General features: G+C 48.3%; 3 protein-coding genes across 4 annotated transcripts; all 3 read left to right on the top strand.

Annotated features, from left to right (window-relative positions):
* Window positions 1–3,472: 3,472 nt before the first annotated feature.
* LOC118790405 (neurotensin receptor type 1-like) lies at window positions 3,473–4,954 on the top strand. The gene is made up of 2 exons (XM_036547308.1): window positions 3,473–4,325; window positions 4,614–4,954. Exons 1-2 carry the CDS (start codon window positions 3,473–3,475, stop codon window positions 4,952–4,954), a joined length of 1,194 nt encoding a protein of 397 aa, XP_036403201.1.
* Window positions 4,955–8,511: 3,557 nt separating this feature from the next.
* Window positions 8,512–16,426, top strand: LOC118790404 (rho GTPase-activating protein 19-like). Its single transcript, XM_036547307.1, has 10 exons — window positions 8,512–8,552; window positions 9,297–9,550; window positions 10,622–10,702; window positions 11,061–11,270; window positions 13,084–13,310; window positions 13,642–13,728; window positions 14,844–14,909; window positions 15,374–15,550; window positions 15,745–15,846; window positions 16,292–16,426. Exons 1-10 carry the CDS (start codon window positions 8,512–8,514, stop codon window positions 16,424–16,426), a joined length of 1,380 nt encoding a protein of 459 aa, XP_036403200.1.
* Window positions 16,427–27,002: 10,576 nt separating this feature from the next.
* slit1a (slit homolog 1a (Drosophila)) lies at window positions 27,003–142,027 on the top strand. 2 transcript variants are annotated; one of them, XM_036546316.1, is made up of 37 exons: window positions 27,003–27,669; window positions 40,148–40,219; window positions 42,348–42,419; window positions 43,588–43,659; window positions 89,760–89,831; window positions 91,053–91,124; window positions 92,331–92,402; window positions 94,078–94,241; window positions 99,851–99,998; window positions 108,668–108,739; window positions 110,292–110,363; window positions 110,909–110,980; window positions 111,196–111,339; window positions 113,436–113,599; window positions 114,345–114,368; window positions 117,571–117,715; window positions 118,499–118,573; window positions 118,663–118,806; window positions 119,246–119,389; window positions 121,813–121,979; window positions 122,925–123,057; window positions 124,857–124,925; window positions 125,021–125,092; window positions 125,414–125,485; window positions 128,680–128,751; window positions 131,623–131,786; window positions 132,089–132,213; window positions 132,382–132,479; window positions 133,160–133,299; window positions 133,808–133,901; window positions 134,301–134,438; window positions 135,055–135,283; window positions 135,840–135,970; window positions 136,171–136,325; window positions 137,499–137,787; window positions 139,368–139,579; window positions 141,125–142,027. In XM_036546316.1, the coding sequence occupies exons 1-37, from the start codon at window positions 27,467–27,469 to the stop codon at window positions 141,361–141,363; spliced, it is 4,602 nt and encodes a 1,533-aa protein (XP_036402209.1). In that variant the 5' UTR covers window positions 27,003–27,466; the 3' UTR covers window positions 141,364–142,027. The 2 variants fall into 2 exon arrangements, with proteins under 2 accessions (XP_036402209.1, XP_036402208.1); XM_036546315.1 differs by having other exon boundaries at window positions 136,171–136,361.
* Window positions 142,028–142,530: the final 503 nt, after the last annotated feature.

Below are 142,530 nucleotides of genomic sequence, written 5' to 3'. Positions count from 1 at the left end.
AAATTCTTTTACAAAAAAAATGAATAAAGCGCTTGTAAACCTTAGCGCCACCTAGTGTGTATTCTGCAAATCTTGTTGTTTATATCCATTTACATACAGATTACATACAGATTTCTCACATATACTGTACCTGAGAATATGCTCCTTCTGTCCACTCAACTGTTTGACTGCAGAGTGCCTTAGGGCAGACTTGTAGAACTGCGTGACAATGTAAAGTGTTGGCATTGTGCATTTAAGTATTAGTAACAGAAATATTATTTTAATTCAATATGATAATGTGACATATGATATGGTAGGGTAGCTAATAGGAATCAAATTAGCCTCATTTCTGATCTATTTGTCAATATTTAGATTTTTATTGTGCTGTTTGTGGCGATATTTCTTATTGTATTTCCCATCTGCAGTGTTACTGCAATTCTGCAAACTATACTAATAAAACAACCATATCCAATTATTCGAATTTTTGCAGAGGTGTGTAAATCTCATGTTGTCTTCATTACATAAACTGTTATTGCCTTCACCACCACAAGAGACACAGACTGAGAAACAGCTGTGTGCTCTTTAGCCATTTAATAAAATGTGACTTATGGCATGTCTTAAAGAGCATTCAATTTAATTCTTTCCCTCAGCCAATGTATTGCTTTTGTAGTGATGCAATTCTTTTGTTGGTGAGGACAATCTTAAAGGAATTCTTCATACACAGACAAGCTCTCGAGTGAGGCAATCAACAAGGCACCTGGCTGATCCCTACAGCCCAGGCTGAATACTGACTGCTTCATTTGCATGCGCTGACCAGCAGACCACAGCAAAAGGCAGTTTTAGCAGGTGTCTACAAGTTGCTAGGATAAAGTCAGCACCTGTGCTCTGATCAGCACCCACCTCACTGCAGTACACTGTGGGATTTCATTTGTCTTGCTTCATCACTCCTGCACAGATGCAGTGGTTGTTGTAGTAATGTGCAATTGTTGACTGCAAAATGGGGTTGCATAAATGGAAAGAGCATTTTAAAAAGAGGAGGTATGTCAGTAAGATTTTTGGTGCTGTGCACTCCATGCTTGACCCATTCCCCTTGTCTATACTGCAAGGGTAAATGTACTTGTAAAGGCAGCGTCGCCATTTTCTGATGAACCAAGACACGGCCATACTTTCTGCACACTTACAGCTCCTTAAATGCTGTCCCCCAGCCCCACTTGCCACTTTGCGTGCCACGTTTTTTGGCATAACATTACCACAATCACACTGGCACCACCTCCATACATTTCGTTTGACCATGTTGCTGTACTAGGGACTTGAATTTGTGCCACAAAGTCCATCCTTTTCTTTCCTTTGCCCTCAAGGTGATTTCCCAGTGCATTGAAGGATGTGGTTGAAATGCACATGTATTTGTTATGTCATACTTTGAAGAAGGTACTCGGCAGGAATGAGGGATCAGCACAGTTCATACACCAGGGCTCTTCATTCACTTTTACACAGCAGCTAGATTTAAAAACAAATTGCCCAGACACAGTTGGCCTGGAAGGAGCAAACGTACAAAAAAAAAAAAAGGCAGATGAAAAACAGACAGCAGTGTGTTCACAGAGCCACAGCCAAACCATCCAAAAAAACTCCTCAGCAGCCACACACCTATTTTAATGGCTGCTGATTAAAGCAGGTGTGACTCATTAACCAACTGACTTTTTTTGGGGGTGTAGTTTGGTTACAATAGAGTTTGATACTAGTGAAGACTCCTCCTTCACAGGGTACATGCATGTTATATATGTAATATGTATGTCATGTTATACACGTATATTTGTGTGTGTGTGTGTTATACTGCAGTTGTGCCTCAGACTCTGTTGCCTTCATATCCATCCCATAAATGGCAGTCCTCAAAACCCAGAACGTTTGAAGAAGCATCAAAAATGTCAATCCGCATACTGTGTGAGTGCTCGAGTCGGAAGCATGCGGAGAATGCAGTCTTAAAAAGCCTTCCATCTTGAGTTGTCCATCTTGAGTTGTGTATTTATGGGCTACACTAATTTAAGGAGGGAGGGAGGGAGGGTGATAACGAGAGAGAGATGGAGAGAGAGAGAGAGAGCGAGAGAGAGAGAGAGAGAGAGAGAGACTGCTCCACGGCTCCTCTGTGCAGAATAGAGTGTGATTGTCGAGAGCCACACATCCTCGGGAAAACCTCCAGCCTACCTGGATGAGATCGAGCTGAGAGCCCGCAGTGTTCTCCACAATTCAGAGTAAGTCACAAACTTCATCTCTATCATAAATGTGAAACCTTTGCATTCTCTGCAAACAAACAGGGATAACTTACAAAAATCCTCCTGTGAAGAGGGTTGTTACTTGGCAGTGTGTATATTTGCACAATGAAGGATACTAACCTGTTGCTCCTTTATTATTATTTGATATGAGCTTTAAGCTCACCGGGTGTTTCCCAAAAACAATCTTGTCCAGTTGTCAGTGGTGAGAGATGTCATTTCTCTATGGATGCATAATTTTAGTGTTTTTTCAGTGTACAGAGGTTTCAGTTGCTAAGCACTCAGTGCAGTTCTTTGAAATGCCTGAATGTGGTTCACTTTGACAGGTCAGAAAGACACGCTCGCTAATGTATTATTTATCTTTTATTGTCGGTGAGACTGACAAGCGTGGAGCAGATTTGACCTCAAATTATATTCATTGTATTACAGCTGCAGTCTGCCAGTCTAGTGGTAAAATACATTAATGCAAATGTAATATGCATTTTCATAAAATGAAATGAAAATGGTCCACATTTTAATGGATGAAATGAAAATTCTTTGACCGATAATTTTTTTCATGTTTATGTATTCACACTGCTGAAAACATGCAAGTTATCAAATCAGTCAGCACTCAGCTGGAAAGCAGTACACTATATACACTGTCACATTTCAGTGTTGAATATTCAATGGAAAGAAATGATTTTTGTGCCGATCTGTCCATTTTTGAAATTCCATTAACTGCAGCCAGTTTGAAAGAGAACTTCATCAACCTGAACTGGATGCTGTCCCCACATATTGTGCTTAAACTTGACTTTAAACCCAAAACATAATAGTAATATTTATAATTTGACCTCCGGCATTCACTCACACTCACTGATCATCACCAGTCAGATCAGTGCGAGTCTCTGTCTGTCAAGGGCACAAGCTGGGAAATTTTAAAATCTTTCAGTTCAGCTGAGACAGTTGCAGCTGTCTCTTGCTTCTTACAAAAAAATAAATCAATTCACGACACCTGCACTTCCTCCTCAGATCAAGCTGGGACATTCATTAAATAGATGATTTTCATTTGGTCTTCCTCTTTGATGCCCACTGCCACAGGGAGTACCCAGGAGGCTGTAATAGGAAAAAGGAATGCCTGACTGGCAGGTCTCGGTCGCTGAGACCCTCTAATTTCCCTCTGCACACGACACAAGCGGCGCACAGAGGGAGAGACGGTGGGGGGTGATTTTCTTGCGCGTGGCCGCCAAACGATGAATCAATCAGAGCCTGCCTCGCCCTTCTCCTGCAACATCAGCCCGAGCTCTGAGCCCCACCTCTTCATCGGCGTCACTAAGAGCGAGCCGTACCACATCACCATCCCCATGACGGCCTTCTATGGCCTGCTCTTCCTGTTTGGCGTCTCCTTCAACGGCGTGAGCGTGCTGACGCTGCTGACCAACGCTCGCATGCGGGCCAGTGCGATCCGGCTCTACCTGCTCAGCCTGGTGCTCTCCGACATCCTGCAGCTGCTCACCGTGCCCGTCACCCTCTACCGCTACTACTGGGAGAGCTACCCCTGGCGGCTGGGAGAGCCGCTCTGCAAGGTCTACTTCATGATCCGCCAGATGTACTGCGCCACCACCAGCTGGACCATCCTGGCCTTCACCACCGAGCGCTACATGGCCATCTGCCACACCATGTGGTCCGTCTCCAGCCTGCAGAGGACCCACCTGCCCTGCCTGCTGGCCTGCGTCTGGCTGCTCTCCCTGGCCTCCTCTGTGCCCTTCGCCCTGGTATATGGACAGGCGCAGGCCTGCGTCCTGGACTACACCGCCACCTCCCCCGAGGAGGCCTTTGCAGTGTCCACCATGTGCGAGATGACAGAAGCGGAGCCCTCACCCGTCTACAGGGCGGCACTGCTAATGAGAGGCATCCTCTGCTTCCTGGTGCCGCTGCTGGCCATCTTCGCGCTCTATGTCGCCATCATCTCACACCTGCTGCGCAACGGGCGCCAGCGGAGTGCCATGGGGCTCACCAGGGTCATGGCGGGGGTTGGCAACCCCTCGCCCCGCCAGCCAAAGGGGAAGCTGCTCTTCAACGAGAAGCGGGCACTCCAGCTCATGGGTAAGAATTGCTTCAGTGCTCCAAGGCCCACAGGGATTATAGCACCATTCACGTGTAGAAGAAGTATATTAAAAAGCTCCTTGGGTTACCTTATTCTCTCCTTAATATGAATCCTGCGTGTTTTAATTCACACCACAGTGTAGCTCTAGCAGCATATGTTACAACTGAGCAATCACGGTTGTCCAGGCAACAGATGTAACCGTACAGTAGCTTCTTCTAACTGTAATCATCACCATTTTCCCATGACCCGACCTGACCTTGGTACCGTTGCTTTTCGTCCTTTCTCAGGCGCAGTGGTGGTGGCCTTCTTCGTGTGCAACTTCCCAGACGTGGCATCCTCGCTCATGCAGGTATACATTGAGGTGTGGTCCGACACGGTGCTCACGGTCTACACAGCGCTCAAGTCCTACCTCTCGTTGCCGCTCTGGTACGTCAACAGCGCCCTGGACCCCATTCTCTTCTGCATCTCCTCCGACACCTTCCGCGGGGCCTGCTGGAAGACCCTGGGCCCGCTCTGGCCCCGCTGCCCCTGGGCCGGCCGGGCGGCGAGAAGGGCGGCTGTGGCTGGAAAGCTGAGCCAGAACTCCTCCGGGACCGTGAGCATGTCGGGGCGGGAAGCATGCGATTAAACGTGGGCTGGCATGGGGGGGTTTAAGGGTATTGCTGTGGCTGTAAGGTGGTGACCCAATAAAAACCTCCCTTACCCATGACTCCTGACCATGGAGGGAGTGCACATGAAGGGGTCTCCTTCCCCAGGCCCACTGGTGATGTCCCCGGCTATCTCTTCTGCCCGGGAGAGTGTTACTCACTTAGATCCAAGAGCCACCTTAACCCTTACCCTGAACTTGCCAATCCACTGTCTTATAAATTATCATTGGGAACCAAACGTCATATCTAAAAGTGCTAAAATGAAAGGAAGTCAATTGAAATTCTGATCTGAATTAAAATGAAAATAGCTCAGAGGCAAAATAAAAATGGACATTTGTAGACCGTTACGAAGGCTGAACGTGATGTCTAAGAGTTGATATTTTGTGGTATTATTACATTTTGTGTTTTCCTGTAGATCTGAGGGGGGGGGGGGGACTCATTGCTTTGGTTGTCAATCAAATTTTTTGTCCTTTTTGCCTTTATACAATATTGCATTTCTCTTAGTGGTTTATGCAATGGCCAAAAAAGGAACAAATATGTAAACATCTGGTCTCTGCCATGCTGAGTTAACATGATTTTCAGAGCTGTGACCTGCATGGAAAAGCTGGTTGGAATATTGTCTGTTGTCTATTAATAGACATGTCATATATCTGCCTAGTTATAGTCATGTAGATGGAGTACACTTGCTTATCATGTGTGTAATTCTTCTCATTTGCATTGGTAAAGGCATCTGTACAGAAAAAAAAGGAGTTAAGGGTTATTTTTAGTGTGCCGAGATAATTGCCTCCTCCAATCTGAACCCATATTGCGACATCTAAATAATGAGAACAAACCCCATAAATGAGCTTAGTTTTTATTTATTTATTTTTTGCACAAGGAAATTGGACAAAGCTGTGGTCCAGATAATGAAAGGAAGGTAAATGGAGATGAATAGACTCACAGACATATATTTTTTATAAACAATACAAAATGTGCAAACTGAAAACAAGGTTGTTGTGTTTTTTCCCACTGAACAGAATGAATAAACTGGATAAGAACATAAAAGGGGGTGATTTGTGCAAATGGGGAACATCTTTAATCATGTGATGTCATTGATTCAATGTTCAAAGCATGTTGCTTCTTTTCAAAGGGAGACAAATGCAATGCATCTTCTTTCGAACATGGCTCCTGTAAATGGGTCATTTTACTATTGAGCGTTTAAATTAGGTGGCTTGAATCAGCTTTTGATATGTTGACTGAAAAAGCAGTTACTGTGCGGTGAAACTCAACTGACGTCGTCTCTGTAACGTAAAAGCTGCTATGCGCCATTAGTACCAGTGGTCTTTCTTTCCTTTCTTTTCCAGCTGTAGATTTTCTATAGTTCCCTTCCCAGCAGTATTGTATAACGTGGAAAATGTAGAGTAGTGCAAGTCTCTTTGAAAAAGATGTGCATTCATTGGTGATAATTAAAATTTTATGAAAGTTCTGTGACATACTGATTTTATTTCCATCTGTCTGTCTATCTATCCATACATCTACAGCTGTGATAATTTAACATGTTTTCAGAGTTTCTCTGGGTGAAATGCTGAGCAGTGAGCACCTTCTGCCTGAACTGGGGCCTGGGTAATTTCAGCTCAGTAATTGACATAATTAACAGCTCAACAACTGGAACAAAAAGACACCTGAATCTGGCATGCTGAGACCACAGTTACCTAGGCCTTCTTGTAAGAACGCTGCATGCGTTGGTTTTTTTTTTTTCTTTTTTTTTTTAAAAAAAATCTGTTTCTTGAGCAGGTCAGGGCTGCTCAAGTATGACCGCTTGCTCCACATGCTGGTTTTTGTTCCAGTCACTATCTCAGTTAGGGGAGTGTAAAACATCCAATTTAATTACTGACATTGGGGTATTTCTCTTTACACTGATTTTAAAAGAATTTAGGACTGTCTTGTCTTTACCATTTGCTTTAATTCTGAACTCCTCATTTTCCACTGGCAAGGGTGTCATTTACATGCATTTATACTTTCAGTGGCAATTGGAGACTGAGGCCTTACAAACCCAAAAAAAGGTTGGAACTGTTACCTTCCTTCAACAGCTCTGATATTTTAACCAATCATGTCACTCTGCTACGGAGAATAAATATTGGATCACAGATAAGTGATTGACTGTACATGGAAGCTCAACCCATAATGTGGTTCATAAAGCCTTAGTCTCCCTTTCTGCATTCAGGGCTTGATTCAACCCACTAATCAGTGAATCCATCAATGAGATGTTACTTACGATCCTGTTTTCAAAGGAATTGCTACAGATTGCATTACAGAAGGCGAAAGTGTTCATTTTCTGAGCACTGATCCAATTGGTTAGCAAAACCTTGAACAAATACCAGATTTTCGTTTTTCATGCTTCACAGGCCTCCTTCTGACATAACCAGGCATAAGAGAGCAGGTGGCTTTGGAGGAGGAACCCAAAAAGGCAATCAATTAATGGCTCCTTACACTGAAGGAGTTGTGATTTTCAAGGAGCGGAAAAACATCTTATATATAAGGGCTCTTCCTGGAAAATTGGTATCAGAAATAAACCTGGGCTATAAATGGTAAAAAGGAATTAACAGTCAGAAATCATGTCTTTCATTAGAAAAAAAAATGCTTAGGCATGCTTCATATTTACATAACATTTAGACACACCGTTTATTGCTCCAGAGTATCTATTAGTGATATACGAATATCTTGAGCAACTTTATCAGAAATGTTTTTTTGAACCATTTCAGTTCCATTTGGAAAAAAAAAAACCGGCTGAGTTATTATTAGAATAATCTAAGGGTCATCGTCAGCACTTCCTGTAAGAAACGAATAGATATCTACATTTTAGGCCATGGCCGAACAAAGATTCTAATGTCTATGTATATTTATGAATCATTTATATTTGGGAATCATTTAAAACTATCCAGGTGCGCTGTAGCTACCTGCGGGTCTTGAAGAATGCATGTAGCTGCCAAAGCGGCGACAATACAGCTACCGGAAATTTCACAAAGATCCTTATTTTTAAATAACAATCAAATTTCAATCAATGGAAAACTGTTTGAGATACTGTACGTCAAGAACTCATTCAACAGCTTTAGAACAACACACGCGAATCCAGGATCTGATGTCATCGTAATTCGCCACTTAGGTGATTCGTTTGGCATTCGTTTTAACTTAAAAAATGCCAATCGTTTACAGTTTGTCAGAATGATGAAGCCACAAATGTTCACTTTCGATTGTGCCCCAGTCAGCGGTTATATACTGCTATGTATTTTCGAGCCAGAGACGTAAATTCCTGCGTGTTCTCAACAATAACAGAATTCACCAATTCTCGACTTCAGTTGCGTTGTGTAAGGTTGTAGCTTAACCTGCCATCTAGCTAGATAGATAGATAGATAGATATCCTACAACGTCAATTCAAATACACCAATCAGAGACCAAAGCTATAGCCAACGGTAACTTCTACGCCCAACTCTACCAACAGACCAATCGTAGGTACAGGAGGCGGAGCAAAGAGGAGAACGGCGGAAGATTCAAATAGAAGATGGCGGCTGACCAAACGGATGCAAATAAACAAAATAGAAGGTAAAAGTACATATTGCAAATCAAACATATACTCTATTGACGACAAATTTACACATTCCCTAACGAATGCACGGTAATGATTTCTTAGAAAGCAAGCGTTATTGCTGATGTCACATTTTGCCTACTCTTGTAAAGTTTAACATAGAAGGTAGCTCGGTAGGTAAACGACGTTCGCATCTAACTAGTAGTGTAACCAACTAGATAGCAACATGTAGATTACTAATTGCAGTGGGAGTAAGAAAATGTGAAACGCCACTAAATTCGCTAGTTTTCTAGCTGCATTCTATTTTGTAGACGTTCCCGAAGCCTTTAAGTGTTGCAACAATTTGCAAGTAGGCTACTAGCTAAGCTTTTCAGCATGAAGCAACTATGTCCAATAATATATCTCATGCGTTGATCAATGTTATTACGTATCAAACGCTCAGTTAGTGCCAATTTACATGCCGAAATAATGAAATCACTACCGGACTCCACAAAATATTAAACGAACGGCACACGCAGCTGTTAATGTAATTTACGACCCTGTGTTCCCCCTTGCTAGTTATCTGTCGAGATCTACAGCTTGTTAAGTAACCTACGGGAAGCGTCAATTTAGCCCCCTGCACGGTACTGTAAGGTCATACAGGCTGAAACATTGAAACAGTTCTGCGTCCACCCCGTTTACTGAAATATTTTAGCGTCGGTGTCGTGGCTCTGTGCAGAGCTGTAACAGACGAGTTTGCCCCCCTCGCTCGGTGTTTACAGGGGAACGTTATGCAGAGTGATCATCAGCCATGAGACCGACCCCCGCGGCCAGCCCGTCATCTTCAACCCGGACTTCTTCGTGGAGAAGCTTCGTCACGAGAAGCCACAGGCCTTCACGGAGCTGGTGCTAAGCAACCTGACGCGGCTCATCGATCTCCCTGGGGCTGAGTTTGCACAGCTAATGGGAGATGAGGACCCCAAACTGCCCGGCACCGCTGGCTTCCTCCGCTCCTTCAACTTCCTCAAGCGCAAAGGTTTGCGTTGAGCCTTCTACTGAAACAGGATGCTCTCTTTCAGCAACTATGACATTTACCCCAGTATATTGGCTGGCACCTATTCAGAAACAGTGTGGGTCAAGAATAGTTAATTACAGAAGTAATGAGCATGACTAAGCCGTAGGTGCATTTCTGCAGCTTTTGTAGATTTTGTCTTCTCTCTTTTCATAGTTTGGATTGACCTTGGTACATCTTAACCAAATTAAGATAAATTGACAGGGTGGAAAGAGGGAGGAAAACTATCCAGTGACCATCCACGCTTTTTCAAGGAATGCTTGCTGATCATTAGTCAATCTTGGTTGTGTAACTGTATGATGACCGCCTAATAATTGCAGTCACAGTCGTTCAACCAGTGGTAATGTGGTGACCACCATGCAAAAACAGAGTTTGAATGCCACTGATGACATCTGACCCTGCTGGAAGGAATCTGGGGGGACATATCTGCAAACATAAAAAAACTCAAATGACCATTTTCAAAACAGCTAAGAGCTGACATGGTATGAGCAAAGTGCACTTTGCATGTTAGTAAACTACACTTCCCAGTGTGGTTTGTGATAGAGTGCAGTCTAGGAAGCATGTACAGTCCGCATTAGGCAGGGAGTTTTGCACCACACATTCTTTGAAACGGTGTGTATTAGAGGCATTGCAATTGCCTACATACAGAAATATTGTTGGGGGTATTTTCAGTTTCCTTTGATAGTTCTACAAAGCGGACTAGGTAATCTGGGGATCGGATAACTGCCCAGAATTGATTTGTCTTAATTGACAGTAAATTAAAATCATAACATAAAAAGGTAGAGATGGTAACTAAGTGGCATTTCCAGTTTCATGAAGGTCTCCAGTTCAAATTGAAAATATGCAAATTAGATTGGCCTTGTTGCAATTTGAAAATATGCTAATTAGATTGGCCTTGTTTAATTTGAAATATGTTGGTCTTCTAAAGTGTGTCCTTTTAAATCTCATATGTTTTATGTGTTAAGTGTGCTATGATACAATGATATGACTTCATGATCAAACAGACTCAGAATGTTTGTTTTCTGTTTTTAACAGATAAGGGAGTTGTCTTTGGAATGCCCTTGACTGAAGAAGGAATAGCTCAAATATATCAGCTCATTGAGTACCTGAGCAAAAGTGAGTTGCTTTTACTATACATACACACACTGAACATTTTTTGAACATTTGCCTTCATCTGTCTTGATGTTACTTTTTTAGAACTAATATGAACTTTGCCTTTTTTCCTCTTTCTGTCTCCTATGTTACTTCTCTCGCCCACCCCCCGAAATATTGTAAAATATTAATGTGCTCATATATTTGTTAAAAATGAGGCTGCATGTTCTCTACAGCGCTGCTCGAAAAGCACAAACACAGACCGCAAGTGCCCAGGTGCTTTTTCTGGTGAATGAAGTCATCATTTAAAAAAAATAAAAAAGCAGAGCAGATGAAGGCAGCGCGTTTAATAATTCACTGTGAGCCACTCTCTGCGTTTCAGACCTGCATGTGGAGGGGCTGTTCCGCGTGCCGGGTAACAGCATCCGACAGGAGGCCCTGAGGGAGATGCTGGACAGCGGGGTGGACATTGACCTGGAGACAGGGGACTACCACCCCAACGATGTGGCCACGCTGCTGAAGGCCTTCCTGGGGGAGCTGCCCGAGCCCCTTCTGACCCACCGCCATTACCATGCCCACCTCAAAATAGCAGGTATAGCCCCGCGAGGGCCAGTTTAGCCCCACAGACAGCTGGGTCTCCTCCTTCATTCCCAGGGTTCCTACGCAGTATGGAAAAGTATGGAATTTGATTTTAGTCATTTCCAGGTCTGGATAAGTATGGGAAAAAGAAAAGAGAGTATGGAAAAATGTTTGTGATTCCAGACTATTGTCCCTATTCTGTTTTCTAAAATATAAAATTCAGGATTTCTAAAAACAAATTGATCATACAAGCAGAGTGGTTTTCATGGCGTTTGGAGCAGGCAGCCAAAATGTTTACCACTGTGTGAGAGAGCGCGGGCGAGAGCGAGCTTGATGTCATCGAAAGCAAGGCAAGAAGTATTGTGTGCGACTGAACGCACACTCCTACGCAGAGCTGCCTCTACGCCTGTACGCCTGCAAAACAGCTCTGCCCCAAGTGCCTTATAACTACCAAATCCGGACATCCGCGACCAAGTTAGTTTGAAAGAAAATGCGGCAATATCTTTGAATTACGCTGATGAGCCAAAACATTATGACCACTCACAGGTGAACCGAATGACGTTGATCATCTCCAAACAAGGGCACATGTCAAGGTCTGGGTAGATTAGATGGTAAGCGAACAATCACTTCTTGTAGTCAATGTGTTGGATGCAGGAGAAATGGGCAGGAATAAAGACCTGAGCGACTTTGAAAAGGACCAAATTGCTATGGCCAGATGACTGGGTCAGAGCATCACTGAAATGGCAAGGCTTGTGGGGTGCTTCCGGTCAGCAGCGGTGAGTACCTACCAACAGTGCTCTGAGGAGGGACAAACCACAAACCGGCGACAAGGTGTTGAGCGACCAAGACTCATCGATGTGCGAGGGCAACGAAGGCTATCCTGTCTGGTCCGAACTGACAGCAGGTCTACTGTGGCACAAGTCACAGAAAATTTTAATGATGGTTACAGAAGGGATGTGTCACAACACACAGTGCATCACACCCTGCTGCGTATGGGGCTGCGTAGCCACAGACTGGTCAGAGTGCCTGTGATGACCCCTGTCCACCGTCGAAAGCACCTACAATGGGCACGGGGGTGTTGGAACTGGACCCTGGAGGAGTGGAAGGTCGCCTGGTCCGGGAAGGTCCCGTTTTCTTTTAGATCACGTGGATGGCCGTGTACGTGTGCACTGTTTACCTGGGGAACTAATGGCACCAGGACGCACTGTGGGAAGACAACAAGCCGGTGGAGGGAGTGTGATGCTCTGGGCAATGTTCTGCTGGGAACCGGCCATTCACGTGCCACCTACCTAAACATTGTTTATTTACATAATAAACATCTAGCTCTTTGTACTCAGATGTCAAATATGATCTGAAAAATCTACCGAGAGGTCATTTGAGTCTGGAAAACTTTTGAAATGGAAAATGTGTAGGAACCCTGCATTCCCTGGCAGAGGTTTTTAACTAGGAAAAAACAGAAAGGTTCTGTCAAGAAAGTTTAGCCTGATAATTCTAAGTGTAGTAAGTGTGGAAAACCAGGGTTTCAACAGTATTAGTTAAATCAGCTTGTAATTTTTTTCTGCAGTTGACAAGAAGGGGTTAAAAGATTGGCGAAATGTTTCAGGAATCAAGGTATCAAGGCTCTCCCCAACGTAAAGAGTATTTTTTTTTCCATCCTCGCCTTGTTGTTTGTAAATTATAGAGATCATTCAGCCCACTGCCGTCACTCCTTTCAAAGTTGGAAGTGCTTTTGGCAATTGCTGCACAATTCTGCTCTTCCTCCATCTGCACAGCCTAAAAATTGGCCTTGGCCTTATCCTTAGCCTAACTTCACATCTTGGTTTCAGACCTCACCCTGTTGGATGAGAAGGGGAACAAGACGGCGACGCCAGACAAGGAGCGGCAGATTGAGGCCCTGCAGCTGCTCCTCATGCTGCTCCCTCCCGCCAACCGCAGCCTCCTGAAGCTGCTGCTGGACCTGCTCTACCAGACTGCAAAGCAGCAGGACAAGAACAAGATGTCCGCCCACAACTTGGCCCTCATGTTCACGCCTCACATTCTGTGGCCAAAAAAAGTAGGCTGACCCCTCTCCCCAATTTAAATAAAATTGTTCTTGTTTCAGTATTGCGACCTGTGCAATATGTGCATTTTTTTAAGAGGAAGGGCTGTGTTAATATCATATCAGTGCTAAAGGGTGTGTTGCTTTTCTGTCTGCACACAAGATGCCCCTGTGACTAATTTGATTGGGCACTCTATGTGACTGGCCTGAGCCAATCAGGGGTGGGCACTCTATGTGACGGGCCTGAGCCAATCAAGGGTGGTGTATTTTGCAAGGAAAGAGGACAAATGTTTTTGTTTTTTTTTTTTTTTTTTTGTTTTTTTTTTTTTTTATTAAATTGATTCAGGTGGCTGCTAATGACCTCCAGGAAACTTTACAGAAGCTCAACGTTGGCGTGGCCTTCATGATAAAGCACTCCCAGAAGCTCTTCTGGGTGAGAAAATCTTCCTTATAAACTTCTCCAGAGTTGGGAAACAGCCACTGAACCTGATGATGAGTGTCAGTACACATTCTTACACTGTTGAGTCCAGTCAGTTTCTTTCAAAGTCTGTGGTGAACAAAATGGAAAAAAAATGAAGACCTTTTGAAAGATCTAAACCAGATCAGTCCCTTTTGATGGTCATTCTTGGTATGTGACTTTGATTAACTTTCAGCAAAAAGACCTTTGAATGATTTTTTTAAATATATAAGCCATTGTGTGTGGTTTTCATATTGGCTTTTCATTTTGGTTTGTAACTAAACATTCATTACAAGGTTACAAGAATGTGGCATTGTTGGGCCCCTCAATGGCTCAGTTGTTAAGGCCGCTCAGGTTGAGTGCAGGCTGAATCCTATAGCCCAGGTTCAAAACTACGAATCATCAGTTGACACTGACCAAGAGCCCATAATGGTGGAACAAATTTCCTGCTTCCGCTGTTGATAAGGGTTGACGCTCTCGGGAGCACTGTGATTCATTTGGGTGCCTGTGAGTTACACTGATGATGTCAATGGAGTAGCGCCTATCCTCCAATGAGCACCCACCTCACTGTTTGACTTGAAAGGCAAAAATTGTTGTTGGCTGCATACAAGTGTGTTGGTGGGTAGCATTTAGCTTGCTTTAGTCTGACATGAGTACAGTGGTTGTTGCGATGAGTCAAGCCTAATGTACAATTGCTGTATCCAAAAACAGGGCTGTGTTAAGTTAAAATTTAAAATTTTGTACCTGACTTGCTTATATGCTATAAACCTTTATTGTAATTTTGGGAACTTGTGTATTTGTGTAAATGTGCTATTCCCTGTAATGTGACAGTCTATCCCTTTGACATGAAATGATTGATTATATATTTTGATATTTTATGATACACTCTCTAAATATGCAGACATGATGCTGATGATCCATATTCATGAAAATGCTTCTGGTTTTACAAGATTCATTGTTTCTCTGCTTTCAAGTGTGTGAATGTTTTCCCTTTCACCAAAGGGAAGCCGGTAGCCAGACCACTATATTGATATACTCTTGAAAAGGGTTTTAGCAGTCTCCAACATTGGCTCTGTTTTTGTGCTTTGTAGGCGCCGGCTTATATCAGGGAGCATGCAATGGCACAGTTCTCAGGCTCAAAGATTCTCCAATCAAAGGTCAGTGTGTTTATCCAATTACATCTCTCCTTTTTTCTACTCCTTTCATCTCCATTCAGTCCACTTGCAAGAAAAGATGTTCCTGTGTTATGAAACGCTGTGAGACACACTGCTCAGGGTTGCACTTATTTTGTTGGGTCCTTTTTTCCACTCCATGGTGGAAGAAGACAACCTTGTCCTTACTTTGGAGGTGCTGCTTAGTCAGTCAGCTAGCCAGTCAGCCACAAGTCAGTCAGTCAGTGACTATAGCCAACCTTTCTTGAGCTGCAAAGTCGTAGCCAGAAAGGATAACGTTTTTGTATCTTATGGTTCCTTCAACAGTTAGTGGCAAGTAAATGGCTTTTAAAAGCCATTTTCACTGCATTGGGACAGCTCAAACAGATATAGAACAGCTCAAACAGATATGTTTCTAAGATATAGAAACAGAGCAGAGCACAATAGAACTGTATCCCTCTTTTTTCCAGGACGACCTTGACCTGTTGCCCAAAAGCGTTGCCCAGGGCCTGGCAGCACACAGGAAAAACTGTCAGGATGGGGTTATGGGCGACAGCCAGCGGCACACTGAGGAGGCCCTTCGAGAGCTCTTCCGCCATGTCAGCAACATGCCGGAGTCCGCCAAGAAGAAGAAGCTCATCCAGCAGGTATGGAGTGGGAGGGTACAAAATCAGGATGAAGATGAATGGCTCTTCTGCTTGGGGCTAAAGGCCACAACATGCTGTTTCAAAATTTCAATTGAAGTTCTGTAAGCACCATATCTTTACTAGCACAGGAAACGGCTGGCGAATGCTACCAAGCCTAGCCTGCAAATTAAAGGACACCTGTCTTGATTTTGCAGTTCACCAAGCAGTCAACACCAGGAACCCCTGTGATCTGTGACTATAAGACCGCTTTGAACAAGAAACACTCACACTCCCAATCATTTGGAGGGCTCATCAAGGTTGGTTCTCTTAATGATTTTAAGGTGGTCAACACCACTTATTAGTTTCATTAGTTTATTCTATGTAATCTTCACCTTTTGGCTCGGGAGCTTAACAGAAAGTCATGAACTGAAAAGACCATGTACAATGGCTCTGGGGACTTTGATTGCCTTTTTGCCCTCTAGTGGTAAAAGTTCAGTACTGCCACTCACAGCAGAGGGGGTTGTTCACGTATGTTAAGGGCATTGAGTGTTGTGGTCGTCCCCCCCCCCCCATTTTTGGGATTCATACTTAACTTACACACCTGTGTATCTCTTAAAAAGGGTGGTACAAAATTGCACGGTATGAATAAATGTAAATGTAAATATGTCTAGGGCTGCTTTATCAACTGTCAGTAATACAGCAGTGTTCTTCTGCAGCTGTAACATGGGCAGAACCTTAACACTGCTGCTGTGTTTGAAACAGAGAAAGGTTTTAGGGAATCAGATTGGTCTGGAGAAGAGAGGCAGGAACATTTCCCCCCAGTTCACTGCCTGTCAAGCTGAAAAGCAGGGGAGGGAGAACATCAGCCCGGAGACTGTGAGTACTTCCAGCCACTGACCCCAGCTCTTGCCATTAACCGCTGCCAAAATTATCTCAGCCGAGATAATTAAATGCCATAAAACTGTCAATTAAGTCCCAAGAAGTGAAGTGCCTCGTTCATTATTATCGAAGGAGGAGCGGAGATGGAATATTAAGGTGCATAATGATGGCATTTCATTGTAATGCCCGCATTTTTTCTAACTCTCTCTCTCTCTCTCTCTCTCTCTCTGATGTAATTTGTCTGCTTATCAGATGACCTTAACCATGATGTCTTGCATACAAACATTTTTCTTTATAGTTATCCATTCTTAGAGCTGGATATTAAATAAATGATATAAAATTAATTAATTGAGGTTAAGCAGCTTACTCAAGGCTACAATGACATTGCCCCCTGGGAGTCAACCCTGCATGCTTTGGGTTATAAACATAGCTCCTTAACAACTATACCACATTTCCACCCTGTGTCATTATTTATTAAAATGACTTCAGTCATATCATTACTATAAACGCTGGCTTTTAAAAAGGCCCCCGGGGCTTGATGTTTTAGAAAATAAGACACAGGGAAAGTGCTTGGTTGGACACCCCAAGCTTTTGTAAAGCCCATTGACTTGCTATGGTTGCATGTGTTTCATCTGAAAAAGGTTCATTTTGAAATAATGATGTCCTTTTTCCTGACAATGTAGAGGTAATTTCAAGCTATGGCCTCACAGGCAGGGTATTCAGTCATTGTGATGCTAACCTATGGGTATCTTTCAGAGAATGATCCTGGGGGCTCTTTAAATTTAAAGATGCCCAGGTTTGTCAGTTCAGAGAACAAGCAGAGTATGTCCTAAGATCTTTGGCATGATTCTGATTTGGAGAAAAGTAATGCAACCCTCATGAATAGGAAAACCTGCAAATACTTTACCCTACCAATAGCAAATACTTATGAGCAAAGGGGATCTGTTCCTGACACAAAACATCCCTATTTGCAGTATAAAATCAACATGGTATCAATCAACTTTATTGCATGATGTGTATTATGAATTTATGCAATAAATGACTGTGATATGTTAAATGATTTTAGGAGAGTGTGGGTTGAGTTGTCAGCAGCAAGGGGTTCACAACTCTTCTGTACGCATATTGGTCCTTTGTAATGAGTTGTGTTTTCGTGCCAACTAGTAATATGTGGTCGTTTAATATGGCTAGTCTTGATTATAGCTAATCACTGGCTGTGTGTACTTTTTCCCCTCTTCAAATGGGTCACAAATGTTTTCTATTATTACATTATTACATTACATTACTGTCATTTGGCAGGTGCTCTTATCAAGAGTGGCTTACAGCAGGTTACAATTACATGTCATCCATTTATACCGCTGGCTATTTACTGAGGCAGTTGTGGGTCAAGTATCTCCCCAAGGGTACAACAGCAGTGCATTGCAAGGTTAAAAAAAGGTTTGTGCAATTAATTTTATGCAATAGGATCATGCATGACCAGGGATTTACCTGCTTGTCTCGTTTTAGGATTCTTCGTCGTTCACATCTGTTTGCGCCACACCAGTCCAGGAATCGGCAGTCTAGGAATCAGGTTCATCTGAAGCTGTGACCAAGTTTTGTTGCTGGGGGAAAAATGTTACTGCAAAAAACTGTGATTATCTGACAAATGGCTTTAACCAAAACCTAACTGTGACCTAATTATAAGCAGTTGCTGCCTTCTTTCAGTATAATGGTGGCTGATTGCCTCACCTAAAATCAAAGCCAGAATCAAAGCTACATACACTGTCATTTGTAATAACTGAGGGGACAGAGGTAGTTTTCAATTTTGTTTTGCCCTGTGTCATTCATAGTTTCAAAACATCAAAATGGGCTTTTTTGCTATTTACATAACTACATAGATGACTGAGGCATTTTGGATGTTTGTGTATGTCTAAGCTTTCATGTACTTATCTTATGACTGGTCAATCCAATGAGGGCACACTTTTTTTCTTTCTGTCTGAGCCAGAGTGTTAGCATGAAAGTAGCATTTAATGAGTGCAGAAACCTACTCAACAATAATATTTCATCCGTCATATCTATAGTGGCAGGTCAATTAGTTTTTCTTGGGTATTCCTACTAAGTATTAAAGTAACCTAACAGCCTATGCAGAGGAATATTTTTTTTTTACAGCGGATGTTGTTTTAAAACGCACAGATGTGCAGAAAATGTTTATGTAACGGCTAATAATATTTTGCGTGCAAAGTCACTGTTAAGGTGGAAAGGTATAGCTAAGTGTCTTGTTTACATGATATTTTATGAACATCGTTATCAAAGGTCTGTAATGCGATGGATGTTCAAACCAGTTGCACGCAATTTTATGGTTTCGTGGAAATTTAAATACGGTGCTTTGATTACACTGGTTTTCAAAAAAAAAAAAAAAAAGAATAATACTTTTGTAACGTGATGTGCAATGCCAACAACCCTTACTCTGGATTTAAAATTTATTTGTGTAATATTTACAAACTGGTTTGAGGTAGGTGTGGTGAGTAATGAGAGTGAATTCCAAAGTCGCTCTCATCAGCATGACACTTGTAATGTGTAAGATTTCACGTCCTAGCGATCCGGTATGACTGAAGCGGAAATCTAAATTTGACGTGGCTTTGCCGCTACACGTTCTGAATGTTGATTTCAGTGGAGAGGGGTCGGGTCGTTGTTTACGCTCGAATGAGAAGGATCTGAAAGTTGATGGGTTTGTAAGTCCTTCGAGTTTAGGCATATGGGAGACACTGGAAAGAACGAAGTAAAGGTCATGTATTAATTGGAAGGAAACTTAGACGTTATTTAAAACGTGAATTTGTCCAGGTTAATTTCGAGAGTGCCCGTTTTACTCATGTTATTCAACTCTCATTGGTCTAATTATTTTGGCTGGTTGGAAATCCTGTGCTTTAGTTTTTTTAAATATTTTAGAGAGATTATTTTTCGTTTAAATACTACTTTGACCTTTAAGTACCTAAAGTCCCAGTGTGTACATAATTGCAAGGCTTTTTGTCCTTGAGTAACAAATTGGGGCAAGTTTTCGCCCAGTTTTACTGATTTTACTCAATATTTTGTAACAAGGGGGAAAGTTATGCAAAGTTAAGGACAAAGTGCATTGCTATTAGATTGAACCTGCATTTAAGCTTGATGTACTGTAAAGGCTATTCTTGTGGATGTAGTTCTCTCAAAGAAACATATTTGATCTTTTGGCATTGTAAATGTTTAAAAGCAGTGTTTTTAAAGGCATACAGGCCTACTCGGTGAGAAAATAATTTCGAGTTCCAGTTATCTTAAATGATGAATGAATAATTACTGGAAAAACAGTAATTGATTGTCAGTTTTGGTGACTTTTTCAAAATGCTGCGTGATCACTTAACATAAAACCCTTGTTCCTAGACAAACATTATCTATGCAATGAATTATTATTATTATGTAAAGAAGCTAACAGGCAGAACAGCCTGAAATTGGCTTTTGTACTCTGATGTGCTTGTGTTACTGTGATTACAATAAGACAGCAAATCTCTTGTAATTGTTATATTTATATTATTTTGAAACCAGTTGACAATCATTATTTAAACTGAGAATGCTTTAATATTTGCATACCATCCTCATTGGTCATTTTAATGTTTTTTAAAATTCTGTGATGCTGATATCCTTAACAACCCAAACTCATGAGGGAATACTCTGAATTTCAATCATATGTTAAGGAGGAAAAACAATATATACGTTATGCAACACTCCATTTGTATTGAAATGTAAGTAGCTGCTTCCCCTGGTCCCTTGGGTTCAGTGGAAAACAACTTGTATTCAGTTATCTTGCCACTTGATTTGAGTCTAAATGCAGATGCAAAAATTATCAGTTGATACTTGGAATCCACCATTATAGTCTTCCATATCAAATTCTCACACCAGTTTTTGATGGTGAAATGGGTTGGTTTCTATGTGTTTTTGATGCTGGGTGTTTTCAGTTTGAGTCTGACTGAATTTAGCATTCCTTTAGCGCCAGTGGGCAGCAGTGCTTAGTGCATGCATTCTGCAGCCCCTTTCAGTGAGTGAGTCTAAAACCCTTTAAAGCTCGAGCGTAGGTTGCCTAATCTATCGCAAACACACGGCACCCGTCTGGTGCAACGCGGCAGTCTCCCTGCCAAAAAGTTCACTGCACAGCAGAAAGGCTGTACATCGTGATCCAGGTGAAAACGTCACGTGCAGCACCAGGTCCACCGCACCTGCTTTTTTAGATCTGAAATGGCAGGATGAGTCATCCTCCATGTGTGATGTCTTTTCCAAAAGATGAATGTCTGTATTTAGGCTCGATGATACTTCACTGTCAGTTTTAAGGTAACGCAGAACAATGTGTGATTACTGGCACTTACGGTTCTGCCATCCATTTTATAACCAAAGAAGTTTGAAGTGACCAATGTGTGTAATTTAAATGATGGCAATCTTAAACCAGAAAAGGCTTACCTTTGGTTTATTGAGTTATATACTGCTGTATGTGGTTAATTGTCTTTAGTTTTATGCAGGAAGCTTTCCAAGTTTCAAACTGATGTATTACTTTGTGCTTATTTTCTGAATTATCTTTTTTTTGTTGATGTCCTTTATTTTTATTTCCAGATTCTGGAGATGGGTGAAATTGATAGATTAGTGACCTTTGCAGTGCTGTGCCTTAATGTGATGTTTGGGATCTATAGGCAAGAAATGTGAATCCTTTATTAGTCCTGATCCTAAATGCAATGTCAAGAAGAATCGGTGCCCTGAGGTTTTCATATCCATTGTTTTAATGCAGTTTTTTATTTATATATTTATCTGTAAAAAAAAAAAAAAAGTATGAAAGCATGTGTCAGATATTATTGGTATTCTATTTTGGAATATTAAATTGTTTTGACATTCAGTTCTGCATCCTGTCTGTTTATTCAACAAGCTGCATTTGATATCTGAATTAGTTGTCCTCATTCCACGCCTTCAGGTAACTGGTGCTCAACAGCCCAGTTTTTGCAATTTTACTTTTGTCCACAAGATGGAGTATTGTATAAGAAAAGGCTTGAAATCCTTTCAGTAAGAGCACAAGATATATGCTCTATATATACATACATGCATAAATACAGACCCCTAAAGTAATCTTAGATCTTAGGCCTGTGTGTATACTCATACAATTTCCTCATGATTGAAAAAAACTGGAGAATAACGGGTAACGGTAACACATTGCTTTATTACCATCAATTCACAAATGGACCTAAGATGATCTACAGTATGTGCCAGCACCCTATCTTAGGGTGTCTGCCCAAAAGTATGGTGTTGTCCTCGTCGGTGGCATTGAGAAACCTAACGGATTATTTATACATTATTTATATATTTAGCCAAGTTTGTTTCGTCTTGTGATTCCTCTGTTGAGTTGGCCTCTGCTGCCTCGTAGGCTGCCTGCCCAGAGAATGGATTTTAAGCTTCCAAACGGGGAGCTTTCTCAGTGGCAGGGTTCAGTCCTCCACAATGCATGAGGAATGTCTCAGTGTATCATTATAGCCTCCGAGCCACCTCGCGCTCCTCACCGTAAATATATGTTGGACGTGCCTGTGTGTTTGGAGACGCAAATTAAGTTTGGCGTTTCTCATGTATGGCGAATTTGGAACGGCCAGCACAAATATTTAAAATGTCTATTTTTTATGTTTTCTGGTTTAAAAAATATATTTGATTATGTGAATTATTCCTGTTCTTGTTCAAAACATTCTTTAAATGAAATACAGGGAACAAAGGATTTTTTCAGACTTGCAATTCACACCTTTAAATTCAGTTTTTCTGTCCAGTGTGCTTGGTATTAATGTTACCTTTTTGTGAGCACTCAGTAATAAATGTACTAATTTCTGCATGGTTTCCAAAAGGCTTTTCATGGCCATAATTGAGGCACTTGTGCTAATTTTTGAGCAGCTGAAATTCAGTCGTGATTCTGAAAGGAACAGTGCAATTCATATTCATGATTTCGCTTGCCTTTCACATGTGCTCCCATATCAAAAATGAAAGGGAGGGGGTGCGCGTTTAAAACCAGGCTGCCTTTTAGCTCAGAATAAACTGCTCAGTGAACTGAATGCTTTAGAGTCTGCCTTGACCACTGCCTGCCGTAATCGCTGTCGGTTTTTAGTGCATTGCAGTTAGTGCTGCTATTGCAAAACGTGTGCTTTTGAACATTTCAGACAAAATGAACGATGAATTTTGACCTGTTTTACTATTTTCAGGAGAAACTGTCCTTTTCGGTTTAAAGGTTCTTTCCGATCTCTGCTAGAATAGTGGATATTTTTAAAAGAAATTAAATTTGTTTAGTGGTGGTGGTCTTCGTCAGCTAATCAAAATCCTCCCCTCGCATTCCTTTTACAGCTTCAATTAGAGAGCAAAGGAATTGAGCCGCTGTTACTGCTAAACATTGTTGTACCTTTAATTGGGGTTTTTACATTATGAAAATATACAGCCCTGGCAGGTTTACAGGGCCAGGCTGAGCTCCTTTTCCAAAGGGAGTATGCATTTCTGTGAGGAGGAAAAGGCTCATGCTTGGGTTTCCGCACGTCATTTTCGGCGCTCCGCGCGTTTGCTACCCAGTAAACTGCCGCAACGAGACCCTCCAAACCTGACTACAGCTCTAAGGTTTGCGTTTTGACTCTAGGGGGGAAATCTGTCGAATTCTGACACGATTGCAAATGGGGGGGGGGGGGGTCCGGCAATGTTAAAGTAAGGCGTAAAAACGACGTGTTTATTTTGCAACGTGGACATTTTAAAGCGGGTCCTTCCTCAGACCAGACCCATGTAAAGGTTATTACCATGTTAAATTCACACCTCCCTTTTTCCCCCTTGAAGAAACAATCTCACGTTGCAAGGTGTCAAAGGCAATTAGAGCACCAATTTAACTCCACCTCTGTGTTAAAAAAAGTTTGCTATTCTTTTCATAGATGACACATTGCAAACTAAGCACCGTGGAGCATGATGGATTTGGTTTCATTATGTCCTTATAAAACAATAACATGCATAATGAATTGTGAGCAGGTCTAAATCTGCTAGAAGAAACTGAGGTGCTTTTTGAGCTATCAAAGTAATAGACCACGTTTCTACCTCCGCCCAAATTTGGAACTGCCAATTGGGCATGAAGCTCGCCACACTGCGATGCCTCCTGGTCGGTTACAAATAGTGATGAAGCCAGGCACATGTAATTCTCCAACATTCTGGCCCTTGACTGGCGATTTTACGCAATACGCATCCCACGATACACAGCGAGAGAGCCAGCAGAACTTTGGAGATCCGTGCGGCTCTCACTGAATAAAACTTAGCAATTCATGGGCGCCTGACAAGTCAGCAGGGGACGCTGATGTCGCAGAGAGAGGAGGAGGAGTCCTGGTCGATGGAAGGCCCCTAAACACCGGTGTGATGAAGCTGCTCATATCCTGCAGTTGTGGACGCCTGGCCATCCGGTAATTCGCCAGCCCCTAATGAAACTAGCAATGTCTATAAAGAAGCCAGTGCATTTTAAGGTCTTTTACACACGAATCATACATACTGTTATATCAGTGCATATAATGTTTAACAGACCTTATGAAGATAAAGGTACACTTTACAAATAGATACAATTTATAAATAGATCGTTGCTGCGGCTAACTGCATGTTTGTACACATGGAGTCCCAAATGATGTTCAACTGGTGTCAATATAACGACATTTTAAGATTGTAGGTATACATCTATCTCTGTATTTTTGACCGTAATCTCACGATTCCAAGCGGGTTTACTGATATAAACTGTAACGTCTATAAGAAGGGGAGAGAACACTGGTCTTGTGTTATTTTTCTAAGCGACAAAACCAGCAAAAAAGAGATTTGATACGAAAGTGGGATTTCTGATGCTGGTGCTTCGGCAGGGCTCTTGGCTCCGGCGATTTATGTACCGGTTTGTGTTTCCTTCCGACGCTTGGCTGCCACTGCCTGTATTTCTAAAGTGAGTAAACAGGACTGTCTCCCGCTGTCTCATCGTCTCTTACTCTCGCTGCCCCACCTCATGTTACATATTCCGCACGGCCCTGCCAGACAGCTCTCCCTCTCTGATTACACACAACTTTCTCACCGCGGCCAGCAATCTCCAAACCGCTGCGCTGCGCTGTACTGTAGCTATTCTCTCTCCGTGTCCGTTCCTCTCTTTCCTCTGCTTGGGCGCATTTTCACCCCCGGCTTTTACAGCTGATTATTTCCCCCCAAGCTCAGTCAACGGTAGTGGGAGAGAGTCACCGTACCTAAGGGAAGCATACTGTGGCCGTGCTTTCACACGCTCATTTAAGTCGGAGCCGCGCGGCGTGGTGCTGGTGGCAGTCTTCTCGTCTGCGGTGACCGTATGAGTCATGGCTCGCGGTGTCCATTTTTGGACATCTTCAGCCAAACATCGCTGATCCAAGCGTCCGCATAATTTAGTAAGAATTTCAGTTAGTCGGCAAAAAATGATAATGATTATTGGCACCAACTGACCGTCGAGGATCAAAAGATCAAATTCAAACCATTAGTGGTTTTCATGGATTTACATAGCAGAAACGTTTTCCAACTCTGGCACGCTCACTTCAAGACAATTTATCGCCTACAAGATTTGATAGAAAGAAGGGGGAAATGTAAGCAGAATTGTGCAATTATTAAAACTGAATTGACGGTCTGTGACCATAGGCAATATTATCTGTCACTATGGTCTTTAAACGTTATTAAACTAATACTCTACCCTCTTGAAACACTGCAAGACCGCTAAAGTCATCTAAATATGCCTAATTGGCGAATAAAAATACCTTAAACGTAACAAGATTCCAAGTAAAAACACAACTTACTGATGATCTGTCATAACCCTACTGAAATGACATTGTTAGGGGCCTATTTTTTCCCACTTTCATTAATGTGTTCATAGAGCATTCGTAGAATAATATAGCCTGGTTCACCGATGCCTCCGTGGCTGTAATACTGCAGTTTGATTATTGATTCCCACTTTATTTTATGTTTTCGTGACCATATCCGTGATGCGTTCAGCGAAAAAGCTAGGCACTATATGACAGCTGACTATGTTTTTTGTCGTCTTTCTCCATATCAACAGTGATGCTTTCAGATGTTTGCGTAAGATACTACCACGCAAGATTCTCCAGGTGAGGCTGTGGTTGAACAACTGGCGCAAATTTGACTTCACTTCCAGCGCCAGTACGCGCCTTGCCCTTGTTAAATATCTGTACTTAAAGAAAGTATGATATCTTGCGATGTGTGTGGGCACAACACCTGTGTCATTTTTTTCCACGCGTACATTAGGAAAAGAAAGAATCTGAGTGTTTTTAACCCACGGTGAAGTTCGTGGCACGGAGAAAAACCTGCTTTTTTCACAGTATACCAATGACACGGTGAGTTGTATGAGTATATCATATCTTCACTCAAATCCAACATGCAAACATGGTTTATTAGAATAATTTTAATGGGCCTATATAAATTACGTCGAACAAATTAAATGACTTGACCAATGAACCTCCAAAATGCTAGTACAGCGCGAGGCCGTATGGAAAAATAGTGTTGAAAATCGTTCGCCTGCAATCAACTAATTTACCCTATGTAGCTTTTTTCTTACCTTGCAAAATATAACTCGCTAGGTTACTTTATAGGTAGCATAATAGAATCATTTATAATAACATAATAACATATCTTTAAAAATGTACTTTCTCCACTTCTGTCAACAACGCAACAACAAGTTTCCTTAAACAATTACAGGGAATGTGAACACAGGTAAAATTCAAGCTACTACTGTAAGTGACCTAACCTGTCTGGCCAGAATGTGTAGCCAAGTATCGATGTACTGATAGCTATTTCATGAAATAAATCCACACATGATATAATTAGTTCATGTTAATGAATTTATTTTCCGGTCACCGCTTAAACAGATAGCCTACTAATCTAACTAGCTAGCCAGCTAACGTTATTATTTGCTCGGACGCCAGAGTAGAATTTAGAACAGCGACCCCTATAGGCAAATTATGTAACCTTGCTGCTGTGCGGCAGATGCAGCTGTGGAATGGATTACGGTCGTCTCGCATTCAAAGGGAAATGATTTAAATTTAAAGAAACTCTAACATTACCCATGTAACTTAATGCTTAAGTATTTTGACACAATAATCATTCCCATCAGACCTCGTGGATAAAGTGGTTTGGTGGCTACCTAGCTGTAGCTAAAATTTAATTCTCCTTATAAAAACTTACGTAAATTACTCCTGCATCTTGTGCAGCGTTACTCATCTGAGGACGCTGCCCCTGTTGAGAAATGACCCCTGGTACAAAAGCACATATGTAACCACGGGTTATTCGTTTCTAGTTTAAAATAAACTTTCTGTGACTAGGTGGCGGTCAGGTGAGCAACGTTACGGTTCGGATGAGAGATATTTGGCTGATATTGTTCTCAAATGGACACCGTATGGCAGAATGAGTTCAGGCAGGGTTCTGGAAAGGGGGGCGGTAGTGTGGAGGGGGGTTGGGGGGGGTGGTTGAGTAGGAGGAGTCGCGAAGCTGCTATTTGTAGATCCTTGTGATGGATGACTGCTGTGTGTGTGTGTGTGCGTGTGTGTAAGAGAGAGAGAGAGAGAGACAGAGAGAGAGAGCAAGAGACACGGCTTTTCTTTGCTTTCCCAATTCTCTTTCTGTAGTGAAGCTGCCGAGGGCTTGAGAGAAAGGGAGCGAGACGTAGTCAGAGAATACGGCAGAGAGGGGAGACACTCCACAAAGAGTGCGCGTGTGTGCGAGCGAGAGACAGCGCGACAGAGCTTGCTTAGGAAGTGCAAAGGGAAAGAAAGGGAAGCTTTTAAAAAACAAACAAACAACCCCGAGAACTCTTGCCAGTATTAGACCATCTCTTAATTGCTTTCCTGAAGACATTTACACCAGCGTGTACTTTATTTTAAAGCAGTTTAGATTTTCTTTTTCCTTTTTTTTTTTTTAAAATTGATTGCACATTGGTTGGAGCAGACCTGTGCATAGCACCAGGATCTTTGGGGCTGTTGAGGACGCAGAGTACCAGGAGCAGGTGAAGCAGAGAGGAGCATGCCCGGGACAAGATGCGTCAGCGGAGGGGTTGGCACGGGGCTGGCCTGGTTTGGGGTCTGGGTGCTGGTGTGGGGCGCCCTGCTGGGGAGCTACGCCAGCGCCTGCCCGGCCCTCTGCACTTGCAGTGGCACCACCGTGGACTGCCACGGACTGGGGCTCAAAACCATGCCCAGGAATATACCCCGGAACACGGAGAGACTGTGAGTAGTCACTGGCCTGCCCACTCTGTCCCCCTGTCTGTCTGTCCGTCTCTGTATGGGGATGTCCATGGCTAAACCAAGCAAGACTGGGAACAATAGCACAGCCTCCCCAAAGTGAGTGGTTGTTGCAGGCAGGTGTAAGCAAGAGAAGGTCATTCAAAAACTGGCAGACACAATATATGGTTTTCATAATTTTGCATACTCTACATATGTAAGAAATTCTCTACTCTAAAATGTGGGAATTCTGAGATGCTCATGGTGATGTTTGGGGAATTCTTACCATTTTGAGTTGTACTACCCACAAATAGGTTTGCTGCTGAAATGGCAGCATAATCACTTTGTCATAGTTAACTGTAGTGTTAAAACTAGATTACAGCGTGTTAATTGTGCATGGTATGTTAGCTGTGCACATGCAGAATAATCATTTTCTGGACCATGCTGGCAGTAAAAGTGCAGTGCATTTTTGAATTGTGTGAATCAGCTAAATTCTAATTGTGTGCTCATAAGTTTGGGCAAGATGCAAATTTAAAATTCAGGCAATTTAAAAGTGAGATATTCTATCTGTTTATTATATTCATGTTTAGAATGTATCATTTCAAACCACAGTGGATATTTGTGAGTTTTGTACATTTTTGGGGGGGGGGGAGTTATTGCATAAATGATCAATTCTGATTGAATGAATAATTTAGGTTCCTTTTTGGATGTGATCCCAGGGAAAGGAGAATGAGAAATAATTGATGAAATGATTGATGTTGAATCTCAGTGATGTGTCTGCGCCCTGCTGAAATATGCAGCCTTGTGCGAGGGCGATGGCTCTTGCTTCATGCACGGTGTGGCTTTGATTCCTCCGCATGCACAGAAAGGCCCTCTCTCTCTAAATTGTTAAATCATGTAGAAAATTAAGCAAATCTGCTTCCTAAGTGTAGCTTGTGAAAAGGGCTCGCGGGCGGCTGGTAGGAGTAGGACGAGCGCGGAGGAACGCTTGTGCTGAGCAGAGCCGCGTTTCTGTTCACTTAGGTATTCTTTTTAAACGTGCGTCCTTTTATTTATTAATTTTTGGGGGTCGAAATCGGCTTGGAGCAACGGAGGGAGTTTGATTGTTATATTCATGGTTTCGAGCGTTGCGACGAATTGTACACGTGCAGATGAATGAATGAAGAAACGCGTGTCAGAGCTACCTCCTGCGAAGGAAGAGCGGAATATTAAATGCGTTTCGTATTTAATTTCTAAGAACACCTTTTTTTCGGGGAGGAGTGCGTTATACGCGTGTATGCTGACAAAAGATATGAAAAGTAGTTTTCTTTGATCGGGTGATCACATTGTTTGTTGTCAATTATTGATTTGATTATTATGAAGAAAAACACGTTAAACACCTTCTACATGCACGCAAATACGAAGCGCGGTTATAATTTTAAAATTATGATTACGATTATTTTTGTCATAAGTTTAATATTTACATGAGTGCGGGTCAGAGGCAGGAGTGTGTTGGTCTCCATGGATAGATTACTCAGCATGGGAAATATTCCCACACCACGGGGCCATTACGATGGGTAATTCATCAAGGTGATTGCACAAGTCAGATACCCCACATGCGAGCCCCCGAAGCATTGCCGTTCCCTTAAATGAAAATGTCTGATGGGTTTATTGAAGCGTTGTTATGGGAATAGCTGGTAACAGACTTTCTCTCACCAGTGCAAACTAACAGAGTTCAGTTTGTGGAGTCACGGCCATTTACTCACCAACTCATTCACAATAAAAAGATCACCTTTTGCGGTTGGTTTGTTCAGATGATTACTATTTAATCGTATTTAATTATTTAATACCGCACAGACTCCCAGTCAAAATGTTGAATTTTGGTGGTTTAATTGACTTTTTCTGGCCTTTATTTGATTTGCTTTCTCACTTGACCAGCACTTGTGAGAGCCAACAAGAACATCCTTTTCTCTCATTAGTAAATATATAACACATTTACAGGCATGTTTGTGTCATAAATGTACATGCTATAATTGGCATTTCCAACCAGTTAGCCTTTGTGCATAACGTACAGTTGTGTGGCTCAGTTTGCTGAAAGAAGCCACCACTTAGGTCCCAGACATAAAGAGATTGAAAATCTCGTAAACGTTCTTTAAAAATCACCAACGAAAACGTGTCCTCTGTGTGTCCTAAATGCTACATGCATCTGTCTCTGAAAAAAAAACCCTGCATGGTATTGTGGGTCGTGATCACAGAATGGGACTGTTGTGAGCCCTCAGCGTGTGGTGAAATTCTCCCTGGCACAAAGCGTGCAGTTCCATTGCAGAGCAAGGGTGCTTGGTCTTCGGGACGGTTGGGCCGGCACGGCCCAGGCAGCTGGGGGTCATTCCAGATGGCCCGTTGGGGAGTGGATTTGGGGGCAGTCCCCAGGCCTGCCTGTCCCGTGCCGGCAGGGTCGAGCAGCCTGGCGGGGCGAGACAGCAGAATCCCATTTGCGCTTGTCACGAAGCATTTTGATCAGGCTTGACCTTTCCTCCTCCCTCTTGGACCCATTTTTAATAATGACTGTGTGCTCAGCACCCAGTGCAAAAAGCAATCACCCCCTGCCCAAAAAAAGCACAACTCCCACCACACACACATGCACAGACACACACATACACACACACACACACACTGTCCTCTTTCGCAGAAGTGGAAACCTCCATGAGGCCACGCGCCGCTTGCAATGCTCCAAGAAAATCACTGTAGCCTAATTTTTTCAGACGTATGCTGGCCTGAGCGCGAGGAGTTGTTTCAGTGAGCCTTTGTATGAGATCGGGCATGTTTCACAGATTTCCCCCCAAGCTCGCGCTGTTCTACCCTGTTGGTTCGCTTACAGCGCAGCATGCCCCATCCACTTTAAATCACTGCCACACCCCCCCCCACACACACACAAACACACACACACACACACACACACCCACGTAGGCTGGTATTGTTACCAGACCGCAGCTATGCCAGGCCTGCAGCCACAATCTCCTCCATTGACAAACTCTCTCCACTCCTTCCGTTACCTTATTTAAACATGTTTATTCCTCATCTATTTATACATGGGCTGGACGCTAATCCAATTTGCGTGGCACAGTCAGGCTGACAACGAGGGAGGGTCACCCCCAGCGGGGACCTCATTCTGGAAGGGGACAGGCGCTTTTGGCACATGTCTGTGGGGATGCTATGAGGGTCGTGATTGGTAGAGCTGTTTGGCTCACTGACAGACGAGCGAGAACGTGACCGAGAGAGACCCCAGGGTGGAGACACCCTTACCTGCTCTATGGAACATCTTGCCTCTTGCAGTGGGGATTGTCCTTAGGTCACAGTGTTCCTCAGAAAGGACTCTCTCTACCTGTAGTTTTAGTTCTGTGTTATGTATCATAGAAATGTGGCAGACTGCATCCAAGTGATGTGCATTATTAGAGGCAGTACAGTTTCCTTAACACATGATATGTTAACCTTTCATATCAGAAAGGGCAGTAGTAGGATACACAATAGCCTGCAGTAGTGCAGATTGTTATGTGTTATGTGTTGGCGTAAAAAGTTGCATAAACAGGACACCACTAACCACAGATGAACAAGAATGAAGTGTGTCTTCACATACCATGCAACCTTGCATGGGTTGTGTCTGTCTTTCGCTGTGAGAGGAAGTAACAGGAAAAGTGCTGCATTGTGTTGCTTTGAATGGCTGTTTTCTTAGTGTTAATGTGTTTACCGATTGGTCTGTCAGTCACACGCGTGTGTTGTTTGATCAGAGCTTAGCTCTGGCTCTGACCTGATGGCCTCATGTGGTAGTGGGAGCAGGATGTAAAAAAGCCTGGGTTTAACCCTGTCTGATAACACTGCAGTTAACCCCCCACTGGACCGTCGAACAGACACTCCTCAGATGACCTGAAGAGAATCATCGCGAGAACAGGGCCAGCGCTCTGATCTTGTGCAGTTTTGGGCCAGGTGTACAGCAGGGGGCGGAACGTCTGTGCAGCACCTGCGCTGACTCCGTGCAGCGTCTGTGTATGTCCGACACTTGTGTGGGGGAAGGAGATGATGGGAGCGGAGAGGATCCTCTCTGCAAACCTTGCATAAGGCGAATCCCGCCGCGGAGATAGGGGGCCGGCGTCTGGATCGGGTCCAGCACGGCCCAGATGGGGCCGGGAGCCAGATGCGCACGTCTTCAGAGGGGTAAATAAATAATCATGTAAATAAATATGCCAGGAATGCAGAGACAGAGGCTCATTGTGCTTTGACGACTGGGGACTGCGCCTGAGATGAGCCTCCGGGCACATTGGCACTGCCTCTCTGTCGCGGTAACTGACAGCTCTCTGTTTACCTGTTCCATAATTTAACACAGGCAAGACAGGACACCCCCCTCCCGGGTGGGGCGGGGCCTGGCAGCGGTAAAGCCTGACAGAGGGGTGGAAAGTTGACAGGAGCGCTCGGCCCTGCTGGCAGGGAGCGGAGGTGCTAATGAGCCACGAAAGGATTAGTGCACCCCGGACAGAAAGCGGAAGGGGTTCTCCCTCTCGCCAGGAAAAAGGATCAACAAAACGGCTCTCCGTGTCCCATCGGACTTCACATTCAGATATATATCTCTGTGATTCTTCGATATTTAGCATTCTAAATAATGGTAATAATATCTTGTGGTAATGTCTGTTTCTATTTTTTAATGAGTTGTAATTCTTGGAATGACACTGCCCCAGAGGGTCTCTATCATGTAAGAGATGGGAAATTACACAGCCGTTAGGCGGATTTATGGCCTCGTGTTCAGGGAAAAGGTGGGGCATGATCTTTGTCGTGGGAAATGCTGCGTGTGCTGCCACTGCCCCCGAAATGAGGATGTCAGGGTCCAGTGCAGTTCAGTAAGACCCTATCGAACCTGCTAGGAGGTGTTAGAGACGGGGGTGTGGTGATGTGGGTGGGGGGTAGGACAGGTGTCCACAAGCCCGCGGACAGGTGCGGTAGTCTCCTGTTGAATTAGCCCAGACTCTTCTAGTGGGGTATGGTCTTCATTGCCACATAGAGGGGTGGCGAACATTACAGCCCGATCGCCCTGCTCTGTGGGTACATTCCCAAACGACTCCATCACGCGCTTCTGAGCTGACAGACGGGCCACAGAGAGCATGCACGGGACACCTTCTAAGGCAGTACGGACCGTGTAGGGGTTTTGATCCACTAGCCAGGGCTCCCTGTGAAAAGAAGCACTTTACAGGGCCGTTTGATCTCTCATTCATAATAGAGGCAGAGAGAAACGGATTTTCTTCTTTCCTGCAAGATCTCTCGGGAGAGTCCGGTTGCAATTTGTACCATTTCAGGAGGAATCTCTCATCTAACTCTGCAAACTTTAAGCCGGTGCATTTGAACACTCAGCCATCAGATGTACAGAGCATGCCGCTAAGCCTGAGAGTGGTGTTTCGGAATTTGAGTATGTATCGGTTTCAAAGTGGGATCTCGCGAGCAGGTTGAAACGGGCACTGTGGGGGAGGAAAACGATTAAACCTCTGAATGCAGAACCTGTCAGACTGACACATAGAACTGCGTTCACCCCATCTGAGGGGGGTAGTGTTTGTGTTTATCGAGGAAACGAAAGCTTGTCAGAGAATGTATGGGCACACGTTTGCCTGGCAGAAACATCACCTCCTCCTGCCTCGGCTCACACTTCCACATGTTCTTCCACCCAAACCCTACCACTTAAAGGAAATACATGGTTTCAGTCTCTTAAGGGAACCACATGGTATTAGTCCTTTGGTGGAAGTACATGGTATCAGCCCTTAAAGGAAGTACAGGGTATCAATCCCTTAAAGAAAGTGAATAGTATCAGTCCCTAACAAGAAATACATCGTATCGATCCCTTAAAGGAAGCACATAGTATCATTCGCTGAAAGGAAGTACATGGTATCAATCCCCAAGTGGGAGTGCATTCTATCAATCCCTCAGTGGAAGCATGTGTCTGTGCTCTGTGTACAGGCACAGCCTGCAGTTATTCCACGTCGCTGAACTCAGCCTGCTGTAGATGAGTGACTTTGATGGGTTTATGGCCGGGCAGATCCAGTAACAAGCACAGATGTTCGATTGATTACGGATGAAATGAGCCGCTCTTTTCAATTGAACGCACATGGGCCAGCTTTCAAATTGCCATATAGCATACATTAAACGCCTGCTGAGGCTGATGGAGGGCCTCCTCTTTTCTCTGGGCTGCGCGTGCCTTTAACACGGGCTCCTCCGCTGCCTTGCTGTATTTTAGCATTGGAAATCCTGTGTCCGTACAGGCTCCTCCACTGCCTTGCTGTATTTTAGCATTGGAAATCCTGTGTCCGTACAGGGAACGCCTGCATACGTGTAATTGTTATTTAGAAGCCTGTTGTAAGATGATTCCGAACATGAAATCAATCAGAAGTACACTGAAATAAAACTCTTCATGCTGCCTCTCTCCCCACCAATGCACACAGACAAACCCCCAACCCTCCAGCACTCACCAGTATCTTCCTGTATCTAAGTGTCCTGTTACCATCTTACAGGGCCTGAAGTGCTACCCCAAGCCCCAGAGAATCCAGCTTCCAAATCCCGAGGCATAGGGGTGTGGGGGGGTTTGTCTCCCACTAACCCAAAAAATTATCAAATTTTTTTTTGGTAATATCCAAGCCTCTGCCTCACCCCCACCCCAGGGAGAGAACCCCTTCACCATGTAGCCCTTCTCACCCCAGGCTGTCTCCGTGAGCGGGACAGACCCTTCTAGAGCGTGGAGCACATTTCGCGCATGACTGGACCCGCGTGTGACCTTGGTCCGCAGTGCATGGGTGTCTGGGGGGGGGGGAGTTGAGAAGGGGGCGGGGGTGAGAGCAGAGGCGCACGGTGACAGCCGGCACGGCCTGAGCGTGGGCTCAGACCCCTTTCACTGCCTGTCCCCCGCGGGTGAAATTGAGTTTGCCTTCCCTCAGCACCAAGGGTAATTTGAGAAAGCCATTTGCAGGTCAATGCCGACAAGACTGATTGCCTTACAACACTTTCACCGGTCAAGGATGCTGTTGATGTCATGCTTGTATGGACATATAAATATACATGTTCATTCCTAGATACTATTCGAGGCATACACAAGTGATTAATGTACATAAATATGTGTGTGTGTCCATACAGTATATCTATATATATACATGCACAAACACATATGTCAAAAGATAAGTGTGCACCCAAATTAATACATGAATATACAGCTTTCTCTATATAATAGATGCGTTCAAATATTTTTCTCTGTGTTCTCTCTATATATACTGATTAGTGAGGGTTTAATTCCAGAGCCTTATTTTCATTTTGCTCTGTCCTTGCCTTTCTCTTTGTCTCTCCATCTCTCCCTCATTCCCCTTGTTTCCTGTCTCCCTCCCTCTTTCCCTCCCTCTCCCTCTCCCTCTTTCTCTCATCTCTAAGTCTTATGAACTGAATGTAGGAGCGTAGGTTTTAGGTGAACATTGAGGGGGGACATGCCCCCCCCCCCCCCCGCACCCCTCCCCTGTCCCACCCTAAACACCCATGACTGGAGATTCCATTCCAGTCATGGTCTCTGATGTGCCAGAGAGTTAGCATGTTAGTCAAACAGATGGGCTGTTGGTAAATTTTTATCAGAAGCTGGTCTCTCAGCACACAGAGCTGGTTTAGGGCTGACTGGGTCAGAACCAGTAAGGACTTGGCCTCACAGTCTCACGGAGGCGGGTGTTGAACCAGTTCAGAGGTTCCCTCTCCATGGCAGGAGGGACCTGACCACTGCTGCAGCTCCTCATCCCCCCCCCCCCACCCTTTCTAAGGGTTATTTACCCTGTGCCACATGTTGTTTGTCAACAGCGCTGGTACGAACACCTGGGCAAAAACAGTTTCCAAAATCATTTACATATGCATACATTCATTTACATTTACATACACCAGACAGACAAAGAATGGGGACAGCAGTGTTCTCCAGCCATCTCAGGATTGGAAACAAAAGCTGTTAAGCAGAAAGTTAACAAGGCTGTCGTCGGAAAAGGCCTTTTCCCTGCTTCCCTTTCTGCTTGGAGGCTGCCGTTGCCGTGGCGGCCCTCCCTGGGGGTGGGGACGCATATAGCTGGTGCAGACGTGCGCTCAGACGCACCGCGCCTCCCTATGTAGGTCAGTGCCTCTCCGCGGCTCCGCCCCCGCCTCTCTGAGCTCCCCAGGCGATACTAGCCCCCCCCCCCCCAAGCTTGTCGCTTGCCTGTCCATCAATTGGTAACGCCTGGTTGCTGTCACCTTTACCGTTTGAACACCCTCCCCTCCGCATGCGGGGCGCTGACATTGCAAATGCTGGAAAGCAACCCTTTCTTGCCACCAGGAAAGCAAACCCCAAGGAAGGGTTTGGACCAGAGGTGAAGCTGCGTGGTTTAGTCCCAGCAGCTTTAAGGTGGATTCATGACTGAGGGGCAGTGTCCTGCTCCATCACTCAACAGAGGGGATTTTTTTCGTCTGACCTGTTCCCTACGGGCTGGCGTTTGGGCCAGCATTTCCTTTGGCTTGATTTCCTTTGTAATCTGGCAAAGCTCATGGGGAGGGATGTCATACACGCTGTCCTTGGCAGGACTAGGCCACCAGACCAAGAGAGAGCTGTGAGCCTCGTCCGCATATAAAGAGGCGAAGTGGGTCTGGCCAGTTCTGTAAGGGGCCGAACGCCGTCCAGCGCTCCTGTGTTCCTTTTGTCGACTGGAGAGTAGCGGCGTTCCCAGTGTGTGACCCACAGGGTCAGCTGGTCCCCCACATGCAGTCACATTGGCCTGGACCATCCTGCCTCCCTGTCCCCTGCCAGCCTACAGCTGCTCCTAGCAAATGTCTCCGAAACAGCCAGATTATTTTGTTTGGAGGTCTCCCAAAATACAACAGGCCTTCTGGGAAAAAGCATCGAGGTGGTATGTGTGTTCTGTGTGAATGCATGTGTTCTGTATGTATGTGTGTGTGTGCACGTTTGCTATTTTGTGTTTGCTTTTCTTTTTCCGGCCGGAGGTTGCGTTTCATACGGGCCCAATATTGCAGAATTCATAACGGGGCTCTTTTTGCCGGAGGTTTCCAACAGATGGCCGCTGTAAACGCCAGGGCCGCTGCACGTCCAGGTTCTCAGGGCTGCCACCGTCACTTTGTGGTCTGTTACCAGGAAATGGCCAGAGGCTGCTGACCCTGTCCTGCCATCCCCTCCTGTGTCCATGACACTGAAACTGGCAGCACCATCATAGAGGACCCCCCCCATGTTCAGTCACTCAGCCCAGCGCAGTGAACAAGGGGTTGACACATCACTTGTTATGGCCCATATGACTCTTGGCTCAAATGTAGAGAATCTCAGGTTTTTGAAAAAGGCCCACGTGTATGCTGGAGCCCTCTGTGTTTGGATCCTCAGGCTCAATCCCAAATGCCCCCTTCACTTGTCCTGCACCACTGTGAAGGGGGAAAGGTATAGAATGAAGATTTCATTCCTGCAGGTGGTATGGTGCTTGTATATTGATGTGGAGGCCAGCCGCTCCCTATGCACCTGACCCAGAGCATGTGGGTAGGGGCATGTGAGTGAGCGGAACCTCTGCACAGATGGAACCTACCCCCCTCCTACACCCTGCCATGCCCCAAAACACCAAACCCAGCAAAGAAGGGAGAACAGTGTGCACCGCAGACTTTGTGCTGGTCACATGACGTAAACACCCCTAGTCTGCACTGTATTTATAAAGGTCCTTCTCTCTGCGTTTTAATCGCAAACCATTGTAGCCTCGCTTTCATTATTAATCATTCATTCAGTTCCCTACTACAATTCACCAGACCCCTTTAAATGAATTTGAAATATCACAGTACTAATCAAGGTTTGAGAATAGCGGAAGTTCATCTGAATTCAGCAGTCACCCTGGCTTTGCTCCCACTAATATGACTTCATATGTGTGTATGCATTGTGTGTGTGTGTGTATATATATATATATATATATATATATACACAACCAATATATACACTGTGAATGTCATTGTGAAACCTACGTATAATTGGAAGCAGGAAGTTGCGAACAATCACAAAAGCCCTGTTTACACAATGTTGCCGTTTCCCCGCGGTGCTTTGGGGGCTTGCGCTGCGTCTCCCTGCCAAACCCTCCGGGAAAGGTCGCAGTGGGCCACCCAGTAGATGTGTCCTCGGAAACCCAGCGCAGGGTCCAGAGTAACCACCTGTAATAAACAGCACATGCGAATCCGGCCCCGCTAACGAATCCCCCTCTGTTATTTATTTCTGTCCGTCGGTGCACCTGTGTACACAGGCCAGCTGTCTGTAATGACCACTGCATTCACGGTCCCAGGAGTGGTCATTAGACTGCGGGTCTGACCGCGCGGAGAGAACTGCGAGGCGGTACATGAAATCGCCCAAGAGGGGTGGGTGGGGGGGGTGTATGGGGGGGCGGGGGTGGGGGTGCTTTCTTTTGGAGAGGGAGAGAGCTGGCTGGGAGGGAATTCTAGAATGTTCAGTTCTAGTGAGAAAGGGAAGGAATCTCAGTGCTCGGTGGGTTTGTTTTCGTATTTTTTGGGAAATGGGGGGGCGGGGCGGGGTGGGGCGCTCCGGTTCCGCTGGCACATGCAGTCGCACAGTCGGTCATTTGTTTTTCCTATTCCCCTCAAGCGATTTTATTAAAAGACCTGAATCAACACAGGCAAAAGCAGACAATAGGAAGGCATCAAGGTGGTCGATTTTTAAAATGTCTTCCCGGAGTGCCGTTTTTCCTCCCTGTCTGCGCGGGCTGCAAAGATAAATGGTGAAGGGTTTTTTTTTCTGTGTTTGAGCCGAGCACCCCGTCGAGGGCAGGGAAGCGCACCTGATTTTGGCTAATTGGATACATGGTCACATGCCTGGGTCTTTTTGTTCTCCCGTCCCCTAAAGCGATTTGTCTGTGAGAGGACCTTGTCTGTCACCGCTGCAAGCTGTCCTCCCTACGAGCTCCACCCCAATCGATCCTCCTGCCAGACTCATTCACAACTCTGTCCTTGTTAACACAGACCCCCCCCCCCCCCATACACACACACACACACACACACACACACACACACCTCTCAGATTAAACACCCTGTCTTTTGTTTGACTTGGTTTGGATTGGAGAGGAAAGATGCGCTCAAAGCAGGCTTTCACACCCCTCCCCTTGGAGACCTGGGGGAGCAGGACAGAGGAGGGGGGGCATCGAATTATTAACGGAGCGCTTAGTTTTCCGCCTCTCGGCTCCGGCTTCCACCCTCTTTCTAAGTCACACCGGCCACCGCCCGCAGTGTCTGGGTGGGTTTGTGATGGAGGGGAAGTTGCGAGAAATTGCCGTCCTGTTTATGAGGGCAGGGCTCTGCCGTATCCTCACCCATTGGTGCCACCTGAGGTGCTGAGCCTGCTCACCCAGGCCCCTTCACCGCTCCAAAACAGGCATAGCTCTCACGCGTGTCTCCCACTTCCCCCCAGCACAGTCACAGGAAGTTTAAACCTGGGGAAGGGATTAAACATGGCTGTCCTTTATACGGCCTTTGGTGCACAGGCTGACAGCACTCAGTTCAGTTGGAATGCAGTGGTGTGGCTTAGTGGTAAGGAGCAGGGCTCACAAACTAAAGGTTGCTGGTTCCATTCCCAGATGGGCTGCTGCTGTTGTAGTAAATATCCAGCTGTATAAATGGATAACGTATAAAAATTGTGTTTTTAGGTAACACTGTCATCAGTTTCTGGGGATTATTAGTGCTGCAGTTCGTGACCCCCACCCATACAAAAGTATATATATTGGTGAAAATATTTCAAAGAATATGTAGATTAAGAATGATAATATTAAAATATATGTTAATATATTAATAGCAATTTGACATAAATATTAATATTAGTATATTGATATTAAAACATTATTTTATTGAATTAAATTTTGAAATATTAAAAAATTATTTCCATTGTGATATTTTGCAACATAGTCTGATTTGCATTGATATATTTTAATTGCGTTTGCAGCATATTCGTGGGCTGAACAACAAGTTTCTTGATATTTTACATTATATTTCATTTCCACGTGGGCAAAGCTAAAGGGAGGTGCAATTGTGGCATTTTCAGGCTCTTTTTGCTCTGATGTTATATGGATAGTACCACAAGATCAAGGCCCAGTCATTTCTATTAGCATATAGCACAGAGTTCTGGTAGGATTCAGCCACAGAGTGCTATTAGCATATAGCACAGAGTTCTGTTAGGATGTAGCCACAGAGTGCTATTAGCATATAGCACAGAGTTCTGTTAGGATGTAGCCACAGAGTGCTATTAGCATACAGCACAGAGTTCTATTAGCATGTAGCCTCAGGGCCTCAGGGTTCATAGAATAGTGCAGCAGAACTGCGCAGGCATCTGGAGACGGGCACCAGCAGACCGAGACGCCCTGCGGATTCCGAGAGCAGTGGGAATGACAGAGATGGTGCGCAGACCCAGAGGGAGGTCTTTTAATGTTTAATGTTTCTCTTGCAGGGAGCTGAATGGAAACAACCTTACACGCATCAACAAGAATGACTTCTTGGGACTGAAGTACCTGCGAGTCTTGTAAGTGATCTCTCAGTTGTCATGCTTGTTTGTGTAGAAACTGACGTGTGAATGCACGTGTATGGGTGCGTGTGTGTGTGTGTGTGTGTGTGTGTGTGTGTGTGTGTGTGACAGAGAGCGAGAGAGAGATAGAGAGAGGGAGTGAATGCTGTACAGTTAGAAATTGCTCTGAAGTCCCCTTAATGGTTTCCCATCAGCACGCTGCCTGCAGAGGGGGAAAGTCAAGATGTATTACAGTGGTGCTTCACTGTGAATGAACTCGAAGTCCATTACAGCATGTCTTTTACTCAGTCACTTACACACACTGGTGAGCTCTTGAAACTGTATATCATTGTGCAAGATGGCACTTATCATTATTGGTGACAGCAGTCGAGTTCACTCCTAAAGGTTTTCGTCATCCTCAAAATAACAGAGAGCACTGTGTCGAAGTGACACTGTATCAAAACAGAAGTGGTGCTTGTGATTCTTAGTATAGAGCAATGACAGTCCACAGACAGTCTGGAAGCGGTAGAGTGCTTTGTTTAAACGTGAAATGGTTTTACAATCCTATCGTCCAGCCTCTTGATAAAAAGGTTTGGGGGATTTATATTAACCCGCCTCACCCCAACACAATCACGCCTCAATCGTGAGACGTAATCCTGGGACAACTCTTGGCCCATCACCACCAATGAGGAAGCAGCCCTTCACAAAGGCCACTGCAGCAGGCTCAAGGCTGGCCCTGCTGGGAGAGCCTGGCATCTCACCCGGCCGCTATGGTTACGACATGGTCGTTGACATGAGTAATGTTTAGGTGAAATGCGACTGGGGAACAGGCAGTGTATTTGGTCCTTGCATTTCTGACCTTCGTCTGTCAGCCGGCGCTAAGCTAACGGAGGCCCTTTTCGCCAGTTCAGCTGAGAAGTTGGGGTCACGGTGCCAGGGGTCCGGGCCTCTGCAAGAGGGGTAATCTTTTTGTGCGGCTGTGTTTGTGGAAAAACCTGGAAAATAAGTAGCCTCTCCACAGGTTTATCCAATTCTGTCCAGATACTTAATGTTCTTCCTAATTTTTTTGTGTGTTTAAGAGAAGAAAATTGCACATGACAACGTTTTTTGGCAAGGAGCACGATAATTCCACTTGTTGAGTTTTTTCTTTCCTTTGAGCTTTGTGTTTTCACGTACAGGCAGAAGAGCTGTTTATATTTGAGCTCCTGAAAAAATGTTACAATGTACAATTGCTGGGAAAAATACACTGACCCAGATTCTCTCTGGACTCGTGTTTTGCCTAGTTATCTGGTTTCATAAATGCTTTTCTTTCCCATCAAAATCCATTCAGAAGTCTGAAGTGTATGGCCCTCGTGTTTGCGTGTTTCTGTTCTGTAAGCCATGATTTACATTCATATTTGGTCCTGAGGAAATAAAAACTGCCGAATCTGCCTCCGAGGCCTGGAAAGGGCCCGGGCGTGTTACACAAACACTGTCCCTCTTTTATCCCTTAATGAAGGAGCCCTCTTGTTTGTTCAAACGCTTGGACACCGGTCTTACAGTCACATTATGAAAACAAGATCCATAAACCATCTAGGTTTTTTTCTTTCTCCCACCCGGGTTTGTGTTGGCAGGTCCTGTGACAAATATGTTTGCATTTGGTGAGCGAGTATCCTTTTGAAGCCTGCGGCTCGCCCAGCCTCCAGGTCCCCCTCCAAACCGGGTTGTAGCACCTCAGCGGCCCTCATTCTCCTCTCTTTCTGACAATCTGGCCGTGCTGGCTGTGGCCTGCCCCCCCCCCCCCCCCAAAAAAAAAAAACAGCCTGACCTGCTTGTCTGTGATCTCGTCGCCACCAGACCGCATGGCCTCCCCTGGCTGAATCGCGCTGCCTCACAGTTCCTCCCTGTTAATCCCTGCTCGGAAACACTTTCCTAACTCTAATCCCCCCGTCACTCTCCCTGCCAGGTCTCTGGCCACTCTCCCCCCACCTCCCCACCTCCCACGCGACCACCTCAGAGACTCCGAGGTTTTAACCGCTCATCCGCGCCGCCAAACACTCAACCAGGGGCCGTCCAGACGCCTGTCACCCCCCAACCCAAAACACACACACACACACAACACCACCATCCACTCTCTCACCCTCACCCTCTCCTCTCTCCCCCACAGGCAGCTGATGGAGAACCAGATTGGCACCATTGAGCGAGGCGCATTCGACGACATGAAGGAGCTGGAGAGGCTGTGAGTGCTCTGGGCTGCGGGTTCGAAACCACCGTGTTTTATTAGCCAGCCTGACCAAAAATGCACGGGGGGCTGGTGGGGTGTGGTTTTTCCGGTCTGCGGTACGCTGCAGACAACACACTCACACACATACTGTTTGCCACGATCAGCAGGCCTATAAAAGCTCCCACATATGGATACCATAGCCACAGAGGTTATTAGAATCTTACATTGTAAACCTTGTTTGTTGGCTGCGCTTAGCGTTTAGCGTTTAGCGCTTAGCATTTAACACTTAGCGATTAGCGTTTAGCACACTGCCTCAGGAGAGGACAGAGTGGCAGGCCTGCAGCTGAGTCCTGCTCCCATTCCCTTTGGATGCCAAAGTCAGCCCAGCTTGCCGGATAAAGATAAAGGAGAAACTGTCGTCTGCCTGTCCTCTGCCTGTCTGAGGGCCCTTAAATCGATATCTTTTTAATCACGCATGTGGCTTCAATGACGTGTGGGAGACCCACCATAAAGCTGTGGTTTGGAACTGCAATTAGTAACAATCTGTCCCCAATTTGGCGAACGTCTTCTAAGCATCTAATCCCTGGCCCCAGTTCTGCTGTTGGTTTCGCTCGGAAAGTTGACTCCGAGCAGCTCTCCTTCACTCCCAGGATACAGCATTGTCCTCTGCGGCTTCGGCTTCCTCGGTTCACTGCACAGTCGCCTGGCTCTCACAAATAGCTTACGCTCACATTTTTCTCCCCCAGGACGCCTCTCAGAATCAATATTACCTTGATTAATTCATAAAATGAAATCGGCTGTATTTATCCAATAAATCCCGCAGAGATTTATGGACTTTAAAGCAGAAGGTGCTGTGCGCGGGGTATGCCACCCGGGTTGATACCACACTGAGTGATTTGGATTCTGTGTGGTGCTGCTGTAGCCTGTAGGTCGGGCTGTGTTTTTTGTGCTGAAATGCAGTCTTGTTTTTCTGGATCCCGAATGGCCCTCATAGGCACAGTCATCCGCAGGACAGGAGACGTAGCCCGGGCTGGAGCATCTGTCATTACCCCAGCATTGTCGCAACACCTTATCATGCCTTGTAGGAAATTCTGCAAATAACACAAATGAATACAATCACACACTGACTGTGTGTGTGTGTGTGTGTGTGTGTGTGTGTGTGTGTTTTTCTCCTTCTCTGCAGGCGTCTGAACCGTAACCAGCTGCACCAGCTCCCGGAGCTCCTGTTCCAGAAGAACGCAGCCCTCTCGCGACTGTGAGTAACCCGTCTCTCTCTCTCTCTCTCTCTCTCTCTCTCTATCTCTCTCTCTCTCTCTCCCCCACTCTCTCTCTCTCTCGCACGCCCATTGTGGCTTCGCCTGGGCAGCGAGCAGGCAGGGCCGAGCCTGAGGCTTCAACAGCCAGATCTGAAGCATGACATGACTGTGAAACTATGCCTGCTCCTGTAACAGAACTTGGGCGAAAAAGGACTTTGCTCATTCAGAAATGCGTTCCTCTGAGCATTTTGGCGCAAGCCTCCCGTCGTACACATCAGCCTCGGGGAGAAAGTTTTCAGTCTTCTGTTCCTGTTACTCTGTCAGACACGAGAGAGGCTGTCACAAGGTTTAGCTGAAGGTCTATGGGGTTGCCTGTGTTGCAAGGAAAAAGAGGGAGAAATGAATGTAAATCTAAAATACTGGCAGGTATATGCAGTGTGCAGATTATGTATGCACCGGGTTTGGTGAAGTCATCTGTGAAGTCTGCTACACATAGCAGGTGGCTTAGAGATATGTGGAGTGGGTTTGCACATTGGCCTGTGAGTGTTGAGCAGGATGTGTTTGAGGCCCTTGAGTTGCATTTGTCATTACTGTGTTGTGATTTTGAGCTGTTCACCATGAGCGAGTGCAATGGAGTGGGCTTCCTGGCGTCTCAAAAAGGAGCTTTTCCCCGGCTCCCACACGTCAGCTGCGCTGCTTTGTCTGCGTTTGGGGATGGCTGATTTTTGAACTTCCACCCCCCACCCAATGCACCCCCCCCCCCCCCAAAAAAAAAAAAGTTGCTGAGGGAATACCCTACAATTATATGAAACATTTTATGCCTTCCTCAAGTAGAAATCCATTGGCGGGGGATAATTGGAATCGACTTCATCCCCAGCGCCAATCGTTTGAGTCAAGGTTACCTGGGGCGCGTGGGAGCGGTGAGGTAACGCCAGCACGGAAAAGCCATTTCCCTCCAGCCATCCAGAGTCCGGCACTGGTCGACAGATTCACGACCGCGCCTGCTCCCTGTCTGCTGTTTGTGTCACCCCCATGGCAACTGTGCAAGTGTACGAGAGATTCTGCCAGCTCAGGGATAATACTTGAGTCAGACGGTGCTGCTGAGAAGAACAATATTGGTGCTTTGTAGAAAATAAACCCAGGGAAAGTGTTTGGTCGAAAGCCTGATCAGTCTGTGCTTGGGATATCCAGCTAAACACATGGGGTTCCTTTTCAAATGCTCAGTCTTTTCCCTGGGAAATGTGATATTATTTTCAAGCTGTGGTTATATGTGTGGGTATACATATCAACAGTTGGGGGAACGATTGCTTGTTATTATAAAAAAGAACAAACCTGAAACACCTGTGTTTTTGACTTCATTTTGTAACAGAAAGGGGTTTTTCATTATTATTTCTGAGTCGGTAGCATGGCTAAAACACACTTCCATTTTCTTTCAGTCGTCAGGTTTTTTTTAGTCTTTTTTTCCCCCTAACGCAGTTAAAAAGTTCTGCGTTCCCACCGGAAGGGTTGCCTTTGCACTTGCCCAGAGCGCACTTTGGGGCTTGTTAAGGTCTCTTTTTTTAATGGCCTTAACAAGATAGTTTAATGTACAGACCACTGCCCTTAAGGTGAGACATTAACCCAGATGTTTTCTCTTCCATGCAGGATTAATTGGGTTCCATTTTTTTTCACTGTTCTGGAATGGGAAGTGGGCCGCGGGAACCAGGCCAGGGGGGGTTCTGTGTGATGTCAGACTGTGCGGGTTGAGGAAGGTCCCGGCAGCCGCCACAGTGCTATTTATATAAATGACATAAGGCCCAAGGAGAGAGGCACAGGACGAGATGTGCCCCAGGCTGGCTGTGCTCCTGCGCTCACCTCCAGGCTCTCCATGGCCTCCCTAATGGAAGCCGCTCGTCCGGAATTAGCCAGCGACCATGGGGCTCTGCAGCTTATTGAACCGACACCGGGTGGCCATTGCGGCAGAGAGATAATTGGCCCTGTTTTCATCACAGAGGGTCGTGGGGCGTCGCACATCACTAACACGGACCCGTTGAGTTGGGGCAATGGGGTTGGAGGGGGGATGGGGGGGTTGTCTTTTTATTTTTGAGACGTAGGCTATGGGGGTGTGGGGGGGTAGGAGGGTGGTTTTGGGGTTTATCCCGATCGGCAGCAGTTTTCTACATAGGCACAGAAAGCGGAACATCATTAGCATGAAATTAACATTGGAGAACATTAGCGGTAATTTGGGGCAGGGTGACGGGCTGCAGAACCCGATCCCTCCACTACGACACTGGGGAGCTTAGAAGGCACAGAGCATCTGAATAGCAACAGCAAGGACGGGCCAGCTCTCAACATCACTAACGACCTGTAGGACAGCCCCCCCCCCCCCCCCCCCCAACCCCCAACCCCCCGCTCTGTAACGCAGCTCCTGTAATCTTCTCTGTCGTGTCTGTAATTAGGCTGCTAGCTGCATGCACGCCGTGTAAGCGCTGGGATAAGGGGGCGGGGGCACGATGGGTGCCCCCAGGGGGATGGCATCTGGTTAGGAGGGAACGGAGGAGAGATTTATCATCTCCACGGAGCACTGCGCCCGGGCCTGCCCGGGTCGAGCGGGCGGCCGCGGAGACGCGGGGAGCAGCCTGCGGCGGGGCATTCATTAGCGCAGACAGGTACATCCTCACCTCCGCGCTCGGAATAAGGTCACCCAAGCCTTTGAGGGGGCTGTGAGGCACAGGGCAGGGTGCGGAAGCATTTCGTGAAGGTGGGGTGGAGGGGGGTGGGGTGGGGAGGGCTGGATCTGTTGTTTCCGTGCTACTCCTTGGTGACGGCGTGTGTGCGATACACAAACACAAACTGAGGAGGTGGGGAGGGCATCTCTATAATGACACGTTTCCTCTTGGAAAGCGTGCAGGCATGGCATAAGGGATTCTCTCTCCTTTTATTTTTGGAAGTTATTTCAGGAGACAAAGGAGTGACTTTATTGTTTGTTCGTGCATGCTGGAGGGGCACAGATGAGTTGTTTTTAGGGAGAGCTTTATTTGTTTGGTCAGACATATCCCTCCGGATCTTGTGTACGTTCTGCACCCTGTGTAATGTTGTGGATGGTATTAACTGGTGCAGTTTGGCGTTGTCTGTTGTCATTTTTAAAAAGGCAAGTCTGTTTTTTTCACAGCACCAGCAGCTAGTCTCAGGTCCTAATATGGAGAGTGCTTGGAGCCATGCTGAGCTTCCAGTTTTGACAAGGAGTTTAATAAACAGCAGATACTCATATGCTGCCAAAAAAGCACCATGTTATCCATCATAGCACCTTTCTACAGGAATGGTTCATAATGATGACATGCATTGGTTGAACATTTACATTACATTTATTCATTTGGCAGATGCTTTTATCCAAAGTAACTTACAAGTGAGGTAGCATATCACACAAGCAAGAAATGACTGTGTGAGGAATCCCAAACTTTGGTTTGTGTCTACTGAGTATTACAAACACGTAGACATGTAAGGAGAGAAACTTAGGTAATCAACTTTCTCTTCACCCCACACACAGACACACACACACACACACACACTCCTTCTGGAGCCACCTCCTGGTGAACTGTATTCCAAGGTGAGACTGCCAGGTGATTCTGTCATTCTGTCATCCCACTGATACACTAGCAGGACAATCATCCATACCAAACCCTGCCCCCCCGTCATTACCATACAACCCTGGCACTCTACGACAGCAGCTTCCTGCCAACAGCGGCCTTCATTACCCAAAACAAGAGAGATTCTGTCACCTCTCACTGACTACATGTAATGCCTTTGTCCTTTTCAAATTCAGATTGAAATTCAAACTCAAAGTCTATTTTGGTATGATTGCTTCAATGATAACTATTTCTAGGCAGTCATTCTTCCAATCACATGTATAACATGTAGAAACGGATCCATAGTGAGAATGATGAATAATGACGATAATCAGAAATCGATAGTAGTTAATGACCTGTCTTAGAAAGCCAAACTGACATTAACACCTGACAGTGACACTTTTTACAGAAACACTTTTCAATGTAGTTATGACCATATAACATTATGGGTTCTAAAGTAATGGTTGTGCTATAATTTGACAGGACTAATTAATTCTACTAATTAATAATGAAATTAATAGTGAGGAATGTAATTCGTGGATATTGGCAGGGCCTGATTCCCACGTTAGCTTGGTTTATAAGTGAGCACAGGAAGAGGTGTAAGGGGAGGAAAAGGGTGTGAGCTCAGTCCTCAATGGAGGCGATATTATTTGGCGTGTAATGTTTGCCATGCAATTGTGCTTTTTCTGTAAACTGTTAATTCTGCGCGGATTGTGCTTTTTCGGGAAGCCCCAGTCGGCCGGTGCCCTTCCCCTCTGCCCACTCTGTTCCCCTGTCCCGTCTTGGTCTTGCCCCGTGGCCCCCTGGGAGATTGGTGGCATCCCGGGACGGGCCTTGCCTTTTCCTCCTTTCTGTTTGCTGAGTTGAATACCCCGTAAAGCTGTGCCAGGGGCGGCTTGCAAGGGAACTGGGGAGTTGCAGGGAGGGGGGGAGGTGGGGGGGGTTGTTAGTTGGCGCTGAGTTACTGTAGAAACTCAGATTAGGGGGGTTGACATCTTCTGGTCCTCTGCCAGTGGTTACTGACTTTGTGCTTTTGGTTTAAAATGGGTGTAGGGTGTATGGGGTGCAGGTGGGGGTGGGGTGGAAGGAGCTGAGGTTGGGTAGGGGCAGCGTTGTTTGTGGATTAATCCCGGGACGGAGGGAGAGAGGGGGAAAAACAGGAGTGTGTTTGTGCAGCGCACAAGGGGCCAGAGCTGGTATTGTGAGCGCGTGACCCTTTCACAGAGAGCGAGGGAGAGAGAGGGAGAGGGAGGACAGACTGTTGAGAGGCTGTGGAGATTCCAGACACATCCAGCGGTGTGTTCCCCTAAGGGGCACTCGAGCATGCACACACACGCACGCATATACACATGCGCACACACGCATACACACACACAGCAGGACACAAAGATGCTCTGTCGTGTTCTTCCTCCCTCTCTCCTCAGTGGCAGGTTAATTTAAGCCAGCTCTGAGTGACGTCCTCCTCGGTCGGCTGTTTGTCATCCGCGCTGCCTTGCTGTGGCCCCCAGCCTCAAGCCCCCTTAACTAGCCCTGGTGGAGAGGGGAGGGGCAGACTCATGGAAGGAACAACCAGGCCGGACCGTGGAGTTTGAGACTAGATCATCTCTCTCTGAAGAGCTTAGACCGGTCTCAGACTTGTTCATCTCTCTCTGAAGAGCTTGGACCATAGAGTCTGAAACTAGCTCAGCTTTCTCTGAAGAGCTTGGACCATAAGAGTCTGAAACTTGCTCAGTTCTCTCTGAAGAGCTTGACATTGCCTCACTTGCCTGAAAATACACTTGGTATGGAATCATATTTAAAGTAAAACAACTAAACAGGCATCATTCAGTGCTTCTGACTACTTGTGTTTGCCCTTGTTGCCCTTTAGGACCCTCAGTGAGTGAGTGAGTGAAACAGTCAGCAGAAGAATGAGTGAGTAAAAGAGTGAATGGCACTGTTTTTAGATGTGCCTCCTATGACTGTAGCCAAAAAAGAACAAGTTAAACATAAACTTCAGTTTTGTTTATTTTGATGTTTCAGTACATGCAATCTCAGACGGAGGGTGGTAATGAGCCAGGCAGACACAGAACCAAGCGGGACAGTGGCGCATAGCTGGCAGACAGCTCCACGTGGACAGCGGTGTGGAAAATACCATCCCCTATAATGGAATGTGCCTTTTTTTGTCTTAAACCTGGCAGAATTCGCCTGTCTTCGTGAAACTTCCAGTGAGTTTGTCAGAGCTGCACCGCCAATCCTACCTGCGGAGACAGGTGCCGCGGTCAGCGGCGGTTCACCCGGCTGACCGTTCGACCGTTAGCCCGGAAACCCTGGCCGTCTGCGCCACCCCAAAGAGCAGCCCCCAGCCCTTTCAGGTGGTAAAAGCGGACTTTATGGCTTGTCGCTGGCTTTTTACGAGTCGCACAGTGTGCGAGAGGAACAGAAACACTGTAAAACCATCTGAAGGAAGCGGAACCCAAAAGGGGGTAATTTAAAAACCACTCCGCCGTCTGAAATATTCACAACGAGCAGAGAGGGAGGAAGAGAGAAAGGGGGGTGGGGGGGTAAGGGGGGGGGGTGGGGGGGTAAGGGGGGGGGGGGGGGGGAGCGAGGACTCGCTCGTGTGTTTATATGTACTAATGACTCTGAGCTCGTCCTCATTAATGATTCACCAGCTGGATCAGGCCTCGTTAAATATTCACGATAAGGGCCTGGAACATCAAGCCTTTCAATCACTGGGTATCAGAAGGGATTTTTTCAAAGCTGGGATGTTGGAGCCCATGAAGCACTGGCGTCCCAGAGGAGCCTCATCAGCGCTCAGCGGATAAAGCCATCCTCTGTAAGTGGGCCAGGGGGTGTCCTTTATTCGGGGAAACTCTCCCCCGTGTAATGGTTGCTTAATTGTACTTGTGTGTTGGGTCATTTTTTTCCTTGTTATAATGAATTGATACAGCATGAATAAGTCATTGCAGTGTGGTCTGTTTTTTTTTAAAGTAAACAAGAATTTGTCCTCAAGCAAGTATGGCCGGGTTTTTTGGCGGGGGATTGACCGTCCCCCTCCAACTGTGGTGGCGTGGTTGAGGACCTCCTGATTGGAGGTGACGAACAGGAGACAACACAGTTGTCATGTTCTGGGATGCAGGAGCAGAAGCAATGTGGCCATTCCGTTAGAACCACACTCGTCCTTCAGATGGCAACGTTGTGACTGCCCACCCAGCCCTGCTGGATTGTGCCAGAGGACCTCTCAATATTCCAAGGGGCCATTTTTGTCATGGACCTCACCCAATTGACTGGCATAGTGTTTTCCCTGTGAGAGGAAGTCTACAGAGACCCACCCCACTTTAGGTCCACACCCTCCCCCGCTCTTCCCTCGGTGAGGTAGCTGGCCCCGCCCTGTGGGCCGAACGCCCTGCAGTGAGCGTTCTGACTGGCGGGGTCACGGAAACAGAGATAAACGGCGGTGAGATGTGGCGGTATCCCCCAACAGCAGGCCTGGTTGGCCGCCCCAAACAAAGCTTTTCCCCAGCGTAAACAAGACCGTGAGGAGCCCACGGCTTGGCTCCATTTGTGTGTGTAAATAAACAAAGTGAGGGGCCAAGTAAAGCACACACACACACTGTAACATGCAATCATGCACACACACAATCAAACTGTAATACACATGCACATGCACTTGTGCTCACCCACACACACACACTAACACACATGCGCACACACATACACACACGCATACAGATACACACACACCCATGCACACATACAGATGCACACAAACACTCACGTACTGTGACATGAACACACACGGACACATCCTTACAAACACACACAGACACAGACATGCATGTACACACACGTGCACAAACGTACACACACACACTCAAATGTGTCCGTCCACATATAACACTGACACAAACATGCACAGACACTTAGCCACATGCACACACACAAACACACCTCAACAGCAGCCCCAGGATGACCTCACTTCCCTGTGTCAGCCACAGTGACCTGAAGCTCTGACCCCAGATGCTCTCCTCCTGAGCGGAGCTCACACACAGTCAATGGTGCAAACCCATCCCCATCTGTTGAGCCTGTTGATGAGACGAGAGGAACGAGGCGGAGGCAGCAGAGAAGCTGTCCGTGTGCCGCGCAGTGCGGCACGGGCCCATGCCATTGCGCCTGTAATCTCTGGCTGTAATTAGGGGCTTGGAGGCAGATCCCGGGCTTCCTGTGGAGCCTAGGCTCTCGGAATCCCTCCCTCTCCTCCCTCCGGCTCCCTTTTGTCTGCGGGCTCCCCTGCTTGTGCTTGTGTTTGCCGTTCGCTTTGCGTTCTTTGAACACTCAAAGCCCCTCTTTTGTCCCCTGAGCACCAGAGAGGGCGCATCCCCCACCCCTGTCCACCCCCCGCGGCGTAGGGTTCAGCCCCAAAGCCCCACCTGTCCTGGAAACAGGATGAGCGAGCTCACCTTCTCTCCACCCCCACAGAGCAGCCAATCACATGACCCAGGTGTGGCCCACCACGGCAGCCTTTGGAAGCTTCCGGCAGCGCTGGTTGTCATGGTTTCTCTGCAGCGGTGGTGTTGAACTAATGTCCTGGGGTGCCATTTGAACATTGGTTTTGGCTCAAACTTCGGCTCAGAATGACTGATTTAACCCAGTTGTTTTTTTGTTTTTGGCATGATGTTTGTTTCTGCACAGGGTCAGCCCCATATTTAGAATGTGAAGCCTTCCACTCACTTAATATTTTATCTAAAAAATGGGTGCTTTCAGTGCATGTAACTAATTAATGCCTTTAATCAATCAATGGAATTTTTAGTATGTGGTGTACACATAGTAAAACTATTACTGGTGTACACGTGGCCCTATGGGAAGTGAATTTCACATCTCTCCTTTACCGGGTGTTACAGCAGTCATGTCTGGGGAGGCCTTTTAGCGTTACAAGGCCTTACCGGAAGCTGGAGGCAGCCCTCCGTCTGGCCGGTACCTGTTGTGAGCACAGCGGGTGCAGCTCTGAGCCCTCACTCCCCACCCCTCCACAGGCCTGGACAGTGTTCACGAGCTTGGGGGCCAGTCTGCGAGGAGCGGCCTTGTTTGTCAGTGGCCCTGACTCAAGATACATCCAGAGTCTCCCGGCCGAACTTCCGCCCCTCACCTTTTTGCCCCCCCCCCTCCCCCTGGCTGGGGGAGGCTGGCACAGGCGCAGGTGATGGCTGGAAAGGTCTGACGGCTTTTTCCAATGGGCTGGGAGAATAAATGGCTCCTTGTTCTGTCCGGGACTGGGATGCCTTTTAACCAGAGTGGGTGCCACACACCCTGAAGAGCCCGCGAAGAATATGTCTGTTTGTCGACAGTGGACAATCTACCTCTTGTGGGACAGCAGGGTTAGGGGGGGTGGGGGCGGGGAATCGTCACATTGTGGGGCTCTGTGCGGTGAATGGGGGAACCCCTCAGCTTCGCCAGTATGTCTCAGTTTGCCATTCACAGCTTCCTGAAATTCATCCCGGTGGGTCTTGTCTGTTTTCAATTTCCGTGAAAAAGCAAACCCCCTTCACTGGTGATGGATTTGATAACACTAAAAACCTCTCTTTAGAGTTTAACAACAGTGATATTTTTTTAGCATAAATTCTGCAAGGTCAGAGGTCAAGTTCCCTCACTGTCATCACCTGTCATCTAATTACTGCCTTTAGCTGTTTTATGAAACAATATTCAAAGAGCTTCTTTATATGCACTCAAACCTTATAGTGACCATTGAGGATCTACCAGCTGACTCAGAGTGCATTATTACTGAGCTGAGCACACTGAACTGGATGGTGTGACCATAGTGACCATGTCACTGGGAGGCCTGTCCCAGGTATATAACTGAACTGTACCTCATGTCTGACAACTAACTGAACATCACAGTATCCCATGTTTTAAGGACTGACTAGGCCAATGCTTCACATCCATAACCCGACCTACTGAATGTGCTATATCATATTCCTATAACCACTTAGCATGCCGAGTGCCGTGAACATAACCACTGTACATGCCACACACAATTTATGTAACCCCGCACTTCTGAGCACACCACTCTCACGTCTGTAGACGCTGAGCACGTCATGTTAGCGTGTGTAGAACTAGCGGGCTGCTTAAAACACTGTCGCGTCTCTGCACCCAGTCAGCTACCGAACACGCTTCATCACACTTAAAACACCGCTAAGTGACTTAACACGCTGAGCCTTGCGCTCCCTAACCAGGGTGCCGCCAAACTGCTCCTCGGATGCGCTGGCCGGCTTACCCTCCAGAACCCTCCTACCTGTCAGCTCCATCCCACTGGCCGGACTGCAACATGGGGGCCCAGTGTCATTACCCACTTTGCAGGAGACGGTCCACCCAGAGAGCAGGGCAGGAGGCGTCTCTCCCATTCCTCCTGTCAGGTAGAATAGATCCTTCTGGAAGGAGTCAGTGCTTTCCCTCTCTCTTCTAAATTACATGGTTGCGGCAAACTGCAGGGGGGATCTGCCAGTCACAAACATCTACCCCCTACTTCCCTGACACACACACACACACACACACCCCACCGTTACACCCTTCCAACTGTCCACTCTCTCAGAGTATACTAGGTTTATGAAGATAAAACGAGTTTATCCAATCAGAAAGAAGGTCGGAGTGCTCCTGGGTCACAGTGCAACATCCCAAAGCAGGTACAGGCCTGGCAATATGGCAGGAGGCCCCTTTAAACAGCATGATGGGATACACCAGAGGACAATGTTGACACTATAGTGTGTCTTGACATGTGTCCAGATGTGCTGCTATAAATATTACCGACACTTGAAAGTGTTTATTTTAAGTGCTGCCTAGATGCTATCAGCGTGCAAAATTATAATTAAAATTGCTTGGAATGAGCTTGGAAAGGTTGAGCTTGGCGCTCCACACTCCAAGCTCTAAGCTGGTCTGATGCCGATCTTGTGTGTGCTCCTGCTCTGAAGTGAGAGCGGACAGCTTGGGTCTCCAGTGACATCAGTCTGACATTCTCAGAAAAGCAGGAAAATCCATGAAAGATAGAAGAGAGACAAGATTTGCAGACTGCACTACGAGAGTGAGAGAGCCAGAGAGAGGGAGGAAGAGAGAATCAGAGAGAGAAAGAGAGTAAGAGAGCCAGAGAAAAAGACTGAGAGTGCCAGAGAGAGAGGGGGAAAAAGATGGAGAGAGAGCCAGAGAAAGAAAGATGGAGAGAGTGAGAGAACCAGAGAGAGATGGAGTGAGAGAAAGAGAGAGAGGAAAAAAGATGGAGAGAGTAAGAGACCCAGAGAGAGAAAGATGGAGTGGGACAGAGAGAGAGAAGAGTGGGACAACTAGAGAGAGAGAAAAAGAGTCAGAGTGAGAGAGAGAGAAGGAAAGAGAGTGAAAGGGGACCTATCTGTGGACTGGCAGATTTTCATGTGAACGCAGGGGCACCTGTATTTGCACTTCAAAGCGGGGGCCGGTCTGTGGGAGGCGTGCAGAACGCGGAGGCCAGCGAGGATGAAACAGACCGGGCTCGATAACACCCCCCTCCTTGTCAGCCCGCACTGGCAGGAAGCTCCAGCATGCCGACCTGAAGATGGAGGCCCTTTTAATTGGGTCTGGGGGGGCCAAGGCGCTCTTCTTTAATGTGGAAATGGGGGGGGGGGCATCGATTCGGCACCCTCCCAGCCCCTCGTGCGCAGATCGCAGCAAGTCCACCCACAACATGGAGGCCAATTAGTAGTCACTCCCTCCAACGGGCAGAAATCACCGCCTCAGCACTCTCGGGTTTCGCGTGCTTATTTCCATTTTTAGAAATGCCCATTTTGACTTAGTTTTCTGCCTCTCGTATCATGATTTTGGTCGCTGGATTCCACTCTATGGTACATTGGATGCCAGCAGACTTCATGCATACGGCATTGATAGCACTGCGCTGTGACTGTGAGCTGGAATTGGTAGCGTTGGTAGCTCTAAGTATGGCTGCTCACAGTTGACTCCCAGTGGTGCTGGCATAGAGAGTGAGGCAAACATGGCCAGGTCCTATGTGTGTGTGTGTGTGTGTGTGTGTGTATGTGTGTAAACGTGGGGATGCTGGCACCTCTCCGATCCCAGCTCCCTTTGAGGAAAAGTTAGACACTCGGCCCAGGCTGAACAATGCCGGAGGAGCCAGAGCCCCATAACCTGCACTGCTCGGAGGGTGGGTGGCTGTGTGCGTGTGTGTATGTAGGGGGTGTTGTTAGCTCTCTGCTCCATCTGTAAAGTGTGTCAACAGGCCCTAAAGCTGCCATCTAAATAAACAGCAGCGACCCCTGCCCCTGTCCGCGGGGGATTCAGCATTCAGCGGGAGAGGGGGAGCAGTGCTCCGGGGCACAGGGAAGGCTGGGGGTCGGGGCACTAACAGGGGGGTGGGGGGGGCAGCAGGCCCCGGACTGTCTCGCTGTGCCAAAACACCCCGTGGAGCTGAGAGGGAGGGCATGCTGCTGAAAGTCGGCGTGAGAGGCAGGGCCTGGTGCAACGCTCCATCTGAGGCACCGGGGTCAAAGGTCAGCCCCTTCCAGCATGGCTCCGGGCCACGGGTGCCGAGGGAGAGCACTTTAGCAGGCCCGGGGAGTTCCGCTGTCACACGCCATGCGTACAGCTGGGACAGGAGACCGGCTTCTGTGATTCATGACAGCAGCAGGCTGGAGCTGGCCCTATGCGGGCCCAGGGTCCTCTGACTAAGGAGAGGTGAAATTGTTTGTATTCACTTGTGAAGTGAAGTGTCTGAATTTCAGAGCAGGTTCTAGCCATGTCTACCTGTGCCACAGCTGACGTGTCATTTAGGTTTAAGTGTACTGAGGTGTCCTTGAGCACGGGTGGGGTCAGAAGTCTGCCCTGGCAACAGTTGTCGAGAAAGGAAGACAGGAAGCAGAGCTCAGTTGGTTTGTGATTAACAGGCGCTTGTCATCAACCCCCAGCTTGTGTGCTGTTTAATCCCTTAGCACCAGGCGATACGAGGTTATCCAGAGTGCCACCTGATGCCTTAATCTTGCTGGGAAGAGATGTTCAGCTCACTTTCTGCTGGGCTTGAACTAACTAGCCCTGCCTCACTGCTCTTAGCCACCAAAAAGATGGCAACAGTTGGAAAATGGAAAAGAAGGGCGGGAAGGCCCTAGTTATTTGTATAAGGCTGGATCTGGACCTGTCAGTGATGTCCAGACGGTTGGGAGCAGAACTGGGACGAAATTCAAGTATTTGCGCTTTAAACTCCATTTTAACATGTATTTGAAATATTTTTCAGTCTATCCAATGCTAAATAAAGTGTCTCATGTCTGATATAAGTACTTAAGTGCTTCGTGAAATAATAAAAACATAGAATTGGCAGGTGGCCCTAGGGAATCTGTGTCCCCCTTAGATGGATCGGCCAATCACATGACTAATATATGACTGTGACAGGCTCTGGGGACTCTGTACTCCATTATCGTGGGAACGCGCATTGGGGGGAATTATCACTGGCCTCGGTCACTGGGAAATGTCATTCTATAAAGGCTAATAAAAAGTGTGCAGTGGAATGGCATGCACAGAAAGAGGATAGCTTTTGTAAAGATGAAAATAAAAGCCCTGGACAACTGTTTTGGTTGCATGTATGAAGTCTTCCTTCATATGGATCTGCATTCAAGTAATCCTTTTCCCCTGGGCTGGGTTCATTTTCAATTACTTTATATTTCCAGAAAGTTTTGTGTGCATTTCTGAAGATCAGATGGATCTCTGCTAACATTAATAAATTGACAAAGCCTTGTTAAAAATGCTTGCCTAGCTCTGAATGTAATATTTTTTCCTTGTCTGGGCTGTCACGACCTTGATACCAAACCCTATGAACCCCAGTAGATGGTTTCAACTTTTCAACACCTGTTCCTATGTATGAATTTGTCTGTTGTGATATATGGGTAATAGTTGCTATGGAAATGATCAGCTGGTTTTTTCCCCTTTATTGGGTGTGTGGGGGGGGGGCCCTTAAAGAGTCCTGGTGTCCTTTTTTCAATTTAGTGCGGCAGTTTCTGTATCACTGTGACTTGGATTGCAGATTCCCATTGGCTGGCGACCCAGTATCCTTTCCCATTGGATGATTTACACATCTGCAAGCTTGCCGGCCGGTAGAGTGTGGTTTTTCCTTACTTACTTTTTTTCTGAGATCAAATAGCTAGTTACCTACAAAGCTGCAAATTTGCACAAAGCATTCACGTGTCTTGTGTGCTTTTGACCCAATCATGTGAATCATCCAGCCATCAGTGGCGTAAATCATCCAATCAGCACCCTGGGCTCCCAGCCTGTGGGAATCAACGTCCACTGTGGAGCACAGGGCCTCTATTTAGAAGCACTTGAGTGCAGTCAGGATAGACATTCCTCCCGCAGCAAAAATCATTGACGTGACTAGATGCCAGTGGTTTTGGAATGTCAAAAAGCTGGCAGTGATCCTTATCAGCACACTCCAGGTGATATAAATGGAATCTCGGAATGTGGAGCAAAAATCGAAACTTTCAGTGGAGGTTCAGTGCTGGTTAGAAAATAACGGTCAGTTTAATCTTTTCAAAAGGAAACAGACAGAATTACAGGTTGTGTTATAGCATCAAGGGTGGCCAGTTGGGTACCTTTATCAGAACTTGAGTTAACCTTCTTCAAACAGCACCTTGCATGCTGTTCTATGAATAAATTATTGTTGTTTATTGTGAAGTCATCAAAAATATGTTCAGTTTTGTGTTTCAGTTTCAGTTCAGTGTTTGAAGTACAAGCTAACTGAATGGCCCTTTTTTCTGAAATAGCAGATGTACGAAATGCTTGATAACGTCGAAACAAATGCTTGCCTGGGGTTCCATGTTCTCCACCCCTTGTGTCTTTTAAAGATGGTGTCTTGGTCATTTCAGAAGTTCAAGTCACTCTCAGGAGATGGAATGAGTCATGTAATTTACTGTTGGTATCCTATATGGTGTTTGCCATGAACCCTGAAACCAGGCTGAATGCCCTAATGTATTAATTTTGACGTAGATGTCAGTCACAGTGAGACTAAACCAGCACCAAACCTGGAGTCAAGATTACTCTTGTAGCACTATGGAATAAACCAACAAACTATAGTCTATAACCATAGCATGGTGTTGTTTTCCTCTGAAATTCATACATGTCTTCCAGTAATCATTAAATACTATTACATTTTTATATTATATATCAGAGATGCATCATTCTGCTGATGGTCTTTGTTTAACGGTGTCTGTGACTGTCTGTAATGAAGGTGACTTGTCTTTGCTTTGCTTGAAAAATGGTTTTGAATATCATGGAGGGCCACAGGAAGTCATAGGGGCTATAGAGCTGATAGGAGGTCATCCTTCAGAACTCTTTGTGTTTGGGTTTGTGTGTTCAGGTTGGGGTTGTTCAGAAGATATCCTTGTAGAGATATTACACTGTCAAGCCCGCACAGTGACACACAGACCATCATAGTCTGTTTGCTGAAGTGAACAATAGCCCATCATAAATAAGCCCTGCATTGGTCTCTCTCCTGGTGCAGAGGTGACCGTGCTGGCCTTGGATGAAGCTCTCTCCAGTCACTGCACAAGGGCGGGGGAGGTGCCGCCAACCCTTGCTGAAAGCAAATCTAGGGGACATGGTTTTCGGGGACCTTTGTGAGCACGGAAGGACGTCTCGCCTGCCTTCCCAGCAGCCCCCTCTCTCATCCCCCTCCTTCCCAGCGCCACGCCACCGCCCGTCCCCTCCTTGCCTCGGTGAAAAAGCTGCCCTTTGCACAAGGCATGTGTTTTCCCAGGGGCCATTGTTCGCCGTCGCTAGGCGACGCCGGGGCCTCGCTTCGTCACCAGGGAGACAGGGGGCCTGGGTATTTAGTTTTGGGTCAGGCGCGACAAAGGTGGCACAATGGGAATGGGCGTGCCCAGAACCTCCTCAGTCATTTATTAGGCTATTTTGGACCCACTTGTCACCTTTCAGGAGCTCTAAGGAGGGGGCTGGAGATGGGCTGTCAGCCTGAGGGAGAATGGGGGGGCTAGCCGGGGGGAAGGAGGTGGATGGGAGGGGGTGCTATATGGACCCCCCGTCTTCTGTACACACAAGCAGGATTGCTGCACTAAGACTGTGACTGCTCAGGATAGCTCAGGGTGCCAGGGCAGACCTGTTTCAGAAGCTTGCAGGATATTGATGGGAGGGGGCAATGGGGTACTTTGATGCTCTTTGGACAGGAGGGACAGGAGGGAGAGTCCCCCTTTTGTGGGCCCGGCCGGATTCCGATGTGCAATCGTAAGAGGGACAGTGTCTCACTTCAAGAGCCCTGGAGTGGCTTTCAGAACCTCACTATTGTTGCAAAAACCACTAACACATTTGGGTGGGGGGGGGGGTGGTTTGCAATGGAATGGGGGCAGGCAAGCACTGAAACGAGCAGAGGAAAATAGGAACACACACACACACACACACACACATACAAAAAAACACAAAGTTGAAATGAGCTCTTATTCAAATGGGTCCCACATTAACCACCGGGAGCCTCATTCTCATACACTCACTCCATTGGCAGCCTGGACCAGCGCTTAGCAGTGGGTGTGACCCAGCAGAACTCCTGAGGGCCAGCCTGGTGACTGGGCCTGGCGTAGCTACTGGCACTTAATCCAGGAATTGTTGGTGTAAGAGCTGAACGCTTCGGGCTTGGAGTTAATTATTGCAACAGTGCCGTTCTCCCCACGGTTAGATGTGACTGATTAAGTACATACTTAGAAGCATGCTATAATTATGGCTCGGTTGTAATTAGCGTGTTGGATTTAACTCAAAAATGTTACCACATCGATTATTCTCATAATTCATGTTGATTGAATATTAAGTTGTGTCATAATGGGTTTGTATGCGGGTGCATTAAGAGTCATCTTACCCTGCCGAGAGCCTGCTATTCATTTGTAAGCGCGGTAAATCTGGTGAAGTGATTTGACGCAAAGGGAAGAGTGTGAGCACTTCTGATATTTAGCATGGTGCGCACTTTGGATAAAAGCTCTCCAGGTCAGTGTCCCAGTCTATGAGATTTCATTGACTGTGTTGGTGGAGCAAATGTTAATCCCTTAACCGAATATTGCGACAAGTTTTTGCCTCATTGTTCTGTGTGGTTATGCCTTTCAGTTGTGGGAAAGCAGGTTACTGTCGTGACAACTTAATATCTCCATTGGTGCATGAATAGATATCAGTCCATCGTTGTCTTAGGGTGGGCAGACATTCTTTAGGTACGTAGCTCACCTCTGAGAGGGATTACTATTTGACTGTGAATCACTTTGACTTTCAGATGTGTGAAATCACTTGAGGCGGCATTGCTGACAGACAGCAGTACTCTTTGGCCTAATCTCTCTCTTCCTGGTTTGGGACGTGGAAGCAGCTGAACCAAGGCCATTGGGGTATCACTCCCAAATTACACCTCACAACTCCCTCTGTGACATCATAAAGACATCATTGGTCTGCTCCTGTGTGGAGAGTGTGTTACTCTCAGATGACATCACAGTGACACAACAGACTGGGACCCAGCTCAGAGTTCAGTTGGAAGCCACAGCAAGTGCTTTCCTTAACAGTTAATTCACTGTAGCCATTGTTAATCAAACAGCTGTGAGAGAAGAAAATAGGATACGGTATAGTGTATTAAGGCCTGAATGTGTAATTAGGTTTCCGCAGTGATGATTAAATTAGAGAGACTGTGGAATTTTCAATATTCATTAGAGCCTAATTACTTTGGGATTTAGCTTGAAAGCAAGCCACAGCAGAAAAAAAAACCTGTTCTGCTCTGAAATTAAATGCCTGTGGTCTTGAAAGAATTTTAGTGTTTTTCATTGTGTGGGTTATAGTAACAACATATAATAATAATGGATTACATAATAATAATGTGATATGGCATACGTGTCTGGCAAATCTTTGCATACATTACATATATAGCAGATCTTTGCCATTTTTTAGCTCTGATCCCTTCCCATAAATACCAACATCAATAACAAATATCCACATCAGCTATTTATCCCAAGCATGTTGTCACCATCATTGCTTTTTTGGCTTTGAGCAACAAAGCAGTATGTCTGTGCAACAGGTGTGATGGAATGATTGAAAATACAGCTCATGTGGTAAAATGTATCAATTACTAAAATGTCAAAGATGCATAGATTGTACAGTATATCTGCTATGTCATTTGTATGTAGCATGTTCTACAGTATAACCTGTACATAAAATGACGGGCCTCTGGAATATAGAGCCCTCCATTTATTAGAGTGCCCCTGCCCTGTTAATATACTGTATGTGAATATATTAAGTTCAGGCTACCTGTGAGATGACAGGTCAGAGAAGTGGGAGGGGGAACTCGCCTGCTGTAAGAGATGGAGCAGATAGCCCGATGACAAGCAGGTTGTGACAGACGCCTGGCTGTGGCCGTCACTCAGAAACCGTCCAGATCGGGGTTTTGAGATACACATCTGAGCAGATCTCCGCGGGCCCCCTCAGTTTGATGAAAATGAAAAATGGCGCTCCGGGGTGGGTATTCGCTGATTGATTCCGGATCTCCTGCTCCCCACGCAGCGAGACCGGCACATTCCATCAAGCTCCAACAGGCTCTCTTTAAGCTGTGGAAAGCATTAGTCAAAGGGCTCAGCAAAGCAAACAGTGCAATAAAGCCATTTTCTCTATCCTCTTTACTGCAAGGAAACTTAGAGAGAGAGAGAGCGAGAGAGAGAGTGAGAGAGAGAGAGAGAGAGAGAGAGAGAGAGAAAGACCGAGGGTTTACCTCTGCAGGCCTGGACAAGGCCGGCATTTGGTGAAAAAGTTGTTTATGGCAATGAGTCACAGATGCTGTGTTTATTCTGCAGGTTTTGCTAACGTATCATTACCCGTATCGGTGAATGAGGCAATGGGTGCTTTCCGCTCAGGAACGCCAGGCGTTTTACTGCAGGAACGTTGGCCCCTGACCGAATCCCTCTTCCCAGAGTCAGAGCAAGGGCAGGGACTATAGGGAGAGAGGCCCTAGCATCCAGTCAGTTTAGGAGCCGCCAAACCCATGGCCACTTCAAGTCCCAGGGGGAGAGATAGTAAAGACTCCCCTGAATGGCATGGTCCAGACTGGCCTTTTTTAATTACACGCCCCTAAATTGTCTTTTTAAACATTTGGAACATTTAAACATTTGATCTGCTGTGTGTTTGGAGTGATTGGCCAGAGGCATTCTGTTGGCGGGATCGGGGAAAGGGGATATTACGTATTGGGTTGCATTGGCAGTGACAGGGCCAGAGGTGGGCGTCACTTTAGGACGGAGCCCCGCGAGACAGTGGATCTCCTGCATATGAGAGAGAGAGGGAGAGAGAAGGAGAGAGAGTGATGGGGCGAGCAAGTGGGAGAGGGAGAGAGAGGAACAGAGGGTGTGACTATGTGAGAGAGACAAGGAATGAGATGGAGAGGTTGAGTGAGTGAGAGGAAGGGCCTGTCTGACCAAGTGGCTGAGAGGGAAGAGAAGAAGAGGGAGAGCGAGTGAGTGAGTGGTAGAGAGTGAATGATGTTAATGAATAAGTGAATGAAGTCAGTGACCGAGTGAATGGAGTGGGCGTGTGATCGGTAGTGAGTGAAAGTAACTGGTGCAGAAGAATGCATTTGTGTTTTAAATGGCTGATTTGTGTAATTTACATCAACAGTGGTGTATGTTTTAACTGGTGTCACGTTTTGCAATACTATTTCGTAAATGGTCATGCCAATATTGCAGACTGAATTGAGCTGAGAGAGAGAGGGCTAGGCAGTGCCAACACAAAAATGGATGTCTGGCTCGTAAAGGTTAGCGGTGTTGGTCCGGTCCCACCGGGCCCCGGCCGGTACCATCCGGTTCCTGTCACCCTGAGATCGTCTTACGGGTCGGCGGCCCCGCTCGACAGGAGGGGGAAAGGGCGGGACTGGACCCAGGGAAATGTAATTATTGAGCCGTGCATGTGGCCCGTAACTTCTGCGCCGATTATTCGCTTGAGTGGCGCTGTGTTTGCTGCGGAGGGAGGCCGTTTAAGTCGGGCTAATTTGGAACAGCTGGGAGGCAGCTGGAAGGAGCTCTCCCCTCTCCCTGCTCTCCGTAATGGCAGATTCAGATGGACCGACCCCGGCACCTCTGGGGGACGGACGGGTACGCGGAGCGCTCGCCCCCGGGCCCCACAGAGGAGTCCTGTGTCCCGTCTCCCCGAAAAGCCCCTCTGATGAGCATCTGCGGTGCTAGCTTGCCAGCAGAAGCCGCAGAAATGCATTTTAGGGAGTCAGTTTAATCAGCTTTTCAAGGTGCTGTGAAATAGGCATTTAGCTCCAGCTTAACTGCGTTCATGTTACGACTTCATTGCGTTTGCTCTGTATTTTAGTGCCTAAAACTAAGCTAGTGTGATGTATTTTTACAATACTGATGGTAGATTTGTATAATAACTGATTTAGATGGATAAGACCTGTCCTAAGTGCATTTACTTCAACACTGTTCGCTCTGTATTTTAGGGCCTACAATTGTATGACGCCTGTTTTAGATGGCCATGCAGTGAGATATAAAAAGGCCATGCAGTGGGATATAAAAAACTAGCACAATGCATGTCCTTCAAGCATGTCCCTTCACATGAATGAATCGGGCCCTTTTTGCTGTAGGAATACTCTTTAAGGCGATCAGGGTTCCCAGCACAGAGGAGAAGTGAGCAACCAGATTGCCGGCCAGTCATCAAGGTGGCCAGCTGCAGCTGATGGGGCTGGCGGTGGCGTTTCTCCTCACCAGACATGAAGTCACTGCACCTCCTGTCAGCAGTGACTCAGGAGCTTCACAGCTCTGGAGATGAGAGAAAGAGAGCGGTGTGTTGTAGACATCAATGTAACTGAGTGCTGGCCTGCTACCCATGCAGGTTGTGGGTTTATCATGGTGGTTTGAAATATGGAAAAAATGTACTCTTTGGAGCCCCCAACGCTTGCGTGCACGGACACACACACACACACACACACACACACACACACACACACACACATACATATACAGACATACATACAGACACACACACGCATGCACACATGCATGCACACACACACACACACACACACACACACACACACATACACATATGTATACAGACATACATACAGACACACACGCATGTACACACGCATGCACACACATACACGCACACACGCACACACACACACTCTCTCTCTCTCTCTCTCTCTGCCCCAGGTGTGCAAATCGGCCCTCTTTTTCCCTTTATTGGGACTGGGGTGGGGGGTGGGGGCGCATCCAGAGGGGAATGGAGGAGATTCTCAAAGACCCTGCAATAACAGCACCCCCCACCCCCAGCTCATCCCATGCTGCTAGGAAACAGACGGGCTATCTGTCTTTTCATTCTTCTCTGCAAACACCCAGTGTAAAAAGGGGAAAAGGCAAAATCCATGGGCAAATATTAGTCCAGGGAGACAAAGGGATTCCAGGCAGGCTTCTCTCTCTCTCTCTCTCTCTCTCTCTCTCTCTCTTTCTCCCTCATCCCTCATTCCCCACTTCTCTTCTCCTCTCCTTTCCTTCACCCTGACACCTTCACTCTGCCTCAGGGTTGTTTAGTGAAGGGCTCCCTGAGCTCCAGTTTTTTTCCCTGTGTTATCAAGCTGGCAGACAGAGTCCCCAGAGATTTCTCGTTTTATGGCTATCTGTCCTCTTACACCTCATTCAGGCCCATATTTCAGCACCCAATCACAGAAACTACGGAAAAGACTCATGGGCCTGCAATATCAGTCCCATCCTTACCTGTGTGTGATAGCAGTCATTCATTAGCTGTGTGTGATGGCAGTCCCTCTCAAGCTGTGTGGGATACCAGTCCTAGCTAGCTGTGTGTGATGGCAATCCATGTCACTAATTAGCTGTGTGTGATACTAGTCCCACTCCAGCTACGTGTGTTACCAGTCCCAGCTAGCTGTGTGTGATGGCAGTCCCACTCTAGTTGTGTGTGATACCAGTCCTAGATAGCTGTGTGTGATGGCAGTTCATGTCGCTAATTAGCTGTGTGTGGGTCAGCCACACACTGTTTAGGATGTTAGTGTTGAGATCACGTTGCTCCAGCACCCAGGGGGATTTCTGTAACCATCCCCAGGCTTCTCACAGTACCCCCCTTCCCCTGGGTTCAGATGTCATCCTCTCCTCTGTCATTGGTCCCAGATGGATTGGTCACTCGCTGACCCCCGAGGCTCTGGGCGGTTGAGGAAGGGAGAGGTCGAAAGGTCAGAGGCTGTGTGAAGGAGTGTGTGTGTGAGGAAGGCGGGATCACCAGTCACTCTCAGGCTTCAGTGTCTGTCTGTGGTGGAGAGAGGGGGGGGGGGGCTGATATTTTCTCTGTAAACACTCCCATCCGCACACCGACGCAGAGTTTTCAGAAAGGGGCGACGTTTGCTCAAGAGAACCAGGGCAGTAAAAGCCTCTGCGAAAACAAATACTCTCTCCGGGGCCCGAAAAGTTCAGCTCCGGGCGGGTATCCGATTGTTTAGCTCTTTATTGTCAGGTACCGCTGCTCCTACACGTATTTTTAGTGTCGACCCCTGGCCTTTCTGACCCCCTGCACCCCCCCCCCACCTCCCCTTCCCCAGGAGCGCCAGCAGTAAGAGTACAGGAGGTGAGCTGCTTCCGCATGCTGCTCTCTCCGTCTGGGATATCCATCTGGAACCCACGAGCCTCCTGGTTTAAGCAGAGGTCATGCCGTACGGGCACAGACAGGGGCATTCACATGTCCGCTCGCCTGCGAGATTTATTGACTCTGCTCGGCCTGCGCAGATATTAAAGTTTGAAGTGCCGTCTGGCATCGCAGGGTGATGTATTGGCTTCATAAAGGAAACAAATACCAAATGTCGGCGCTGAGGGCTGTGAAGGCCGCCTCCAGGGCACGGCCTGAAGGTCGGGGCCAGGCCGAACCTGGGGGCCAAGACAGAGCCCACTGTATGCTGATTTACCGAGCAACCGTTTCCAGGAGACCCCCGGTCTGTGGCACGGGTGAGAGCTTTGAATCCTGTGCCTGTGCTTTTCACGCCTGTTTTCATTGTGAAAATTCAGTCTATCAGTGTATGCGCTGTATCTTCTCCAGATGTCAGTGCAAACTGTAATACGGAACAAATTTGCTGTCCGAGGCTCCCTACGTAGCTGCCTCTAGGACCGTAATTAGCAGAACAGTCATTAGCATATGTACATGTCTTTTAAAGGGAGTCAGTGCTAATGACTGTCCTAGAGGTATATGTACATCTCTTTACATGGCATAGATGTAGAACGTTTCTGATTTAAAGCGCGAGGTCAGTGTTTTTACAGTGAACTCATAGCTGGGTAAGATGAGCTGTAAACCAAAAAGAAATGGTAAAGGGGCACCAAGGCAGGGGAGCTCAGTGTTCAGCTGCTGCTCTCTTTTGGCCCTACTCATTGGCTGTTGTCTGTACCTTAAGTTCTGCAGAGCACCTCCCGGCCCTTTTAATTTCACATACCCCTGATCTGGTGGTTGGCGCTCTAGAGAGCACGGGGGCCGGACAGGTGACCCATACCTTACCCCAGGGGACACCCGCGCGACAGGCACTGCTGCGGTGGCGTCCGCTGGAGCCGCCTGAGCTCCACTCCGCCCGGGGCGAAGCTTGCCGGCACGCGCTGCAGGGGCCGCTGGTTGATCTATTTACAGCGCGCCCGCACTTACAGGAGATGAGAGATAAGCAGAGGGGGGAACACTGCTCAGATGGATGGCTACGAGGAGACGGGATGGGGCGATAAACAGCAGGAGAAGTGGTGCTGGAGGGGGCAGTATGGAGGGGGGGGCTGCTGTCGGAGGAGAGGAGAGGAGGGAGAGATGGATGGACGGGGTGGGTGAGGGTGTGCAATCGCGGGGCGTTTTTTTTTTTTTTTCCTTCCCCTGCTTGTCAGCTCGCCGTGCCGTGAACCCAGCTTCTCTCCCAGAAATTTAATGAGGTGGCGGAGCGCTGATGGATCCAGCCCAAGCGGGCCTTTCTCTTTCGTAATCTGTCTCCTTCTTTCTTTTTTTTTTTCTTTTTAGGAGAGTTTTAATTTGGTGGGTGCATGCACCGTGCTTGACAGAAAGAATGCCGCTGCTCAGTACATCAAAGGATTCCAAAAATTCTACTGTGTAACAATTACCCCCCTGACGATCTGCATGGAGACATTCTCGGCCTGGGCGTGGCCGGGACGCGGCGGTCTGCTCCAGAAATGCCGCCCTCTTTGCTTTAAACCAAAAATTAATAGGCCACTGCTTGCCTTAACATCTAGAGGGTTTTAAATTAGTTATCATGCTAAACACTATGAATGATAATTAATTGCTTCTCCCTTCGCGTGTGTTGGAGGTCCCTGTTTTTTGTCTGAGATCAATAAAAGGTAATATCCAATCTGCGCTGCTCTTGCATGGTAATACAGCTGTGGCATTATTTCTTTGCGCTGCAGTCTGTGAGAGGAGTGTTTCATATCTCGGTGAGTTGCCGTCATGTAGTACAGAGCATGGTGAAGGCCTCCATGGGGTTTCTTTTTGTCTGCTCTGGATTGGGAGACGGGAAACAGGCCCGGGATGAAGGCAGCTGCTCGAACGCTCGCTCTGCTCGCCGCGCACTCCGCGCTCTGACATGTTCTTGCCGGAGGCAGCGATTCAGCATTCAGAGCGAACGAGAGAGAGAGAGAGAGAGAGATGGAAAGAAAGAAAATATATCACCGCCATGTGGGCAATCAGACTGGGAATAGGTCTGAGAAAACGCTCCCAACCTCAAAGACTCCTGTGGAGGATATTGGGGGGGATGGGGGGGTGGGGGGCAGGATGTTGTGAGACTGCATCTATCACCGTCCCAGCTCTCCAGGTTTGAAACATCGCACACCACGGCCAGACGAGCATTCGCAGATCATGGCCCCCACACTCGGAATCCCAGCATCCGGAAGCCGGGCGCAAAACACGCTCAAACGCTTAGGCCGTAATTGCAGGGTGTAATCGGGATAATGCCAAACTAATGCCGTCATTAATCCGGTGTTTTTTTCCAGTGCCGGTTTATGCGGCGGCTCAGGCTGGGCTCCCCGTTACAGTGGTAATGCCTGTAAATAATGTGCCATCATGAGAGGGGTCTGAGGTTACGCAACCCAATACCAGCGGGTGCACGCCTAATCACACTCCATCCTGACACTGGCATCATTTTGCACGGTATTTACATTATCTCAGATTGAATTTAAAATACAAGGGCCTTTACAGGGATATGTCTGGATGTCAAAAATGTAAACGTAACGTGAAATGTGCACACATCTGGTATGTCGCTCTGGGTAAGAGTGTCTGCTAAGAGACAAACTGTAATGTGATGATCCATCCATCTGGGTTCTAAAAGTACGTTTTACGAGATATGATTGGTCCAATTTCAATTAGAATGCAATACAATGTACAGTTTTTTTCTTTTCTTTTACCCAGCAATAAAGGTAGTTTACTTGTTTTTGGGACATTCTGGTTAGACTTATGAGAGCTATATATATATTTCTTTTTGTTAATGTGTATTTTAGATCACCAAGGTATATTGATATACTTGGTGGTATACATGATTTAGATTACAAGTTGCACAATGTCATTTTTGGGCTGAATTGGTTACATGGTTGTGGTTGTATATGTGCGTGTTTCCATGTGCTGGTGCATCACTGTGGGAACGGCTGGTGGCCGCTCTCAGAGAGGGGGACGGGCTCTCTTTGTGGGGGTGACCCCCTGGTGGAGGGGGGGGTTCCTCCCGGAGCCACGGCACTCGGGAGCTGTAATCCACGCCTCCGGCTGGGTCGCCCCAGGGGTTCATTAGACCTGACAGCCTTGAAGCGTTTCAACTCTCATTTACATCCCATTAAAGAAAACGTGTCTAATCGCTGGAAGCGGCACGGGGGTTGCAATTCAAAAGGAGCTGGATGCAGTTGGACAGTCAATTAAGGATCGCGTGAACACCACCCGTCCCCCCGCCCCCCAAGTGATGAGCTAGCATTCCTAGCCTGCTGAGCTCACAGCGGTCCTAGAGCCCCAGGTGGTGAGGAGTGGGGTTGGGGGTGGGGGTAGCGCGAGCTGTTAATTTTACACTCTCTTATCGCAGGGGCCCCTCGCCCTACCTGCTGTTCCGTGCCTGTAGTCTGCGGGGGCGTCGGCCACGGTCCTGGAGTGCACCCTGAAAGCGCTCATGTATCACACCTTTCAGCACATCCTCTGAGAGGCTCGGCTGTGGAATTCCAGCCAGAAGGGGGATCAGTTACTGCGTTATTATCGTTATTCTGGTTTTGTCAGGACAGCAGCGTGGGGTTCAGGGAATGGTGGAGATAGGCTCGTTGAGTAGGGTGGGGGTGAGGGGAGAGTGAGGGGAAGAGTGACGGGCGGGGTTACGGACTTGGGGCCGATGTGCAGCACCGCCGAAGCTCCGTGCTTGGGTGGGGGGGCGCGGGTGGGGGGGCGTGGGGTGTCGCATTTCCCACGGTTGTGGACTTGCCCGCTCCTGGCTGTCGCCGGCCTCGGCGGCTCTGTACAAGTGGGCTGTGGCCTGCCCCACACTTGGCCACCATGGCATCCCCCTGGCACTGCCGCAGAGGGCAGGTCTGCTGTGTTTACACAGCGACCGGCGCTGGGGTTTACCGCACTGCTGCAGGGGCTGGAGGTGAGTGGAGGAAGGATGAATCAGCCAGTGTGCAGAAAGCAGGGCATCGTGGGATACTCCACCCAGTGTTTATCCACTATGCCCACAGCATATACACATGTACATCTAACGTAATGCTAATATACCACTAAGACACCCACTGCCTAAACGGCTGTCCTTTCACAGAATTATGCCTGAAAATGTGTCCAGCATGTATACATATGCTTTGCATGGGCTATTGAATGGACTTGGTTTCCAGCTAAACAGTTTTCCCCGGAGTTCTCTTATAAATACTCAATACCTTTTTCCCAGAAATAAAGGCAGTAAATTAGAAATGCTGTATTATTCAGTGTTAATTTATTGAGGCTCCAATGAGATATGTGTTCAATGACAGCTGATAAGATTTCACAGACAAGCACTAGGTGCCCTTCACACTTTTAGTGCAATAAACCCAAGTGCTTGACAGAGATTGGAGACAGTTTTTTAAAGCGCTTTTACGACACGTAATACAATGGGGTGAAACATGCGTGAGAAGGCAATTTTGTGTTATTCCTCCTTGATGCACAATGACTCCTGCTTGGTCGTCTGGTTCAGCTTCATTGACTTGGCGGCGGGAAGGACCTTGAAAGATAAGGCTTAAGGCAGGGGCTTTGGGTTCGTCCCAGAGGGGAAGTTTGCCTTTCCCGCCCCACGAAAAAGAGAGAGAGAGTGCGTGACCATTGGGGAGGGGGGGGGGGAGCAGAGAAGCCTGGAAACCAGGCAGCGGAAAGGGCTGGTTTATGAGCTTTTTGGGAGACAGAGTAAATATGAGGGCCCTGTCCCATTGTTGCCCTCGGCCCTGAACACCGGCTTCGTCTCACCCCGACACAGCTGTGACCGACCCCTTTGTTCCGGGCTCCTCCCCGATGGCTTAGTCACAGTTCCAGCTGGGTACCTTTGGTCTCCTAGCAACCGTCACCTCGGCGAATTCTGCCGAGGCACTCCTGGCATGGAATCCTCATTGTCTCTAGGTCCCTGTAGACATTCAGTTATGTATGGTTTTTTCTGGTTTTGTTTTTTGGTTTTATTTGTTTATTTTTATCATATTATCAGACATTATAGCACATGTCCGGTGATTGGCAGTGTTCCACGGGGGGGGGGGTTCTGATCCTCGGGTGCCTGAGCTGCTTCTGGTTTTCGTTCCAGTCCGAAGACATATTTACACAGTTGGAACAATTATGAGCATTATGAAAGAGAAAGACCAGGACAATCTGCAGGACTACTGTGGTCCAGGAACAGGGCTGTCTATTCCTGCACAGAGATACTGTAAAACTTGAGTTGTTATAAATGGTCATTGCTAAAGTTGAATGGTTCTGTTCCTCACCGAACGTGATGTAAGGGGGGCTATTACATTGTCAGAAACTAATACAATAAATATTAGCCTCCGATAGGCTGTCACCACAGCTGAAGCAAATAAAGCAAACATCCACTGCATCAGAGTACTACAGAAAGGCTGCAGAGTGGAAGATGTCCACAGCCTCACAGCTGACAGGGCTTCCTCACCTTTAGCGTCATTTCCTGCTATCTGTGGAAACAAGCCACTGTACACATTACGCATGATATGCCTGCATAGTTAGAATCAATCATCACATTTACTGACTGTCTTATTATAATTTGCTGTGTTTTATATGATCTTTAATATTAGATTAGATGGGGTGAATGTAGCGCTGTGGTAACATACTGACCAAGCAGCAGAAAAGGGTGCAGTATCTCTGCATACTGTAGACACCAACATGTGACACACAGATTCACAGTTATTCTTGTGTGCTTATCTCAGCTACTTCTGAAAATGAGTGCAGTGATTTTTTTTAAGGCCGGAGAATATGATTTAGAAAAGGTGTTCAAAGTGCTTTGGTTTGACATGGGAGCTGTACGCAGAACAGGCGAGGGAGAGTAATCGATTGGTCACATCCACCTTCCTTCTGAAGAATAAAAAGAGCTCAGGGGCTTAAATCATGGCTTGAGTCCTCACGCCAATAACGCGTGCCTTGCCTGTGGGGACCTGTGAGTTATCGAGGGGGGAGAGGGGAGCCGAGGAATCCGGCTAACTTCCACTGGCAGCAAAAGCAAAGGCTGAAGTGAGTTTGGGGGATGGGGGGCGAGCAGGGTTTTGAAGAACTCAATTAGATAGCTGATTCCTGTACCCTTGCGCTTGAACGTGCTGTGAAATGAGCGTGGAGCTGCGATTGGCCAGAGGGGTGACGGTTTTTAAAAATGGGGGAGGGGGTGGAGCGGGGAATGAAATTCCGAGAGTGGCAGGGGTTGTGGTGGGAAGGTCGGGGGACTGGGGGGGGTGGAGGGCGTCCCGGCATATGGGACACGAGACCCCGGGCTGTGTGACCGGCATGCCGCACGGACAGCCATGCAAAATTCATGAAGGATTGACGTTCCCTCTGAGAGGCCGCTTTGGCCATCAATTATTCATGGCGCTCGGTAACGGAGTGACGCCAACCTCCGGTGCGCATGCAGATTTAGTAACCAGGAGGGAGGCCGTATCCTTCCGTTCCCCACGCTGCGGAGGTCCCGGGTGTGAGGGTGTCTCGCCGGCCCCCAAACATCCTGTGAGTGTGTGTCCCCATATTACCCTGTCCCAGTATACCATTATAGGCCCTCACGGTGCATCCTATTCTAAAGGTTAGGAGTGGGTATGCGTCCCTTTTTAACTACCCCAATCTCTCAATGTAGTATGTGGGTGAACGTGTGTTTTCATGTGCCCTCTTTACATTCAAGTGTACTGTTATAGACTCGATACGTGTGTGTGTGTGTGTGTGTGTGTGTGTGTGTGCGTGTGTGTGTGCACGTGTGTGTATGTGTGTGTATCTCCTCCTTCTTCACTGCCCCAGTGTCCTAACACTTGAGCCCAAGGTGCGTCCTTTGCTACAGCAGAAAGAATTTTTAGCACACCCCCAACTGTGTGAGTGTAGATGTGCTGTCACACTGTTCCAGTGTCATTTAGTAAAGACACGAGGTGTGAGTTCATGGCCTGGAACAAAGACTCAGTGTCCCAGAGTTGGAGCACGTACCCAGGCAGCCGTCTCCCTGTGGAACAATGGGCCCTACTTCCCTCACTCATGACAAGTTGCTTATGTGGTCTTAATATATGCTGTCATGTCTGTCATGTACCTTGGCTTTGTAAGTCCCTGTGGATAAGAGGGCCAAAGGAGTAAATGTATGGAAATGTAACTACTTGCAGTTTCCCATGCAGAAATGTAACTACTTGCAGCCCCAGCACAGCAGCTTTTCATGCAACTTCCTCCTTCCTGGATTCATGCATTTCTGCCAGAGCTATTCCGTCACACCACAGGTGTCAAGGGCTTTAGGTTCGCTATCAGCCCATGTCATTCTTTCAGTAATGCACTAAAACGGCATGTGGAGGCTCCCCACGTCACAGACAGGGGCTGAGTGGCATCCCAGAGGACGCCTCCTGTCCTCCGGTCTAGCTTGTGTGCATTGTTTGTGTCCAACGCAGTCATGAGTGATGGCTTGTTCATTTGTTCACCGTTCCCAAACACACAGCAACACGCCCCCGCACCATAAAACTTTCAGCAGCTCAGATGCGTGCCTTATCAGAGCCACGCGCATGTCGCTTCTTGTGTGAGCGTCCATAGGGGGTGTGGGGACTCCGTTCACTTCTCTCTCTCCCCCCCCGTAAATCACTGCAAATGAATCACCTCTGCACCCCCCAACCCTGCCACCCCACTGCCCTCCACCCTACACAAGATCGCCCAGCCATTATTTCTGTCCAAGGCCCTGCGATAAAGCGTGATTAACGCTGTCGGGGGAGGGGGTGATCAATGGCAGCCACTATATTGCGCCAGTCTCCTCATCTGTGACAGGGACGCTGTTTCACTACGCGCCTCGCGTGCGATTCGGAGATAGACGCCCTAAGGCTTGCACAGGCCCTCCCAGCACAGAACCCCTTGTGTGGGGGTGTGTGATTAACAGGCCAGGCTGGCTGGGGGCTGGGGCGGGGGGGGGGGGGGGGGGGGGGGGGTTGTGTCTCTGGGCTGATATCTTTATTGTCCGCTGTTCTAATTTATGCCTCCCTGCCTCATCCCCCTATCAGAGTAAGATCACAAGGCCTGTCTCATTTGAGTAATCCAGCTGTCCCCTGTCACAACGCGGTGACATTCAGGTTATTTATACCTGTGACAGGGCACAGGCAGGAGGCTCACAGAGCGTGGCAGAGGGGAAGGAGAAACAAAGGTTGCTTTTGATGGGGGGGTGGGGGGGCCGATGCTCCCTTGTCATTCCGGTGAGCTGTTTTTTTTTTTTTTTTACGAGGGCCCCAGCACAGATGGCAGCCTCTAGCAACCACCTCACAAGGTTTCTCAACGCGAGCATCTTAAATAAAAATAATCCAGCGTTCCCACTGTCCTTGCATGGTCGCTGCTCTTTAATTCAAGCTTTACACCACCAACGGGAAGGCGGCGCTGATGGATTAAGACACATGGCCCACAGCGCTGTGAAATAGTGTCATTAATTGGAAGCGGGTCCTTTTTTTTCCTTCTTCGGCGGATTAGGCAAAGGGGTGCGTCCGAGTGAAGCCGTGCACAACGCCAATGGTGGTTAGCTGAGCACAACCCAGCATGGGGACAGGGGGAAAGTTCTAGAAGAGCGGAGAACAGGAGCCCAGGAAGACAGAGGGGAGCAGAGGAGGGGAAGAAGGTGAAGAGTGGGAGAGATGGATGTGATAGAAGGATGAGTGCCCCCAGCACGGTCCTTGTTTGCGGCCCTGCCAGGGTCTGGCCTTTGATCAGGGCCAGGTTTCTCCTGGAACACTGAACGGCAGAGCTGAGCCTGGATCAGGCGGCCCAGAGATCCTGCGCCAAGACTCCTGATCCTTTTCCTCTCTACTTGATTCAACTTCTCTCTCCAGACTCAAGCCCTCTAGCTATCATACTCCATCCCCTGGAGCTATATGACACAACTGCTTTTTTAATGAAATTGTATTTCTGGCCATTGGAGAGTTTAGTGCTATCACCCATACCACTCGATCCAAACAAAAAGCCATTGCGCCAGGCAGAGAGAACACGTTCCTGTGAGAATTCCCTGGAGGGCACGTCTTCACCAGAGCTGACAGCAGATTGGCTAAGAGGCTGCCATGTCCCCACCTTCTCCATCACTGATGTATTTAGGATTGTTGCATACTAAATGAGCCATCATCTCATTGCTGGTAAATTTTAAATTTGACTGACTCTGTGTTCTGTTTCATGTTGATTTCAGAAGTGATAGTCTGTTTTGTATTTTCTGGTGTGCTGTGACCTGCCAGGGGTTCACCAAAGGGCAAAAAAAAGCTGGACAGGAAAAATAACCAAGGGCCTAATTCAATTGCTGCTATCCTATTTAGCACTACATTTGACAAGTAATGATTCACTTCCTACATTCCCTAAAGTCTCATCAGGCCTCATGTTCTCGTATGCCACTAGTACGATGAGGCAGGTGAAGAGCTTTAGTATGATGCCTGGACTCTGACTGCATCACATGCTGATAAGAGGCTGCAGAGTGTTAAAGATACCATTGTTGTTTCATTCCCCTCCGGTCCGTCCAGTGCCAGAGCAGAGGATCACACCTGCCTGTCTGTCATAGCTGACGTTCGCACCCCTCTCTCACCTCTGTATGTCATCCCTCCAAAGCGAATCAGGTCCCTGACAGGAAGAGCGCTGGCAGCTTCGGCACCTCGTCTCTGAGCGTCTCTCAGATCCAAGCGGATTCCTCCGCAGAGTATTAGTCACCGAGCAGCACATCTGAGCGATGGTCGCAGCTCTCAGGATGGCTCGAAGGCCCCTGACCCCCACACCCCGTTCGCCCACACTGCAGAGGTGCACTGTGGTTTAACTGCAGGGCCCCCTGTTCGACAGATATAGCCTGACGTCTCCTTTGGCCTCCTCGTTCTTGTCAGCCGCCCTGGAGGGCTGCGGTCAGAGCCTGCCATCAAGCTGCCCCTCCCACGTGGGGCTGGGGCAGTCTGGGAGGCCCCGGGTGCGTCTGCAGGATCCGTTTCACGGAAACCGGTCACTGTTAGTGAGGCACACTGAAAAGGCGAGCAGGGAGGTCCCAGAGCTGCTCTCCCTCTCATGTTCTCAAGAGCAGTTTAAACAAGTTATTTTAACTCATTTTTGGTGGGCTTTAGCAAAAACGGGCATCCGATTTCTCACTCGAGCCCCTGCAGGGGGGTGTTTATTTTTACATGAGGCGATTCACACAGTGCGTGTTAACAGGAGCCACCCAGCTGAAGGGCTAAACTGGCCTAACGGACTCAGGGATTGTCATCGCCGTGTGACTGAGAGGCTCCGTGGCTCCTCAGTTTTCTGTCCAAGGCTTTCTTTCTCCGCCGTCCCACAAGTGCTGCCGCGATGCTTGCACGCTTGCACGTAGCGGACCGCCGAGCAGCAGCTGTGGTGTTTGCCGATCATTGCAGGGTCTGGGCCGGCATCTTGCCCCCCCCCCAAATTGGAGTGGAGAGGGTTACAGGTTCCAGTGTATTTAAAGAGAATGGCCGGCTCAGTACCGCAGTCATTCACATCTAATGGATCTAAATGTAGTGAGCCTGAATTAGTGCATGTATATGTGTGTGGGGAGCCAAATCTGGCGTGAAAGCAATAAGGCCATGAATGGCTGGGGCAGGGGGGGGGGGCGTGGAGCTGGGGGGGAGGGGGGTTGAAATACAGTGACAAGGAGGCAGCAGGAGGGTCCGCCAGGTATGTAAATGAAAATGAGAATGCATCCACTTCCACAGACTTCCACAGGTGCTGGGTAATCAAAAAACTGCTGTACATGCTGTAGAAATGTGCACTCTGTTGAATGGTAAAAGTTCTGTGACTAAGGAGTCCCCTCCCCCCCCCAAAAAGTACTACTGCTACCACCCCTCCGCCCCCCTGGCAGCTCTGAGGGTAAACAAGCAGGTCAGGGCACGCGCCTTTCTGTGGTGGGTGGGGGGCACAGGAAGGAGGGATTACGGCTGTGTCTATATCCTCATATTAACTCTTTCTCTTCCACACCCTCTGGGCTCCCCACAAATACTGTCTGCACACACCCACACCCAACCACGCACACACGCACACACGCACACACACAGAAGCTGCAGGGAGCTGTGGCCCAGGTGAAAAGGATACCTCTAACCGCTGTCGTGGCACACAAAGGATTATTAAGATCACTGTGTCTGCGCGTTTTAAAGACTAAACCAGCAGCGCATTCTTGTTGAATCTCAACATCTTAATTGCACAATAAGCCACTTCCATGAAGATGGCTAAAACAGATGCAAGGCTCTCTCCTCAAGTTCGACTCTCTCGCCTGCAGTTAGGGGCCCTGAGAAAACACGCAAGCGTGTCCTAAGCAGCCATATTCAGACTCCTACATGAGTAATTTACTTCTACTGGAAGCATATGGCTAAGCCATTTTTCAGGTTTTTTTAAGCGTGCTTCACGTCTTCATTTTCCTATTTTTAATGTTTAGCATATAATTCGTTTAAAATTCAGCAGATCGGGAGTGACTTTTGACCGCTTTGACTGGAGCATTGACAGCAGCAGTTAAACTCAAAAACAGATCGAAATGTCGATGACTCCCAGGTCAGGTTTTATGAAGCGGTTTATATCTGTTCCTCTCCCCAGCTCAGCATTGACAGGTCTGAAGTATTTGTCTGGAGCTGCAAGTGAGAAAGATTGCAGCTGGTTTGCTTCCTGTCAGTCCTGTTATCACAGAGTGCAAAATGTAACATTCCCTGTGCAACATCACCACAATGTTGATAAAGTGTCTGATGAAGATCATTCAGTCTGCGTCTGTCAGGTCATGTGCAGTCACACAGAGAGAGATTGTTTTTGTTTTCGTGTGTGTGTGTGTGTGTGTCCGTCTGTCTGTCTGTCTGTCTGTCTGGTGTGGTGGAGTGTGTGTTTATATGTGTATAGTGTGCTAGGGAGCGTGTGTGTGGGTTGGTGGTGTGCTAGTGTGTGTGTGTGTGTGTGTGTGTGTGTGTGTGTGTGTGTGTATGTGTGTGTGTGTGTGTGTGTGCGTGTGTGTGACTGTGTGCAGCGTGCTGTGGGCGTGCTGGGGTTAACGTCATGGAGACATTGTGGTACGGCTCCTTGTGTGATCGATCCCTCGGGGTATGGCTGAAAACGAGATAATTCATCTTAATGAGTTCTTTCCTGCTGACTGCTTTTAAATATAAATAAATAAATATATTTGGCCAGCAAGGACAAGAGGCGGATAGATTACTGGAAATACATGTCTTAAATTAAATCAAGAATGTAGCGTGCATCTCAAGGTAATGAGCCCGGGACGCTGAGCACACTGAATAAATTCTTAAGCTCAATGAAAAATGGATTCACAGTCCTGGAGCAGTTCGCTCAGAGGGGAAGGCAAGTGTGTGCGTGGACTTTCAAAGCCACCACAGACAGTGTTGCTACGAAGGCTCGGTGTTTTACCCAGTGTGGTTGATCATTGCAAATTTGAATTAAGCAAAGGAAGGAAATTTTGATATAGCTACACACACGCCTTTGATTTCCGGGCAGAAATATGATTTTTTTTTTAACTGAGCGAGGAAGCTCAATTAGGCTTTCCCCTCATTCAGATCTAAATATAGGATTCAGAAGCACTGCTGCTTCTGGACTTGTTTTATTCAAAGCAGGAATCCTTTGAGCTTTGCAGTAGTTCACAGCTCTTATTTTAAAAATGTTGTTTTTTTTTTGTCTGTCTCAGCTTGGAAACCAGGCCTTCTTCTTGGAAGTTGAAATTCCCATTTCTGCCATAGCTCATGGATGGGATATCCGCTCCATAGCCAGGGCTGCCTGTTTCAAAGGGATGCGCTCGCCCTGGTTTTAAGTGCGGTCCACAGTGCAGGAAGCAGCTTAAGCTGTGCTTAAAGCGGTCTCACCCGCCCCTCGGAGGTCGGCATAGTTTTGCTCGCGTAGAGCCGTATAATCCATGCCCCCGCCACTGGGGAGCTCTGACCTCACTTCCTGTCGGCCTGGCTGAAGAAGACGACACATGTGAGGAGCCAATGAGAAACATCTGGGCCCTCAGGCCCCCAGGCTCTGGTGATATATTGTGGAACGTGGAGGCTGAATTTACTCAGCTCTCCCCTAATGAAAGTGGTGGGAAGGGGGCTGTCATCTGGGCGTGTGTTTAGGTGGGGGGAGGGGCCCTCAGGGTGGTGCAGGGGTTTGACACCCAGGAGTGGGCCTGGGAAGGGAGCGAGTTGAGAGTATCCTTTAGACCGCACAGGCTGCTGGGAGCCTGGGGCGTCCGCCAAGCTGCCTGAGTTACTGGCAGGAACTCAAAGGGCCCCGAGTCACAGAGCCTCGATCCATCCACATGTCTCTTCCCTGGCCTCTCCCTGCTGTCTCTCTCTCTCCTCACCCCCCCTTCCCTCTGTTCAAATCTTCACTTGTAACACCTACCAATTATTTTCCTCTCTCTGTACATCCACTCATCCCTCTGCCTGTCAGACATTTCAGCCACGCCCCCATCCCCACACCCCCCGCACATATCGTTTCCCTTTGCTTTCAGTCTCCTGCAACTTACTTCCCCCCCTTTCACAGAAGATTCAATGCAGACACCAGTGTATTGTCATTTGTTGCACTTGGTTTTGGCCACAGTGGTTGCATTAGGAGTGGTTTGGACAAGCGAGGCAGATCTGCTCGAGTTTAACAAGACAAATAGTGTGTGCTCTTCCACAAAAGATTCTTTCACTGTCTCATTTTTGGGGCTTTGCAGATGAGTTTAAGGGAGCCCTCTCTGAATGTACCGTAGCTTGGAGAGAGCTACAGTGTGTCTCAGTATTCTTCCTTGCCATCTGACTCCTATTGGAGCTCCCACTGCACATCTCTCTCTCTCTCTCTCTTTCTCGCTCTCTCTCTCTCTCTCTCTCGCTTTCTCTCATTTCTCTTACTCTGTCTTTCCCCACTCTCATCTGTCTCGGGCCCTGGAAGACTGCTACCTTGAAAAGACCTCCAGTGGAGGGCCTCACGTTTACGGATGAGGACAACTCTGTCTTCAGAAATGACCTCTTGGCCTTTGCTAAAAAGCAGCTGGGAAAGGGAGCATCATCAAACACCCCTCAGTCAGTAAAAGGTCAGCTGGATAAGTGAGCATCTTCAAACACTTCTCATTCGGTTTTTTTTTCAGTCAGGAAGAGCTCTGAGTCTCAGTGTCACAGGGGTTTTGCCGTGGGGCGATGTGCATTTGAGTGGGTTCCTTGCACTTAGAGTCAGGAGGATATATCAGGAGAAGCACAGAGAGACAGATCTTCTCTTCTTCTTTCTTCCTTCTTGTCCAAGGCATCTGTTGTTAACACTTCTACCTTTGCCCCACCTGACCTGCAGTGCTCCATCCTGTGTTCAAGCTTTAAGCCTGGGTGGTAGTGTGTGTGTGTGTTCGTGTGTGTGTGTGTTTTCGTGTGTGTTTGTGTGTGTGTGTGTTTGTATGTGTGCATGGACTCTTTGTTCTCTTCCTGGCTTTGATATGTGTTAGGAGGCCAACCCAGATGGAGAGATGTCTTGACTCTGCTTGATTGAACTTGAATGTGTGTGTCAGTCAGCAACGGTCTCCAAGAGCCCTTCAACCCCACCATTGTATGTGTGGTGTATGTGTGTGTGTGAGTCGGCTGTAGAGCGGCACAGAGAGAGCACATCGCCTCAGCCTGCTATCCCGTTAACAGCTTTCTACACCCCATTAAGCTCCTTAATGAGTTACTAATGGTCTAATTACAAGCCACTGTTTACTGAGAGACGGGCAGCGGCGTGACCATGGTGATTAATGCCTCTTACTAAAGGATGACCCTCGCCCTCCCCCGCTATTGGCTTCACACCAATCAAAGTGCTGATGGACAGGGGACTGGTCCAATGGGAGGCGGTAATGTGGTGTTCACAGAGACTGGTCAGTGAGGAAGTGGAAATGTGCCACTGTGAATCAACAAGTGTAACCTGACATGGCATTACCTATACGAAGCAATGCTATCTTACCATCTTTTATTGACATACATCACTAATATGACTTGGGTCTTAGGACAGTCCAGCCAGTTTGTTTTAGCTGGTCGTGTCTTTCCATACGCTTCTGTGTACTAGAGTGTAAACCTTATTTTAAGGTCCGGTTTCTCTTCAGCCATAAGTAATTTCATACTATCTGTGAATTACTTCTATCCCTCTGCTGTACCTAGCACCAGCTGAGATAGGGCTTGGGGTCGGTGGAATGTGGGATTGCGCCGGAGACGGAGTGCAATCAGCCTCTCCAGCTGCAGCCTGGACACTTTTTGGCTTCACGGGTGCAGAGCATGATGGGAAATATGCCACCCCCAGCTTGATGGCTTGGTGGGGTAGAGAACGCCACCGTTCTGGACATGCTCCTTGGGTCAGCAGTGTGTGTGTGCATGCATGTGTGTGTGTTTATACAGCATGTATATTGTGCTATCCAGCAGAATTTGTGCATGTGTTTTATCAAACTGTACCATTTTTTCAGTGTTTTCCATTTGCGCATGTGGCCTGTTCAATACAATGCAGTTGGTAGACTGCTTCCCGTATATCCCATGATCCATCTTATTGTTTCTTCATTCTGTGAGAGTATATGTGTGCGAATGCATGTGTATATCTATTTGTGTGTGTGTGTGTGTGTGTGTGTGTGTGTGTGAATGCATGTGTATGTGTGTGAATCTGTCCCTTGTGCATGTGTGTGTGTGTGTGTGTGTGTGTGTATGTGAATGCGTGTGTATGTGTGTGAATCTGTCTCCTGTGCGCGCGCGTGTGTGTGTGTGTGTGAATCTGACCCCTGTGCATGTGTGTGTGTGAGCCGTCAGTGGTGTGCGTGTATGCGCCTGTGTGTGGGCCATCTCATCTTCACTCACCCGGAGCGGAACGCCAGTCATTTCCTCTGCCTGCCTGGCTCAACGCAGGAGTGGGTGTGATGGAGCTGAAGGCTGGAGTGTGTTCACTGTCACCCCTGCAGTGCCAAAGTCTGTGTGTGTGTGTGTGTGTGTGTGTGTGTGTGTGTGTGTATGCACGTGTGTGTGCTTGTCATTGCGTATGTGTGTGTGCAGTACACCAGACTGGCACCTCTCTGGCTGTGTCCAGGAAGATGTGGTATACCAGCTGAGTTCACCTCCCTCCGGGCTCTCCGTGACTCAGGTACAGCCACCCAAGGGCCCCAGTGCCGTAGGCTGCAGCCAGAGCAGGGAAAGCCCGGGCTTTGTCACGTCCTCGCCGGGTGGCCCGCGCTCCCCCTCTCCACCACAGCTCCTGGTCTGCGCAGGGATTCGGCAGGGAAGGGGGGGATGGGGTAAGGGGATTACAGAGCGCGCTGCTGACACAAACCCTTTCAGACGGTGCGCGGATGACACCTAATCCTGTGGCTGGGGATGTGTTTACACGTATTACAGTCACTGCCGCGGCTCCTGCTGCCCTCCATAGAGTGTCGGAGAGCCCTGTACACACACTCAGCTGCCCCGGGGGGAAAGCTGAGTGACGGGACGCTGTTAACGGCTCTCTCCTCCAAGGAGACGGCACCGAGCTGCGGCTACCAGAAGAATCATCTCTGCAGTGCTTTTCAGTCATATACCTATATGTGAAAATCTTATTCAAAATACTGGCAGTCAAATACTGGAGAACTGCACTAGCATATTTTTTGTCATTTATGCGTTATGAATTATTTGCATCCTTATCCAGAGTGATCTACATATGTTTTATGTGATATGGTTATTGAGCTGGATATAGTTAGTGAAAGGATTCAGATTTGTCCTGTTCAGAAATACAATAGTAGTGCCCTGGATTTGAACCTGGAACCCTCTGGGTTCCTTAACTGCAATGCCACGCTGCTTCTTCTTTCAACAGAGCATCAGTACATGTAGCTGAAGGGGGAGAGATGATGGTTCATGATGGTGGTTGAGTGGGGGCCCTTGGGAGAGAGAGAGAGAGAAAGAGACAGGGAGAAAAAGAAATGGAAAGACTGACTGAGATTGAGAGAGAGGGAGACAGAGAGGGAGAAGGGGAATGAGAGAGAGAGGAGAAGAAAGAGAGAGAGTGGGTAGTCCGTCTGGGGCGGACGGCAGGGGCAGTGAAAGCAGCTGCCATTTTTTATCAGCCTAATGGCTGCAAATGGGCCTGCAGAGTGCTGCAGAGCTGGGTGATATTAATTGGGGGGGGGGGGGGGGGGGGGGGGTTCCTGGCCTAATTGTGTTATTTAGGCTGGGTGAGCGCAGGGGGAGAGAGAGGCAGGTGCGCAGTGAGTGTGAGAGAGAGGACCAGCCCAAAGGCCAGTCTGCTGACTGACAGCACTCCCAACACAAAGTGAGCTGTAGCCCTAATACCAGAACTGCACAAGTCTGTAGACTGGTTATTGATTAATAATTAATTAATTAATTGTTAATAATTATTAATACAGGTTTTGTAGACATTGCAAGAAGACTGAAATCAGACTGAGCTGAGTGGTGGAGGAGCATGGACAGGGAGAACCAGGGAGCCAATGGTTAATGGCCCTTATTGTGTGAGAGTTCCTCATGGTGGTATCTGACCACTGTCATTGTTGCCAGTCCAAGTGCATTGTGGGAGTGCTGAGAGCTACAGAAGGGAGGGCACGTTGCCGCATCGTGCACCCCCACAAAAATCCATCTCCTGACGACTCATGCCGGGCCTCTGCTCCCTTCTTATTGGGTGATGCATACTGCCCTGAACAAACTCTCTACCCGCTCCACTAGCCTGTGATGCCCCCCCACTGAAAATCAACCCCACCAAGCCCCTCAACACTTCCACAAGCACCCCAGGTCTCTGCTGGCAGCTCTTTGGCCAACCCCTTTCAGGAAGACACAGGTCTGTAGACACAGCCCTGACCCCTTATAGGCCCTCTGATCCTGTCAATGGCCACTGACCAAAGCAGGGGTTAAAAGATGAGGAACCCACAGAACTCCCCACCTTCTCACATGCAAGGGGCAGCAGGATTTGCGCAATCAAAAAATGAGCTCCTCATAAGCCACAGGCTTGCATATTACATTATTGCATTGTTATTTTTCTCAGACTAATCCCCCCCCCCCCCCAAACCACCACCACCACAATATACTGCTTTTCATCGCAAGACCTAACCAACATATCGGCACATTTAGTTTCATTTATTTAATATATGAGCGTGAACCCAACAGTTAAATAATGGAGAGCTGTTGTGAAATTCTGTGGAGATGAATAGTCTCTATTGTGTCAACTTGTTTCCCTGCCTAAAGTGCGGTTTCCCCAACGCATGGAAGGCTGCCAGAGCCCCTCAGGGCTACCCTGAGATCAGTTATCAGTCCCTGGGGAAGCTCCTCTACTGGAACCCCTGGTTTGCTGCTGGCGTCTGGAGGCCTGAGATGTATTGAAACATTTAATGATAAGGTGCAATCGAGGGTTAATGGTGTGGATCGACCAGCACCCCAACTATCACGCCTTCATTGTGTTGTGACTATATTCCACGCACCCCCCACCCCACTAAATGAGGTCCTGAGGCCCTGGCTGCCGCGGTTACTGTAATTACCATAAATGAATCATTAACAAAGTTTACTGAACAAGAAAGCTAATACCCTATTTTCAGTCAGTGAACAGGGTGAACTCTGAATGCAGACTTTAAAGAGCCACTTTCATCATTACGCGCGTTTCCTGGTAGAGAATGAACAGAATGAACCCCCGTTTCATGGCTTGTGTGGCTGTGGGAGTGGGACACACACACCTCCTGAAGGAAGCGAAAAAAGGTGGCGGTCAGCGGATTCCTTAGTACATGTTGACTCATGGCACAGTGGTTGAAACAGAGACAAAAACGACCAATACGAAAACAGACCTGATGATAGCTTTGTGTTTTTAATCCCCCCCCCCCCAACGGCCTTTGCAGGGGTGAAGTGTAACAGGTCCTGGATCCATGGCGCTCCCGGCCACACCTGTAACGCAGAGCGTGCACAGGAAGCAGGGTAAAAGGTAACCGGGGCCTGCATTGTAACTGCGCTTGTTTAGGCGCAGGCTGTGAGAGGTGTGTCTGGGCTCAGGGTGGATGTGAGGGAGGGACGTTCAGGGTCACTGACTTTGGGCTCATTAAAGGCCGGCGGTAGACAGCAGGGGAGGGTGGTGTGGAGGTAGGGGGTGTGGTGGTGATGTTGGCAGGGGGCAGAGGGTTGCAGGTGGTGTTCTGGCCCATCTGTGGAACAGGGTGGCAGAGCCAGGGCGGGGCAATGCCAGATACACAGAGTTTCACAATCCAACAGAGGGGCGAGGCCTCTCAACAAGGTGACTCACGGTGCAGGTGAGCTGTCTGTGGCTTCACCGCAAGGGTGAATGGTGAATGGTGCACCTCTGTCTGATGAAATGTGCTCAGAATGAAAATACGAGAAAAGCTCTGTGGAAAGTGTGTGGTTGGATGTGTCAACCACACAATGGGCCACACAGCTAATCTATAATGGCTTGGCATGTCCAAATAAAAAAAAAGTTCTCATGGAACATCTGTAGATGCCTTTTAACCACTAAGTCCTGAAGGTCTCTCTCATAAACAACAGAGGGGAGAAGGGGAGGAAATGTCAGTTAAACCTGATCAGTGGGCTTTGGGAATGCCAGCACAGGGCACACACACAGATATTCTATTTTAGTACCAGATATTTAGATCCTGGGGCTTCTATCAAGAATCACAGTGAAGAGCTGGCAAAAAAGCTTCAACAATAGCAAAGACAGAATTTTCAGCAGAGTGGTCAAAATATAGAATATCTGTGTTGCACAGTTAAAGGAACCAGTAAATCAGAACACTTGCAGCTTCAACAATGCCAGAGGCAGAGCTTTCAATGTGTAGCACATGGAGCTGACTGTCTGGTCAAAATACAGAATATCTGTGGTGCAGCACACACTAGACGGTGACATTACTGCGGCCATTAGGGGCCGTCCTGAGACATTCCAAGAGGCAATTAGGAGTTTCCAGACCTTTGTTTTTTAGGGAGGGTGGGGGGCGCCGCTGTGTAACTTAACGCCGTCTGCTGCTGTTCTCCAGAGCAGGGCGGGTCTGGGGGGGGATCTGATAACCTCTGGGCCTCCTGGCTGTTGGAGGCTGGAGGGCACCCCGCCGGCCCAATCCCTCAATCCAGCAGCAATTAGTTCTGCCTCCTCTCTGCCTGAGCGTGGGGAACCGCCACGGCACCTCCTCTTCAAAGGGAAAACAAACCCTCTGTCTGCTCGCTGGAATGTAGCCCCAGAACGCAGACTCCGGCTTCAGAAAACCAGATCCCCAATTTCTGTTTTGCCTTTTAAACATGATCTGCCAGGTGGAAACGTGAGAGGGCCTGGCTCTGCTGTTAAAGTAACGGGGCCGAGCTTCGTGCACATCGGCACGAGTCGGCAAAACCGCCGCCATCGATCCACCTGCTTCTCTGCCAGCCAGCAGCTCGGGCCATCAGCCAGATATCTACCTGTTGGCCGAGTTATTCATGGAAGGGCAAGGATGATAGGATAGGCCTTCAACAGCAAGTTATCCACTGCTCAGGGAATCCAAGTAGATCTTCCGAGGATCGTCGATGCTCCCAAGACATCAATGCCTCTGGAATCCGGAGCTGTTTTGAGCGGCGATGTTGCACGGATCGACACGTTTCGGAAACGAGCACAGACATTCCAGCACACGCCCACCACCAACTATTTAAAGCGCAGCCTGGTCTCCCACAGCAATGTCTTGTTTTTGCTTTTTCAAAAAAAAAGAAAGAAAAATGTGTGAATTGAAAAATTCGGAGCGTTGCTAAATTTAATACGGCTCTGGCGCTTGAATAAGCGTGGGCTGGGTCAGTGAATCCGCGCAGCTTCAGACCTCAGACCAAAACCATGAGAGCTATGCGATTTGGTGGAGGGGTTGCACTGCGGGGGGGGGGAGATGCGGTGTGATGTGTGGCTGCCACATTCCCTCGTTAGAGCCTCCCAGGACACTCAATTAGCCCCCTGCGACACCGTGGTCTAATCCACTCAAACTCACACAGTCGGAGGAGGTGTCCAAACCCCTGTAAGCCCTGTCCAATCCCCTTAGAGCGTGCTAACGGGATTAGGCCAGGCTTAGGTGGCGGATCTCACCCGGCGCTTCTGCGTATTCCTTTACAGGCAGGGATCCAGCCCTGTCCCTCTGCATCATACGCTCTCTTACACACACACACATAGACACACACACACACAAACACAAACACACACATTCACTCACACACACACACACACACGCATACACACACACACACACACACACACACACACAGACATACAATATGAACACATACGCACACACTTATACATGTACACATACACACACACAGTTTACTCACATGAACTCACACACACACATGCAGAGACACAGACATACATACACACACACACACACACACACAAAATGCAGGGCAAGAAGCTTCCCAGCCTCCCAGTGTGGCTCTGTGTGTAAGGGGCGCAGGGGCCCAGTTTGGGGGGTGAGAGTGCTGGCACACTCTTTTGGCAGGAGCTGATAATGTCGTCAGTGCCAGGCTGTTAACCTCGGGCAGCGCAAAACGGGCAGCTGCTGGCGAACTACAGAGAGCTGCACAAAAAAGACCAGAAGCTGAAAAAGACCAGGCTAATGTGTTGACTTTCTGGCCTGTACTGTTGGCCGACGCGCACTGTTCAGTACACACATAGAGTTGACAGTACACGCTGATTACTGAGTGGACTTCTAGGAGCGAAACGGGCCATGTAAGTACGTTTGGCTCTTCCTCGACCCAACAAAGCTCATCTGAGATCAGTGAATGGAAGTGAACGGAGCAAGCCACTGATCTGCTCATTTGCTGAGCTCTGATCTGAGATCAGACTTTAGGCAGGGAGCAAAGTAGGGATTTAACGCAACTATGGCTGGCGCACCCACAGTCTCCCACTCCACGTGTGTGTTCCAGCAGCGCATGAGGCTACAGTTTCAAATTTCAGGAGGCAAAGATGCTGCACAGGCAATTCAAACAGCTCATCTATAAAATGTACAAGATAGAAGTAATTCCCGGATATGGGCGCCTGATAAGACCAAGCCGAAAAAAGAATAAGCCTCTTGTAAATGCCTCTGTGTAAATACCTGTCCTAATGTTTGTTTGCTTTTGTGTGTGTGAGCCAGTTAAGCTGATGTCTGTGCCAGAGGAATGTGGCATTTCTGAGAATAATTGGTGCCTCTCCTCAGTATTTACTCAAGGTGACTCTGTTCATTTTGCCATGTTATCACAGCTCTCCCGTAAGCTGCGTCACCTTCTCATACACACTCGTCGTGTTCTGTGAGTGCCAGACAAGACTCCGCACGCTGCAACACCACACCAAAAACATACAGTCCTGTGGATGTATGTGGTCCATGTAAAGGTGCCCTTTAGCTGGTAAAGACACAGCTGGGCACTCCTCTGAAAGTCTTACCAAAGGTTGGTGAGGAATGTGGGAATCACTTTTTCGCAGTCAAACAGATGCAACTAGCACGTGAGTTACGCTTGTACTTGGGGCACACTCGTGAAAAGGGGCCTGCGTGGTTGTGTGGTAATCATGGGCCTAGCCCCGAAGGCGGAGGGACGCACCCCTCCGTTTGATCGATGGAGCGTGGCGTGTGTTTTCGTTCCCCTGGGGCAGAGTCTGGGTTTGACTGAACGCGCTGTGGCCCCGGGTTGGGGGGCCTGCGTTGGAGGCGCCGAGCGTGGCGTGGAGCGCGCTGCCATGCACCTGTGCTTTGCAGGGCTTTTTTGCTGCCCCTGCTGCCAGGGTTTGCTGTTTCCTGCAGGGGCCAGAGGTGAAGGGGGGGTGGGGGGGGGGATTGGGGAGTTGTTTTGGGACGGCAGGGGGGTTATTGGTGGAGGGGAGGCGGGTGTGGTGTAGAGAGGAGCCACCTCCTTTAGTGAGTGGTGAGCTCACTCCTCAGTGTCACAGCAAAAAGCCCTGGCTAATTAAGCCTCTCATTCTGATTACTGCCTCTTTCTCCCTCCCTCCTCTCTCACTCCCTTTCTTCCTCTTCTTTTTCACTCTCTCTCCCTCCCTCCCTCCACTCCACCTCTCTGCACAAACCTCCATTAATGTGACCCTCCAAATCTGTCTCCAAATCAGTCTTAATAGGCCCTACCCACACATACACTCCATCACACACACACAGGGGTTTGTCTGCCTGTGCGGTGCATATGTGCATGTGCATGTACATGCATGTGTGTGGCAGAGTGTGCATATGCACTTGTATGTGTATGTGTGTGTGTTTATGTGCAGGTGCGTGTGTGTGTGTGCACATGTATGTGTCTCCATGTGTGTGTGTGTGTGTGTGTATGGGTGAGTGTGTGTGTGTGTGCCCATGCTCAGCTGTAGCAGAGGCGTGGACATGGTGCTCAGCACAGATCAGGCTGGAATGCAGGCAGAATGGCACACAATGTGTAAATCACTGCAGCGCAGCGACACCCCAGTGCGTAGTAGTAGGTGCCTCTTCTCAGCTTCTCCAGTCTTTCTTATGGGAAAAGTAAAAGAACCAGACTCTGACAAACTGTCTTTCCGAGCACTTGTAATTGCCCGTTAACAGGTGTGTGGCAGCTGTGATTGCTCTTTATGAGGAAAGTGAAAAAGTTTAAGCTGCACCCAATCAGAAAAAAGATGTCGCGGCCACGGGAGGCTTCAGGGAACAGCGCCACAACTGCGTAGCGTGTTGACTCTCCATTGACAGCTCTTGGTTGTTCTGTCCTGCCAAAATGTGTTTTGTGTATCTGTGTGGGTGTGTGGATATTAGTGAGCGTTTGAATGCATCTGCAAGTTTGTGTTTGTTAAAAGAGTATGTCAACGTGTGATCACGTTTGTGTGTGTGTGTGTGTGTGTGTGTGTGCGTGTGTGTCACACGGACACTCTCAGAGTTCCCAGAAGCACATGCACTAATGCACAGCTGTGCTCTCTCCTCACAGGGACCTGAGTGAGAACCTGATCCAGGCCATCCCCAGGAAGGCCTTCCGCGGAGCAACGGACATTAAGAACCTGTGAGTATCTATCTTATCAGCCCTTGTGAGTGCAAAGGCAGGAGGTAAAGGCAGGACTGCAGTCACAGCACTGCCACGCCGCAGACGATCAGGGGCGCGTTATCGGCTACCGTGCTGATAACGCAGACGTCCCGAAATCACTCGGCGGCTTCACTCCCCCCTTTTTTTCTTCATCAAGATCATTTGCTGATTTTTTGAAAGAGAGCTACGTCTGGTTCGCACCTGGTGTCTGCAGCCTTCATGTCAAAGATGTGCCCACAGCTCATATCACACATGCTCTAAGGCTATGGAATGGAGGCCCAGTCTTGTATTTTTGCTTGAGAGACAGCACTGTGTATCGCTCCTTCCATCACGCACACATACATACACACACACACACACACACACACACGCACGCACACACGCGCGCACACACCAAGCCATTTAAAAACCCACATAAACGTACATACGCACACACTCATTCACCAAGCATACAAAGAGACACACGCAAGCGTGCACTTGCAGAAGTGCACATATCAGCAGACGTCTGTGTGGGAATGCAGACTACACATGCTGTCGACATGATAAACTCTGTCTGGTGGGTGTAATTAGTTACCCGTCAGTTAGAAAAACAGATGTGAAATAGAGGCTGCTCCCTGGCCCATACCAGCAGAAGTGACTTTATTACTATTGATTTGCCCTGTAGTAATTCAGGCTTCCTCTCATCAATAATGCCAAACTTCCAATGATAAGCATTATAGATTTCCAATGAATAGTCTGTGTCCTTTGGAAGATGCAGGGGTCTGTGTATTTGTGGTTAATGTTGTGTTTATCAGAACAGATCATATGCATTAATCATGTGTGAGGGCTTTGCACACTTGTTTTGTTGATGTGCCTCCATGTCTTTTCACATGTCTATGTCTGTGTCTATTGTATTTGATGTATGTGTGTACATCTGTGTTTGTGTGTGTGCCTGTGCATTTGTGTGGATATGCATAGCATGTACTTGGATGAATGCGGGAGGGCAAATGTCTGTGTGTGTGCGCGTGTGCATGTGTGTGTGTGCGTGTGCGTGTGTGTGTGTGTGTGTGTGTGTGTGTGTGTGTGTGTGTGTGTGTGTGTGTGTGTGTGTGTATGTGTGAGTGTGAGTGTCTGTGGGTGTGTGTGTATGTGTGTTTTTGTGTGTGTTGGCCGTTGTATACAAACACCTGACTAACACGCCTTTCTCCTGCACATCTACAGTCAGCTGGACAAGAACCACATCGCCTGCATTGAGGATGGTGCTTTCCGTGCTCTGAGGGGGTTGGAGGTGCTGTGAGTATCAGAGGATAGCACCTGTGGATAGTGCTGTTCCATCATACACTACAGCATAGCACAGCTGGTCCCACACATTGTTTTCATCATTAAGAGGTCAAAATACCAATAACCATAGCTGAAGACAACATCTAAACATTGCTTATAGAGCTCTTTACCTTTTGTTTACAACCATCTAACAGGCATGTCTGAGTGGAGTTTGAAATGCTTTGGTTTTCCATTAAATGTCAGTGAGTCAAATGATAAAACCCCCCATGCAAAAAGGTTTGGCATGTCACAGCAAGCATACACAATGATGTCACAGCAAGCATACACAATAAGAGGTCAAACCAAGCACTTTCTCTGGGTTTTACTGTCTCATAAAATCACCCTGACCACCTAATGTAGCCAGTGTGGATATAATTAGCCTTGTGGATCATGCATTACCTGTACCCACAGAGCAGAGGTAATATGAGATCCTCTGCTATGACACATGTTCACAGCTGTGTTTATGTTGCCTTCTCAGTAGGGGAGGAGGTTGGTGAAGGGTAGGGTGCATGGTGTCTGCTGGGATGTTCTGCCCTGTATAGCGTAGCTGATGCCCATGGAGCCAAGGCATCAGCAGTCCAGACACTGATCTGGGATCTGTGCATTCAGTCACAGCCTTCCTCAGTCTGCCATCTGACTTGGAATGAATAATCGACAATTTAATGATTCAGTCTCTGCTGCAGCAGGCACTCCCTCTGTCTTTCTCTCTCTCTCTCTCACTATCTCTCTGTCTCTGTAGCTCTTTGTCACTCGGTGTGCCCAGTTCCTGTGCCCCCCTCGTTCCCCATCTGTGCAGAACGAGGTGTTGTTTTCCCCAGTGGGGGTGGCACAGAGAGGGCGGGGCACACCAGGGAACGGTTTTGTAAGGCTGAGGCAGGCGGAGGCAGACCTCGTCTGAGGCAGTTTACACAGGCACTGTTGGACTCTGACTCATTACTATACATTTCCTTATCAAATGCCTGGTTGTAAGGTGAATTGCATAGTTAACAATTTGGGTATTTGGGTACATTTATTTAAAGTCAGTTCGTTTCTGAAGCAAAGGTGGTTCAGATCCTTGTTCAAGGGTACAACTTATCATTGCAAAGGTCCCTTTCCCTAAAGACTGCACTCACAACATTTTTGAGGAATGCGCCCCATGATGAAAGATCTTCCCTCTCTTTCTCTCTCTCCTTCTTGCAGGACTCTGAACAACAATAACATCACCAGCATTCCCGTCTCCAGCTTCAACCACATGCCCAAACTGCGGACTTTGTGAGTAACCCCCCGATTCCTCAGCACCACGGCTCCGTCCGCTTGGTCACAGTTCACAGCAGAGAGCTCTCACACAGCAGTATCTCCTCATCCTCCTCTCACCTCTAAAGGGCCCAATTATAGCATTCCAAAAACGTGCGCAGAGCAGAGATACATTATCTTCCGGAGTCCAGAAGCAGCTTTGGTCTGAGGGCTTCAGTGCCCCGAAACAGACTTCTGTCTGTACTGGTTCAGCTGTATGCCGTTCGGACAGCATGCTCCAGTATTTCCAGATAACAGGCACGACACGCACCAACTGTCATCAGCCTTACTTCTGAGAAATGAAAAGGGAGAATATTTAACATGTGTTTTCCTCAAGAAAGTGAGTATAGAATACTGAATGGGAGTGTTACAATTGAAGACCTTACAAAATCAGCCCCCCCCCAGAAAACAATGTCCCAGGGCAAAGTGGTATTAGTCAACCAGAAAATAATCTCTTCACTATAAAGGCTACCCCTCCAGCTCAGCATAATCAAGACAGCAGAACATGCTGAACTGAAAGAAAAAAACACACTTAAAAAACACTCCTATATCATGAGGTCACACTGTGTATATTCTGTGTACTGGGTATATTTTAATGTATTTTATTTTACTTAGTTTACTTGCTTTCAAAGGATACAGCAGAAAAACATTGTGTCAAAGATCAGACTGGTGGTGTGGTGACATTTTAATATGCTTCTGAGTGCACTTCATCCAGATGTAGTAGGAAGTGTAGGAAAGTTTCTTTTCGTGCTGTTTTTTAACACCTAGACACTATTGTCTGAGCCATACAGCCTAGCAGGCAGTAGGAAAGGGTAAATTCCCTCTGTGAGGTCCTATGTCACTGTAGGCCAAGCTGACACACACTGCACCATTCCTGGGAGTCTTGGTTGCAAGCCACTGGCCACAGTTGGGCTGTGGAGAAGCCAGCAACCATTTCCTCCCCTCAGGCCGAGAACACACAAAACAACTGTCCCAGAAATAAACACAGAAAATCTATTGTCTAAAGATACTCGCTGAATGTGGAATTATGTGCGAATTAAAACAATTACGATCACAAAAAATTCACAAAATGACCACAGTTTCTCTTTATGGTTCATAATTTTCCCCCCTGTGGGAGTTATGAGTGGGTAATAGCAGGTCCAAAGCCTCACCGCACTCTCAGGCTGATTTCAAATGGTACATTTTGGGAATGAGAGGCCCTTGTGAAAGATGTACAGATATGCAGCCTTATTGAGAGGGAATAAGGTACAGTAGTTTTCAAAATAAGATACATATCATTTGGGGGAATGTGTCAGCACCTCATGGCACCTCATGTTTGTATTAATCTGCCGTAAATCAGGGCACCTTTAATTTAATTTTGGTTTGAACTTTTACTGCTCAACACCTACGTGCATGATTAACACACGCGCACACACACACACACACACACAGTCAACACTGCTATGTGTGGAATGCTATGGTCCAGGTACCACTAACTGTGGTTGCAGCACACAAATGATTATTGAGATTGCTTTCTCTCTGTGTTTGAAAGACTAAATTGGGTAAAACCACAGGAAGGATACTAGTAATTGTAAGAAAAAAAAGAATTGTGGCGAACCTGAACTGTGAAGAGCTGACATTTTGTTGCTGTTGTCACGGTGCCATCCCCCTCCAGCCGACTTCACTCCAACAACCTGCACTGCGACTGCCACCTGTCCTGGCTGTCCCAATGGCTCCGCCAGCGGCCCACCGTCGGTCTGTTCACCCAGTGCACGGCCCCGCCCCAGCTGCGAGGGATCAACGTGGCCGAGATCCAGAAGCATGAGTTCACCTGCTCAGGTATGAGAGACAGTGACAAGCCTGCCAACTGACCGTTTGGCCGCAAGGCCTTTTAGTCTCTCCTTTTCGCATGCCCTCAGCCTTTCTGTGTTGGTTGTTGTGGTATTTTACCTTGCTCCCTGCTCTTCATGGATTGGGCTCTGTTGTTGGGTGCCACTGTGCGAATAAGCCCTGATAAGCCTGCAGGCAGTGGGAAGGCTCCCACAAGGTTGGGAGGTCAGCAGTCTCAAGCCTGGATCCAGTATTGTTCGGCCACCTGTGTACCACTGTGGGACCCCCTCTGCCAAATTCCTACCCCAGCAGTGCGCACCACAGGACCCCACCTCTCCCTCCCCAGCCCCCCTGATTCCACCGCAGGCACAGCTGGCAGGGGAGAAGCCCCTCTCCTTCCCTGCAGTGGAAGGCACATAAAAGAGATACTGGAATAGTTGACCGCGGGCCAGGTACTGAGGTAACACCCCCGCTGGGCCAGATGGCACTCTCTGCCTGTTTCCCAGGACGGCAGACCTGTTTTGCTCTGGGTTATCGGCACGGTTTTGCTGAGTCTGCATGAGAACCGCAGCAGTCATGAGGCTGTACCCCAGGGGCGGCAGGTGGAGGGGTCCCAAGAGGTGGCGGTGGTGATGCTGGGGGGAGTTGGGAGGGGGGTGCTTGGCCCTCTACTCATAGGCCTCAGCCCTGTGGTTGGCCCTCAGTCAGTCCAGCACAGCTCAGGTTACAAGAACTGTGGATTATAGACCTGTCTCAGCACAAGCAGGGTTTGGCTTGGGCGTAGATCCATTGGCGAATGGTATGGTGGTTCCCCTGTAGGGTTTGGGCTCTGAAAGAGCAGCCTATCGCAGTCAGAGAGAAAGTTCTCCCAAATGATAGGATGAAAACCTGGCTCCTCCTGCACCCCGGGGGCCTTCTAAGATAGAATATCGTGACCACTCATGGTGTGATAGGGTCCAATTAGATTGCGTTGGGGTGTATTTGGTTGTCAGTCTAAAGGCAGTCAAAAGGATGATGCCAGATCAGATCCTGTCAGCTGCCATGGAAAGTGACCAAAACTCCATAACACACCCATACTTACGTTCAATCGTCTAAGGACACAGTGTTCATTATGGCCTCTGTGTCAGCTGCAGTTATGTTTAGTTTTGTTGGTAGGGAGCTGGGGATGGGGACCGAGCCGATGGTTCGGGGTGTGGACAGTTTGTGTAATGGCTTGTGATTTTTATACCCTCAGATGATGTGACATGGAGTTAGCCATTAGCTCACGGTGAACACACATTCCTCTAACTATGGCTTCTCAACAAGGCACATGAAACGCAGGGGTTTGAGCTGAAGCAACAGCAGTGAAGAATGGTATTGATGGGGGGAGGGCTCTTGAGTGCTGCAGCTGGCCAAGGCTCTCATTCCCAGGCCGGCGGAGTACAGTAGTCCAGACCCAGGTTCATGTCTAAGCTGTGTCATTTGCCAGCAGTGACTGGGAGTCTGTTATGGCGGTATACAATTAGCCTTATTCCACAAGGGTCCCTCCTGCCGCTCCCTCATCCTCTTTGCGCTCACCATGTGCCCCTGAGTTGGACAGATGATGTCAGGGACATGTGCTTGTCTACTTTTAGGAATGGTGGATTTGAAAAGTTGTTTATGGTGGTGTGAAAGTATATTGGAGTATTGCATTCGCTGCCCTCCTGCGTGACTATGGAGGATGTCGTAGTGAGACAGACCTAATGTGAACTTGCCAATGCCAAGGTTGGGGGACGACCAGCAATTCCAAAAAGGTGAAAAAAGGGGAAGAAGCACAAATGACTCAAACAGAGAAGTGTCTTTTCCATCTATCTCTTATGTAGTCTGAGAAGGGTGAAGGAGGCATAACCAAGTGCTGTTTTAGTAGCATGGAACTGGAAACAGAGACACCCGATTAGCTTGAGGTGACCTAATCATGGGACCAGAGGGGTTCTAGAGTTCTGATCACATGGTATCTGGTGAGTGTACGCCTCACCCCACTGGGAGACCACATTTAACCTGAACAGTTGAGCTACAGTGGAGGGAAAATGTGTGCTGTCAGAATGAATTATCCACTGGAAAGAAAGAAGTGCTTGATCACTGAAAACCTTCTTTGGGTACCATTCCACACAGGTACCATATTTTCCATATTTACTCATTTACCTTTAATTTTATCCGGAAATATGTGTTTAACCACAGAGAATTCTGTGGTTTCATTGCCAGTAAACTGTAGGAGGATGATTATGTGATGATTATGTAAGACTGAGAAAGCCAATCTGCACATTTGGCCTGGACAGCAGGTTTTGCACTCCTGCTCTATCAAAAAGTGCCATGGGACCTTTAATGACTACAGTGAGTCAGGACCTCAGTTTGGCCTCAGTGTCCTGTCTGAAGGTTAAAGCAAAGTATTGGTTTGATGGCATGACCGGCGTTAGCTTTAAGGATGCCTTGACACCTCCTTGGCGTGCTTTAGAACGTGGTATTGGGACATTGCTGTGGCAGCACATTGCATGTGCAGTTTCCAGCAGTGCAGGGCTCTTGCAGCTTCCCAGGTCCCAGCACATGTAGTGCAGTTTGTGGCTGTAGTTTGTTCCCGGAGGTTCTCAATGGGATTATTAAATTTGGTGTCAGTTTTGGCAAACTCATGCCCTTGATTACCTCCTCCTCCAACCACACCCTAACACCTGCTATCCAGTGCCTCAGTAATTTTCTTATGCATGGTAAATTTTCTGCCTACACTGGTCTGTGGAAAAGCTTTAAAGTCGACAATGCAGTTCAGTTCAAGAGTCAGTCTTTAGTAATGATGCTTGTTCTCTATGTGCCTAATAATTCCCTTTGACCTCCAGAAGAGTCCTGACAGTGTGATGACAAAAGGGAAAAATTCGGGATTGGCATCATCTGAACATGAGCACTAGCGTCTGTGTTGTGTCGAGGTCTTCAGCTCATCTGTTTGGTTTTTTTTTTTGGAAAAAGGAATGAGCCCCCTCTCCCCCTCAGGGTTCGGGCTTGCACGGACATGCACGAGTGCACACACTCGCGCGCATGAACACTCGCACAAACAGGCGCGCGCACCGGAGCCCTGACCAGCGTGTGAACTCGCAGTGCAGGGATCATTAGAGTGTGGCTCGCTGGCACACACCATGCGGTTCCTGGGGTTGCCGGAGGGGAGGGGTGCGGTGCGGTATCTGTGCCGGGACACCTGCGTGGGATTTGGGGGGGGGGGGGGGGGGGGGGGGGGGTGTGCAGCGGAACTCCGCGGCGCTGTGGGCTTCACGGCTCACTGCCCGTCGGTCCCCCGACCCGCTCCGAGTTTCCGCTCCGAGAGAAAGAGAAAGCGAGAGAGAGAGAGAGAGAAGCAACTGTTGCATTATGAGGGAGACAGAGAGGCAAGGAAAGAGGTATGGAAGAGAGACAGAGAGAGAGAGGGAGCCAGAAATAGGGCGAGCCGGGCTGTCAGTGTCACTGTCGATTTCAACTGCTCGCCGTCCCTCCCTGTCCCTAAACTGTCGACACCTCCTCCTCCTGTTCTCTCCTTCACTCTATACAAGTAATTCCCCGATTGGAACAGCACCGAGCTGCTCATTACTGTACTTCTCCTGATTTTTTCAAGACACGATTTGCACCCAGGAAGTCTCACCATCAGCTCCTTTCCTCTCCCTTTTTAATCTGTGTACATCCATGTTGCTCTCAGTACAGGGACAGCAGCGTTTGAGGGTGGGCAGTGGACCGCTGCCAGGAGTTTCACAATGTGTAACGCAGGAGAGCGTTTTGAATCAATTGAGCCAGCCCAACTGAGAAGGGGGTCACAGTACATCCATGGAGCAGAGAGAGAGAGAGAGAGAGGCAGAGGGAGCCAGGCTGACCCCACCGCTGCAGTCTACATGCTGGGCACGCTGGTTACCAGGAAACAAGTTACTATGGCAATAGCCCACATCTGTTCACGCCCCTCTTCATCTGAACCATAGGTCTGTGGTTCTAGTTGATACCCCATAGAAAAAAGCTAAAATTCACTTTCATGCTTCCACGGCCTGAGCCTTAATCCCTTCCGCTAGAATTCGGCCGTGCCGTACTTTGGAGTGATCGCTCTCCCTTCTGCGCCATCGTCTTTCCACTGAGCGAGAGGAGCAGTTCCCGCCACCCCAGTAGGCCCCGGCGCTCTCTCCAGCTCCACGGCTCCCAGAATCCCTGTGCCGCGGGCAGCTCTCGGCTCCTCCGTCTCTCAGTCCTCTGGATCAGTTTCTCCGGTTATAAATAAACCAGCAGGCGGCCCTTGTTGCGAGCCGCTTAAACCAGAACTCCGAGAGAGGCAATCAAATATTCATGGCTGAAAAACTCCAAAACCCCACAGATTTATAATGCAGTGCAAATTAGCACATTTCAAAGTCTGTTTTATACTCTTTCTGGGTTAGGCTGTGAATACCGGAGAGCACATGTGCTGTTACTCTACATTATTGACGGGCGCAGTGCTTTTTAAAAAGACAGAGAGAGAGAGAGAGAGAGAGAGCGAGTCAAAGCACATGTGTAATGTATGTCGTCTTCAGTGGGAGAATAGGAGATGAGAGAAGAGTTGAGAGAAAAAAATAAGCTGAATTTGCAGAAAAATAGAGTGAAATCTAGTTTCACCTGGAATCTCTTTGTTCTGTCAAGACAAGGCACATCTATTGATGTTGGATTGAATTAAAGTTCCCTCCACAGATCAATGGTAATACCAGTTCTAGGCCTCGCATCCCAATCCCCAGCTGCGATGCTGCTTTTCCACTACTAAGAACCCTGATGCAAATGCAAAAATGAAATTGGAACACCTCATCTCGTCTCCGATATCTTTTATCTTATAAATGTATTTCTTATATTTTATTCTGTGTGTTCAGCGTTAATATCCATAAACAAAGCTTGCATGTATTAAATTTGCAAGTCAATGACATTGCCAGCAAAGCTGTGGAGTTAAATCGCATGCAAAGTTTCAGTTGGGGGAGAGATGAGATAAGGGAGAATTTCAGTTTTCCAGTTGCTCGACAAATCCTCCTGATCTCAGGAGAATCCTTCCAAAGATCGTAATCTCCCTCTGACTGGACAGTAGAGCAGCCACCAGTCACCTCCTAAATCCCATAATGCACAGCTTCCAGCCCAGCTTCTTTGTGGTGCTCTGTCTGTGATGTGTAAGGCTGCTGCCAGTGCATTACACTTGTGCTGTTTTCCATTTACACCGCTGTCCACCAATGTCCTTCATACAGCAGGTGGATCACCTTCTCTGTCGCTGTTAAGAAGATCAGCATTCAGTGTGCTGTCTGGATCCTGATTCTACTATAGAGGAGTGAGAAAGGCTCTGTTCAGGGACTCATTTTAGCTGCCTTAACTTTCCCTATGGCCCCTTAGACTGAAGGTGTCAGGCAGGGCTCAAACTCTTAGCACTATATTCTTCTATGTGCATTGCATGGTGTACATGTACAACAGGCGCATTAGTATCCCCTATAAACCTATTAAGAGTAGTGTGACATAAAAAAGCAGGCACTGTCACCATCATATTCATTTCAAAACTATAGAGCCGGGCTTTAGATTGACTCCTTGCAGGCAGTATTGGCTACTGTTGCTGACTGCCGCGTCCCGCCTCTTCCTGTGTCTAGGACATTCAGAGTCCCCCGGTCTCCAGCCCTGCAGCATGGCGGCCGGCTCCTGCCCGGCCATGTGCACCTGCAGCAACAACATCGTGGACTGCCGAGGGAAGGGACTTACCGCCATCCCTGCCAACCTGCCCGACAGCATGGCCGAGATGTGAGTACAGCATTTACAAAACAGCATCGCCGAGATATGAGAAAAATTTTTATTGAACGGCATGGCCAAGATGTGAGTACAATGTTTATAACACAGCATTACTGAGATGTGAGCGCCCTGTTTGTAACACATCATTGCTGACATGAGAGTTGTGTGTTTATAAGACAGCATGGATATCTTGTGAGTATGTTTATAATTCAGTTAGACCAGAATGTGAGTACAGCATTTGTAATACTGTACGGCCAAAATGTGAGCACAGGGTTTATCCAATAGCACGTATATCATGTGACCACTATGATTATCACCATCCCCACGGTGAAACTTCACTCTGGTCAAAACAGGCCGACCGGGCTTGCCGAGCCATTCGTCACGATAAAAGTAACGAAGCCCTCGTGGCTTGTGAAGGCGCTGTATTGCACTGTAAGGCGATACGTGGGCACACAGGGGAGTTCCGCTCTCACGGCCCAGTCTGCAGGCACGCGTTCTTCAGGAATCGTGCCTGGCTGACTGATTGATGCGGCACCATACGTACTCGCCAGTGCAGATATCTGCTTATCTGTCCCCGCACGCATGTGAGTGCTCGGTCTGGTTCCAGCTCTCAGCTTATCGCTGCCCCGACATCTGCCGGCACATTAACCCCTCCGACCTCGACCTGCTCCGCGTATCCCAGAATGCATCCCAGCGCCCCCAGTGACGGTGAGTGATTGCACTGGGCGGTGGCCAGCGATTAGTCCTCTGCTTGACCGTGAAGGATACTTTCATGGCCCGTTCAGGCAGGTGTAACAGGTTGTTGCTGGCAGAGGTTTGATGAAGTTAATGATTAGGTCGCAGCAGTGTGGACGGCAGTGTAGCATAGTGGTAAGGAGCAGGGTTTATAACCAAAGGTTGCTGGTTCGATACCCCGCTGGGACCCTGCCGTTGTACCCTTGGGCTAGGTGCTTAACCCACAATTGTCTCAGTAAAAATACCCAGCTGTATAAATGGATAACATGTAAAAACTGTCACCTATGTAACTCTGGACAAGAGCATCTGCTAAATGACAGTAATGTAATGTAATGTAAATGTCGCTCCAAAAAAAATAAATGATAACATGTTGGAATTTCTCAGTTTGGATGTGTCCATCACAGCAAGGCAGAGGTGTAATATTTGGCTTTGTGCTGAACCTGCACAGCAGGACTGCCTTTGTGTGATGAATTTTTAAAGCTCCAGGGGTAGTTCTGTGAGAATGTAAAATCCGTGTCAGCTTTGTTAGGGCAGCTGATTTGATGTGTGCCTGACTTGTCTTAAACAGTTTCCCTGAAGTTCATATTAATTTTCATTGTTTAGTTGATGTTTGAACTGTCACTATCATCTGAATCTGTTTAAAATGGTAGTTGTAAGGTGAACTTGTTCCTCCCGTCAGACAGCAGCACTAGGTACCCTTTGAAGCAAGCAGGTCTTTGACAGAGGTGACATACCCCTCACCATACTGTTCCCATGATGAAGGACGCAATAAAAACCCTGCTACCGCAATGTTGGACCTCACCAGGGTTCTGCACACCTCCAAATTCAGAGACATGGAAGAGTCTTCAGTTGTCCGTCCAAGCTTAGGTCACTGCTCGGGGAGCTATCAGATAGCATTGCGGGATCATTGTAATCTCTCAGCTATGAAGCCGCATTGATCCTGGCACAGCCATGACCATTACACATACCTGACTGTTGTCTCACTCACGTCTCCTGGGCTCAAACCCACAGCGAGCTGGACCATCCAAAGTGTCCTCATCTCTAAGCCAGTTCAATAAAAGAGCACATTTCCTGCAAGGCGGTGTGGAGAATTCAGCTGGAGCGACGTGTCCAATGCCAAGCACTAACTCCCAGTCTCAGTCTGGAAAAATGAATTTGTTATATTTGTAGATATATTTCAATTTTGTTGAAATGTTCAATTACATCCTCCTTCCAGTAAAGAGAGAACCCATGGATACAATGTAATTGCCAGCAAAGAACCAACATTTAGCTCTATGGCCCAGGTTTGATCCTGGTCATGTTGTGTCGAAAGTGAACAGTCAACAGTGATCGGGAGCCTATGGCAGTGATTTAATTGGCTTAGTTCTGCTGGGGATGAGGTGGGTATGTCTCCCCACTCTCAGACACCCTGTCACTCATCAGGGTGCCTGCATATTTCTTGGATGAAGTCAGATCCTCCACGCCAATACTCCAATAGGTGCATGCGTGGTGTACTGGGACACTGGTGGTTTGAAGAGACAATGGTAACTTTATAAACTCAGTTACACTGACGCTAAAATAGGTTTATCTTTGACAAAGCATAGTAGTTTGTTCATAGATCATGTTAGACAGACTTGCATCTTTCTGACCAAAGGCAGTGCCTCAGAGATATGAACTGCATGGGGATAACTTTACCGCAAGGAGAGAAAGTGCAACTTCCCTCGACTTTGGTGGTACTTTGCCTCAAACTCTCATTAAGGGGACATCGGAAAATGAAAGTGAACTCGTTTCTGAATTTTAGCTTTCGAGAAGAGCCCATTTAAAAATATCTGCACAGCTTGAGTGTTCCTTAATAACCTGACCTATTTTCCGTGATGTGGTGAGACGTGGGGTTGAGGGGGGGTTTGAGGATCTTAGGCGTAATGGAGGTCGCCGCAGCATTGCATTTGATTCAAACAGCTGGCTGCACCTCTGTCGGGCCCTGGCCTTCCCTCATGGGATTGGTCACATCGGGGCCGAAACACGGAGGCTTGAAAGACAGCGTTTCTGAAACCCTTTCCTCAACTGCCAAACTGTTACCCATCTAAAGTAATGTCTAATTTTAGACTCCTCTCACAGCTTTTTGGCTGAGTTGTATCAGAGTCTCTGCCCCAAAAAGGGTCCAGCGCTTGTAGGAGACACAGAGCCTATTCCCTCTCTCTCATCTCAATGTCAGGCCCTGAGGCCAGAACGTGCAGAATGCCGCCAGCTGAGGAATGAGATCGATATTTGCTCTTTCGCTCATCTGAAAGTTTCCTCAGTCAGCTGTAGCCTTCACGGTGCATTGTGGGAAGAGGAAGTAAGTTTCTGTGGGGGAAAAAAAACTGCTCATTTAGAAGCCATCTCCTCCATTTCCACCATTCTCTGACAGGGAGTTCCTCTCCCTTGGTGATGAATGTGTTTGCCGTACTTACCATCTATCTCCTCTCCGTTGGCTGTAGGGGCCGGAGGCTTGTCTGGCTTTCCCGTACTCCTGCCTTGAGCCCAGCTTCTCTGGCAAGCTCTGGCCCTGATATATGGAATCAATAAGCACTCCCTGTTGGACCCCTGGCAGCACGCTAATGTGAGGCTGCAGCAGAGAGTGAGAAATGGATGCTTATACAAAGGAAGTGTTGAGAGGCGTGCAGGCACTCATCTCCGCTCATAATGGCAGAGGGATCACTGAGGGATGCTGGGATTTATGTCTGCGCTCAAGGGCCCCAGTGCCCCGTTCAGACTGGAGTGTGAAGCGGACCACCCGTAACCACACCTGGATCAGACACAGGCATTAGGCCCTCGCATCCCAGTGTTCAGACTCATATCTGACCCAGCCTCAAAATTCGCAGTCACCATGCCCTGTGGACCTCTCCTCAGTACTGGCACAGACGGGGGGGTGGGGCTTTTCTTACATGAGAAAATCAATCAATCAATCAAAGCTTGTTCCTTATAATGCCTTACTTCTTATAAGAAAAAAATGTAAAAAAAAAAATGTAAAAACTAGGGCCAAGTGAAAAAAATTATTCCTTGGGAAAAAGTGGTCAAAAGACTCCTGGAAAAAAAAAAGAAAGGTTCACTTACACTTGTACTGGATCATGTCAGGTGTTGCTATTAATAACCTCCAGTGCTCTTTAAACTGTCCATCGCAGGAGTAGTTCTTACAAGCAGCCTCAGACTCAGTCATGCCAGGCGACTCTCTGAAGCTGAGGACTGCTGTGTGCCGCGCTAACGAGCCATGCACAGTCTTACATACTCGTCACATTTCTGACGGCACGCAGCAATGTTTTCCTTTCATCTTCTTGTTTTGCACACCCTCCCATTTTCTCACTCCTTAATAGACGCAGAGTCTTTTATCGCACAGCGAGACGTTTCTGTCAACGGGCTCGCTGTTCTCGGTGTCGCCTTTGTGTCGAGCTGTTGCGGAGCGGGATGAAGGCGGTGATGAAGGCCAAAACCATTTCCCACGCTCTTCCTGCATGGCGGGCACCGCCGCCTCTCCCTGGGCCCGGCGACACCGTCAGGGTGAATGGCTAATGGCATTATGGCTTCCAATTTATTCAGACCCGCGCTTACAGCCGACAGCCAGGGACAAGCCACATCGATTACCCCAGAGGGGGGGGGCTACTTTAGAAGATTGTTTCTTTTCACGGTTGATTGAAGCTAGCTGCTGCAGGTCTGAGGGGCTGAGGGATCAATCTCTGCATGTAGAAATGCAAGCATTTCTGTCCTCACCACAATCGATTCCAATCTGCCACCTTTAAGCGCCGGGATTTATCACCTGACCTCCTGTCAGGACAAGACGCGCAGGTCATGCGGCGATCGATCCAAGAGCTAGGGTGTCACTCTGGCTGTGACCTCCTCTTAAGCGTGGACATACACGCACACACAAATAGACACACACACACGCACACACTTACACACATACTCATATACACAAACACACGTACACATACACATAAACACACACACATACTCACCCACACACATGCGTTCATGTGCGCACACGCGCACACACGCATACACACATGCACATGCACATACAGGCATTCAAACACACATACACATCTACATACACATCTATTCTCATGCATTTACACACATGCACACACAAAAAAAAATGTAGTACATGTGCACATACAAACTCACCCTCACAGGCCTGAATACTCATTTACATTTGCTGCATTTCTACACACACACACACACACACACACACACACACACACACACTCCAGGGCCTATGTTGTAGGATGTAACAGGTGTGTGATCCAGCACATTGACCCTTTCTACAGGGTTTTATTCACAAAGAACTAAAGCGCTCTGACTCAGACTAGAGACACAAATCCACAGTGACATCGCAGTAAATCCATTCAAACTCTGGCCAGTTCACACGTATATATTAAGACTGGAACATGACTGCCACAGGAATTTTGTTTCTGTTGCCTGTGGTCTGGAATTGCTGCAATCCAAAGAATCCAAATTGCATTGCTCCAGCACTGCAGCCAGATGCATTCAGTCCTGCAGAAGGATTTGTGACGGACAACAGAGGAATCCTGCTGGGGTGCTGAAAACACTATAATGCTATAACTCAAAATGTTTAATACTGTAACACTGTAATTCAGATTCCTTGTGAGATTGATGTATTTAGAACCTCACTTGTGATCATTCTCTGTCCTGTCACATGTGGCACACTAGCGGTATGTGGTTTAGGTAAAGTAAATAAATTCAAGAAGTCAGGAATCTACAGTCGAATGCATTGGTATCATATTCTGCCCGCTTTATAGGTTTTGTTACATAAACATACTGAAACATAAATCATTGTAGTCTTTGACTCTACTCACAGCTTTAAACCAGCAGGCTCACGGCACAAAGTCTTTTAAATTTAGCCCGTGGAGAGAAGCGCTTTCACACTGATATTTTTGGTCTAAGGTTCGTTTATAGATTTCTGTCGAATAAAAACAGATTCCCTTAAATTTTGACTAAAATCAATCTTTTTTTGTTTGCCCGGTCACGATATTCCTGCTTTTTGGAATGGTGGTATTTGATGCATTCAGACATAACCCCAGGCCTGAAGTAGCTGGGGAGTTTAGAGGGAGCCCCATGATCATACTCCGACAGAAGACTCAGCTTTTCTTCTTCCTTTTTTTGTGTAGTGCTGATGCCACTCTCCTCTTTCACGGCTCCCCCGGGCGGGATGTCCGTGAGAGGGAGGTAATGAAGACACATGGACTGTGAAGTTTTAGAGACACACAATCCTGCTATGCACTTGAGCGTGGCCACAGGCCCTCCCCGGGACCCGGCAGCCTACCTCCCCTCCCCATCCCTGGGAAAGCGCGGGGTGCGATTGATGGCCCTCTGGCATTCGTCCCCTCCGCCGCATCATCCGCAACGAACGGGAGAGCCACGCGCTCACTTCTGAGGCGAGAAACATGCCCTCTCATCCTGCTCCAAAGGGTGTTATTGGCGGGGGATGGGGGATGTGACTCTAGGTATCATGGGGACAGCCCCCGCCCACAGTAGGAACCGGCGAAGAAGGGGTTAACCTATATCACTGGTGTGAATGTGATGGCTCTATTTTATTCCCACGCAGCCAGCGAAAGTAGTGCTGGCTCGCGGATGTGCACGCCGCTCGCAGCCGTACCAGCTCCGCCCGGGGGCAGAGGGGGCCCGCCCGCCATTCCCCCGGACCTGCGCCTCGCCCCCGCCGTGCCCGGCGAAATGCTGTTTATTTATAGGTCAGTTCACAGCTTTTAAAATCTCTGCCTTAATAAGGCTTAGGAGGGGGATCGAGCGGGAGCCTCGGAGGCAGCTGGCCGCTCGGCCCGCGCACTAGAGAGACAAAAAAAAAATCACGAGGCAGCCCATTAACCGGAGCCCTGAAAATACAGCCAGCCCCACGCAGCCACTAATGGGATATTCAGAGCACGAGAAAATAAACCTTTATTGCATCCCTGGATTTTTCCAGCACATCTGATGCTGATTAGGGCTGCAATTCCCAAAGTTTCCGCCGTGAACGGATCGCGCTTGACCGCCAGCGCCGCACATGTGATTAATAAGTACAATCTGTGACGTCCGGCAGCTGGGAACAGCTCCCCAATACGCCAGCCCCCCCCCCCCCCCCCCCCCCCCTCTCATCCATGCGTTCACAGACAGACAGACAGGTGGACAGAGGCGGGGGGTGAGGGGAGCTGGGTGGGAAGGCTGGCTTATGCTTGGACCTGATTAAACTGAAAAATTAATTGTGTGTGGCATATTCACTTCCACCATGGACTGACGGCCTGCAAGCAAAAAGACTCAAAAACACAACCGAAAACAATCTGATGGTTTTCTTACTGTCCTCAGCAATGTCACTGAGACATTCGGGCAACTAGCAATCGCTACATAGTCCCAGACCTGGGAGGAGGAGGTGATGAAAGTTCTGAAAGGTCTCGGCGCTGCTGGTTTGTATTCTCAGTGCCAGGCTTTCAGCGGCCCAGTGACCTGAGTCTGTATTTGTATTCTTCAGGAGCAGGGCCTCGGAAGCTCACAACAACAGCTCTGGTGACTGCTGAATTTGAAGAACACCCCCCTCCCCCAACCCCCACCTCCCAGCATGGAGGAGGGGTCTGGCGACCCATCTCTGAATATGACAGAGTGGAGCGGAGGGGGAGAGAGAGAGGGAGGGAGGGAGGGAGAGAAGAGAGTGGGGTCTTCTGTGGCAGCCAGGCGGGGAGGTGTAGGGATTAGAGGGCTGAAGTCACGGCTTAGCCTCGCTGACAGAGCCACTTAACGAACCCGCAGCCCCAAAGCGCCAAGTCCGAGTGCTGCACCGACACCTCTCTCTCCTCTCTCTCTCTCTCTCCCTCTTTATCTCTCCTTCTCTCTTTCTCACTGTCCTTCTTTCTCTCTCTCTTCCTTTCATTCCTCCCCCCCCCTCTCGATCTCCTTCTCTCCCTCCCTCCCCATCTCTCTTTCCCTCCCTCTCCCTCTTCCTCTCGCTCCCTTCTTCTCTCTTTCCTCCCCTGCTCTGTCTGTTTCCTCTGGTCTTGTTTATTGTTTCAGCAGTCCTGTTATGACTGAACTCACTCGGTGGAAATAAAAAAAGGGTTAGAGCAACAGCCTCCCAGGCGAATCCGATGACTAGAGAGGGAGAGGGGGAGAGTGAGAGCCGCAAGGGTCAGAGGGCTTATGATCAAACGCCGGGAGGCGCATCAAGAGCAGGTCTTGAACAGTCATGAAATCCTCACCTCGACCGCAACAGAGAGAGGGGAGCACTGCGGTCAGGGAGGTGCGGGGCGGGTCCCAAAAACACAGATGCAAAGCAATTACCCCCCCCCCAAGTCAAACAAGTATGCAAATGAAGCTTCCTGTTTGAGGAAAGATATCGTTTCCATTTCCTCTCATTCATCATCACTGACATTCCAACACATTGTGTAAATACTGTACACAGAGGAAATGAGCAACACCTGACCAATTACAGGGTCCAGGCCAGAGTGATGTCAGTTTAATGAGGCCTGTTGCCATGGAATTCCGTGTTGTCTGGGAGTCTGCATCTCCCTCATATTCAAATTTGAGCAGGAAAGTGAATGGAACTCTCTATCTGTCAGTCTCACACACAAAAGTGTTTTTAAGACGCTAAACACAGAACCCAGATGGAGAAGGGTGGAGGAGAAAAGATAAGAAAAGATGAAATGAAAGATACTGAAGAGATTGTTTTATGAGTGGATTTGGTTCTGTGTATAATGGTCACTTTTTTCTCTGTCAAATTCAAATGCTTTATTGGAAGGACTGTTTCAATTGTAACAATATTTAATGATTCTTTAGTGATTTCAGCACATTTTTTCAAAAAGTAATATGTCTGAATTTTTTTAACATTTTTTTCACGTCTCTCTCTCTCTCTCTCTCTCTCTCTCTCTATCTCTCTCTCTCTCGCTCTCTCTCTCTCCCTCTCTCTCTCTCCTTCTTTCTGTCTGCAGTCGACTGGAACAGAATGGGATTAAGTCTGTGCCACCCGGAGCCTTCTCCCCCTACAAGAAGCTCCGCAGAATGTGAGTGACCCCGACCAGCACAGGTCTCTACCGCACCCTCAGAACCGCTATTCCTGTAAACGGGTCAACACGTGACAGGGTCGGGGTGGGGAGGCGCGGGGGGAGGGGTACGATGCACCCGATGCACTCTGACCACCTCGGTCGCCGTCGCGCTTGTAGTCCTGTGCTTGCCATGCCGCTGGCAGACACGGTGGCATTTCGACCGCTCCGGCCGACCGCAACCAACCACACTGCATGCGCCCGGTGCCCAGAATGCGTAAATCACAGCCCTGCAGTTACTACTGCCAGGTTTTTATTTTCAGCCTGGGGCCCGAGTGTCCAGCTCCCACGGCGCGTAGGTGTAGCACGGCGGGGCGCTTAGCAAGGCTGCGAGCCGCTGTCTCCACACACACAGATATACGCCTGCACCCCATCGCTGGAAAGGTGTTGCTGAGATATTCAAAGCGCTCCAACGGCCTGGGAGAGGAAGGAGGAGATCAGCCCTGGCCCGCCCCCCCTGCGTTCCGTTCCCCACCCCCCACCCCCCACCTCGTCAGGGTGGCCCAGTGGATCGGCCTGCTTAACCTACAAATAAAAATGAAATCCCCTCCTTCCTGCTTGTTCAGCTGCCTCTGTTCTCTCACGGACCCCGCGGGCCTCCGCTGGCCCTCGGAAGCCAAAAAATCCGGCCCCCCCAACTCCGGGCTCCTTCCTGCGCATACCGGGGGGTTTATATATAGGTGATTGGCAGAAGCATGCAGGTCCGTGGGCTCGCAGTGCAGGTGCGGACCTCTAGACCTCTTCTCTCGTAACGCGCTCCCAGCGCCTTTTCTTGACGAATGGTTCTCGTGTTGACGACCTCCATCTGACCCGCTCTTGCAGGAGTGTGTCTGACGAGCACTGTCACAACAGAGTGGGGGGTCAGCAAGGCTCCCCCTGTGAGCCCCCCCCCCCCCGCCATACACACACACACACACTCCTGTCACATCCAGGAAACATCACCCTGTCCATGTCCTCCCACAACAGGCCCACACTGCAGACCTACCTCTTCTTACTTTGGTAGTTTCCTTTTAGGGCAGACACTGCCTGTTACAGAGCGCTGCTCTCTCTCCTTCCTGTCTGCGGCCGTGACTGACAACCACCCCCCTCCACAGTCTCATACACTACCCACAAGCCCCTTTGGCAGCTCCACAGCCAGGGGACACTCCACAGCGGTTTGGTTTGTAATAGAGGCAGAGGCAGGGGGCCTATGGGTGTGATTAAAGCCTGATTCGCGGTCTGGTTTCATCAATACCGTGGACCGCAGAGCGTCTGCGAGATGCACTGATAGGGCACTTAGGCCCCGCCCCCTCAGGCCTTTTCCCAGAATGCCATGGGCTGCTCCCTGAGAGCAATCGGTTCACAAAGTATGTCGTCCCTTGAGTAGGTGCTGAGCTCATCCCATCAACACACTCGTCCCATTGCCCACTCTGCCCTCTGCCACGTGCCACCGGCACATCTGTCAAAGGAGTAGGACAACGCAGGGTCAGACCTCCCACAATGCATCTGTTCTGTTCTCTCTCTCCCTCTACAGAGACCTGAGCAACAACCAGATCTCCGAGATCGCTCCCGATGCCTTCCAGGGCCTGCGCTCTCTCAACTCACTGTGAGTGCTGGCAGTGGGTGTGTATGTGTGTGTGTGTGTGTGTGTGTGTGTGTGTGAGATTACCTGTCTGGGCTCTGTCCATGGCACCTGTACCAACCCACGCACAGTGACATTTTTGACATGTCACTGTGGGACTATCAAAAAAAGCATCAGCTACAGTATACAGGCCGTGACACACACACACACACACGCTCATGTCATTACTTTAAATACTTCATACTTTATTTTCCCTTTTTGTTGGGGCTTTAGGTAGTTTACATTTGACATATTTTACGTAGCTGGGTAATGTATTGCCGTAATCCAGGTTAAGAGCCCTGTTCAACAGCCTGGGTTTCAGACCTGCAACTCTCAAACTACACCAAATGTGTTCTACTGAACCACATTATGCATTTACATACGTGCTGTACGTTGAACTGGTTATCTGTACGTGACCAGTTTGATCTGAGTTTAGAAACAAGAAGATCCATCTGACTCTTGAAGCAAGCAGATTCATTCGAGTTTTGATACAGGTAGATTCCTCTGACCTTTGACTGTGTGATTCGCAGGGTCCTGTATGGGAACAAGATCACGGAGCTGCCCAAGGGTGTGTTTGATGGGCTGTACGCCCTGCAGCTGTTGTGAGTATACAAGAGGGGAAATGGGGCGGTTTGTGGGGAACTGCAATTTGTACATCATATACAATTAGCACATTACTGTGGCTCTGAGACATGAACAAGGGTGTAAGAGAAAGGAACACTAGATGAAAAAGGCTTGATTTTCTGTTCTCTGTGACACTTCTCCTTCTCTTTCTCATTCCCACTTCCGTCCTCTCGTCCTTGCTGTCTCTCCCCAGGCTGCTGAATGCCAATAAGATCCACTGTGTCCGTGCCAACGCTTTCCAGGACCTACAGAACCTGTCTCTGCTCTCTCTGTATGACAACAAGATCCAGACGCTGGCCAAGGGCACCTTCAGCTCACTGCGCGCCATCCAGACCCTGTGAGTGTGTGGCAATCCTGACAATCCTGCCCTTGCACGCAAGCAGGCACACACACACACACACTGAGTCACACGTGCACACACACACACACACACAAACACACACACTGAGTCACACATACATACGCACACACTGAAACACACACAAACTTTCACACTCATGTACACACACATACACATGCACACACACAGACACAAAGACATACACACACTCAAGCATAGTCATTCACACTCTGAAACATACATTGAAACACACATATACACATAAACAAACTCAATGAAAGACACCCACACCCACACACGCACACCCACATAAACACACACACACATAACAACATCTCAGATTGAGAGGGGTCTGCAAGTCCTGTACTTATACTCAGAGGGAAACCCACCCACGCGCTGTGGTGTCTCTATAAGGCATAAATCATTAACCAGCACGCTCTGTTTCCGCCAGCGTCCTCCCCAATAACGCAGGAACGACACCCAGTGCTAAAGTGCAACATCAATCTTTCAGCAGGATAATTTGGGATCCCCCGCGGGCCGATCAAACGCGTCAGAGAGTTTGCACTCCTCCAGCACAGTAACGGTAGCTCAGTAACAAAACTTAGCGCTGTGAGCCGGGGCCACACGCTGTGTGTTATGACAGCGGCAGTCATGTATCCGCGCGGCCCGACACAGCCTGTGATGCCCAGAGCACCCCGCTGCCTTTTTTTGGTGGTAAGCTTTTACTTCTTCCCGGCAGTGACGCCTCAACCAGTGCTGTGTCCAGGAAAGATGGGCATGTTCAAGCTGAAATGCAGCCCCCTCCACGTCGGCGATGACGCACCAGCTGGCTGTGTAGGCCACACATTTGCATACACACACGAACACAATCACTTGCACATGCTTACACACACGCACATACATACACACACACACACACACACACACACACACACACAGGCATAAATACACACGCACACACGTGCATGCACGCGCACACACACACACACACACACACACACACACACATACACACACACACACACACACCCCAGGTGGCAGCCATTCATCTCCCGACTCACCTGACACCAGCCCTCCCCTGCTGCTTCCACGGCCAGCGTATGGACTACAGGGTCAGCTGGACGCAGGGCCTGGGGGCAGCCGAGTCCAAACAAGCCAAAATAGCGTCTATATTTACCTACAATTCCCAGAAAGCGGTAAAAATAGCGAGTAAGAATAAACACTGACCCCCTTCCGTGCACTGTTTTCTGCACTCTGAAATTAGCCGCGTGCTTCAGATGAGAGCAGCCACACGTTGCCAACGCGGCTCGGACACCACCGCACAGATAAACACAGCGACACCTTTTTAACCACGGGTTAGCAGAGAACAGGAGCGCTGCACACAGGTTACTGCAGCAAACAGGTCTGTGAAGACAGTGGAAACGCAGCATAACTACAAAAGCAGGAACGTTTAAAAGAAGAGTGTTAACCTCAGTGTTGCAGCAGAGGCTGTGCAAAATGTATGACCGTTCAAAAAAAGCCATGTATTTTAAATGCAAAATCTGTCATGTCAAGCGCTTTATCATTAATGTGTCTAATTACACTGAATATATGAAAGCATTTACAGTATGACCCTGCCATGTATGCAGTTTTGTTCATATTTTGTTGAGGATTCTGTGAAATTGAGTATATTCTTTAATATGGAGGCAACTTTTGATAATTATGCGCTCAGGACTGTTGTGATATATGTTTAGAGATATATGTTTCATGTTTTCACATAAAATGTACTCGTTAGATTTTGTATTGAACATCTGAGGTACTTTTTTCAACTAGGAGTTCAGCTGATTTAAACACACGCAGTCAAGTATAACTGAAAGTTATTACTCATAGAATCTCTGACAGCTGTTGAGGTTGCTGAGCATTCCCTCAGTGTAGCAGCATTGTCATGCATCTGGACACGTGTGGATCACCTGTGATGTGGAGCAGCGTTTTTCTGCCACGGACGTTGCTGAATGCACTTGCGGGGGAATACAGGCATGCAGCGGTTTTTGGAGTTTATGTTCTGTCTCTTTCTCTCCCTCCCTTCCCCCCGACCCCCCGCCCCCTCCACCCAGGCACCTGGCCCAGAACCCCTTCATCTGTGACTGCAACCTGAAGTGGCTGGCGGACTACCTGCGCTCCAACCCCATCGAGACCAGCGGGGCGCGTTGTGCCAGCCCCCGCCGCCTCGCCAACAAGCGCATCGGCCAGATCAAGAGCAAGAAGTTCCGCTGCTCCTGTGAGTATGCCGTATCCCTCTGCCTGGTGCTCCACGGCCCAGTCAGAGATCTCCCTCCGCCTCAAAAGTAAGGGCTGCCAGCCTGCCTCAGGCTAATCAATAGCACTTCAGACAGGAGTAGAGCCAAATCTGCTCCCCACTGCCACCCCCCCGTCCTGTCTGTGGAAGGGCCGCTCTCTTGCAGTAGCTGGCACAAGAGGGGCGGACGGGGAGGTAGTACTCTACCAGCGCCTTTTTTGCCAGGGGCCTTCAATTTCAGAGCTGTTGATTTTTTTCCCTCAGCCCTCTGTCTCTGCTTTTTCTTTCTTCCCCCTCTCTCTCTCGTTTTTATTAGCGCATTAACACATCGTGTGTCTGGCTTCGCGTGGAAACCGTTAAACGCTGACATCACCACCCCAGCCCGAGGGGGGGATCGGGTTTCGGGGGGGCGGCCGCTCTCTCTCCGGCCCGCGGCGCTTTTCCCTCTTACCTCCCTGTACTCTGGGGGGCTTAGCAGGCTGGCAGCCCCTGCTCTGCTGCGGTTTCGTGCCCTGCCGACTCTAATCCCATCCGAATGCTGACACCCCAGCAAACGGCTGCGGGTATCCCGCGGATGGCCGAAGCGGCGCCTTCTGATCAGATTCACAGGGGCGCCACGTGAACACTCATGTTAATAGCACACACGTGTACATACACAGTGTAGAGTCAGCTGACCATCCCCTGCTCTGACTGATGGTGTTCCTTTGTTTGCTTTTTTTCCTCACAGCCAAGGAGCAGTACTTCATCCCAGGTGAGTAACTTGTGTGTCTTTTACTTTCTGTTTGTTTTTCTCTCTGCTCTAAGCGTTCTTTCCATCTCCATCCCCCACCACTTCTTTTCATTTCAGTCTACCTTACTCTGCCTTGCTTTGACCTTTTTCTTTTTACTTTTTACTTTTAACTTCCATCGTAAGCCGGTGGGGAGGGGGGGGGCTTGAAAGAGGTACAGCGGTCAGTCTGGACAGTGCATGGCCCCTGGGTCACCCGCCACACCATTGTGGCAACGCCTCAAACACAGCGATGCCTGGCCAGACAGATAATGGGCCACCAAGCAGAAGAAGGGGACAGCAGTTCTTTCTGCTGCTGGAGGACTAATGTAACCTCCCAGATTCCTCTTCCCCAGCGCTTCTCAGACAGGGCAGTCGAGGTCAGGCCTTCTGCATGGCCAAATGCAGCCCCTGGCCCTGCTGGGTGGAACGGAGGATGCCACTCCTGTACCAGTTTCAGTAAAGGAAAATAAAGCGCGCCCAAGGACCTCAGATCGGTATCAGGGGCCGTTTCCGGCCCCCTTAACGAGAGTGCTTCCAAGAAAATAAGTTTACGAGGAGCAGCCAGAGGAGTATAATGAAGACCCGGCACTGGCAGGAGGCATTAATGGAGCTTTAAGCAGCAGCGGGATCAAAGGACCACTTGAGTTATGAACAGTCCCTCCTTGTCAGGGAGAACAGAAAAAAAGAAAAAAAAAAAAACGAGAACAGACTGGAATGCCATGTTTTAGGCGGTAAAAAGTTGGACTCCACTCTCTGCAGTCGACAGACAGGCTGGCTGTAAGGAGACCCGTTTTCCACCATTGAGTCCCAGACTTTGAAAACGTTATCTGTCTGTGGAGGCCCACGGCTGCTTTCTTTCTCTCTCTCTCTATCTCTATTTCTGTCTGTCTGTCTGTCTGTCTCTCTGTCTCACTATCTCTATTTCTATCTGTCTCTCTCTCTATCTCTCTCCCTCTGCCTCTCTCTCTCTCTATCTCTCTCCCTCCCTTTCTCTCTCTCTCTCTCTCTCCCTCCCTCTCTGTCTCTCCCTCTCTCTGTTTGACACAAACTCTGGCACATGGTGCCAGGAAAGATGGAGTGCATTGTTCACAAGCCCTCAGCCCAAAACGTGTCTTTTGTCGCTCGATGTGACTTGCTCTCTGCTTCTGGACATAAACCACTGTGAACATGGGGTGGCAGGCCGAGCCAAGAAGTCCGTGTGTTGATGCCCAGATTCGGAAGCTTCTAATCACTGCATCTCCTCTCCAGTTACTCATCATGTTTATGTTCCAAGAACTGTCATTTCACAGAGTCACTTCCAGATCTGCTGCTGATAAGCACCTTCCTGACACAGACCTGCCTTAAGCAGTAAGTCCCTCAGTCACGCGACTGTGGATGCTCATAGACGCAGGGGCACTTTGTCTTCATTGTGTCCCCTGCTCCTGTGATCACACTGGCATGGCTCTGTGCACTGTGAGTCCCAGGCTCCGGTGGGATGCTAGGCCTCACTGAGAGACACCAGGAAAACTGATCCTGGGTGATCCCCTCACTGTTGACGTTTAAAATTCACAGGGAGGCTGCATTATTATGAAGGTCTCATGGGCGGCAACACTAATCTAGCTGTTTCATTTTTGATTAAGTAATGTCTGATGTGCAAGCAAATGGGACGGGGCTGGCTGTCCGCATGCCACACATAGATTTATCAGACCAGCGGCACCATTTTTCTCCCCTCCCAATGGAACGTCACTTCCAAGTCCCACGTTCTATATACAAATATAGCAGGTGATGTCAGGCGTTCAGAAGGATGACATCATTGTGCTGCATCAGCCCGGGGCGGGCGGGGGCTGGGTGTGCGTGTGTTACGGTACACCTCACAAGAAGACACACTCTGCGGAACTCCTCTAAGTGGCTCTGCGCCGATACCGAGCGCTCAATTATTGAGTGCCCATTATATAACGGCCTTCAAGCACTTTTGCACATAGCGGCTATTCTTAGACGGAGAAACTACTGAGAGGAACAGACGGCCCTCCGTCTCTCCCCATTCTTTGAGGACAGGGACCTCTACCACCCCACTCCCGCCGCCACCCCAGAACCCCATCCCCAAACTCCCCCTTGTCTCCCTACCATCTATCAAACTCCCTCACATAGAACCAAATTGGTTTCCACCTGAAGGGCGCGTCACCTCTGCTCTGATATCCTCTGCCCGACTGGTCTGATTTACACCCACGTCTCTCTCTACATGAATTTCAGCTCTCTGCACCCCCCCCCCCCCCTTCCCCCCCACACCACTGGACTCCAAGTCTGTCATCCTCCCAAAAATAAGTCTGTCAGACCCTCTCGACATTCACCCCCATCCATCTGAAATGCCCGAGGGGAGTGGAGAGCAGAGCCTGAGGGCTCTGTGGGCCGAGTGGGCTGAGCGGGCTAAACCAAGAGACCGGCGTGCGGTCAACAGTTTGTTCTGGACACAGTGGGGCTCCTGGAGGGACACTGAGAGTTATGCAGAGGAGTGGGGGCCAGCTGACCCAAGGTGACCTGGACGCTGCCCGAAACTTGGAAGCCTGGCCCAAAAAGGCAGGACTCAGGGTGGCTCGGTGCAAAAATGAAACCCGGGGAAGCAGTTTGTTTGGTTGTACCCAGTGTTTGAACACAAGCCTTGTGTAGCCCACTGAATCGCAGTGTGCTTGAGGTGCCCAACTAAACATTTTAATTTTAGTTCACTTTTCACACACTTGTTGGCCTTTTCCATGGAACTGTATTAAACCGTAATTTGAATGTACAGCATTGATTTTTCAGCAAGGGAACTGTGGTGCTCTTACAAGCAAACCCAGCTGTGAAATACAAGGCTGGACTTGAGAATATATGAGACAGACCATCCTGCCTGAGGAAAAAATGAGAGGTCTGACTTCACGCCCGTGTTTGTGACTTGGAGGGGAAGGAGCATGGTGTAGTGGTTAGTGGTAGTAGGCCTCATAATCCACAGTTTACTGGTTCAATAAGCCACTGCTGTTGAACGCTTGGACTAAGAGCTTAACCTGAATTGCCTCACTAAATATCCAGCTGTATAAATGGGTGAAGCGTTGCTCTGGACATGGGTCTGCCAAGCAAATGTCGCGTAAAAGTCCCTCCTGCAGCAGCTGTAGTCAGGCCGCAGTTTCTTGCTTGTGCTCTGTGACCTTTGACCTTTGTGACCCCCCCCCCCCAGGCACAGAGGACACCCGCCTCAACAACGACTGTAACAGCGACCCCGTGTGCCCAGCCAAGTGCCGCTGCGAGTCCAACGTGGTGGACTGCTCCAACCTGCGCCTCACCAAGATCCCTGAGCATATCCCAACATCCACCACTGAGCTGTAAGGCTGCCAACCAGTCCAGCACACACACACAAACACACACACACACACACTCCCCATACCCTCTCCCAGACACCAGACAGCTGTGCCTACACAGACAATATGTACAATGCATGCATGTCCCACAAACTGAGACCACACACTGATCAAACACACTAACATCGTGACATGCCCCCACAAACCAACACTGCACTGATGTTCCCGCAACACAATGTTCCCACTCTTTTTTATGGCATGCTGTTCCCACAAACTAACACACACCTGACACGATCTCACAGAGATACCACTGCAAGGCCGCCGCCCCCTCCCCCCCCCCCCCCCCACACACACACATACACACACACACACCCTCTGGCTCCAGTAGAACCGCGACACAGCAAAGTACATTCCAGGCATCTCAGTTTGTTAATGCTCGATCCGTGAACACGACAACCAGATGTGTGTTTACCTCTCCCCGGGCAGCGTCTCTCTCTTTCATGCACTCCTAACAACTGGATCCCCTTTATTAACTCACCGCTGTCTCTAATAAGCTTACATCTGCTCCCATTGCGAGAGAAGAGCGGGACTGAGTGAATTAATGCATCCTCAAAGCTCCTCAGGCAGCAGAGAACCTTATTAATTAACGGAGGAACGTCTTTGTTTGACTCCAGCATGGATTTAGCGGCCGCAAAGTATGCGGTTCAATTACAGTGCAGTTTTGTTTTCAAGCTGAAAAAAACGGGGGTCTGTTGGTTTTGAGTCTTTGTTGAGGGCTGTTTTTTTTTCTCCCCCTCTCTCCCACAGGCGCCTCAATAACAACGAGATCTCAACGCTGGAGGCCACCGGTGCCTTCAAGACGCTCTCCCAGCTGAAGAAAATGTGAGTGCTGCTTGGCAGATGTGCGAGCGTGCGGTGCTGTGCCGCAAGAGCCGGCCGCTGAAAGGCCTCTCCCCTCCGTCTCCCCGCAGAAACCTCAGCAACAACAAGATCTCGGAGATCGAGGACGGCGCGTTCGAGGGCGCGGCCTCTGTCACCGAGCTGCACCTGACCGCCAACCAGCTGGACTCCGTCCGCAGTGGCATGTTCCGCGGCCTGGAGGGGCTCCGGATGCTGTGAGTACCCCCCAACACACACACACACACACACACACCACACACAGACACACACACCACACACACACATAGAGACACCAAAAACACATACGCAAACACACACACACGCGCGCATGTAGCACATGCATATTCTCTCTCTCCCTCTCTCAATCTCTTTTTTTTTTTTCTTTGGAGGGGTAGGGAGGAGCAAATGTGGTCCTTTTATGTATTTGTATACATTTTAAAGATTTCATGCACTGCTGTTTGTGGGTAACTGTTATGTGTTAATAAAAGACCTGACTCCTATGTCTCAGTAAAAGGTCAATAAAGGTATCTCTCCTAAAGGACTCTCTCCCTCTCTCTCTCTATCTCTGTCTATCCCTCTCTCTCATTCTCTCCCTGTCCCTCACCCTCTGGCTCTCTCTCTTTGCCTCTCTTTCCCTCTTTATTTCTCATCTAGAATGCTACGGAACAACCGGATCAGCTGCATCCACAACAGCAGCTTCACGGGTCTCCACAACGTGCGTCTCCTGTCACTTTATGACAACCAGCTGACTACCATTACACCTGGAGCCTTCGACACCCTGCAGGCCCTCTCCACTCTGTAAGACCCCACTCCCCCCTTCTGTCCATCTCTCCCTTCCTCCCGTACTCAAAGACTCATTTACTCTTTTACAATCACTGGTTATCACTCACTCACTCATGTGGTCCCACTCACTTACCTACAGTTTCTCTAAGCCACTGACTCACCCACTCACACACTCACTCACTCACCCTTCAACTCACTAAATCCCTCACTCAATGATTCACTCATTTCTCCACTCACTCTGTAACTTGCTCGCTCACTCACTCACTTGCTCTTCCCCTCACTCCTGCACTCACTAAATCCCTCACTCACTCACATGTTCCTATTCTTTTGCTCTTAATAAGCTGGGCCTGCATGCATAAAAATGATTTATGTTGAAAGAAACGATTGAGTGCTGAAATTTTACAAATAACGGCTCGTTCGTCTTAAATTTAAGAGTCTGCCTTAAAGTGAGTCATAAACACCTTTTAGGGCTTAAGTGTACTCGTAAAACAAAAAAGGAGGACTCGTAACAATGTAACGTGCAGTGTGGAGTGTTGAGTGGAGTGTGTAGTTAACTTGATCTGAAGGAGAGGAACAGCAGTGATCTATTGAGAAGAGGCAAAGCCACTGATAAGAACAAGCATGCTCTGAACAGATTTGGTAAGGGTCTTCATGACCTCAGTCAAACTCACTACTGAATTTAAAGCTGGACAGGGCAAAAAGATACAACAGTGGACTTCATACATACATTTAATCAATCAGACAAGTCCTGTGCATCTTATCCTGTATGATATTAGAGTTGCTCATAACCGACAGGTTTGCTGATTTGATTCCCAGCTGGGACATTGCTGTACTCCTGTTCAAGGTAATTAACTCACAATTGCCTCAGTAGATGCAAGTTGCTCTGGATAAGAGCGTCTGCTAAATGACAATAATGACAAGAATGTAATGTAATGATTTCCCAGGACTGCCTCAGTCTGTAAGCAGCACAGACAGCCTTTTGGCTCTCTCACTCCTGATTGGTTCAATGACTGTGAGTGGAGACAGCATCAGTATGCGCTGCAAAACCTCTCTTTCTTTTTTCTAGCTTGACTTCCTCTTCCACATTCTGTCCTCTCCTCCGCCGGGAGCGAGCCGTGTTCCAGCTTTCAATTAAGTTTTCCTTTGCGCAGCGCTGGTATCCATCAAGGCGACAGCAGTCATTATGGGATGAATTATCTCACCTTTGCATGGGAGCTTTCATTGGAGTGATCAAAGACGCTTCCCCTCCGGAGGGACTGTTACAGAGTAGCCAAATTAGGAGACGGAAGTGGAGATGCAGTCACTGCTCTTTATGGGCTGCGTTTTAAACATGGATGTTCTGTGAGAGCAAAGACTGCTGTTGTCAATTCAGGAGATATGAATTTCCTCACAATCAAAGTGTAAAGCTTGCTTTTCATATGGATATAGTGGTACTTCTGTTTGGCTTTGAGCTGGACAGAGCGTTGGTACTTGGCCATAGGCTGAGATTGTTGATCCCCCATCACGAACAGAGAAAAGAAAGGGGGAGATGGGGTGGAGGAGGGATAGGAAGTGGTAGGTGGGTTTTTTATGGTCACGGACAGGACTGGTTTGTCAAGGTTTGGCTAATTGCGCAGTTATTGTCAGAAAATTTTCCTCCTGAATCCTTCAATTGGTTCCAATGGTTAGAGGGTTATTAAAATATGTCACTCCTGTCATATCCTCACTACATATGTCCATTGGATCAATTAACACATATAATTCAAATGTACTGCACTCAATATTATTGCTAAAAATTGGATAATGTAATCTCATGTAGAAATCAGTCATGTGTAGATTGATTTCTCAAATGTTCAGTTTGTGTTGTTTCAACTATTCAGTTATCTGACAAAATTATTGGTAACATGGTTCTTTGGCTGTAGAAACCAAGAGGTAGGTCTCTAGAGATCATGTAAAGTTTGTACACAGAAATGGAATTTATAGTTAGACGCTATAGGAGACCTGAAGTCATACGTTTTGTACAGAGATCTTCCCCTAGAATGCCTGATTGCCAGACCATTTGCATATGTGTTGGAAATGAAAGCCTGAGAAACCTACCAGTGGAACTTACGTTGGAAAAAAGAATTCTACCTCCTCACACACCCATATTTAGAATAAAGCTTTCAATGTACATTCATGAATCTGAAGTGACTTTCCTCTCGAACACTTGGTGTTAAAGTCTAAGACTTGCTCTCCAGACTTCGCTGAGAGTTACTGTACTCCTAGTGCCATTATAAATGCGCTTCTGAGTGCAACTTTTAAGTCAGATTTTTTTCCTTTCCACGGTTTCAGTCGGCTGGGAGGACCGCTCTCAGCGTCTGTGGGAGCACGGGCTCTGGTCTCTGGTGGGCCTGTAAAGTCTGAGTGGTACAATGCCCCATTCAGCCCCTCTCTCGCCCCCGCCCTCTCCCCCACCCCAGGAACCTGCTGGCCAACTCCTTCAGCTGCGACTGCCGGCTGGCCTGGCTGGGTGACTGGCTGCGGAGCCGCAAGATCGTGACGGGGAACCCCCGCTGCCAGCGCCCCGCCTTCCTCAAGGAGATCCCACTGCAGGACGTGGCACTCCCCGACTTCCGCTGTGAGGAGGGTAAGAATGACGCACACAAACAGATGCTCACATTCACATTCGCACATGCATGCACGCACACACATACCCCCCCACACGCACCCCCATACATACCCCCCCTCCCCACACACACACACACGCGCAGACACTCACACACCCATATATGCATGCACAGACATGCACACACACACACACACACACACACACACACATATACACAGACACGCAGACACACAAGCATACCCAGACACACATTTACATGCACACACGAACACAGACATACACATTCGCTTAATGCTCAGGGAACCCCAATACCTTCTGCTATTTATAATACCAAGAGCATAGCTGTCGATTCTAAAATCTTTGGTTGTACCAGTCATTGACGTTGATTATCACTGAGTGCACTGGGGTTCACCTGAATGCCTTCCCTGGACTTCATTTTAAGATCAGCACTGGCTTTTTTCCAGAGATTCTTCTCAAGCCCTGATCAGATATTGGCATAACCGTTAATCTGCACTTACACTTTACCCTCTAAGTGGTCATTTTGAATATTCCATTTTACGTTCAGATTTCGTGCTGATGGCTTTGGATAAGTTCATCTGCCATTCTGAATCAATAGGAATTGACCCACAGCATGGATTGTCCTTGTTGCATTACACAGTGTGTTCTTACTTCAGAGTAAATAAAATCTGTCTTTGCTTTGTGACTTATTCATTGCTTTGTAATCAATATTGCATTAGACAAGTGTCTGACAAGGCCTTTTCTCTCCTTTCTTCTCTCTCTCTCTCCCCCTCCCTCTCTCCCTCTCTCTGCCTCCTTCCCTCTTTCGCTCTCTCCATATTTCGCTCTCTCTCCCTCTATCCCCCCCCTTACCTTCTCTCTCTCTCTCCCTCTATTACACCCCCCCGCCCCTCCGTACCTTGTACTTTTCTAACCCCCCCCCCCCCCCCCCCCCCGGTGGTACAGGCCAGGAGGACAACAGCTGTGTCCCTCGCCCACAGTGTCCCAGCGAGTGTACCTGCCTGGAGACCGTGGTGCGCTGTAGCAACAAGCATCTGCACAGCCTGCCCAAGGGCATCCCCCGAAACGTCACAGAGCTGTGAGTGAGGGCGGGGGGAGGGGTAACAAGGGAGGGAAAAATGGAAAAAACTGGGTGACTGAGGAGGGGAAGGGGGGGCAGGAGAGGCGTGACATGGCAAGGCTGGCAAGGGCATGTTGGGGGGGGGGGGGGGTCGGTTAGGGGGAATCCCTACTTGACCCTGTCGCACGAACTGTCAAACCGGTGTGATTAGAACACTAGATTGGAAAAATTCTAGCTAATGTTAGCTTTGAGGAAACAGTGATTTAACATTACAAAGTATACCAAATGTGGCAGTCTATGAGAAGCTTATTGACTTATGGAAACATAACGAACCATGTAACGCAACATGTGCGCTACATAGCATAAAATAAGTCACGTGCAAAAGGGTTAAGGAGTTTCTCTTGTGAATACATTTTAGCTGAGTATTGGTTTATCAAGATTACATTGCATATTGTTACACAATAGCCTTTTTGCAAGGTGTGGCGTACAAAATTTTATATTATTGGAAACAGGCAGTGATTTAACATTACAGTGTATAACATCATAATTTCAAAACATATATGAACAGTATCTCACAGAAAACCTCAGATATGATCTTTTGGCTTTCATCAACTCCATTAAAAAACTGTCTTTCTTAGTTTTCATGGGCCCATTGCATGGTCCCCTCCTCCTCTGTTTCAGTCAATAAGAGCCTTCAGAGGGGCCATTGCTCGCTCCTGTAGGTGTGTGTTGATACTCTGAAGTGCTGAAGGCCTGGCTGGGTTACAGCAGTACCCCCTCATCCACATTCCTCACAGTGCTGTTCCCCCCAGGGCAGCAGCTTCTGGAGGTGATGTCACACTGGTTCCCAGGCCAAGGGGCCAAGGGGACTGTCTAGATACAATGAGCACTCTGGAACAGAACTGCTTTTTAATGAGTGGGTTTGTGTGGGAGGGCTTGCAACAGCCGAGAACTTTCCTCCACTTGTGTGTCTGCCAGCGCACACACAGACACACGTGCGAACATGCACAGCCACACACACACACGCGCACACGTACACACACATACATGCAGGCATGCACCGTACACAGATACCCACACAAACACATGTCGCTCAGCCCCCTTCCCCCATCCCCCCCATCCCTGACATGCCCTGCAGCAGCCAGCTGGGTCATTCCGCCAGCAGGTGCTCCTGCTGATCTCAGACCTGTGACCAGGTGTGCCTCTCCCCTCCACACTTTCATCTGCACATCCGGAGCTGCTGCTCCTGGAACACCGTCATTACTCTGCCCCCCGTGCCCCCGGGCTGCGGGCCCAAGCACGACCTTCCCTGATTGGAGCGTAGCAGCGTGGGACTGAGACCTGCTGCCAGAGTGGGACACTGGGGGGGGGGGGGGGGGGGGGGTGGGGTCAACAGCATTTATCTAACCCCTAGCAGGGCGCCTCCGTGGCTGTGCCTCTGGAAGGGCAGGCACGGTGAGACAGGGTGACCCCCTGCCGTGACAGAGGAGCCGGAGGAGCCCCTAACCAGACAGCCTGATGACACATTCCCCTCACATACCCCCTCCCCCTCGCTGTGGAAGGGTCGCCACAGCTATTTCACTGGGGGTTGTCAAGGTCACCCTGCCAAATCACAGGCCCGACCCCCTGACCTCTCTCAGCCGCGCTGTGAGGTGCGATGTCCATTTTTAAGCCAGACCCACCAGTGCCTGGCATCTCGCACCCCTCCCGGAGGCCTGCTCTGCCCTCCGCCCTCCAGAAGAGGGGGTGGATCCCACACCCTGCCCGTTGTGTTTTTGTGCTGAAGTTATTTTAACCTCAGACCTTTATCTCCACAGTTACTTGGACGGAAACCAGTTCACCGTGGTTCCGAAAGAGCTGGCCTCCTTCAAGTACCTTCAGCTCGTGTGAGTGTCCGACGCCGAGCTCAGCTGTGCTTCTTGCGCCAGCCGCAGTGTCTCACGCCCAGCTCCTGATTTGAATTCCGTCCGTGTCGTTTCAGAGACCTGAGCAACAACAAAATCAACTCCCTGACCAACTCTTCCTTCACCAACATGAGCCAGCTCACTACCTTGTACGTTTTGTTATATTTCTCTCAAATGACGCTATACCATTCTCTGATAAATTATCTGCAGTTTATCCTGATTATTTAACATGTTAGTTTGGTGTGTGTGTGTGTGTGTGTGTGTGTGTGTGTGTGTGTGTGTGTGTGTGTGTGTGTATATTTGAACACAAAACCCTGGGAAAGTGCTTAACTCAAGGAGACACCAAATAAATGCCCTTTAGAAGGATGATTCCAGCCCAGCACTTTTCCTTGGTTTCACTGTCTCCCAGAAGCAGCTTACAGTGATGTGGTGGTGATGAGGTCAGTTCTGACTGTGTGTTGTGTACGCAGAATCCTGAGCTACAACGCACTCCGCTGCATCCCCAGCCAGGCCTTCGGAGGACTGCGATCACTGAGGCTGCTGTAAGATCCCGCCTTCATCTCCAACTTTCCCCCCCACCCACTCCAACTCCCACCAAAATTGCCCTTTACTGCCCCCTCCTGCCCCCCCCCCCCCACTCCCATTCCCACTGAAATCTCCCCTTACCAGTCCAAACTCGGCGGTCAAAGGCGGTCAGGGTCAATTCCCTTTTCAAGACAGAAAAGAGTCCTTATTTTCATACTACTTTTATTGTCCCGGCCACAGTGGCTTAACAACAGCAATAGCTGTGGAACAGCAATGGATTCAGGGTGTTTGTTTCCCCACTGCATTTCGGGAGTCAACACACACACACGCCTCAAAATGCATGCTTGTAATGAAGCCCTCCATCTAATTGCAGTTACAGTAGCCTGTGTGTGTGTGCGCGTGTGTTTTTTTTTTACCCAGAAGCCTCACTGTACGCTGCACTCAGGGCTGCGAAAGGGCCGATGTCGGTTCTCGTTACCCTGCTCCTGTTGTGAGGTCTCAGCGCCGTGGCAAAGCGCCAGATTGTTCCAGAGAGCCGAGCAGATGCCGAGAATCGCAGAGCGGCTCTCGAGGATGTGGACAGGCGCTGAAGGGCACGTAGGGCCGTGTCGTTAAGAGAAAAAATGAAAAGTTTACCTCACGGTTATAATTTCACATGAAATTTTTTGGGTTTGGAATTAGTTTTTAGCTTGCTGAGAGATGTCAGAGAGTATTAGAAAAAGAGCCCCAGGGAAGGTTCAGCTAGAAGTAGCCAGCCCACCAAAAGGAAGTCATTTCTTGCAAGGCTGATTTATAAATGCAGAAGCTGGCTTCCCTGCCGAGCCACCCAAGGTGCCATCAAACATCGATGACAGCGCTCGAGGGCCAGAATCTCCGAACGCAGCGCGGGATCAAAGCCCCCTCCTCCTTCCCAAACCTGTAAAACGCACAGCTCCGTTCTGCGTCCAAATCGGTAAAGCAGCGCTCGTGCTAGTCCACTCGCACGTCGCTGATGCGTTATGTGTTATTATGGGGAGGGAAAGGATGCGGCGCTTCCAAGCCCTGCTTTTGGAGGCTCCTCCTTTGTCTTCGGGGTGGGGAAGGGCAAGTGGAAAGCCATCTGTCCCTGCCACTGGATGTGAGAGGGGAGGATGGCGCAGGAGACAGGGGTGCGGGCCCAGCGTTTTTGCAAAGCCTTTGTCTCTCATTTGGCAAACTATAGTGCCACTTTCATGGACTTTGGCGATCATTAGGAATACTGTTTTTTCCCTTTCCCTCTCTCTCTTTTCCTGGTCTCCCGTGACTTTGATCTTAATGAACCCGACACCAGAGCACGCTTCATCTCGGCCCACTCCTCAGAGACGTGCTTGTACCGCGCCAGGTCCGGCTCAGTCGCAGCGTACCCCTGCCGTCTTAAAACACGGGCCCCCTCCCCGGCCACGCCCCCCTGTCTGGACCACCCTATTGTCTCCGCTGCCGCCCAACACTAACAGAAGCAGGAGCGAAAAAACTTTGATCTCTTTACTGCTGGCCTTATCCATCAAAGCCATTCCATAAAATGTCAATTGGTGCCACATTTTTTTGGTAGAGAGAAAAAGGGACCGACGCGCGACAACTCGACAAAAAGCCCATTTAATGGGTTAGCTTTAAGACTCAAAGGGTCTAAGTTCAAAGTTGCAGGTTTGAAACAGAGGAAGATTTAAGCTTCCCTTCACAAAAACCACACTGAGGTGCAAAATCCCTAATGAAGCGTCACCTCTTGGCTGGCTTTTTGTGGGGGGGCAGAGAGAGAAATCATTAAGCGGAGCTCCTTCAAACAGACCCGAGGCCTCCGTCTCCAATGGATGTGGTTTCACTTAGGTATTAATAAGCTGCTAATTGGCCCGTCTGATATGGGGGCTCAGCGTTTGCGAGCGTGTGGAGACTGTTTTGTGCAGGGTCTGTGGCGGGGGGTGGGGAGCCTTGGTTGAGTGAGAGGGGGGGCTGTTAAGGTCCTGTCTGCGAGAGGATTGACTTTCACCCCCCCCCCCCAAGACTCCCTGTATGCCTCTCTCTGAGTGCTCCCAAAAGCCACGGGGCACACTCTCTGGCCCTCTGCCCGCTCTATCGGCTCTACAGTGCTGGTTTTTGAGAAGCGAGGGGAGGGTGGTGGGGGTGTGGGGGGGCAGCGGTCAGTCAGCAGTCCTTCACAGTGCCGTAGCGGCCTGACAGATTGAGACGTCTGTGTTGTTTTACAGCCGAGCCCCTCACCCCCCCGTCACCCGATCGCCCTGCCAAGCAACGCCCAGGAAGCCAAGGTGGCAGGGACACTGGAGCCCCCCACAACAACCCCCCCCCCCCCCAGCCCTCATTAGAGCCTCAGTCCTAACCCCTCCTGACGCACACATACGCATTTCCCGCTGACCCCAGATCAGCAACCTGACACCGCTAAGAACTCTGCCAAGCCCGCCGAGCTAAAACAGGCGGCAGAACCTTCCAGCCAGTCACTGGCGACAGGTGTAAAGAGGAAACAGCCTGAGTGGCTCAAAACCGCTAACGAGCAAAGCAGGAGCGCCTGCACGGACATCCAAACAGCCACTGGCTGACATGCCTCAGCGCCGGCGAGCATGGGGCGTGGCCTGGGGGGCGGAGTCACGCTTTTGCAGCTGAGCACAGTGAGTTCGGGCTGCTCCCCCCAGTGCCAGATAAACTGTGGTGAACGCCTGTTTCTGCGGCTCATTAGGGCCCTCCCTAAAGGCCCCAGTGCAAGAGTCCAGCACGGAACAGCGAGAGACCGATTTCCCCACCGTCCCGCCACAGCCCTCCTCCCAGATTCCTCACCTCCCACCAGAGCCCTCCTCCACGAGTTCCTGCCTCCCGTGATAAGCGCCCTCCCAAATTCCCCGCCCTCGTGATAACCCCACCTCCTCCATTCCCCGATTCCCCGCCCCTCACATCTAAGTCCAGCCAGGGAGAGAGCGCACAAAACAGGTATCCCGCCATGCATTCTGTGTAGTCTTGCTCCTTTATAGCTGCAGAGGGGTGCAGGACCGCCCAAACAGCTGAACGGCCCCATTGCCCCTGTGCAAACCCTCGCACTCCAACATGAGAGGGACGCTCAGCAGGCTGGACTCGACCGTTTCCCTCTGAACCATCTGCTCCTCTCCAGAGAGTGGTTTCCTCACTGAAAGCCCCTGTGCGGTGTGCGTCCTTTCCAGCAGTCAGCTAAACTGTCCTCTCTGTTCGCCCTTAGGTCTCTCCATGGAAACGACATCTCGGAGCTGCCCGACGGGATCTTCAGTGACGTGTCCTCTCTGTCACACCTGTAAGTACTGTACCTGCACACGCGTTCAGTACGCTGCGCTGCTGCTCCTGAGTTCACACGCGTTCAGTACGCAGCACACAAGTGCACACAAATTCAGCACGCGGAACTGTGGTTCTGAGCGCACACGTGTTCAGTACACTGCACTTCAGTTCCCATGACCCTGAAAAGGACACTGAGAGCCGCCCTCTGGAAAATGATTGGTAATTTACTGCACAGGCAGCATTAAACATGCATGTCTGGTTGAAGCTCGAAATGAACGGTAATAGATCATTGAGGTTTCCACTGAAAAGCCTGTCAGAATGCGAAACCAAGCCCCTTGGGAAAGTGCCTTCAGTGTGGGGATGTCCAGCTGAACCTTTTCCATGGGTTGCTTCTGTGCCGGGCGCATCTGTGCCGGCTGTCCCGGCCTGTGGTGTCAGTAGGCCCGGAGGAGAGCGGGCCGGAGGCTGCCACTGTGCCAGAGCGGAAACGCCTCCACGGTGGCTGCGCTGTCAGCAGCCTCAGAAATGCGTCACGCGGGCCAGCCACAGCGCTGTCCAGTGTCCCCCGTCAGGCTCACGCTCAGTGTCTGTAGCGTTGCGTGTTTGATTGTGTGTGTGTGTGTGTGTGTGGGGGGGGGGCGTGTGGAGAGTGGAGAAATCTCTCACACAGATGTGTGCGTGTATGTGTGTAAGTCTTTATGGTTATGTGTGTGAGCGTGTGACTGTGTATGGTTGTGTGCATGTGTGTGTGTGACTGTGCACGGTTTGTGTGTGTGTGTGTGTGTGACTGTGTACGGTTGTGTGTGTGTGTATATGTGTGTGTGTATGGTTGTGTGCATGTGTACGTGACTGTATGGTTGTGTGTGTGTGTGTGTGTGTTGTGTGCAGGTGAAGGCCTTGCGTCAGCCCTCCTGTCCTGCGATCGATGGCCTCATCAGCAGGGGCTCAGATGCATGGCGGCCGCTGTGCCATCAATCCCAGCCAAGTGCTGCCCATGTTTGCACACGTCACTAATTACACCCGTCTGAAAGATGAGCTTGTTTTCCCAACTAATGGAGGAGCATTGATTCACAGTGGAACGGGTTGGGGGGGGGGGGGGTGGGGGTGAAGGTATGTGTTTATCTGACTGTGTAAAAAAGAGGCCTGTATCCAGCCCTTTATTTACCTTCCACTTGGGTATAAATTGATGACATTGATTGCAATCTCATGTTTTGTCCTTGGCACTTTTCAGTGAATACCAGTAAGTCTTTTCTGAAATTATATTTAACCACTATCCTTTAAATGGATTCCCTGGTGTTTTGATTTCAAAACTGCCCAAGATAAAAGTGTAGTTTTTCTGAAATCCTGGAAATGTAACAGATTGCCTGAAACAAGTTACAGCTCATAAGGAAACATGATTTAAACCTATTATTTCCATCCTTGCCATAATGTTATGATTTTACAAAAATGCCTGAAATTTCAGGATGTGTCTGTTTCATGTTACTGTCAAAGCCCCTCTTTCCATGGAAGTAAAGGCCTTCGGTCTGAAACATGCTTCTACAGCAGCCTGACAATGCAGGAGAGTGTCTGCATGCATTTCTGTCCGAAGGTCTGGGTGGCCACCTGCTGGTCATGTCATGTACTGCAACAAAGAAATCAGGGAGACCACAGGTCTGTGCAGCTTTATCTTGTCTGGATGGCCTGATAGAGGACACCAGTGACTGGCCTGGAGCATCCATATTACATAATGGTCTGTGCATCTGCACAGGGTTTTCTCTAAATTGAAGCCTGTGAGCAAGCAGAATGTTCGATCTAGTGACCGATCTTCCCTACTTTAACCAGAGAAATATTTTAATTCATTAGTCAGCACTAGCTAGGGTGTGACATCTAATGGCAGTGTTTTAAGAAAGTCGTTTTTGATGCAATGGACTTTTATACTAACAGAATTTACCAAAGGATTGGTTAAATAACAGAAGCGATATCTAGAAATTAATCTAAAGAATTTCAAGTAATGAAAAGAATAGATTTCATACACTGTTGCACAGATCATTGCTTACATCCATTATTGCAATAGATTTTTTCAACTTGATTTTGAAAAATTGTGTGTCTTTGTAGTTTAACTGTAACACGCAAATCAATTCTGAAAACGTCTTAACATCTTGTACACACATACATCACCTCCTTGGAGGAGCCCATTTTTTAGTGAGCCCCTTTTCACACTGACAAAAGCAGGACTGGTGCTTTGTCATTTCCGCCTCTGTCCTGAACGCCCACACTCTCTGTTTGAGCTCAGGGGGCTTGTTTCCTCCTCCCAAACGCAGCTCTTTGATCGGTTCCGCTCCCCTGGCTGGCATAAATGGGGTTTTTGAAAGGCTGCCTAACGCGCAGAGCCGTCTGCCAGGAAATGCCTGGCTCAATCTGTTTGGATGGAGCTTTCAAGTCTTACAATTACAGAAATTGATATGTGTTTCTCACTTTTTGAAGTACATTTATTTCTCGAAAAGATAATTAAAAAAAAATTAAGCTTGGGTGGTAGAGAGGCAATCTGTCTTGTACCCGCATTACATGACTGCTGGCTGTGACTTCTCTCTCTATCTCTCTTTCTCTCTCTCTCTCTCTTAGACAAACTTTCCTCTCTTTGTGCTATGGACACACTGCCCTCTATATTTTAGACAAATTGTGCCCTCTCTCTGTGCTTTTGACACAGTGCGCTACTTCTCTACTAGAGACACGCTGTGCCCTCTCCCTCTGCTGTAAATACACTGTCCTATCTGGAGACAGACTGTCCCCTAGCTGTGTGCTGTAGACACACTGTGCCCTCTCTCTGTGCTTACAGACGCACTTGTCCCCTCTGCACCACAGACATTCGCTTGTCTCTGATAGTAACCGACTGTGCTTCCCTGCGTCTCAGGGCCATCGGTGCAAACCCGCTGTACTGTGACTGCCGCCTGCGCTGGCTCTCTGACTGGGTGAAGACGGGCTACAAGGAGCCCGGGATCGCCCGCTGTGCTGGCCCGCCTGGCATGGAGGGCAAACTGCTGCTCACCACGCCCGCCAAGAAGTTTGAGTGCCAAGGTGAGAGAGAGAGAGAGAGAGAGAGAGAGAGAGAGAGAGAGAGAGAGAGAGAGAGAGCGATAGAGTGAGTGAGTGAGAGAGGAGCGTGGTGCTGTACAGGATTCATCTCTCCTTCTTCAAGCACACAGGGTAAACCTGCCCTTCAGAGGTCACTGGTTTTCAATGGTATGCTTTTGTTGTTTTTTGAATTGATATCAAATGGCATGTTAAATGCTTGGTTAGATTATATCCTCAGTCTTGCGGTAGCACACAGTGCCCAGTGCATGAGTGGCAGTAATTCAGTATGGTCACTTTTTATGCAGGTGTGGTTGATCCTACTGTCCTGGCCAAGTGCAACCCTTGCCTGTCCAGCCCATGCCAGAACCACGGCACCTGCCACAGTGACCCAGTGGACATATACAAGTGCACCTGCGCTGCAGGGTTCAAGGTGAGTCCACACTGCCGTACTCTGCCTGACTGGGTTCGGAGCTGTGTCCCTCTGGCAGCACAATACCTCATAATGTCTGGGTTAGCTTGAGACCATCCAGATGCGCCCTGTGTAATTGGGCCCTGTGGCTTCATCTGACCCTGTGCCATTTCCCTGCTCTCATTCAAGGGCAAGAACTGCGAGACAGCCCTCAACGCCTGCGTCAGCAGCCCTTGTGCTAACGGGGGCGTGTGCCAGCTCAACCAGGAGGAGGAGGGAGCCTTCAGGTTAGTGCTTGTAGTGAAATACGTAGCAGCATACACAAGCACGGGGGGAGCGGATTACACAACAAAGCAGGAGAGAGGATACAAGGAATGAGGTAAAGAGAATAACCTTCTTTGTGTAACTTTATACAGAGTTGAACATGTTATGATACATCCGTGGCGGAATGAAATTCCCTGCGGATACGACCACCCAGGGAAACTGCACAAATGATGAACGAGAGGGCCTTTAACTGAACCCTGAGGCACGCCGCTGTTGGTGTGGTTTTCATTGTCAACTGAGCCCAGCTCTCAAAGTTAAATGATTTACCGTAACGTTAACCCTACACATAGCAGCAGCTTTCATACAGTGTAAGCAACATGTGAGGGAAACAGAGAAAACAGAAGATAACAGGATTTAACTACAAAGAGAAGAGTCACCTCAGGCCACAAACCTGAAAATGATGGCACTGATTTTTTTCATTTAAGGAGGCTCTCTGCAGTGTACTGCATGAGCTCCAGTCTTGTTTGCTGCCGTGTCAGTTCACAGTCTATAAATAATGCAAACTGATGATGATAACTATTCCCTCCTTGGTGAGTGCAGCACAGCGGCTGAACTGCTCGTGGGTGTGTACAGAGCAGGGGGTAGAGGTCACAGGAATGCGAAACCTGCTGACTGACTGGGTGGCGCTTGCCTGTCCCTACAGCTGTGCCTGTTCCCTGGGCTTTGAGGGTCCCACCTGCGAGGTCAACGTGGACGACTGCGAGGACAACGACTGCGAGAACGGCGCCACCTGTGTGGACGGAGTCAACAACTACACCTGCCAGTGCGCTCCCTTCTACACAGGTATGTCCAAGTGTCCAAATGTCCAAGTGCTTCCCCTCTTTGTTGAAAAGCTTCACTTACGGTGCATGGCAGTCACATAACGTCGTCACTATCTACCATACAGATGCTCCTACCTGCCAGTGACAGTCCATGTTTTTAAAAAACTGTCCTTATAACAAGAAATACAATAGATGCTGTACTGTCATTTGAGCAAATAACTGGGTTGGTTATCATACTTGCATGTAATGTTCAAGGCAGTGATTTATCTTAATGATATGATTACACAGGCATAGTAGGACAAGCCTGTGAAAAAGATGGGCTGGAAATGGCAAAGTAGGTCATGTATGAGTAATGGAATGAGACAGGAGAATGTGTGCGCATTGTCACATGTACGTTTACTTGTTGGTGTTATTTGGAGAACACACACTCAGTCAGGTGAAGTTGTCTGAACGATGCGCTCAATCCCTGGTCTCTCTCCCTCCCCCCCTCCCTCTCTTCCCCTGTCCCCCCCTCTCTCCGTGTGATGCAGGGGAGATGTGTGAGGAGATGGAGGATGTGTGTGCCCCGGGACGCAGCCCCTGCAAGCATCTCTCCACCTGCCTCATCACTGCCACTGGCCCCAAGTGAGTGCGCCACCTCCTTTCACCCCTGTGCACATGCTTACACCCATCCCAGGGCTCCATCTCACATCCCCCATCCCCAGGCCACTGGCATCATGCACAACCAGAAGGCCCCACCCCTGGCTCAGGCTCCACCCCCAAACAGCAGACTCCTCCCCTAGGCAACAGAAACCAGGCACAGCCAGCAGGCCCCACTCCCCAGTAAACTAGGCCCCACTCATTGACCTCAGGCTCTACTCCCAAATACCCCTCCCCCAGGTCTCAGACCCCAACCCCCAGAAACCAGACTCCAACCCCAGGGCTGAAGCCACACCCACACTTCATCAGGCCCGTAGGTATTAGAAGTTCCATCCTACTATGACATTCTGCTGGTAACTGTGTGCGTATGCGTGTGTGTTGCAGGTGTGTGTGCGCCCCTGGCTACGTGGGTGACGACTGCAGCGTGGATTACGACGACTGCGAGGAGCACCGCTGCCAGAATGGTGCTCGCTGCGTGGACGAGGTGAACGGCTACTCCTGCGACTGCACCGAGGGCTACAGGTGAGACCAGCCACTACCCGTGCTCCACGTCACACACACCGAAAGGGCTAAGGCTCAGCTCAGCCCAGGGCCGTTTCTAGCTATTGAAAAGATCAGGGGCTAAGTGAAGTTTTCCTGGGGCTTGTGAAGTGAGATCGACATCGGTAGGTTGAGGGGGTTATATCTACCTTTATAATACATAAATATTATCACACCTTCGGACGCTGCAAGTCAATTCTGCTCTGTTACACAGTCTGTCTGTTGTGCTGCTATAAAAACCTCCTTTTTCAGGGCAAAAATATTCGGGGCTAGGCTTAAAATATTCAGGGCTATAGCCCTGAATGATCGGGCCTAACGACGCCACTGGCCCAGCCCATCGGCCAAATGTGACTCTACCCTAATCTCCCTCTAACATAGCATGGCTTCTGTGTGAGTTTATTTTCCGCAAATTAAAGATCGAATCAGATTCTAGTGAAACTGAAACCCACCTGCAAACGCTAAACCTGCTTTTGGCGGTTGTCTTGCAACCATTTTAGTAGAAATTGAAGCGCTTAGCAAAGGTTTAAACAGTGTTAAAGGTGAACCGCATTGATGCCTCACCACCTTGCCCTCCCCTCCCCTCTGTTCCCCCTTGCAGCGGGCAGCTGTGTGAGGTCTCGTCCGCCCCCCGCTCCCTCTGCGACCTGGCGGAGTGTCAGAACAGCGCCCCCTGTGTGGAGCGAGGCGGCAGGGCGCTGTGTCAGTGTCTGCCCGGCTTCGGAGGCCCGCGCTGCGAGAAGCTCGTCAGCGTCAACTTTGTGGACCGGGACTCTTACCTGCTGCTGAGCGACCTCAAGAACTGGCCTCAGGCCAACATCACGCTGCAGGTACCGTCACTCACCTGTGGAGGAATCGCTGAGACGCTGCATTTAGTTGTAGTTTTAGTTTAAATAGAGAGCTAACATAAAGATTGTGTCAGTGAGATAAAAACTCAAAGGGGCTGAATGACATCTAATCTGAGCTAACATTTACCACAAATTATGCAATGTAAGCAAAATAGTAAAACAAAGAAACTGAGCTGAGAAACAGAATCAGCTCAAACAACCAACAATCTAAGTACAATTCTCACAAATAACCACCTTACTGTAGGCTGTGGCTACAGTGACCCATTAAAGATTCAAACCTGCCACCTTCTCATTACAAGTCCAGAAACCTGTTTCACACTGCACTGCCAGCCCTGAAATGTATACACACACACAGTCACACACATACAGTACATAGAGAATACTCAGAAATTACACATTTACACAAGTCACAGATATCCCACAGACTGCCAGCAAGTACTTATGCATTCTCTCCCTTAAACACACACACACACACACACATAAACCAGCATCTGCTTACGCGCACACACAGATCTCCCATAATTCTCTCTGTTTCTAGGTGTCCACTGCAGAGGATAATGGCATCCTCCTGTACAATGGAGACAATGACCCCATCGCAGTGGAGCTGTACCAAGGTCATGTCAAGGTCAGCTACGACCCCGGCAGCCAGCCTGGCCATGCCATCTACAGGTCAGTACTCCCTCAGGTTGATGCAGACATGCATATGAGTTCACTTATTCAGAGTGGCAGTCATAGTATGTTTCAGCCAGTCAGGATCCATTTTACCTTCAACCAGTAACAAGAAAGGCATGTTTCAATCTTTTCTTTGTCTTTGTCTCTCTTTTCATCTCTCTGTCTCTCCCTCTCTCTTCCTCTCTGTCCTTCTCCAGCACGGAGACCATCAACGATGGCCAGTTCCACACAGTGGAGCTGGTGACCTTTGACCAGATGGTGAACCTGTCCATTGATGGCGGGCTCCCAACCACCATGGACAGTTTGGGGAAAATCCGGCCCCTGACCGGAGAGGCTCCGCTATATGTGGGGGGTAGGGGCCCTCTGCAGATTCCACCCTACATCGCAGGCACTCTTTAATTACACTTCTGTCGATCACCCCCCTCCCCCTCGCTCTGTGACACCGCAACCCCCCCCTCCTCCCCAGCCCATCTCCCAGACTGTGTTTGCTAGAGCACCCCCAGGTGACATTCCCACAATACACTGCTTCTGTAGAGTCTCTGTTCCAGCAGAGTCTGCAAAGTAATTGGCTTCAGACATGAGATCTAACAATATGATATACTCTCACCCTTATGAGGACCAACAGACAAGCAGTCAGTAGATATTGCGCTCTCTGTCCTAACAGATACAGTCTCATCTTAAAACGTAACGTGATATTTGCCTGTTGAAGTTTGTTTGTTGTTTTTTTTTTTTTTTACATACAACCAGTATTCTTCACTTGTACCAGGTGGGTTTGGATCCAGTCAGACCTTTCTTGAGAACAGAATTACGACAAGCAATATTGGACATTGTATAGCTGTTTCTCTTGGGATAGCTGATCCAATTCTGATCAGCTGAACCAAAAGCTGATAGGCAGCTGATCCAGTTCCTTTTGTTTGAACTGAGTCAATGAAAAGGACAGCTGTGTCTGGTATCAGGAAAGGCCTGAGCTGTTCTGATCTTGTGATGTGATGTTGACTGTCCTGTGCTGTGTGTCTGTTTCTGTGTCTCACTGTATGAGAATCTGTGCTTTGCCATTTTTTACCTTCACTCTTTCTTTTTAATGTTTCAAAAACGCTGAGCTCCACATTATTTAATAATATAAATATTATTAAAATTGTGCAACAGTCTGGCAAGATTACAGATGAGGTCATTTTAATTTAAGGCCATGAAGGGCCACTCTCTTAAAAAAGATCGAAAGTGAACTGTCAACTTAATATGAATTGATATGTATTTTTCTGATTTTCTGATCTGCAGAATTATAAATATTGTGATGGAATGAGCATCCTGCTGATGCTTTTTGTTCACTCTCTGCCAGCATTAGTTTGGGGAGTGATCCAGTGAGTCACTTGACACGTGACCCTGGCAATGTGGCTGCCGGCGCTTTGAAACGCCCCTCCTCCTCTTTCTCCATCACTCTCATGCCAGCCCTGTGTTTGCTGTGTGGGTGTGCCGCTCGCCCCGCTCTCCCCCGCTTCTCATCCCTCCCCTTTCCGCCCCTCCCCAGGGATGCCACTGGACGTCCACTCCGCCGCCTTCCGCCTCTGGCAGATCCAGAACGGCTCCAGCTTCCACGGCTGCATCCAGAACCTCTACATCAACAACGAGCTGCAGGACTTCACCAAGACCCAGATGAAGCCCGGCGTGGTGCCGGGCTGCGAGCCCTGCCGCAAGATCTACTGCCTGCACGGCATCTGCCAGCCCGACGGCACCGCCGGGCCCGTGTGCCACTGCCAGCCCGGCTGGAGCGGGCCACACTGCGACCAGCCTGCCAGCAACCCCTGCCAGGGCAGCAAGTGAGTACTGGTCTATGCATGTGTCCCACTGTACTCCGTGGGTATAGCATATGTGCCACTGTACTCCATGGGTATAGCATATGTGCCTCTCTACTCCGTTGGTATAGTATTTGTACCATTTTGCACCATTAGTACAGTATACTGTGTATGTGCCATTCTATGTCATGAGTGGAGTATACAGTAGGTACCTTTCTGCTCCAAAGGTATAATATATGTGTCATTCTGCCTATAGGGGACAATTTAAGTGGAATTCTACATTTAACAGAGAATTTAAAACCATTAACTTGGTCCTGTATATACAGTGGCTTCACAAAGTATTCAGACCCCTTCACTTTCTGCACGCTTCGTTGTGTTACAGACAAAATGGATTCAATTATTCTTTCGGCAGTAAATCTGCACACAATAACCCAAAATGACAAAGCTAAAACATTTTTAGAAATTTCTAAAAATGTCTTAAAAATAAAAAAACTGAAATATCTCATTTACAAGTTTTCAGTATTCAGTAATGTGCAGAAGCACCATTAGCAGCAGCTTCAAGTCTTCTTGGGTAAGTCTACAAGCTTTGCACACCCGGATTTGGGCAGTTTCTCCAATTCTACCTGGCAGATCCTCTCAAGCTCAGTCAGATTAGATGAGGAGCGTCTATGAATTGTAAACTTCAGGTCTTGTGACAGATGTCTGGACTTCAGCTGGACCACTCAAGGACATTCAGAGACTTCACCCAAAGCCAAGCCAGTGTTGTCTTGGTTGTGTGGTTCGGGTTGTTGTTGTGATGAACCTTCACCCCTGTCTGAGGTTGTGTGCACTATGGTGCAGGTTTTCAACAAGAACCTCTCTATTTGGCTGCATCCATTCTTCTCTGAATTCTGACCAGTTCTTCCATCCCTGCAGAGGACTTCTGAAGCTCTGTTCGAGTGGCCACAGGGTTCTTGGTCACCTCCTTGACTGAGGCCCTTCTTGCCTGGGTACTGAGTTTGGCCGGACAGCCAGCTCTAGGAAAGATTCTGGTGGTTCCAGACTTCTCCCATTTCACAATGATGGAGCCCGCTGTACTCCTAGGAATATTCAAAGCTTTATAAATTGTTTTATACCCTTGCCCAGATGTATGTCACAACACAGTTTGATTGCGGAGGTGTACAGAGAGTTCATTGGACTTCATGGCTTGGTTTTTGGTCTGACATGCACTGTGAATTGTGGGGCCTTATATACACAGAAGTATGCCTTTCTAAATCATGTCTAGCCAGTTCAATTTGCCACAGGTGAACTCCAGTTAAGTCTTAGACACATCTCAAGGATAAGCAAAGCAAAGAGGATGCACCTGAGCTCAGTTGAAGCACTGAATACTTCTGTAAATGAGATGTTTCACTTTTTCATTATGGGTTATTGTGTGAAGCCAAAACTCCATTTTCAATTAAGTCTATAGTACAAAAAAAGTGTGCAGAAGGTGAAGGGGTCTGAATGCTTTCCAAAGCCACCGTAACACGCTATCCTAACAGACGTTCTATTATGTTTTTGATTTCACCATGCTGATGCAATGTGTGCGTGTGTGTGTGTGTGTGTGTGTGTGTTCACGCATACAGATGTGTCCATGGGAAGTGTGTCCCCCTGGACGCACAGTCCTACCGCTGCGAGTGTCAAGAAGGTTACCGCGGTGCCCTGTGCAACCAGCAGGGTGAGCTGTTCAACCCCTGCAAGCGGCTACAGTGCAAACACGGCCGGTGCCAGATCTCGGATGCGGGCGAGGCCTACTGCCACTGCGAGAGCGGTTACAGCGGGGAGCTGTGTGACACAGGTGAGACACGCAGCGCGAGGGAGGTGACAGCTGCACAAAAACATACAGAGATAAAATATACATTAGATCAGGTGCTCTTGGGCATCAGATTATCACCTGCCTGTGGAAAGTTAACAGAACAGAGGTCCCCCTGAAGCAGGAAAATGGGGTTCAAATCGATAGTTTTCTTAACAGCCACCTGGATGGTGTTGCCATTATACTTCGATGGCACTGCTAGTGAAGTATTCATGAGACGTATTGTTGAAGTGGCATTTTAAATAATAAAAGGATCGGTTCTATGGAGTGGAGGTGGACTGTTTCTATGTCCTATCAGTGGAGGTTTCATTTGGCTCTGGGTTCCTGCAAATATGTGCATCAGATGAAGACAGCACATCTTAAAGGCATGATAACTGCAATCACAAATGAACCTAGAATTGCATTTCAGTTGCAATTATTCTCTTATCTTTCAATTCTGTGACCCACCTTAGCTCCCACCAGCAGTTCAGTACGGATGGAGATGCTGGAGGCAACTTAGACTAGAAGGGTGGTTTTTCATTTGGATTCTGGGCTCATCATAAAGGCCAGGACATGCCCCCTTCCCCCTTAATTGTATGCTGGTGGCTGATTCATCTGTGTTTTTGCTGCAAGTGAGCACATACATTTATATTTGAGTTTGAGCGGGGACTGTGCAGATCCAGAAGCATGGGTCATGCGTTTCTATTCAAACAGAAAGATAAGCAAGGAATTGATGCCAGCTCATAAAGTGTGGATTTAGGATTAGGATTGGCGGGATTAACAAACAATTTTTCAAACAGTTCCATGATGCTTTCTGCTGTTTGCTTCCCCTCTGACTTGAGGTGTCAGAGTTAGGGTTAAAGGGTCAGGGTTAGGGCTTGAGCTTGAGCTTGATTCAAACTGATGTTGGATAAATGTGCTCTTGAACAGCTGGAGCTGAGAACTCAGATGTTGATGTTAACTCAGTACTAAGAATCTGAAGACGATCACAGATATTTGTATGAATATGACCTACAGTTACCCCAAGAAGTAATAACACCCCAGTAATAATAAGGATCGTCATTATCATCCTTGTTGTCATCGTAAGTATAAATTTATGATATTATTGATATCAAATTCTGAGACCTCTAAAGTTTGAAAAGGTGCAGTAAAGGCACAGTAACAGGCTAATATCCCTGTGCCTTATAGAAACCATTATGTGGTTGGGCTTGTGCGTACTGACCAGTTTGAGTCTCCATACTATTGGAGTTTGATATTGGCAGTATAGAAAGCAGCCCCAGTACACCAAATGCAAATCATTCCCTTTTCCATTACATTGCTGATGCACTGTAGACACTACAGCAAGGATAATCATAACTAATATTGAACCTGATATACCTGACGCAGGCCTCTCCGGTGCGCACATGCCCAATATGTCTGACACAGGCCTATCCTCTGTGCACATATTGAATTTGACTGACGTACTGATATTCACAGGCAAGAAACGCTCAGATGTGGGATTTTGCGCTTGTGCTCTCTGGCCTCAACGCACTGCCTTTTTCTGCTCCGCAGAGTCAGAGTGCCGGGGGGAGCCGGTGCGGGACTTCTACCAGGTGCAGCGCGGCTACGCCATCTGCCAGACCACGCGCATGGTGTCGTGGGTGGAGTGCAGCGGGGCCTGCGACACCGGCGCCTGCTGCAGCAGCCAGCGGATGAAGCGCAGGAAATACACCTTCGAGTGCAGCGACGGCACCTCCTTCAGCGAGGAGGTGGAGAAGACGGTCAAGTGCGGCTGCGTGGGATGCATGTAGGGCGCCCCCTACAGGCCCAGCAGCGACGGCGCACCGTGGGTAGAGAGAGAGAGAGTATAAAAAATATATATAAAATATAAATATATATATTATGGACAACGATGTTTGTAAAATAGGACATTTTCTTCTTCCCTTCCGAGGGTGTTTGGCAAAAGATGAGAAAAAAAGAAACATCAAAAAAGAGGGAAACAAAACCATCATATCTACAACGTTGTTTCAAAAAAAAAAAAGGGGTCAAAGAGATTTCAAGTGTTGCATTCAGAACAGCTGTCGCGCCGCCCACACGCAGTCTGACCTTTGAACCCTTTGGGCTCATCCGCTAGACTTGTGCCAGTCTTGGTACCATTTCATCGTTGCTTCCAGAAAGCAGCCTGTAAATACGGCTTCTCACTCTGTCTGAGCCACTGGGAGGAGTGGTAGAGTATTAGGAGGAGGAGTGCTGGACAGAGCTGGGGGGAGGGGGGCCTCCCATCTGGACCGGTTCACGCGCACCCGCGCACTGCTGCGAGATCACACCTGCCTGTCAGGGTGGGGGTGTGAGGGGTCGTGGGGGGGGGGGGTCAGTGATCAACTGGGCTGGAACTGTTTGAAACATGCTGGCTGTACACACACACACACACACACACACATTCACAGAGCAGTGGAGCAAACAGGCATGCGTGCACACACACATGCACACAGACACACAGACACACAGACACACACACACACGCAAACATGGCTCCATCCTTTCACACAGGAACTTAAGGTTCAGCGTGTTGGGTGGGCTTGGCGATGTAGAGTGAGAACGAAGAGTTTTAGCAGCGAGCAACCTCCAGTCTCTATCAGGAGGGACCTTTGATTGTTCTTTAGCATTATCTGCTCCTATCGTGAGCTCTTACTACAGATAAGATGGCTTTCATAGCACCGCGGTTACAGTGAGAAACCACATGCAATGTTGGCGTTGTGCAACCCTGTGGTCCTGATGAGTTTGGCCACATCGAGGTAAAATGTCCACTGACCGGGTTCAACCACAATTTTGTTGATGCAGCTTCGGGGAGCGTTTTTATCATTTCCAGGGAAAACGCTAAAAAAAAAAGGGATTTCAGAACGTAATCGAGGGGGTTAACCCAAGTTAGTCTGAGCACACTGCATCACGACAGTGTTACCTTTGACAGAAACTGCATA

This window comes from Megalops cyprinoides, chromosome 15 (genome assembly GCF_013368585.1).
Source record: "Megalops cyprinoides isolate fMegCyp1 chromosome 15, fMegCyp1.pri, whole genome shotgun sequence".
NCBI classification, from domain to species: Eukaryota; Metazoa; Chordata; class Actinopteri; order Elopiformes; family Megalopidae; genus Megalops; species Megalops cyprinoides.
Note: the sequence above shows the minus strand (reverse complement) of the source record. Positions and strands in the feature narration are given on the sequence as shown.

Coding starts and splice junctions, on each gene's coding strand:
- LOC118790405 (XM_036547308.1), top strand. CDS start 3,473: ATGAATCAATCAGAGCCTGCCTCGCCCTTCTCCTGCAACATCAGCCCG. Junction 4,326..4,613: donor GCGGGCACTCCAGCTCATGG/GTAAGAATTGCT, acceptor GTCCTTTCTCAG/GCGCAGTGGTGGTGGCCTTC.
- LOC118790404 (XM_036547307.1), top strand. CDS start 8,512: ATGGCGGCTGACCAAACGGATGCAAATAAACAAAATAGAAG. Junction 9,551..10,621: donor CAACTTCCTCAAGCGCAAAG/GTTTGCGTTGAG, acceptor TGTTTTTAACAG/ATAAGGGAGTTGTCTTTGGA. Junction 13,311..13,641: donor ACATTCTGTGGCCAAAAAAA/GTAGGCTGACCC, acceptor AAATTGATTCAG/GTGGCTGCTAATGACCTCCA.
- slit1a (XM_036546315.1), top strand. CDS start 27,467: ATGCCCGGGACAAGATGCGTCAGCGGAGGGGTTGGCACGGGGCTGGCC. Junction 94,242..99,850: donor GCATGAGTTCACCTGCTCAG/GTATGAGAGACA, acceptor TCCTGTGTCTAG/GACATTCAGAGTCCCCCGGT. Junction 135,971..136,170: donor CCTGGCCATGCCATCTACAG/GTCAGTACTCCC, acceptor GTCCTTCTCCAG/CACGGAGACCATCAACGATG.